Here is a 144,179-nt window from a genome sequence, read left to right as displayed (position 1 = left end):
AGTATAGCGACTAACCGTGAAAGAGCATACCAATATAAAGCCGTCGAACATAATTTTTAATCAAGGCTAAATACATCTCATGACATGGATAAATGTTATGTGTTGAGTACGACGAAACAAAAACTTAACAAATAAACAAAAGTTACGCATTTTGAAAACTCAAATCAGAAAAATAATATATATTGAACAGTGTAATGGCTCTAACAGATTAAATCGAAGTTATATTTTTATGCAAAGTAAATCTTACCTGTGCTCAAATAAATCCGAGTGCTATACATTTTTCCCCCAGGAAACATGAACTATGGGAGTGTTGGAATCCAGAGAACTAGAGCTTCTCTTCACTTTGGAAATGATCGGGACCATGACACACATCTTACCAATCATCAGTAAGGAACAAAGACACATTTACATCAGTAACAAACGCGAGCATGCCAAAATTACCACAGCATTGTGTCAATAGTTTTCAGTGAATTTACAAGGGTTGGTCAGAACGGCCTGGATCCCTGAAACACATTTTATTGCCTCTGCGCAAATCATTCCATGGAATGGAGTCGTCATGTAAATCTATGTATGTATATATGCTCAAACGTTGTTTCCGGACAGCACAGTTGGTAGAGCGTCCGCTTCGGGAGCAGTAGATCCAGGATCATTCCTGGGTCGAGTCACACATAAGACTTTAAAAGAGGAAGTTGTAACTTCCTCGCTTCGCGTTCAGCATGAAGGGGATAGTGCAATGACTGTTTGACCCGTATCAGTATAATGGCACGACAAGGAGGTACGTTACATATACGCTATGGATTCCTTCGTCGTCATGTGACTGAAAAATTGTTGGCACGACGTTAAACCCCAAGCACTCACTCACTCAAACGTTATTTCTTTTGGAATAGCATTCGACTTTTACTGTGAAGTATTCACAATGAAACGTCATCGGGATATTCCACTCGATGGGAAATACAAAGGTAGTGTTCTGTAGCGCCTGGCGGTTATAATCTATCCTACTCAATGCTTTATTAAAACGAATTCCAATTCTAGAACTGGTCTTTTTGACACGACAAAACCAGATACTGCAACATATTTTTATTGTACATTAGACATTTATTGTCAGATTTGCCATATTTCAGCTGGCTGAGCAATGGAACATACGCCGATGGATTCCACAAATATTCAATTGATTGGACGCCATCTTATTTGAAGTAAGTGCTGTCGGACAGAATACTGGAGACTTGCGACTTGAGTGCCAGTGCTTTTGTATGTTTTCTGATTTGGTTGGCGTCACGTGATATGTCTGATGATTCATATTTATAGTAGTTAGGTTAGTGGGTAAGGAACCAGCCCACCCAGCCTCTGGATTATATCCGCCACTGCTTTAGCACCGTGGTTGGAGACACTTATCTTTCTGGACCGTGGTCGAGTGGTAGGGGGCACTTATCTTTCCGGACCGCGGTCTAGTGGTTGGGGACACTTATCTCTCTTGACCGCGGTCTAGTGGTTGGGGACAAATCTATCTTTCTGGACCGTGGTTTAGTGTTTGGAAACAAACTTATCTTTCTGGACTGTGGTCGGCGTCACTTATCTCTCTGGACCGCGGTTGGGGACACTTATCTTTCTGGGCCGTGGTCTAGTGGTTGGGACACTTATCTCTCTGGACCGTGGTCGAGTGGTTGGGGACACTTATCTCTCTGGACCGCGGTCTAGTGGTTGGGGACAAATCTATCTTTCTGGACCCTGGTTTAGTGTTTGGAAACAAACTTATCTTTCTGGACCGTGGTTGGGGACACTTATCTTTCTGGGCCGTGGTCTAGTGGTTGGGGACACCTATCTCTCTGGACCGTGGTCGAGTGGTTGGGGACACTTATCTCTCTGGACCGCGGTCTAGTGGTTAGGGACAAATCTATCTTTCTGGACCGTGGTTTAGTGTTTGGGAACAAACTTATCTTTCTGGACCGTGGTTGGGGACACATATCTTTCTCAGCCGTGGTCTAGTGGTTGGGGACACTTATCTCTCTTGACCGCGGTCTAGTGGTTGGGGACAAATCTATCTTTCTGGACCGTGGTTTAGTGTTTGGAAACAAACTTATCTTTCTTGACCGTGGTTTATTGGTTGGGGACACTTATCTCTCTGGACCGTGGTTGGGGACACTTATCTTTCTCGGCCGTGGTCTAATGGTTGGGGACATTTATCTCTCTGGACCGTGGTCGAGTGGTTGGCGACACTTATCTCTCTGGACCGCGGTCTAGTGGTTGGGGACAAACTTATCTTTCTATTTTTATGGCATATGTGATTCGAGTTCAAATCCGGCCTTGGACGAGGAATTTGTAAATTACCCGCTGTAGATTACCCGCTGTAGATTACCCACTGTAGATTAACCGTTGTAGGTTACCCATCGTAGGTTACCGCTGTAGATCACCCACTGTAGATTATGTCTGCATGGCCATGGTGACGAAGCTACGACGCTCGCTTGGCAGTTAGCGCAGTTTTACGTTCATTAAGACTACTTGTCTTCCATCAATTTATAGTGTTCAAGCCTGTCCGTCACACGTGACAGTGTAATGAATTGCCAGTGGTCACGCGTATGATTCACCGGTGAATCCAGCCTTTTGTCAATTTACAAAAGAGATAAGTGAACAAATGCAGTAATGTTCTCTTTGCAGTGTATATATAGACGATTTCCTCATCCTGGGCACCCCGACGCCTCCCGAGGGTTTTCATGATCACTATAATATTACCGGCCCGAATATCTGGGGAAGCTCTCAGAATGCGCCATTTGATCAGCCGGTAGGCATGTTTTTATCTTATTACGTGAACTCACCGACAGCTATAGATAAACCAACATCAATAATGAACAAATAGTTCCAGGTAAAAAATTACTTCATTACTTACTAATAGGCTAATATACCTTTACCATTAAGCAGGTGAAATTTCAATTTTTAACCCTTAAAATGAACCAAAATGTAGCAATGAAGCTTTCTTTCTTTCTTTATATATTTATTTACTTGATTGGTGTTTTACGCTCTACTCAAAAATATTTCACTTATATATGACGACCAGTATTATGATGGAAGGAAACCCGACAGAACCGGAAAGAAACCCATGAGCATCCGCAGGCTGGTGTCATATCACCTACGAACAGGGAGGGAGCCAGAGTGCGCTGGACTTGAAATCACACGCCCCTGGGTCGTTGTGCTGCACTAGCATCCTAACCACAATAGGCCACGGAAGCCTCACTTTATGCCTTCGATTTATTGTAAAATAGATTAATAATAGATTAATTGATAATAATAGATAGATAAAAGTTTGTTACCGAGGTTTATGAATCATATGTATCCATAAACTGTACGTATCGCTATTATTTCCTTCATTGCTGGTTATTGCCACACCCATTTAACTTTATATCGCTGTTGTCGTAACCCTCACACATCAGCAGATGTTAACATTGTTAACATCAATCCATTGCCAACGTTTACCTGTAACATAGCCCCATTTTTCTATTTCAGTTTTACATCATAATGAACAATGCTGTGGGTGGTACCGGTGGTATCTTCCCCGACAATGTACCGAAACTTCCCTACCCCAAGCCCTGGTCAAACAACGATTCCCCACCCACAGCTATGGACAAATTCTGGAGACATAAGGATCAGTGGTATTCCACCTGGAACGGGGAAGACGCTGCCGTCAAAGTTCAGTCTGTCTCTGTTTGGAGCTATTGAATAAAAAGGCTTTTACATTGTACTTTGTTATTAGCTTAACTTAGTTTGGAATACCTGTCCCTCATTAACTGGTTCAACAAAAAATAACCGAGGATTGTGGCGATCAGATAGTTGACGGCTGCATCGACGTGTAAAATTTCCCGGCGGCACAAAGAAAAAATCCACTCAAAATACCGTCTCCACATGCTGCCTCCGTGACTTCTTACCTTTTTCTGATGAATTTGTATCTCTGTTGTTTACTCACATGGGTTTTATCCCACTCTGACGATTCTAACCGAATTGTTTTAGGAGGAAGAGAATTTCCTAGCGTTCCTAGCGGTGGAATTTCTGTGTGTTAGAAGTGGACCTAACGAGATTTTATTAGAATTACACGGGTCCACGCATACCCATAATCATAACGGTTCCATATCATATCCTGACCTAAGTCCCCGTGATACAGGCTCCGGGCAATCATGACGGTCCCAATGTGTATCATATCCAGACCAAAGTCCCTGTGGTACAGGCTCCGGTAAATCATGACGGTCCCAATGTGTATCATATCCAGACCAAAGTCCCTGTGGTACAGGCTCCGGTAAATCATGACGGTCCCAATGTGTATCATATCCAGACCAAAGTCCCCGTGATACAGGCTCCGGTGGAAGGGAGGTACATGTATACGTGTATGTGACTCTGATGAACACATGACAATAACAATAGAGATAATCCACTATTAATACATGTATAATCTTCAACATTTTTTATGCTACATATTTCCCAAAAATACCCATCATATAAGTTCTTCACATTTTCCAAGATGCATGTTCTTCAACATTCATCCCTATACATACAACATGGTAACAGTCTTCACACGTTCTGCTACATCGTTTACCATAACATGGTCTTTAACATTCATCTTACACATTCAACATTTTTCACCACACATAAACACCATTCTTCACCACACATATACACCATTCTTCACCATACATATACACCATTCTTCACCACACATATACACCATTCTTCATCATACATATACACCATTCTTCACCATACATATACACCATTCTTCACCATACGTATACAAAAATTTTCGTCACATTCTTCTTAACATTCACCATACATGTACACTATTCTATGCCACATTCTCTTCAACATTCTTTACTATACGTATATGCCACTCTTAACCACATTCTCTTCAACATTCTTCTGTTGAACATTTTTCTTCACCATTTTCTTCACCATACATATACACCACTCTAAACAGCATTCTCTTCACCATTTTTTGCCGCATTCTCTTCACCATTCTTCGTCATATTCTCTTCACCATTCCTCGCCATATATATATACATTCTTCACCACACATATACACCACTCTTTTCCACATTCTCTTCACCATTCTTCGCCACATTCTCTTCAACATTCTGCACCATACACACACAACATTCTTCACCACACATATACACCACTCTTTTCCACATTCTCTTCACCATTCTTCGCCACATTCTCTTCAACAATCTTCACCATACACATACAACATTCTTCACCACATATATACACCACCCTTTGCCACATTCTCTTCACCATTTTTCGCCACATCTTCTTCAACATTCTTCACCATACATATACAACATTCTTCACCACACATATACACCACTCTACGCCATATTCTCTTCAACATTCTTCACTGTACATACTTGAATTCTTCACCATAATACTTTTAACCTTACATCACTTAGTTTTTTAATTTTCCTATTTACACATATTTTTTCACGTTCCTGAAAGTAGGCTACATTTCTTCACCACTCCACATTCCTAAATATCTTGCAGACACTATATACATCTTAAGCATTCTTCAAAATACATCATCCAAGATTCATCACCACACTCATTTTTCAGTACTATTTGTCATACATCTTCATCACATATTAATGAACATTCATCTCCACCCAAAACAAACACCCACAGCATAAATAGCCAGTATAAATTAACTGTAAGGGAGCAAATGGTAAAATGTAAACATCTAGACTTTTCTGTTATGTGAGATGCATCTATCAAGAGGCTACTTGTTAACATCACAGCAGCTACAATTAAGAAAATGACATAATAAAGGAGTAAATTTCTAACAGAATTGGTGAAGATTTAATATTTCTGAGAGTAAAACAGCTAAGCTTTACAGAACATAGAATGTCAATTTAAGTGGAAAGGGCACCAATGCTTCCAGTCAGCACTTGTATATTTGTATAGCAGGCCAACCCTGGAATCACATATTTTGACACTAGACATGTACAAATAGGCTTGTAACATCAATCATGCAGTGCGATTGATCAACACATCTGCAAATTATATCAGTTTCTTCCAACAATATTAAGGTGGCTAGAAAATTCTGGACTAATAGAGGCTGTACATTGAGTGACAAATGTCGGCTTATTTGTGACATGATTTGCATATTTGTGGCATGATTTACATATTTGTGGCATGATTTACATATTTGTGGCACAACAGCAACAGTCATTGGCAGAAGTATATGTATATTGTCTGAGAGGTAAATCGTCGTTGTGATCACTTCAATCGGCAGGCTGGTACACATAAGTAACTGTACCAAAAAAATTTCAGTGTAAATCTTCGCTCATACAGCTCTATGACAATTGATGCCTAGAAATCGGCCGAAGTTTTATGACAACTAATACTGGACAACAGCTCTATGACAAGTAATGCCTGTACTGGGCGGCAGATGTGTGACAACTGATGCATGTACTGGGCCACAGCTCCATGACAACCGCTGCCTGTACTGGGCCACAACTTTGTGACAACTGATATCTGTACTGGGCCACAACTGTATGACAACTAATGCCTAATACTGGACAACAGCTCTATGACAAGTAATGCCTGTACTGGGCAGCAGATGTATGACAACAGATGCATGTACTGGGCCACAGCTCCATGACAACCGCAGCCTGTACTGGGCCACAACTTTATGACAACTAATGTTTCCATTGGGCCACAGCTCCATGACAACCGCTGCCTGTACTGGGCCACAACTTTATGACAACTGATATCTGTACTGGGCCACAACTGTATGACAACTGATGCCTGTACTGGGCCACACCTCTATGACAACTGATGCCTGTACTGGAACAAAGCTCTATGACAACTTATGTTTCTACTGGGCCACAGCTCTATGACAACTAATGCCTGTACTGGGCCACAGTTCTATGACAACTAATGCCTGTACTGGGCCACAGCTCTATTACAAATGATGTCTGTACTGGGCCACAACTGTATGACAACTGATGCATGTACTGGGCCACATCTGTATGACAAGTGATGCCTGTACTGGGCCACAACTGTATGACAACTGATGCCTGTACTGGGCCACAACTGTTTGACAGCAGATGTTTGTACTGGCCCACAGCTCCATGACAACCGCTCCCTGTACTGGGCCACAACTTTATGACAACTGATATCTGTACTGGGCCACAACTGTATGACAACTGATGCCTGTACTGGGACACAGTTCTATGACAACTGATGCCTGTACTGGGACACAACTGTATGACAACTGATGTCTGTACTGGGCCACAGCTCTTTGACAACTGATGCCTGTACTGGGCCACAGCTCTATGACAACTGATGCCTGTACTGGGCAACAACTGTATCACCACTGATGCCTGTACTGGACCACAACTGTATGACAACTGATGTCTAAACTCGGCCACAACTGTATGACAACTTATGTCTGTACTTGGCTACAGGTGTATGACAGCTGATGCCTGTACTGGGCCACAGTTATATGACAACTGATGCCTGTACTGGGCAACAACTGTATCACCACTGATGCCTCTACTGGACCACAACTGTATGACAACTGATGTCTAAACTCGGCCACAACTGTATGACAACTTATGTCTGTACTTGGCTACAGGTGTATGACAGCTGATGCCTGTACTGGGCCACAGTTATATGACAACTGATGCCTGTACCGGGCCACAGCTCTATGACAACTGATGCTTGAACTGGGCCAAAGCTCTATGCCAATTGATGCCTGTACTGGGCCACAACTGTAAGAAAACTGATGCCTGTACTGGGCCACAACTGTATGACAACTGATGTCTGTACTGGGCTACAGCTGTATGACAGCTGATGTCTGTACTGGGTCACAGCTGTATGACAGCTGATGTCTGTACTGGGCCACAACTGTATGACAACTGAGACCGACGTCTCTACTGGGATGGCAATAGGATACAATGAATAATATAATCAAATTTAATCATTATGAAACAATTTGTGACAAAACCTGACACCTTGAAGAAGGGATGGTATTGTTCATCTCAATTCTGAGCTCTGATTCATGCCTGTATTTTCGGACAAATTTGCTGCTATTTATGTTTGTATGAAGGTGAAATCACAAACTATGTCCCTCACAGTGTTGTTTTTGTTTTATTTATATTTTGACTCACAGCAGCTGACAACCAATGTAAAGGTAGTCATGCATGCAGTTCTATTTATCACTGGAAAGGCATATATATGAAAGTCTCAGTGGTCACCAAATGAAGCACACATTTCTTTATATAACAGATAAGTATATAAAAATTCATATCCCTGTTTGAAATCCACATGACATAAAAGTGTAACTCACCATTTTTGCTTCCAAGAATTATTTGTTTTTCATTTTCATTTCCCTATCACAAAATGCCTGTCAACATTTTCTATCTCTTTTGGAATTTTGAAATGTATTAACAAAAATAATTATCAGTTAAACAAGTTATATAAACTCAAAATTTGTGATTTTTTGAGCACCTGCACCTTACAGTGGCATGCCAGGTGTCTTAAACTAATGAGTACTTGAAAATACTCATAACATGAAATTAACATCAGTTGGCAGTATATTACCCTCTCACACCCCACCCCATTCCAGCCCATTCCACAAAAACACACCACACAGACACCCCTAATCTTGCTAATAACAGAACAAAACAAAAACCCAAAAAAGGACTTCCATGTACTAACTTTCACAGTTCAGATGTGTCATGGCAATGCTGATTGTGGAAAGTCACTGATGTAAAAACAGTTATTACAATGAAATATAATTAAAAATAAAGCTGAAACCTTCATGGTTAATCAAAGATTTCAAGTGCACATTTGACTGTTCCGATAAAATGACAATGATCCCCAAATGTGAACACATACAATCTCTACAGTCCGGCAATACAGATTCACAGACAAAGAAACCTACCTGAAACATACAGAAAACGGAAAACTGTTCTTCAGTATGGTATTTGACCTGAAGTTTTTGTCAAGTGACACATTTAGCTTGATTCTCACTGAATGACTCATTTTGCTTGATTCTCACTGAATGACTCATTTTGCTCGATTCTCACTGAGTCATTCACCTTATCATGCCACTAAAGACTTTTTTTGTGAAGTTGAAAAACTCAAGCACTGCAATCAAAAGTGTTCATTTTAAGTCCTTTATGTTTACTGAAAGTACTTTTTTTTAATTATCAAACTTACCAAGATGAAATACAGTATTCATCAGAAATTCCCAGAATACTGCTGATTATGCCCATACAAAGTAAAAACAGAACGATATCATATTTATTCCTCAACCAGTAGACATAACTGAATTTCCAAAATTCCAATCCCATGTATTACATGTCCAATGTGCCATAGTTGCAACACCTGTAGATATAGTTAGTATCAGTATAAGCTTTCGGTCTGTTTTGAAGAACATTCCGACATATCCAGACAAGAAGCAACAACAAAAGTAAAGAAAAATTGGAGTATGTTTCTGATTCTCTCACAAAACCTATTAATATTCAAAGAGGGGGTAACTCATGGTCTTCTGGACTACCCGCAGTGGCGTCCCCTTCCCTCAACCCTTCACTCAGTGGTCCTCTGTCAATTAAACTCAACATGGCCTTGGCCTCTGGGTCTTTATCCAAAATACTGGATTCACATTCTTCATCCTGTCAATGGGTAATTAAACAGACAAAGTAAGAACTGTAGCCACTGACATATAGCAATCTCAAATTTTATATGTGATATACTTAAAACCATGTGTGAATTTCATTTAACCTGAAAAGGAGGGCCTCTAACAGGAAATACCTCGCCCTGTGTCTAAATGGGAAGATAACAAATGCTACGCATGTCAATAACCTTTTCACTTACCAATTACCATAACATATAAACTGAACTGTAGAAAGACACTGCTCTTGTTTTTTCCAAATGACCAGTCAAATAGCCTTTTCAGTTTTAATCACATGATCTGACCCACTCAAAAGGAAGGAAACGGGAGAGTTTCTAGATACTGTAAACTTACAGTACACTTTATATGGTGACCCATCAACTGATGAAGACTGAATCAATAACAGTTCACAAGACTCAGAGACAAGAATATAAACTATGTTTGCAAATGTTAAGTTTGTTTATTTATTTATTTATTTGACTATGGTTTAAAGTGCAGCACTCTAGAATTTTCCCCTTCCTTGATTGTGGTCAGTTTCATGAGTTAAATATGAATTACATATTGATGATTACAGATGTAAGCGTTTACATGTAATAACCTTAAATTAGTTCAGGTGAAAAGCAGCCCTAGATATTTGAAAGCTACTCTTAAACTCACATAAAAAGATCAAAGGTAATTTTACCTCAGCCTGTTCTTTAGGCTCTGGCCCGACTCCCCACACCTCAATCACATCCACCTGGAAATCAGCAGTCTTGGATAGCTGAGGGCTACCGTAGGTGGTGCATCGAGGTCCAGCCTTACTGTGGCCCACACTGAAGGACTGATCAATCCACAGACCAAAATAGTCTAGCTGGCCTCCCATACCCTAAAGGCATACAGGCATCCAGCTTACACAAATGCCTGACAATACACACTTTTACCAAACCACATCATGACATTGTCTTTTCCCTTTACAAACATCACACCATTGCACTGTCTTTTCCCTTTACATACATCACACCATTGCAATGTCTTTTCCCTTTTCCTACATCACACCATTGCACTGTCTTTTCCCTTTACCTACATCACATCATTGCGCTGTCTTTTCCCTTTACCTACATCACATCATTGCACTTTCTTTTCCCTTTACCTACATCACATCATTGCACTTTCTTTTCCCTTTACCTATATCACATCATTGCACTGTCTTTTCCCTTTACCTACATCACACCATTGTACTGTCTTTTCCCTTTACATACATCACACCATTGTACTGTCTTTTCCCTTTACCTACATCACACCATTGCACTGTCTTTTCCCTTTACCTACATTACACCATTGTACTGTCTTTTCCCTTTACATACATGACACCATTGCACTGTCTTTTCCCTTTACATACATCACACCATTGCACTTACTTTTCCCTTTACCTACATCACATCATTGCACTTTCTTTTCCCTTTACCTACATCACACCATTCTACTGTCTTTTCCCTTTGCCTACATCACACCATTGCACTGTCTTTTCCCTTTTCCTACATCACACCCTTGCACTGTCTTTTCCCTTTACATACATCACATCATTGCACTTTCTTTTCCCTTTGCCTACATCACACCACTGCACTGTCTTTTGCCTTTACCTACATCACACTACTGCACTGTCTTTTCCCTTTACATGCATCACACCACTGCACTGTCTTTTCCCTTTACATACATCACACCATTGCACTGTCTTTTCCCCTTACCTACATCACATCATTGAACTGTCTTTTCCCCTTACCTACATCACACCATTCCACTGTCTTTTCCCTTTACCTACATCACACCACTGCACTGTCTTTTCCCTCTAGCTACATCATATCATTCCACTGTCTTTTCCCTTTTCCTACATCACACCATTGCACTGTCTTTTCCCTTTACCTACATCACACCATTGCACTGTCTTTTCCCTTTACCTACATCACACCATTGCACTTTCTTTTCCCTTTACATACATCACACCACTGCAATGTCTTTTCCCTTTACCTACATCACACCACTGCACTGTCTTTTCCCTCTAGCTACATCACACCATTGCACTGTCTTTTCCCTTTACATACATCACATCATTGCACTGTCTTTTCCCTTTAGCTATATCATATCATTCCACTGTCTTTTCCCTTTACCTACATTACACCATTGCACTGTCTTTTCCCTTTACATACATCACATCATTGCACTGTCTTTTCCCTTTACATACATCACATCATTCCACTGTCTTTTCCCTTTACATACATCACATCATTGCACTGTCTTTTCCCTTTAGCTACATCACATCATTCCACTGATACCCAGAGAAGTTTTCTTTTTGAATAACCTACTCTTCTAATAATGCTTATTTACTGTACACAAACATTCAATGTCATTCCTTCTTGACAATAATATTTTTGTTATTCCAGAAATCATCAAAGTTTAGGGTTTGCCTCTTAAAAGTACCAAATAAGATGCCCCCATTGCTTTTGTAGTCATTTACTTATTTCATCATTACTTAATGCAATACTTATGAATTTTTGACTTATACAATGTCAGTCAGTTTATGAGTTAAAGAAACCAAAGTGCTTGACGTAAACCACAGGCCTTTGGCAAGTCAGTGACAAACCTTCCCATGGACGTGATGTCCAGATATGCTCACCATACAGGGGGAATATCAGTAGCCTTCAATGAATGTAAGAATTTGCCAAGCTGTGAGAACTGGAAAATGTATCTACTCAATGTCCAATGCTGAGTCTGAACCTACACCCAGAGATTGAGAGGCCAACACCTCCAGTCACTAGACTGTATGAGAGGATATAAAAACTCTGCCTTGACTCACCAGTCCATTTGGCATGGTCTTAACGCCGTGGTTAAGGTACATGTAGTGTTCGTTGTAACCAGTCCCGTTGTACACACTGAACTGAGGTGAAAGACTGAACAGGAAACAGGATGCTGTTCCTGATAACAGAAAACCACCCAGAAAAAGTTGTTAAAGCACTCTTATAAGAACATATTAATGTTTGCTTTATCATTGTACGAAACTCTCTGACAGTATATTGGTGACTTGGTTATCAACTTGCCAGTAAAACCATCCTTACAAAAACAAAGAAAACAGTTGTTTTTTAGACTATTTCCAACCAAGTAAAATGCTTTCAAACCATTGGGTTTTATAGTGGTCTGTTGGGGCCCAGAGGGTATCAGTGACATCACATTCATAGTTTTAGCTCAAAATAGTTTGTTTTAAGGTCCATTAGGTGAATGCATTATTAGCTGTATATGTGTATACACATACACACCATTATTAGCTGTATATGTGTATACACATACACACCATTATTAGCTGTATATGTGTATACACATACACACCATTATTAGCTGTATATGTGTATACACATACACATTTCTCACCAGTTGGGGTACACCCAATGATCACACTTTTCATGAAGTCCTTAGTGATTATTGATTAACTGATGGCGGTCTAGTTTATACAGGTGGAGGAAACCAGGGCGTCCAAAAGTAAAACATCGACCTTCACCAGGCACATGACAAACCTAAACAAGGTAATAATAACTTGGTGCTTGCCTACAAACTGTGGTCTGATGTTCCAGCTGACAGATGCAAACCCTCCAAACACATGTCCAGCTTTGTCCCGTACAACTATCACCGTGGGGCCCTGTTTGAGGATGCGAGTCTGCAGTTGTGAAAAGCTATCCCCATACTGGTGGTTACTGTACAGAGGGCGCCAGTTGCCCCGCAGCTCGCCGGGCAGGCTGTAGCTTAACAATATCAATGCAGGAACATCCAGGATAGTTTGTGCTTTGGTCCAGTTCACATTGGACACTGTGGGAATCATGGGGGTGAGGAATCGCTCAGAATACTCTTCCGACTGAAATGTGACAATGTGTGGTACAGCTTTGCAGGTGACAATTGGGCCATTGGGGGGAGCCAACTATTTAAAGGCAGCTAATATATTTCATTATTTGTTTCTTTATTTTCTTAACTTATTTTTATAACTTATTTTCAGTTTACACGCAAGGAATGTTAGCACTCATGTGTGACGGACAGGGGTTTGCCCACAGTTTGACAAATAACCAACAAACTTTCCCACAAGTACATGTACAAATGCAAACAATTTTCACTTACAGCACTATCCCAACATTTCATACATGGAAGGCACGAGACCTTCAACAAAGCTCAAGTAATTATAGGACAACTTACATGTATACAGACCTACTAGCCTTTTTGACTGCTTATTGCCATAAAGACTACAAGAACAACTGAGGTACGGTAAGGAGGTTCTCAATAACTCCTTGTCCCAGCAAGAACATTTTAATGTAACTACAATTTAATTAATACTACAAAACAAATTCACCAGCAGCAACCTTGGTAGAGCTGGTGGAAAGATTTTGACATTACTTATACCAATAATTGTAAAATCAAACATTCTGAACTTTTAGGTTAAGTATGGATTGAAACACACCTGGCTTATCCTAAAACATGAATGAAACACCAGATCTAGTATGTGTGAGAACAAAGGGCAGCTGGACAACCAGGCTTCCAGCTCCCATTCTGTGAATGATCGTTCTGGTGGATTGCCACTGGCTTCTTGCGTGGAGGGACCTGAAACAGTCCATATATGTAAACTGTGTATTGGAAGGACCTGAAACATTCCATATATGTAAACTGTGTATTGGAGGGACCTGAAACAGTCAATATATGTACACTGTGTATTGGAGGAACCTGAAACATTCCATATATGTACAATGTGTGTTGGAGGGACCTGAAACATCCCTCACATGTACATTGTGTATCGGAGGAACCTGAAACATTCCATATATGTACAATGTGTGTTGGAGGGACCTGAAACATCCCTCACATGTACATTGTGTATCGGAGGGACCTGAAACATTCCATATATGTACAATGTGTGTTGGAGGGACCTGAAACATCCCTCACATGTACATTGTGTATTGGAGGGACCTGAAACATCCCTCACAGGTACATTGTGTATTGGAGGGACCTGAAACATCCCACACAGGTACATTGTGTATTGGAGGGACCTGAAACATCCCTCACATGTACACTGTGCATTGGAGGGACCTGAAACATCCCACACAGGTACATTGTGTATTTATTTATTTACTGTTTATCACCTATCTAATGTACTTCAGTTTTTCTTGATTTGGATGGATTTAGGGGCTGGCCTCAAAAGTATCGCTTTAAGGCCTTAAGGGGCTTCTGACAGTACATTTTTACGGACAAACATTAGGTGAAATACAGTATTTTTTTGACTGTAGTTTTTCTCCCCACCAAAGACTGTTTTTTTGATTTTTTCTTGATTTATAGCTGAAAGAGTCTAGGCTGAGCCACTGGAAACCACCACAATATGCCAGGTTCCTGACAGATCGTTCTGAATTCTTACATTCACTAACCTGGACCTCGGTCCTGTCCCCTCTGATATCTTCCATGTGTCAACGAAAACATATATGCCACAAAAACGGGTTTCCTATTAGGTGAAAGTACAGCTCATATCGTCTCATCATGCAGCTATAGTGAAGACGATAATACAAGCCGCCATCACCCCTTTTAATGATATAATCATCTTTGTTTCAACCCAAACGCTCCACAAGTTTATCTTTTTCGGGATAATGCCAAATGCAGCTGATTCCATTAGCAAATGGCAAAGTTGGCAAATTTCAGCTGGCTGACGATGTTCCGGTCACATTTGTTTTATTTGTGACATTACGTGATATGAAGCACAACTACTTCAGGGTTACAGGAAATGCATTTTCATAGCATACAGCTTTGCCATATGGAGAACAGAACACTTGACAAGGTCAAATTCTCGGTTATTGTGAATGATAGAGTAAAGATCTGTATTTCTGATTTCTTGGAAGCTTGCAAAAATATGAAACAAATCTCAGATCAAATCAGGACATTGTCATCTTGTAGCACGCATGCTGAACCGAAGGCCAATGTATTCAAAGTGCTGTTTCTTGTATGGAGAAATACAATCAAAGAATATGTCCATATTTTCATAGAAACCAACCTTTCTCAAAGAGATCTGTTAATAGGTAAAGAGAAAGACTCTTGGCCCATTTTTCAGGTGAAGAAAACTTCCAACTTTTGAACTGTTCACTTTTCTGGTTGATTTTGACATATGACTTGATGAGAAGAGCCACAAACTGTAGAACAAAGAACATATGAACATGTACACATGAGTGACACACTGGGATACATAATGACCTGTACATACATGTACACATGAGTGACACACTGGGATACATAATGACCTGTACATACATGTACACATGAGTGACACAATGGGATACATAATGACCTGTACATACATGTACACACGAGTGACACACTGGGATACACATTGACCTGTACATACATGTACACATGAGTGACACAATGGGATACATAATGACCTGTACATACATGTACACAAGAGTGACACACTGGGATACACAATGACCAGTACATACTGTACACACGAGTGACACACTGGGATACACAATAATCTGTACATACATGTACACATGAGTGACACAATGGGATACATAATGACCTGTACATACATGTACACAAGAGTGACACACTGGGATACACAATGACCAGTACATACATGTACACATGAGTGACACAATGGGATACATAATAACCTGTACATACATGTACACATGAGTGACACACTGAAATACATAATAACCTGTACATACATGTACACATGAGTGACACACTGGGATACATAATGACCTATACATACATGTACACATGAGTGACTCTGGGATACATAATGACCTGTACATACATGTACACACGAGTGACACACTGGGATACATAATGACCTGTACATACATGTACACACTAGTGACACACTGGGATACATAAAGACCTGTACATACATGTACACATGAGTGACACACTGGGATACACAATAACCTGTACATACATGTACAAAAGAGTGACACACTGGGATACATAATAACCTGTACATACATGTACACAAGAGTGACACACTGAAATACATAATAACCTGTACATACATCCACACAAGAGTGACACAATGGGATACATAATAACCTGTACATACATGTACACATGAGTGACACACTGAAATACATAATAACCTGTACATACATGTACACAAGAGTGACACACTGGGATACACAATGACCTGTACATACATGTACACATGAGTGACACACTGGGATACATAATGACCTGTACATACATGTACACACGAGTGACACACTGGGATACACAATAACCTGTACATACATCCACACAAGAGTGACACACTGGGATACATAATGACCTGTACATGCATGTACACACTAGTGACACACTGGGATACATAATGACCTATACATACATGTACACATGAGTGACACTGGGATACATAATGACCTGTACATACATGTACACACGAGTGACACACTGGGATACATAATGACCTGTACATACATGTACACACTAGTGACACACTGGGATAAACAATAATCTGTACATACATGTACACAAGAGTGACACACTGGGATACATAATAACCTGTACATACATGCACACAAGAGTAACACACTGGGATACACAATGACCAGTACATACATGCACACAAGAGTGACACACTGGGATACATAATAACCTGTACATACATCCACACAAGAGTGACACACTGAAATACATAATAACCTGTACATACATGCACACAAGAGTGACACACTGGGATACACAATGACCTGTACATACATGTACACATGAGTGACACACTGAAATACATAATAACCTGTACATACATGTACACAAGAGTGACACACTGGGATACATAATAACCTGCACATACATGCACACAAGAGTAACACACTGGGATACACAATGACCTGTACATACATGTACACAAGAGTGACACACTGAAATACATAATAACCTGTACATACATCCACACAAGAGTGACACACTGGGATACACAATGACCTGTACATACATGTACACATGAGTGACACACTGAAATACATAATAACCTGTACATACATGTACACAAGAGTGACACACTGGGATACATAATAACCTGTACATACATGTACACAAGAGTCACACACTGGAATACACAATGACCTGTACATACATGTACACATGAGTGACACACTGGGATACATAATGACCTGTACATACATGTACACAAGAGTGACACACTGGGATACACAATGACCTGTACATACATGTACACAAGAGTGACACACTGAAATACATAATAACCTGTACATACATGTACACAAGAGTGACACACTGGGATACATAATAACCTGTACATACATGTACACACGAGTGACACACTGGGATACATAATGACCTGTACATACATGCACACATGAGTGACACACTGAAATACATAATAACCTGTACATACATCCACACAAGAGTGACACACTGGGATACACAATGACCAGTACATACTGTACACATGAGTGACACACTGGGATACACAATGACCTGTACATACATGTACACATGAGTGACACACTGAAATACATAATAACCTGTACATACATGCACACAAGAGTGACGCACTGAAATACATAATAACCTGTACATACATCCACACAAGAGTGACACACTGGGATACACAATGACCTGTACATACATGTACACATGAGTGACACACTGAAATACATAATAACCTGTACATACATGCACACAAGAGTGACACACTGAAATACATAATAACCTGTACATACATCCACACAAGAGTGACACACTGGGATACACAATGACCTGTACATACATGTACACATGAGTGACACACTGACATACATAATAACCTGTACATACATGTACACACGAGTGACACACTGGGATACATAATAACCTGTACATACATGCACACAAGAGTGACACACTGGGATACACAATGACCTGTACATACATGTACACATGAGTGACACACTGGGATACACAATGACCTGTACATACATGTACACACCAGTGACACACTGGGATACACAATAACCTGTACATACATGTACACAAGAGTGACACACTGGGATACATAATAACCTGTACATACATGTACACATGAGTGACACATTGGGATACACAATGACCTGTACATACATGTACACATGAGTGACACACTGAAATACATAATAACCTGTACATACATGTACACATGAGTGACACAATGGGATACACAATGACCAGTACATACTGTACACATGAGTGACACACTGAAATACATAATAACCTGTACATACATACACACAAGAGTGACACACTGAAATACATAATAACCTGTACATACATCCACACAAGAGTGACACACTGGGAAACACAATGACCTGTACATACATGTACACATGAGTGACACACTGACATACATAATAACCTGTACATACATGTACACATGAGTGACACACTGGGATACATAATAACCTGTACATACATGCACACAAGAGTGACACACTGGGATATACAATGACCTGTACATACATGTACACATGAGTGACACACTGGGATACACATTGACCTGTACATACATGTACACACCAGTGACACACTGGGATACACAATGACCTGTACATACATGTACACACGAGTGACACAATGGGATACATAATAACCTGTACATACATGCACACAAGAGTGACACACTGGGATACATAATAACCTGTACATACATGTACACAAGAGTGACACACTGAAATACATAATAACCTGTACATACATCCACACAAGAGTGACACACTGGGATACACAATGACCTGTACATACATGTACACATGAGTGACACACTGAAATACATAATAACCTGTACATACTGTACACACGAGTGACACACTGGGATACACAATGACCTGTACATACATGTACACATGAGTGACACACTGGGATACATAATGACCTATACATACATGTACACACGAGTGACACAATGGGATACATAATAACCTGTACATACATGCACACAAGAGTGACACACTGGGATACATAATAACCTGTACATACATGTACACATGAGTGACACACTGAAATACATAATAACCTGTACATACATCCACACAAGAGTGACACACTGGGATACACAATGACCTGTACATACATGTACACATGAGTGACACACTGACATACATAATAACCTGTATATACATGTACACATGAGTGACACACTGGGATACATAATAACCTGTACATACATGCACACAAGAGTGACACACTGGGATACACAATGACCTGTACATACATGTACACATGAGTGACACACTGGGATACACAATGACCTGTACATACATGTACACACCAGTGACACACTGGGATACACAATGACCTGTACATACATGTACACACGAGTGACACAATGGGATACACAATGACCTGTACATACATGCACACATGAGTGACACACTGAAATACATAATAACCTGTACATACATGCACACAAGAGTGACACACTGGGATACACAATGACCAGTACATACTGTACACATGAGTGACACACTGAAATACATAATAACCTGTACATACATGTACACAAGAGTGACACACTGGAATACATAGCTACCTGTATATACATGTACACATGAGTGACACAATGGGATACATAATAACCTGTACATACATGTACACAAGAGTGACACACTGGAATACATAGCTACCTGTTCATACATGTACACAAGAGTGACACACTGGGATACACAATGACCTGTACATACATGTACACACAAGTGACACACTGGGATACATGATGACCTGTACATACATGTACACAAGAGTGACACACTGGGATACACAATAACCTGTACATACATGCACACAAGAGTCACACACTGGGATACACAATGACCTGTACATACATGTACACACCAGTGTGTAATGACCTGTACATACAAGTACACACGAGTGACAGACTGGGATATATAATGACCTGTATAGGTAAACAGAGATCCATGTACTTAAATTTAGTTATCATCAACTTTTACATTGCAACATGAAACAAGTTTTGCTTGAACCTTAGCATAAGAAGATCTACAAGTGCTGACCAAGTACTGGTCACACCAGTGTAAGTATACTGAGCATTGTTTGCATATTTTGTTACTGCATGGTGTCTTGCTCACACTGTTCCAGTGAGGCTGCACTATAAATGTTTTACAATGCAGCATATGGGCCAACCTGCTACAAGAAGAAACTGCTGAGATATGACCAAAATAATCTCAAAGCACTGTGAACTACAAGGTTAATTATTATTGTGTAATTCTGCAGGACCAAATGTACCAGTTCAGAAACTGTATAATAGTGGACTATAGGGTACTTGTACCTGGTAAATACACTAGCTGTCTGAACCATACCAACATGCTTCACAACTGTGCAGATTCTTAAGTCTCAAATATACTAACCTCAGACATCCTTGGACTGCTGACTTCCCTTGTAGTTGAAGCCAGTGACACTAAAATTGTGCTTTTGTCAGTTAATGATCCTTTGAACAAACTGGATAAAAATGCAGCAAGTCCATTTACAGTGAAACCCTCCTGCTTGGTTTTACTGAGCTTAACACAACACACGAATATCCTCTGTATGATGTCCTCTGGTAATAGTGATGATAAATACCTCTGAAATTTAACAAAGAATAATTACTGGACTGTAGTAATCCAAACTAGATTGTCGACTTTCAATCTTACACTTAATATGGCACTTTTGTCATGGGACTATTTCAAGTTCACACACAGGATAAGTTAATGACCACAATAAATTAATGCAATTACACTGTACAGTCCAAAAAAAAATAAATTAAGCACTTTAATAAGCACTTTGTTCTAAATCACCGCATACACGAGTAAAGTGATGTGACATCTCAGAAATCACCGCACACGCGTCTAAGCTGATGCAACATCTCAGAAATCACCGCACACACATGTAAGCTGATGTGACATTTCAGAAGTCAAAGCACACGCGTGTAAAGTGATGTGACATCTCAGAAATCACCGCACACGTGTCTAAGCTGATGTAACATCTCAGAAATCAAAGCACACATGTGTAAGCTGATGTGACATCTTAGAAATCACCGCACAACCGTGTAAAGTGATGTGACATCTCAGAAATCAAAGCACACGTGTGTAAGCTGATGTGACATCTTAGAAATCACCGCACACCCGTGTAAAGTGATGTGACATCTCAGAAATCAAAGCACACACATGTAGGCTGATGTGACATCCCAGAAATCACCGCACACATGTGTAAGCTAATGTGACATGTCAGAAATCACCACACACGCATGTAGGCTGATGTGACATCTCAGAAATCAAAGCATACACGTGTAAGCTGATGTGACATCCCAGAAATCAAAGCACACACATGTAAGCTGATGTGACATCCCAGAAATCAAAGCACACACATGTAAGCTGATGTGACATCTCAGAAATCAAAGCATACACGTGTAAGCTGATGTGACATCTCAGAAATCACCGCACACCTGTGTAAGCTGATGTGACATCCCAGAAATCAAAGCACACACGTGTAAGCTGATGTGACATCTCAGAAATCACCGCACACACATGTAAGCTGATGTGACATCTTAGAAATCAAAGCATACACGTGTAAGCTGATGTGACATCTCAGAAATCACCGCACACCCGTGTAAGCTGATGTGACATTCCAGAAATCACCGCACACCTGTGTAAGCTGATGTGACATCTCAGAAATCAAAGCACACACATGTAAGCTGATGTGACATCCCAGAAATCACCGCACACCCATGTAAGTTGATGTGACATCTCAGAAATTACCGCAAACCCATGTAAGCTGATGTGACATTCCAGAAATCACCGCACACCTGTGTAAGCTGATGTGACATCTGAGAAATCACCCAAAATCCTCAAAACCTAAATGTACATTAATGGAGGATCTACTACTATAACTTAAGAGAAAAAAATACATCTTAAATCTGTGAATTTGTGACAATTTTAGCTACATGTATTAGATATTTTAGTCTGGATTGGCATCTAGACTCAAATGACTACCAAGATGGCCATGTATCATTATTATTATAAAAACAGCAGCACACAGCTCCAAATAATTCATGGACATGAAGTCACTTCTTGCAGCTATATACATGTACTTCAGAGGGTGTACATTATAACCTGGCAGCTATATACATGTACTTCAGAGGGTGCACGTTATAACTTGACAGCTATATACATGTACTTCAGACGGTGTACATTATAACCTGGCAGCTATATACATGTACTTCAGAGGGTGCACATTATAACTTGACAGCTATATACATGTACTTCAGAGAGTGTATGTTATAACTTGACAGCTATATACATGTACTTCAGAGGGTGTACATTATAACCTGGCAGCTTTATACATGTACTTCAGAGGGTGCACGTTATAACTTGACAGCTATATACATGTACTTCAGAGGGTGTACATTATAACTTGGTAGCTATATACATGTACTTCAGAGGGTGTACGTTATAACTTGGCAGCTATATACATGTACTTCAAAGGGTGTACATTATAACTTGGACAGTTGTTCATTCAGTTAAAATTACATCTTAAGGTTTGCCATCATAATGATGGCCACAGTCATATAAGTGAGATGTTTTTGAGAGTGGCGTAAAATACCAATCAAATAAAAAAATAATTAAATAAATAATCACAATAAGATTTGCTTTAAATAATAAACCTGCTCACATCCCGATACCCATAAGGTTCCAATGAACAATGCATGTGGCGTTCAAACCTTCCCATGACATGAATACGCAAAAGGTTCCATGTGGCCTTCAAACCTTTTTTCAATAAAGGTGTGTTAAGGCGGAAATTGCACTGGAAATGAAGCGCTGTTTTTTGCAAAAGGAGTTTTGAAAGGGTAAGTGTCCACATTTAACTCTGGTTGTAAATACAAATGTTGTAACCTGTTTAAACAAGGTATGACTGGGAGGGCTTCTGAGAAATGTAATAATGACTTTAAATCAACACAAAACAACTAATTTACCAACCTATCCAATCTTCAGCCGACCACTCTGTATAGCTCAGCAGTGATGTGACAGCTGATTAATCCCATGTCTGGCTGGACTATAGAACATGGGGGATCTAATTTATAACACTGACATCTCTCAACAGACTTCACAATTTGAGTTTTCAAATGATGAATGGGATCTGTGTTCAGCCATTTCCAGCCGCAGTGGGAATACCGATTGGTACGCTATAATTTGTCCTGTGTTTTGTACTTATCTTAAAATTTAATATTTAATATTTTGGCCTCTGGCCTCTACACAATAAAACTGATTCCTTTCCCTCAGGGTTCCTACATTCATACCCATATACATGTACAATGCCAACCGTTTTTCGTTGAAATTTCGAACAGCCTATAACTATCTAGCACATACAACATAAATACGGTGTGGACCTTGGTGTCAGCGTACACAGATTTGCTATTTTGTACATGGTTCAGTTTTCAGTTCTGTAAGTCCACACCTTCCTCTGAGTCAAATTATCTGGAAACTTGAAAAAAACTAACTCAACGCTCCTTTGATAGCCTGTCTTTAGACCATAATAACCTGTCTTGTATGGTGATATTCAGCAGAGACTACCAAGTGTTGGCGAAAAAAAAGCATCATTATGTAGTGATTTTAAGTGCCATATTACTGAAATTAATATACCCTTTCATAGTATTTTTGAAGTCTCAAATTAACAATACATACAGGGGGTATCTAATTACAAATAAATAATAAATCTGGACACTAATCCTTTTAGGAAGGAAAGTGCTAACTTACACTATTTATCCCTGAATTAAAGGGTATACAACCTCTTTCTCTAATCCTGACAGTGTTTGCCCATTCCTAAAATCTAACTCTCGGGAGCAGTATTCATTTTTGGGTCGTCAGACTGACTTCAAGCTTGGAAGTGTTAGGTAACAGAAATACATTACAACTGAAACAGAACACTAAGACTAAGTATATCACTAGAGCTGCGATATATTATATTATTATATTAATATATTATGTTCCATTTATATTTATTTATTTGACCAATATTTCATGCCATAATATTTCACTTCTACAATTGTGGCCAGCACATTGGTGAAAGGAAACTGGATCCCGAACAGGTTAATAAGTGACAACAGTGACAAATCATTACTAGGAATAAAATGTGAAAAAAATGTGATATCAGCCCATGAGAGTCCACTGAAGGTGTACACAGAATAGAAATCTGTCTTAAAGCTAGTTCTTAAACTAGCGTTATCTCCGAAACATGCCATAAGCCACTTTCTGAGGTTTCACTTTGCAACAGCTTAATTACTCCCAAATATGCACTTTTTAAACTGGAGAGTGACCTCACGGGAAGTAATTTCTAGAGTAGCCCTGTTGCACTTTTAAATTTCATTACTAGTACTTTACAGTTTTTCTATAAATAACTTCCAAACCAACTCCTTTACGATCTCATCCTTTATATCTCTAACAAATCTTGGTTTCCATCATGTTAATAGATAGGGCCATTATTAAAGTAAGTCTGTTGGGAATGAGCAACTGATGAGCCTAGTTCAATTAATTTAAGTGTTGAGATCTATTTTCAACAATACCGAATATTTACCAGACTTAACATTTAATCACTGAAATGAAAAATCCAGGCGGTCCATTCTGGAAGCACTTTGTGGGATGAAGTGGGCATCCAATTAATCAAGCCGCTGCACACGTCAATCTCCTGTGTGGATCCATCACTCATACAGGTTTAAATCATTTTCTGACTCTTTACATGCTCACAATCTGAATCTGAAAAGTGTTGACTTTTCTCTCCTCAAAATCACAATGTGCAGCCACGAAGCATTAGGTACATCCTGAATCCGGATTGTATCTGAGTCCACAGGAGGGAAACGTGGATAGCGAGACAGCTGCACTGACGATAGCTGCAAGATTTACTGAAACATTTAGAATTGACTTTTCCTGCTCCACGGACTGGACACATCATTCCTTCCATTTTACATCCATGATAACTGATGAAACTGACTGCTTACCTCGTCATTTAAGACTAGTTGTGTGTTCATGCCTTTCCGATTTCAATATCTTTTTTTTGTGCGGGCTTCCAAGATATTAGCTCATCTACCTTGCCATGGCAGCACACAGTAATTTTGACGAGAGACAAGGAAATGTTTCTGTGGATTCAACGATTCGACACAGGAATGCATTTATACTTACAGTAGTGGTAATACAGGTCCTACTCTCATCATTCCACATCAGAAATTGATGTGTGCTGCTGTTCTAAAATACATTTAAAGGCCTGCTTCATTCTACAAAGCAGTTCAATGATTGAACGTTGAGGCAGGTAATATCAGAAAATAGACCACAATGAATTAAGTTTTTATTCAGCCTTTCATATACAGGTATTTCATTTTTCCCCTTAATGTTAGTTTCTTTACCCTTTTTTCTCTGAAAGGTTCGCGTTAGGCCCACCGAAAAATTTTGTACTGTTCAACGGGCTCTTTTAATCTAGCAGTATTGATACTGGTGTAGTAGCTCACTGGAGTCAGTTCTCACGACATCACATGACATCCTTTGTACATGTAAACTCGACTACTGTGACATCCTGATTATTAACACATTTGATTTCATCTAAATTATTTTCCTGAAAATATTCATTTCTAGTCTTTGTCTAATTAAAAAAAAAAAATACTCACATCATCTAAGTCTAATCGACTAACGAAAAATGGGACCAACATAATGTCTACTAGTGCCTTTGACACATACATCTACAAACCTGCAAATTATTCAGTTGACACAGCTGAGATTTACCACTGATTTTGTCAAATAGGGTTTGAATTTCTATATTTTCTTCTGGATTAAATAAATTTCCAGCTACGGTATCTCCTCTGATCTTGCTACCCTCCGAACCCATTTTGATTTTCTGTCAAATTTCTGTGTTTATGTTTTTTCCGGAACTTGGCATTGCGCTTGCGCTCTTCTTCCCGCCACCATTTTCGAACATCCGTCGACGCACGCGAACGTGTTGAGGCTGGCATGGAGAATTGACAGCTACGCCGAAACTTTTGATTGCCGATGGTGTCAGTAGTTGATATAGCGGTCTGAGGCCTTTTGCAACATGGCGTTAGCTCCCGAGAAGCTAACGGAACTAAAGCAAATCATTCATAATCATCTTTCCCAGGTAATTCAGCCTAGAGTGTGATTCGTGACACGCACAGCCAGCCAAACATTGGTGACTGTGGAGAAGGCGATGTCATAATCGACAACAGGTCAAAAGCAAACAAATTGCCGCCATGCACTCAGTTGCATCACGCGGTGCTGTAGCGTAAATGTGTTGTTAGTGTGTGCTTGGTGTTTTGTCTCACCTCGACGGTTACTCTCCACTAACCTACATGTTAGATGTACTGTAGCACATAGATCTCAGTGGCCCTCTACCCCTTTGCTTAAGCACAATTCCACGGTGAGATTGCACTCAAGTGCTCACAGCGGTTCGACTTTCTCCAAAATGGCCATGTTTAGCCTCGTTTCAACGTCCATAGGTCAGCTATGTTTGTAAATTATGCAGTAATATCGAGCTAAGTACTGATGTGAAAGATGTGCATTTATCTAGTGTAGACTGTGTATTTCTGTAGCTAAACTTGGTTGTTACTCTTACTGTGAGCATTAATAGCAGAGACTGCTGGCTGAATTCAGATCAAAGTCCATTGTGTTTTTGCCTCGCTGCAGACTGTAAACTCCCACGCACAAATCTTGATGTATACATCGTAGTGACTCAGTCCAAAGCTTACGATCCTGACTCATCTTGTTGTGGAGAATCATGTTTTAAAGGTGTTTTCATTCTCATTTTAAAGGCATAATTGTTTCCTGATTTTAATTCTCACCACGTGCATACATGTAACTGAAATACTGCCAAGATGGCATTAAACACTCCTCATTCATCCATTTAGTGATTTGTGTGTTGTAGAGAGATGTACAGAGTCGTATTAGGGAGACTGTGTCAGAGTTTGTAAGAGAGGAGCAGCCAGGCAGACTGGGGCCTGTGAGGGAGGACGATTTTATACAACGTTTGCGTCAGAGAGGGGTCATTGATGACATCATGAGACAGCTACAGTTTGACGATGGCCGAGGTGCTCCTAAAGCTGCAACACATGGCCTTTATGCTGATGAAAAACTCACTGTGCCTGCCGTCAACAAAGGTAAATCAACACAGCTGAGTATTGTAGCCACAACTTGTTTCCAACAATCACTGTGAGAGCAGGCTTCTTTGCCTTGTTTCTATGTGCATCACTATTGACCGTGTGGCAGGCAGTAACCATGACCTTGTAGGGTGGTGTGCATCACCATTGACCGTGTGGCAGGCAGTAACCTTGTCCTTGCACGGTGGGGTGCATCACTATTGACCGTGTGGCAGGCAGTAACCTTGTCCTTGTACGGTGGTGTGCATCACTATTGACCGTGTGGCAGGCAGTAACCTTGTCCTTGCACGGTGGTGTGCATCACTATTGACCGTGTGGCAGGCAGTAACCTTGTCCTTGCACGGTGGTGTGCATCACTATTGACCGTGTGGCAGGCAGTAACCTTGTCCTTGCACGGTGGTGTGCATCACTATTGACCGTGTGGCAGGCAGTAACCTTGTCCTTGCACGGTGGTGTGCATCACTATTGACCGTGTGGCAGGCAGTAACCTTGTCCTTGTACGGTGGTGTGCATCACTATTGACCGTGTGGCAGGCAGTAACCTTGTCCTTGCACGGTGGTGTGCATCACTATTGACCGTGTGGCAGGCAGTAACCTTGTCCTTGCACGGTGGTGTGCATCACTATTGACCGTGTGGCAGGCAGTAACCTTGTCCTTGCACGGTGGTGTGCATCACTATTGACCGTGTGGCAGGCAGTAACCTTGTCCTTGCACGGTGGTGTGCATCACTATTGACCGTGTGGCAGGCAGTAACCTTGTCCTTGCACGGTGGTGTGCATCACTATTGACCGTGTGGCAGGCAGTAACCTTGTCCTTGCACGGTGGTGTGCATCACTATTGACCGTGTGGCAGGCAGTAACCTTGTCCTTGCACGGTGGTGTGCATCACTATTGACCGTGTGGCAGGCAGTAACCTTGTCCTTGTACGGTGGTGTGCATCACTATTGACCGTGTGGCAGGCAGTAACCTTGTCCTTGTACGGTATCCAGAACTAGGACATGTTGAGTGTAATCAGAGTTGATTGACAAAGTCAATGACAAGTGCCATAAGCTCTGGTCTGTGTGTCTGTCTGCTTGTTTGTCTGTTCATTAGTATACATGTACTGACATGGTAGCAAGCAGTAATCTTGTATTAATATCCGCAGTATATCTCTGGAAATCCGTGGCCAAATTCATTCCTCTGCAAAGCTAAATTACCTTGGACTTATGAAATCATCCACGTTTCCTAACATTTGGAGCATGTCAGATTATTTATCTGATCAATAGCCTTCTTATATTTTGCTACCTTAAGAACAGGCTGACTTTTAGAAGGAGAGGAGGGTATGTATGATTTGATTCCAAAGCCATTCTTCTAATTTATACAAGTACCAGTAAGATGTATATTTAACTGAATCATATTCTACATTGAATGCAAAAATATTTCCCTTACACAAGGGAGGTCATGTTTACGGGTGAAATCTAGTAGAGCTCCTCTCCATCGTTACAAAACTATTTCTGTCATTAGAGTGAAATATTGTTGGGTTTTATGTAAAACACCACATGCATAGAAAATAAGATGGTATTTGGTCATAATTTCAGCCAATGTGGATCCCACCCGGCGTTACCTGTACATGCAGGTGTTGGGAGGAAAGGCCTTCTTAGATCACCTCCAGGAACCGGAACCTCTTCCAGGCCAATCTCCCACGACCTTCACACTTCATATACATTTTAGGGGTCAGAGGCTAAGGTCAAGGCCAGTCCCAGTGGCATGTGAACCTGCCATTAACGAGGGGTTTTTATTGGAGCTTCACAAAGAGGCAGCAGGTAAGCCAGCTTGGGCCAGTTAGGCAGATGTCAAGGGAGATAACTGTCATGCAGACTACCTGTAAACTTTCTGCCACTTGTAATTGTAATGGGTTATCATTGTGAAACCTTTCTCATCCATGTACAGTCCAGGCCGGAAAAATAGTGGAGGTTTGACTACAAGCTCTTTAAAGTCACTGTTGTAAAGAAATCATAATGTATTATTTAACCTGTCAAAAATGTACATTGACTATTTTTGATAACATTTGCCTAACATTTATCACAAGTCACATCATTAAATAGGACTCAGTGTTTTTACCTTTAGCGATAAAAGAGTTTCAGACTCAAAACACCTTAATTAATGGTTCTCTTGAGGCAGTCTAGTTGTCAGCAGTAGCTTACCAATGGTTTGTCAGTGGTGCATATATGAAATCAGTCACCATGTTATTTGTAGATGTGGGAAAATTTGTCAAGTTGGCGGCTTACCACTATCATGCAAGAAAATAATTTGGAAGTTACGCGTCAAAAAAAAAAAATGAAATAAAATAAATAGTTGTAGATTGTGGACAACATTGCTAATATTTGTACACTGTGTGTTGTTTAATGTCTAGGCAGGTTTAGTGGAGGTATCTTGATGTGGTGAACTTGTGCCATTGAGAATATCTCACCTATTGGACAATGGTAATTTGTTTCACTCTCAGCAAAACACCAGAAAACATCACCATACCATGGGCCTTCTTTTTTGTGTTAGTTTTTCAAGTTGTTGTTTTGCTCTGTGTACCACAGTACCTGAACGTCAGAATTAATCGGGGGAACCCCAGTGCTGATTCCTCACTGATTTTACTACACGTGGAAGTAAAGCTTTTATACCTCAGCTATAGGTGTTCAGAAAATCAAATGTGAACTCAATAAATTTTTTCTATAGGAGAAGCTGCACGGATGGCTGATACAACCACCATGTTGTCCATCTCTGACCCCATCCACCTGGTACTAGTGAGAACAAATGGATCAGGGGAGACTACTCTTGTCTCTTCTCATTTCTATGAGTGGAGACCAGTATTAGCATCCAATAATGTTCGTGCAACCACTACAGTTGAACTTTTAGGAACTTGTAAGTAACTAAGAGATTCTTATTTTTTTTTTTTTTTTGTCTTGGGAAATTATTATTGATGGAGGTTTAGTTTGAAAATTATTGAATAATTAATTATATTTCGCATACTTTCTGTTCTGTGTTTACATGAGATTATAGAAACCCTTACCATCATTCTGTTCCTGCTACACCAGTAGTGTATTCTCGGACATGGAGTGGGATGGGGAAAAATCATAAACATAAATGACTTATCACTTCTTATTTTTAATAACACATTATTTTCATTTGTGATTTGTAAGAAAACCCAGCTACAATGTTGTATATTGCCTTCCTATCATAGCAACTCATTGTATTCTGATTTGTGTCTTCTGATGTGTATGACACACAATAAGGAAAGGAAAATCTGATTCAAGAATTTTGATCTTGGAAAAGTGGTTTAATGTTCAAATCACTGGATGACATTTCGCTTTCTGCGATGTATACAACTTTTAGCCCAATTATCAATTCTCATAATATGCAGCAGGAAAAACAACCGATGGTGAGAATTTTTAGCAGATGATAGGGGAAATCGGAATTTTCAAAGTATCTATTCTTTGACCAGAATGCCCTATATTATCATTTTAGCAATGGGGCGGGGGGAGGGGGGGGGGAATGGGGTCAGCTAGTAGAAGTAGTATTTTCACCTGATTTTGATTTTGTGGGAAAAGACCTGGAGATAGGTGTACCAGATACAACATACATAGGATCATATTTTTTCAAATTTTGAAATCAAGACGTTCTGCATATACAGTGTAGTCATGTCAAACTAAAATGTCTTACAAAAACAACTCTGTAAATTGTTGTGACTCGTGTTCGTGTATGGTCCATTTTCATAACACCTTACTGTAATTCTTCTATCTTTTCGTATATTGTTGAGTGTTTATTCAAGCATATTCAGTTAAAATCATAGTTTTTGTGAAGCCCTGGTACTAGCCAAGCCAACCAATGTAGTTTTGTGTCCAAAATCAGATTACAAATGTGCATAAATTACACTGAAAGTTGCTCTTTCATATGCCAAAAGGTCGAGGAATTTTCTTCTTGAGGAATTTTGATTAACTGTGACTAACCTATGTGTGAAATTTCATGTAAGGTTAACTACATTTGAATAATTGCTATTTGCATTGAGAAAGTGACAAGTAAACAGCAGTATTTCCCATAGTACCATATGCTTCAGAAGTGAAATAAAAGACAGACACCTACCCTTAAGAGAGGTAATTCCTTGAAAAGAAAATAACCTACTAATTACGAAATACGAAATAAAAAGATTGACAGGACTCCCCACCTGTCAGACAAGGCTAGCAACTAGCAGTAATTTTAACTGATGCACTGAAATCACGCTTTCAGGCAGTGAGAACAAGGTGCCAGTAGGGATTCTGGAAATCCAGGTGGAATTGTTTCCGAAAACGCAACAGGTGCTAGGAGAAGATGTGGTACGAACGCAGGTGAATCTGGAAAAGGGGAGACAAGCGGAGAAAGAACGACTCTTCCTGGTTTATGCCAAACAGTGGTGGAAGGAATATTTACAGATACGTCCCTCCCATCAAGACAGGCTGGTGAAGATATTTGCCCAGGTTTGACCATTATCCAAATTTACTTGGTACTCCATCACAAAAGTGGTGAGGGGACATGGAAATGATATTCACTTAATTTGTTGATAATACTTTTAAACTGCATACAATGTATGTTTAAGCATTAAGAAAGTTTTATGATGTTTGTTACATAAAGTTCTGGTGTTTCTCTTTTTTTTTTTCAAAAATATAGTCAAACTATTTGAAGCATGTTTTAGTTATAATTTTCATAAATTTTATGTTTAGAATTTAGGATTATAGTTGGTTACTGTAAGTTTCAATGAAAGTGGTGATCCCTGTTTATCTGTTTCATTAACCTGATGTTTCAGGATGAGAATGCCACGAACAGACCAGTGTGTTCTTTCGTGAAGCCTCTGCGGGCCGGTCGGCTTCTGGATACCCCGCGTCAGGCCGCTCGCTTTGTTAACCTGATAGAGCATGAGAGGGTGCAGGCTGTAGGCGGAGGGGAGACCCGGGAGCAGTGGACCACCATGCACGCCTTCCTGTGTCGCAGCAAAGGGGTCAGTCTTGGTGTTAACCTGTGCCCCTCTCTTTCCATCGCCTTAACAAGATTCCATCACATGGTGACATGCAGTGAGAGACTTGGTCTCCATCTGTAGCCACACCACATCACAAATCCAATTGATAAACTCCGAGCTCAGTTTGGATGTAAGCCACTACTTTTGCCGCTAAACATGTAAATTCCTATTTCAATAAAAACTGAACATTTTAGATTTCTTGCCTAGCAGAACTTACAAGGTGTACAGGTACGTATGCATCCCCCACACACCCTCAGTCTATGCCACTGACACTCTTCCATCCCAGCACTAATGAAGCATTTTCTCCCATGTTGACAGGGCTGTGAAGATCACGCCTTGTTACTGTGCAGCCTGTTACTGGGGTTTGGCCTGGAGGCTTACGTGTGTGTGGGCACCAAGTCAAAGTCCTCCGTCCATACCTGGGTGATGACCATCAGCTCGGACGGACTAGTCACATTCTGGGAGAGCCTCACTGGACACAGGTCAGGTCCAGAAAGGATATTTATAATTTTACAATACTACACGCCTTGCTGTGATCTCAACCCTCCACCCCCCATCCCCCCACCCCCCATCGTTCCAGTGGTGAGGCTACATTGTATTTATATTTTGGGGGTTCATACCTTAACAGTTGCACTTGGTTAACAGTTATATATGTTTTTTTCTCCTTTTCTTAGATATATCCACAATCCTATTGATCCTGATGAGGCTCCCATGGGTAAACAACATCAACCGAAACATCCATACAGAACCATAGGCTGTGTATTCAATCACCAAAACTTCTATGCTAACTGTCAGGTAAGAGGAATTCTTCTTTCCAGGTGTTGATATAGCTCAGAGAAATTCTTCCTCCCTTGTCTTAAAACAGCTCAGGGGAATTCCTCCTCCCAGATGTTAATTTGGCTTAGGGGAATTCCTCCTCCCAAATGTTAATATAGCTCAGAGGAATTGCACCTCTAAGGTGTTGATATAGCTCAGAGGAATTCCTCCTCCCAGGTGTTAATACAGATCAGAGGAATTCCTCCTCTTAGGTGTAGATCTAGCTCAAAGGAATTCCTCCTTCCAAATGGTTATACAGCTCTTGGGAATTCCTCCTTCCAGGTGTTGATCTAGCTCAGAGGAATTCCTCCTTCCAGATGTTAATACAGGTCAGAGGAATTCCTCCTTTCAGGTGTTGATCTAGTTCAGAGGAATTCCTCCTCTTGGGTGTTGATCTAGCTCAGAGGAATTCCTCCTTCCAGATGTTAATACAGGTCACAGGAATTCCTCATCTCAGGTGTTGATCTAGTTCAGAGGAATTCCTCCTCTTGGGTGTTGATCTAGCTCAGGGGAATTCCTCCTTCCAGATGTTAATACAGGTCAGAGGAATTCCTCATCTCAGGTGTTGATCTAGTTCAAAGGAATTCCTCCTCTCGGGTGTTGATCTAGCTCAGAGGAATTCCTCCTCTCAGGTGTTGATCTAGCTCAGAGGAATTCCTCCTCTCAGGTGTTGATCTAGCTCAGAGGAATTCCTCCTCTCGGGTGTTGATCTTGCTCAGAGGAATTCCTCCTCTCAGGTGTTGATCTAGCTCAGGGGAATTCCTCATCTCAGGTGTTGATCTAACTCAGAAGAATTCCTCCTCTCGGGTGTTGATCTAACTCAGGGGGATTCCTCCTTCCAGGTGTTGATCTAGCTCAGGGGAATTCCTCTTTCCAGATGTTAATACAGGTCAGAGGAATTCTTCATCTCAGGTGTTGATCTAGCTCAGAGGAACTCCTCATCTCAGGTGTTGATTTAGCTCAGGGGAATTTCTCCTCCCAGGTGTTAATACAGCTCAGAGGAATTCCTCATCTCAGGTGTTAATCTAGTTCAGAGGAATTTCTTTTTCCAGGTGTTAATCTAGTTCAGAGGAATTTCTTTTTCCAGGTGTTAATCTAGCTCAGAGTAATTCCTCCTTCCAGATACAGGTCAGATACAGGTCAGAGGAATTCCTCCTCAGGTGTTGATCTAGCTCAGAGGAATTCCTCCTCCCAGGTGTTGATCTAGCTCAGAGGAATTCCTCCTTCCAGGTGTTGATCTAGCTCAGAGGAATTCCTCCTCAGGTGTTGATGTAGTTCAGAGGAATTCCTCCTCAGGTGTTGATCTAGCTCAGAGGAATTCCTCCTCTCGGGTGTTGATCTAGCTCAGAGGAATTCCTCCTCCCAGGTGTTGATCTAGCTCAGGGGAACTCCTCCTCTCAGGTGTTAATCTAGCTCATAGGAATACACTATGGTGGAGTGGGTTTTGTTCAAGTATTTAAGGTGCATCCACAAGATATGGCTTCAGTCGCGTTTTCGGAGCTTCTTTTCTTTCTGTGACAGTCTCGTTTCTTGTACATGGTATGCTCATGACAGGGTGTACGCTATGGGATAAGTTAAAACTTGAGTATGGCATTCAGACAGCACACAAATAATTAATTTAAATTTACACTGATGAAATTTGTTTGTGTTGCGAATATTCATTCTGTATTTCAGCCATCTAATGCTGTAGAGGTGTGTGAGTTTGAGCTGGAGGATCAGGCTCGCTGGAAGGCCATGTCCCAGGATGCAGTTCTATCCGTGTGTGGTCCCGGCGCCGTGCCTCATTGGCCGGCCTTCCCTTCCCTGTGCGTGTCTCGGCTGGATGCAGCATTGGTCAGCAATGACTTGGAACAGCAGCTCAGGGTTCTGGTGACCTCCCATAGACAGGTGAGCAGTCATTTCAGATCTCTGATGTGGGTCAGATAGCCGAGACGCTAGGCATACTTACATATGTACTCCTTACTGTGCATGCGCGACTCTGCACTCATTTAATATCATTACCACCACTAGAAAAGATCGATCTTTGGACACCAGTAACCTTGCCCTTGTTAAGGATTTTTGTCAAAAATTTTTTAGTGATCGCATTGATGTAAAGTGACCACAGAGAGCAGCAATCGTAGTGGCAGTGATGTAAAGCGAAAACACAGAGCAGCAGTCGTAATGGCAGTGATGTAAAGCGAAAACACAGAGCAGCAATCGTAGTGGCAGTGATGTAAAGCGAAAACACAGAGAGCAGCAATCGTAGTGGCAGTGATGTAAAGCGAAAACACAGAGCAGCAATCGTAGTGGCAGTGATGTAAAGCGAAAACACAGAGCAGCAATCGTAGTGGCAGTGATGCAAAGCGAAAACACAGAGCAGCAATCGTAGTGGCAGTGATGTAAAGCGAAAACACAGAGCAGCAATCGTAGTGGCAGTGATGTAAAGCGAAAACACAGAGCAGCAGTTGTAGTGGCAGTGATGTAAAGCGAAAACACAGAGCAGCAGTCGTAGTGGCAGTGATGTAAAGCGAAAACACAGAGCAGCAATCGTAGTGGCAGTGATGTAAAGCGATCAATAAATCTTAAAGATCAATGTTTTGGCATCCACATAGCCACTTGCTGCAATCATTATTTCATTATACTTGGGATAAAAAAGCTATAATTGTATGGCTTAGGTTTTGACGGTGGTTAGTAGTTTACAGTTTTGGGTTGTGACAGTGGTTAGTAGTGCACAGTTTTGTGTTGTGCACAGTGGTTAGTAGTGCACAGTTTCGGGTTGTGACAGTGGTTAGTAGTGCAGTTTTGTGTTGTGCACAGTTTTGTGTTGTGCACAGTTTTAGGTTGTAACAGTGGTTAACAGTTTTGTGTTGTGCACAGTTTTGGGTTGTGACAGTGGTTAGTAGCTCACAGTTTTGGGTTGTAACAGTGGTTAGTAGTGCGCACTTTGGAGTTGTTTATGGAATTGAATTTTTTATTAAAATATATTTGACCCTTGGTATTTATATTGAAGGACATAGACTTGTCTACAGCCTGGGATGATCAGTTAAGTTACCTGTTAACACCTGCGCTTTCAGCCTACGAGATGGAGAGAGTGACAGGTAGGTCAGATTTCTCTGTCTGGTATGTTGTACTACATCTATTTTATATAAAGGTAAATGAGGTTTTCCCCATCACTGCTGCCATTGAGTCATTCCAATATCAAACAGTTCATGGGAAATTTGTTGAAATGTAAATGAAAGTTAATCATTTTGTCTAAAATTTCAATTAAAAGTTGAACTTCATTCCAGGCTTGTGTAGCCTGATTCAAGCTTCTGTCAGTCCTCATTGGAAGCTGCATCTGCTGCATTGGTCAGGCTTGTGTAGCCTGATTCAAGCTCCTGTCAGTCGTCACTGGCAGCAGTATCTGCTGCATTGGTCAGGCTTGTGTAGCCTGATTCAAGCTCCTGTCAATCATCATTGGCAGCCGTATCTGCTGGATTGGTCAGGCTTGTGTAGCTTAATGCAACCTCCTGTCAGTCCTCATTGGCAGCAGTATCTGCTGCATTGGTCAGGCTTGTGTAGCTTAATGCAAGCTCCTGTCAGTCGTCATTGGCAACCGTATCTGCTGCATTGGTCAGGCTTGTGTAGCTTAATGCAACCTCCTGTCAGTCCTCATTGGCAGCAGTATCTGCTGCATTGGTCAGGCTTGTGTAGCTTAATGCAAGCTCCTGTCAGTCGTCACTGGCAGCCGTATCTGCTGCATTGGTCAGGCTTGTGTAGCTTAATGCAAGCTCCTGTCAGTCCTCATTGGCAGCCGTATCTGCTGCATTGGTCAGGCTTGTGTAGCTTAATACAAGCTCCTGTCAATCATCATTGGCAGCCGTATCTGCTGGATTGGTCAGGCTTGTGTAGCTTAATACAACCTCCTGTCAGTCCTCATTGGCAGCCGTATCTGCTGGATTGGTCAGGCTTGTGTAGCTTAATGCAAGCTCCTGTCAATCATCATTGGCAGCCGTATCTGCTGGATTGGTCAGGCTTGTGTAGCTTAATGCAAGCTCCTGTCAATCATCATTGGCAGCCGTATCTGCTGGATTGGTCAGGCTTGTGTAGCTTAATGCAAGCTCCTGTCAATCGTCACTGACAGCCGTATCTGCTGCATTGGTCAGGCTTGTGTAGCTTAATGCAAGCTCCTGTCAATCGTCATTGGCAACCGTATCTGCTGGATTGGTCAGGCTTGTGTAGCTTAATGCAAGCTCCTGTCAGTCGTCACTGGCAGCCGTATCTGCTGCATTGGTCAGGCTTGTGTAGCTTAATGCAACCTCCTGTCAGTCCTCATTGGCAGCCGTATCTGCTGGATTGGTCAGGCTTGTGTAGCTTAATGCAAGCTCCTGTCAGTCCTCATTGGCAGCCGTATCTGCTGGATTGGTCAGGCTTGTGTAGCTTAATGCAAGCTCCTGTCAGTCGTCACTGGCAGCCGTATCTGCTGCATTGGTCAGGTATTACTTTAATGGAGATTGTAGATTTCTATCCTTGGCTCTGTGTTAATACATGACTTCTGTATTAAAGCCTTTTATTATTTATAAATATGTCAAATGTCGGTATTTCCCTCACTGATAAGTGTGTTATTTTACATAATTAAAGTAGATTACATTTTGATATTTCACACCCAGGTGTCAGGATGTCCAAAAAAGAATTTTTTTTTTTTATGTCGTTTCACTCCGAGCTTAGTGAGATGAAGCAAGTTGAGTCACATCCTGCAGCATGACACAAGCTCATACAACACGTCAGATACAACGTCATTTATATTGAAAAGTAGAAATGATAACCCTCTTGATGCTTTCCTTATCATGGGTTGTTTTGCTTAAAGTAGTGAATGGTTATAGTGTCTCTATGAAGAGTTGTTCACTTTTATTTGTTCCTCACCTGTCAGGTGTGGCTGCAGGTAATGAGGAGTTCCAGGATTCCATCCGACGAGCCGTACCTGATGGTCACACCTTTAAGGGCTATCCTATACAGTTCAGCCACAGGAATGCCAGGAGAGCCTTTGCTGCGTGTCTCAGGTACTGTCAGAATTAACCCAGCTATAGCCCACGCTGAGACTACATCCATTAATAATGGTTTTAAATACACTTATGTTGTTTACATCCAGACATGTCTGGAGTTTGAATTATATTTATGCATGCATGTAATTATGCCAGATTTCCATTATATCAAGTTCTAGTCCCATATACCCGCCTTTATTCATAAAGAAGAACCAAGAAAAACCCTGTTGAAGGTCATGTTTGCAAATATCTTGTTGCTGCTTTTCATGTGAAGTTTGCATCATTTTTGATGTTTTCTTCTGTGTTAATTTCTTCCAGGAAAGTTAGTTGATTTTTATTCCATAAATCAAATCCACTTGCATTCATGGTGTTATAACTCAGACAGCATCATGGGGGACAACATTTGAATGAATGACCATGACTTCGCCCACAGCGTGAGTGTTTTAGCCATAGTTTGTGATGATGGCTGAGATTTATCAGGCTCTAACTGTAAAACCTGATTTTAATGTTGTAGGTCACCTGTGTGTGAAGAAATCTTGAACTGCCGAGGTGATCACGTCCGTTTGGCTGTCCGTGTGCGTGTTTTCACATACCCAGAATCTGTCTGTGCTACATGGGTGATGTTTGCGTGCAAGTTCAAATCTGTCTTATGACAGGATCATTATGCTAGGAGCGATTCAAGACAAATATCTGGACCAACCCCTACAAGGCTTGTGTCCAGCAGAGAGAGAAAACAGTCTTAAGGTGACTGTAGGTATATGACCTGAGTAGAAGTGCTAAGACAGGTTCTCTGATGGAATGTGATCATAAGGTGCGCTCTGCTAGTGAAACAGACAATGCTGACAGTGTTAAAATTACAGTACTTTGTATGGCCTTATATGCACAAGGGACATAACTCTAATGTCTCAGACTGATGCTGGGAAGATGCCAGTTCCGTTTGACCACCATTTCCAAGGGAATGATATGAAGCTTATGTGAGATGATTAGAATTTTGTTCACGCAAGTGAAGGCACAGGTGTGGTTTATTCTTGAAGATATTTGGAAATATTTTTCAAAGACAATTGATTACAACAGACCTTCTGTTCTGTAAAGATAGAAACATAGGTACGTGTACACGTGTGTAGTACGTGTGAACACACCTGACAAGATGGCAGGTATTCTGGCAGAACAAAGGATTAATCTGTTACAATCATTACTAAAGGCCAATAACATTACTAAAGGCTGATAACGTTACTAAACGCCGGTAACCTATGTCTTGTAATGAAGGTCAGGTGATGTAAGACTGGTAATTTAAGTTTACCCACTTGAGAAATGTCTGAAGATTGGACTCTACTCAGTATTTAACAAGCTTAAGTTCAGAATACTTCACAATGCAGAATTCTCTCCAGCATTTGAGGAAAATGTCTTCTTTTGAAATTGGAAGTTTTGATCTGGAGAAAAAGATGCTTTTAACTGAAGTATTTCATTTAGATTTCTTCAGGTGTGGAATTTCACATTATAATGCAAACAGTTGGGTGCAAACTGTAAAATGGTTCCTCATTTGAGTGGTTACTTTTCTGCTTTTGGGCAATTTTAAATGGAAGAACGTCCTGTTACAGGCCTAAAATAGGGGAAGGGAGATCCTCAAAATGGCAGATTGACGAAGACTAATGCGTAATTTGTTCTTAATTTCCAGCTTATTTAATTTTTTTTATGCACACAGCCCCAAAAATCATCATGTAAATTTTACATGCACTTTGTTCTGTTGGTATAAATTTTAGGTACTGTAGAATAGTGTACTGATGCTTGAAATCTATAGACACATATCAATATATATTTGTAGTAAATGTTTAACTTCTTTATTGAGTTGTTGATATTGAGATACTCAGTATGCTCTGCTCAAAAGGAGCAACCTTAAATCGTCAGCCTTTTCATATCTATGGAAGGTGTTCGTGTTGTGATACTTTGACAGTTTTGTTCTGAATACAGCACATTCCTTGAAGCTGCCAACCCACCCTATGTCATTTTGCTCCATAATCAATTATTAAGGGGTACAATTGCAGTTAGTAGACGAAATATTTGATGATGTGGGGTGATGGCTGCCCTACCCCATCCTGTTACTCGGGTCTCCAAAAAGTGGGGTGGGGAATCATCTGAAACCTACTAGTGCATTCATATCTTTAAATATTGAACGGAATTGTAACTGAAGAACTTCTGGAATATATTGGACAGAAACTTTTTTTTTTGTTGACGAGGTTATTCTATTAATAACAAAATCTAAATCCTCTATTGAAACAAGTCCATGCCTGTAGTAAACAGAACCATCTGAAGACAGCCATTTCTCGGTTCATGTGTTCTTTTTTATTACACCCATTTCCAGTATTTGCTGACTGCTTCCTGTTTGTGGGTCAAACCATATAATGGTTTCCCCAGAACGTAAAAAAAATCCAGCCATTACACTGGGCAGTATTTACACTCTAAGTGTCTGACAGTGGCTTACTGTATATTATCCCAGAACTTTAACTGGTGTTTCTAGTTTGTTAAATGATTGGTTGGAAATTTTAAATATCATCCTTAAGCTGCACACACTAGGCTGATTTTTTTCACTTGTAGGGACGAACTTCTGGGTCGGAAAAATATGCTGCCGACATTCGCAGCATAGTTACAGACACACTGGGCAGATATTTCCGTTGACTGTGGTCAGTATGTTGTCATGTGATTAGTAAATTGTGACACAAGCAAAATGTCACAGATCAACGCAGTTCTGTGTTGTTTGCTTGGTCAGCTTGGTTACATGGACAGAGTGAAATCGCCAGCAAATTTTTTTCGCTCGGTATCTGACAAGTTTGATGCAAGCAACTTTAGGAGCGGAAAAAATTGCAAGTGAAACACACTATCACGTCCCCAACACATGCGCATTATTAAAAATGGACATAATACACCTGTACAAGTGAAACACACTATCACGTCCCAACACATGCGCATTATCAAAAATGGGACATAATACACCTGTACAAGTGAAACACACTATCACGTCCCAACACATGTGCATTATTAAAAATTGACATAATACACCCATACAAGTGAAACGCACTATCACGTCCCAACACATGCGCATTATTCAAAAGTGACATAATACACCTGTACAAGTGAAACACACTATCACGTCCCAACACATGCGCATTATTAAAAATTGACATAATACACCTGTACAAGTGAAACACACTATCACGTCCCAACACATGCGCATTATTAAAAATTGACATAATACACCTGTACAAGTGAAACACACTATCACGTCCCAACACATGCGCATTATTAAAAATTGACATAATACACCTGTACAAGTGAAACACACTTATCACGTCCCAACACATGCGCATTATTAAAAATTGACATAATACACCTGTACAAGTGGAAATCTGTGTAGTGTGTCCCCCAGCCTTACCTTAGGCATGAATTCATGTGATACATTGCATAGTTATATTAATTAGATGTATTTTTTTGCATCCTTGAAACTGGGAACTTCAGGAAAATGTTTGTAATGAAATTATGCTGGCATGGACGTGAAAGTGTATATTCTGAGTATTGTTCATTGCTGATGGAATATAGGAGAGCAGCATTATTTGTGAAAGTACGTGTAACTGAACATCATGACATTTTATGAGAACGGGTTGAAACGTGTAGAAATCCAGAATGCAAGCCTGTAGTATTGTGCATTTTGTAGAAAACTCCTCTTGTGGTAACTTCAGTAAGAGGAACTATATAAATTCCTTTTCTAGACAGACTGATAGTTGGATTGTATTATGTCCATTGTGTAATGTTTAAGTAGGCCTACATGTGGCAAGAGGAGATAATTCATAATCATGTGGTACAACTGATACATAAGCATTGTATTAAGTGGAAATGATTTTGCCTGTATGAGTGATATATTTTTGTACAATCTAGAACAGTTTTATAAACATTGTTCTGTTACAAGTATCGTTTGTTTTCATCTGGCAATCTCAACAGTGGATAGATAAATGTATATTTCTTACCGTTCAGACACCTAGGTTTTCGGAGAAAATTCCAAGTTTCAAAGACCTGATCCATATTAACACGATAAATACTTACAAGTTGTCTGACCACTTCTTCATTTAAGGCTGTCTCTTATATTTAGCAGGTGTGATTCCAGCTGGCTCCATTACATACATGTACGTGCTCAAGATTGGTCAAGCCAGATGATTAATCCTATATAATACAGAATTTATTTTGTTGCTAATTAACACCTTAAGTATATTTTCCCTATATGAAGGCTGTCAGTTTAACATGTGGAGAAAACTGGAGTGCCCAAGAGTAAACCACTGCCTTTTGGCAAGTTACTAGAAAACTTTACAATGTGTGACCTACATACTTGCAGCTTATATTATTGGTCAACTTCACCAAAATGTGTGACTTTACCAAGGCTGGAGCCATAAAGGGTTCTTACCCAACAATTACATCGCTGGAGGCTAGAACCCAACTGCATGACCCGTTGTCCTAGTGGTGCAATATTCCTGGAGAAAACGCCAGTTTACCATTTTCAAGTTTCCTCTATACTAGTATGCTATTGGGGGACATAATTTAATGCAGTACCAATATTTAGGCTTGACTGTATCAAAACCATGTTTGGCAAAATAAATGACACTGAACCAGGACACATTATGTGTACACAAGTAAGAAGTACATGACGATCACAAGCAATAAAGAACTGTCCAAAAAAATTCTTTTTTTGTAAATGTTCTGTAGGCAGTTGAGGGAAATTCATCTGAAAAAAGCAATGTGAAAATTGCATCACTCTAATATGGTCTCAAAAGGCTGCCATATTTTACATTAATTTAAACATGTTAAATGAAAATAATTTTGAGGACAGTTTTGCCTGGTGATTAGAATGCCTCTGGCATCACCTCCTTGGTTATGTTCTCAATTAAGAAAGAAATTTAATTCAGGGATGATTACAGCTTGAAACCAGTGACATTAGCAATATCACAAGCATATGGAGGACAAGACTGAAGTTACTACCTGTATACAGGGACTGACAAAGCAACATAAGTCAGCATTTTCAAAAGTGAATGAACCACTTTATTCCATTGATGAGGAATGACATAAATTTGATACAATCACAAGCCATGTGTGTATTAAAGTGACACGAACAGCCAAAAAAAACCCATGGGAATGATTCACAGCGATCTCACGTAACAATAAGTCACAAAAAGTGGATTCCAATAGGACAGTATAAACACTTCACAAGGTTATATACATGAGAACAAAACACTTAGGATTTGGTCTTCTCTATCTTTACTGGATCAGGTGGAGATCAAAATCGTCTATATTAACACTATAAAAAATGGCAAATCATCACATTGGTGGATTAGAAAAAGATTTTTGTCAGTTAAATGATGATACCATAATTATGTCTAAACTTTAAGATTATGTCAGTTTCGTGAGAATAATGTTCAGTTGTGTCATAGTTCTTACAGTTTCTGCATACAAAATAATCCAGCACACTGCTGCCAAGCTGAATCTATTAGAGACTTGCAAGGTTTCATTCCTTCAATGTATTTACAGTTCTCTCCCTTGGACAAGTCAGTTGTTTTCCATGATGTAAACCTAACACGCATAAATCCAAGACCCCACCCACCCTTACACAAAATAATCTGTACAACTGTCAACCCATGCTGAAAAGTACATGAAAAGGAACTCTTATAATATAGTTGTGAGTTAAGAAAAATGAAGAAAGTGGTGGACAAAAAAAAAAAAAAGGTTCATTTTTGAGGCATATTTTTTTTTGCCTTCACGATCTCTCAGGTTTATGCATGTATTCTGTCAACAGTCTCACATTCCTAGAAACTTTGTGATAATGTAAGAGCAATTTAGCACAGTTTACTCTTCTACCTCATGATAAAGTCACTTTAATAAACTTTATGCAAATAAACATGATGTTCACTTTAATGAACAGTCTGCAAGCAGAGTAGAATTTCAGGTGTAGCTAGTAAACTCCTGGTCTTTCAATAATTTACACCTAAATGAGCTAAGTCTAGAATGAAGACCACGAGCTGAAATTCTGTTCACTCTGTAATATAGGTAAATCCCCCATGGACTTAATAGTTACCCAGTGCTTTCCTCGAGGAGACAATAACATCACATCATTCATTTTATACTGTTAGTTACAGTGCAGTCTATGTGTGAAGTGTGCTATGGCTGAAGCAGAAAAAATATCTGATATTGCCTTTGACCTCAATAAATCAACAACAAAGAAACCAAACAAAAAATAAAAGAAAAGAAAAAAAAAACAACACAAAAAGAAAAGTGTGCTAACCAGCATCACATAAAATCTGCTCCACCTCGAGCTGAACTTGGTACAGTTGCCAAAATCTTTACCGTAAATGTTATCTCCCAGGTTATCTTTACCGTAAATATTATCTCCCAGGTTATCTTTGCCGTAAATATTATCTCCCAGGTTATCTTTACTGTAAATATTATCTCCCAGGTTATCTTTACCATAAATATTATCTCCCAGGTTACATCTGTGCTCGACGGGAAGCCTATACTTCTACAATCAAACTATACAAATCAATAGTGAGTGACACAGCATCATACTTGTATCAGGCATACTTGTAAAGGATTCATGAAACCTACTCGTTCTTTTTTTGTTAGTTTCTTACCGTTCTGTAATTATTGCATGTTATAACAAGATGAGTATACATATATACATGTATCTGCATACTTTTCTATCTCCATCTTTACAGGGTGTGGAAAAGACAAGGCTGCACCCACTCTGAGTAGTGAGCCTGACAGTTACTGAACTTGGCCAGTAATGTTCTTTGTGGTAGGAGAGAAGTGGAAACGAACACTATTAAAGCATACGTATGGTCACTCACATTTTCTGCTAACGTCACTTCTGAAAAATCCTGAATGCTGACAGATAATATGCACAAATGGCCATTGTAAGAATAACATAACAAATATGACGTCCCAAGGATGAAAAAAATGGTCAAACTTAATTTCTCCTCCTATATTATTAGCTTACACACTGAACATTTTCACTCGCCATCTAACACTTAATCATGCTCCATGAATCCTTTTAAAGAATCAAAATACGTATCTTTCATCTAGACTGCAATGAAATTGCGTCTTAAATATGTGAACAATATCTCAAATGTATAAAATCTGTCAAACTATGTGAGCATCCGTCACAGATGAGCCTGTAGGTGAAAGACAACAGGAATCAAGATTGTCCAGTGTCCCAGTTGATTATGAACTGGCTTTTTTGTATCTAGTAAAGATACCAACTAAAACCTGAACTGAGACCTCGCCTGCTGGAAGCAGTCATATCTGAAAGCTACGAACTGCTGAAGTACAATTTTTATCAATAGCAAAGAATTCAAAATCAAAAACAACAAATAAAAAAGTTAACTAAAAATTACTAAAAAAAGGGGTTGGTGGTGGGGGGGAGGGGGGGTTATGTGATGACATAATTACCAAAACATATAGACATACTAGAGTAAAAAATTACAAGTGATAATATTATGACCAGAAGGATAAAAAGTTAACGGTGATGTACAATGTTGAGGCTCAGCGAAACTGGCATTATTGCAAAGAAAAAACCAGACAATGAATGTACATGATCTAGCCAACATGACATAATAATTTAGTTACTTGACATTGCTGATGTAGACACGTAGTTAAGAACAAAAAAACAAGGAAACAAAAGTATTTATATTTTGATTCAAATGTAAACTAGCAAATTAATCAATAAATAACGATAACTTTATTAAACAAAGCTGATACATCCGGTAAGTCTGGATTTGTTGTAGACTTGCCACATTCATGGCCTAATGTACACAAGATCAACAAATCAACCATTACCAGTGGGAAGGTTTTAATTCTCCAGACTTGGGTTTTATCATATTAACACTTAACTGTTTCATTCCATAATACAAATGAGGGATAAGGGTTAACAGGCCAGCACTATCTCAAGATCCATTCAAATGGTCGCAAAAAAAGTACATCTGACTACATGCACTGTCCACACACACACACGCCACAAGCACAGCTGCGAAGAACTAGGAAATGGGGACTTTGCTTCATGTGGAGCAATCTTTTGTTGCATGAATTTCTTTCTTTACTTCCAGTTTTAAAGGCTGGATTCAAAAATGTTTCACTGTAGCTAAAACAGATGTTTTCATGCGAGTCCTGAGAGTAAACTGACAAGTTTTAATAAGCTAGTGATGAACGGATTTAGTCCTTTGCAAGCACTCTAGGTACAGTGTGTACATGCCATAAGCCACATGCTGAAAGGAAAGTGATGTTCAATAAAATTCATGTAACAGGACTCAAAGGGCACCATGGTGGTGGTGGTGGTGGTTGTGTGTGTGGGGGTGGGGGGGGGGGGGGGGGGGGGAGGGGTGCTGACAACTGCTTTGTTATAGTGCCACCTGCCACCTAAGCCTTCCATCCATTTCAGTGGAGATAGAGAATCCTCACACATTTGCACTTCCAAAGGCAAATAACGGTCTCATGAAGTAATTTTCCAGCAGGATATCATCCCATCTTCCACCCAAACTTTGACACACCTTTCTCCATCTGATCAATACATAAAACTCTCAGAATCTGGAAAAACGAGCAAGTCCTGGAGGAACCTTAAGGTCATATACAGTAGGTGGCTGTTCTAGCCGAGATGTCACACGATCTGGGGCATAAACTCTGCTACAGCTGCTCCTTTCAACTTGGCCTACTAAATTTATGGGTGCAGGGATACATGCTGTGCAGGTATTAAGAGTAGTTCTGCAGATGTGACAACTCAACCGTCTACCTGCTACACACTGTTCTGATCATGACGCTTATATTTGTCTCGTTGAGCCCCAAGTCGGCTATTAAATACATATTGCTGTTCCGTAATTTGCATCTCTGTCTTTCATTATAAAAATTTCCTTCTTAAAATTTGTAAGTTCACGAACTTAATAGAAGATACAATATTTAAATGCAATACATACTACAATTAAGTTATAAAAAAGGTGAATATTTTTTTTAACACATGTACGTATACAGCTTTAAAAAATCTTAAATAATGAGATTATGCAGAAAAACAGAGGTACATAGCTTGTTTTATGCCTATACAGCGAACAATTAAAACATGCAAGAAAATTAAGACCTCTGAATTGATCAGCAAAGGTATAAAATGTACATTATTCTTCACATTAAACCCTTTAAAGTATCATATGCACTTCTTCAGTTTAAGGGAAGGGGGATTTTTTTTATACAAAGGAACATGTAATTGACCTCAAAACATCTTTGAATGGTGAAGGAAAACCCATTCGCACAAACCCATCCATAAAAAAATAATCAAAGGTCATGCATTTAGAAATAGAATTCACATGAATAATTCGTAAACCACTTCCGTCAATAAATGTCAAATGTATACCCATTCAAACAAATACTTCTAAATAACTGTATCAAGGTAAAAAAAGAAAATTGCAAGACAACAGGTAAATGTCAAAGTATGTACTAACTGGCAAGTGCAATGATGTGTAAATCCTCAATTTGCAGCTTTTCATTGAACTTTCAAACCATCATGTTTATATTTTGTAATCAACAATCTGAATAAAATAATAATGTATTCACTGATTTAAAAGGAAAAGAAGTGCAAGAAATTAGACTATGCCCCAGTCACATATATTGCTCCTGTCTGTTACATTAAGCTGCCTATTAGCTTTGTCAGCATACGGTTACAGGTGTATTAAACTCACATAGAAGTTCTAACACAGTAGCCAAGTGAGGTTCAAAATGCATGAAAATCTTAAAAGTTGAATTACTCGAAGCAGAATCCAACAGATGAATGAGTTTTTGTAAATTCAGAAGGAAATGGCGAAAGAAGGAAAGATTTGTGCATGATGCCATAAACAGCATACATAACAGATGTACCTCAAAGGTACAGACTAATGAATTTGGATTAAATGATCTTTATCTCATTTGCAAAATCTCTCCAAATTTTCGTTATGTGACTTACTGACTGACAAAATGAAAACAAAGGACTAAACTTTTTGACAGACCAATGTGTTTTAATGACGGAGATACCATTTTGTGAGGCTGTACAGCCATGCGAAATACAAATGCTGATTGACTAAAATTTCTGTACGGCTTCCTATTATGTTGTATCAGACTAGAAGGTTGCTATCGTTTTCTAGTCTACACACCTGACCACATCAATCAATTACACGATAATAAATTGCAGAGAGGGCCATTCTGTGATATACAAAAATGACTGTAGAGTTAAAGGCAGCTAGGTAATGATGATATCATGAGAAATTTGAACATGGGATGTATCACTGTTCTACTGATCACATAGCCGGTCAAATACAATAAATCACCAATACTTTTATGGACATTTTCACCAGTTAATTACAATGCTGTCCAGAACATTGAGCAGTTGGTGAAAAATAATGTCAAGTTATAACTGATTTACTGTAAATCACACAATTTCACTTACATTTTTTTCACCAAATTCAGTACATCAGGTTGATTTTAGTGGGGTGAATATATCCCAAGAAAATGCTATGTGATTTTTCATGGCAAATAGCTTGGCAACATACCTTGTCCACTACATATAGGTGTGACACTGGGGATTAAACAAAGTAATCAAACATCCATTTTAATCACTAGTCGATAACTATACAGTACCTAAGGAAAAGTAATGGCAGTTGAATTTGAAGTATGGATTCCAAAGGTGATACGTGTACATGTTGTTTTGGGCATGTAGACAGTTGTTGGGGATGTTGATGACATCTGACGACCCATCTGTGTACTAAATGTACCTGGTACTATGTTTACATAAAATTATCACCGATGACAATGAAAACACCTCTAATATGTATGGTAAATGAGAAACTGTTCAAAATGCACTTATAAATTCTCGTAACACTATTAGGCCAGGAAGGTAATGTCTGTAGGAAACATCTGCAATTTCTGATAGATGTGTGGAACTGTACAATGTGATGATAAGTAAATTTGACACTGGTACTAAAACTGATCTCCAGCACAAGACCCAGTTCACACTGTGATCTCATTAAAGTCTAGGCCCTCATGGAGTACTCCAATATGGCGTCGCCATTGGTCTGACAGAAGGCGGATGGTTTTGTACATGTGGTTTAGTTTATAGATATATGTACATATACCATAGTTACATATAGACACCCACATACACACACACACACACACACACACACACACACACACAAACATATATATATATGTATATATATATATACATATAAAGATATAAAGTTTGTTGACTTCCTCTCCACGATTCTCCCTCCTTGTTGTTCTTATGAGCACAGCGGACGTCAGGCACTTGTCCAAACATGGTCGATAAATGTCAAGGTCAGATCTCCTCCTGTGACCCGCATTGTCGTCTCAGAATCCCCACCCCCCCATGCAGTTTGTGGGTAGTTAGTGGTAGCAGCTTTAATTCCTCACCAGGCATCCGTATACCTCACATCACACTCCTGTAGTGCTGGTAGCTTCTCCTACAAACACATTTGATCTTGGTTATCTAATTATACATGCACAGTAGGTAATGATGTAGATAAAACCTGCTGCCCAAGCAGCAAAACCTCATCAACCCAGAGATATCAACACTCTTTCTTGGAAATAGCTCTCAGGTGAAAATGTTATCGGACAATTTCTCAGAGGAATGAACAAAATTAAAGAAACCAAGTTCAAAAAGTGTTTAAATGTGAAGATGGCTGCATAACAGCTTGCTCCTTTGGAATTTCTTCAAATATACTTTCACATGGAGAGGGAATTTTACTCATTTCATTGCTGTTGTACCTTACTGAATACTTTTCCATTTCCAAAAAAAGGCCATCAGTTTTATGCATGGATGACACCTGAGGGCTGAGAGTAAACCGCAGTGCCCAGAGTAAACCACAGTGCCCAGAGTAAACCACAGTGCCCAGATGTAAACCAGCCACCTTTGGTAAGTTACTGGTCACTACTCCCACATGTCAAATTGGTGAAAGGCAAGTCCTCTTACAAAAAAACTTCATGTTAGATTACACCAAACAGCACCATCAATTGCTGGATATCACCAAGGCCCAAGAACAATGAAGTAGGGGAATAAAAAGTAAATCTCCTATCTTAGAATACGATCCAACCAGTGGACAATAAGATTTATTTGGATGTTGCAGCTATTACAAATCTGAAGTGCTTGTTTACTTTTCCTCTTCTTACCTTGAGGCCTTCAAAAGTCAAGGCAGACAGATGTGTACTGTTCAAATTCAGCTTCCTTAGATTCTTCAGAGCTGCACAGAATAGAACTAGGAGTTACTTCTGGATTACTTTTACAATGTTTGATTAATTCGATTGGCATTATATGCTGTCATCCAGAACATTCCCAACATGCCCAGCATAAGCCGTCTACTTGTTTAAAGATGTCATGACCATGAACAGCCCCAAGAATGTGCAGTTTAAGACATATCCATAGTTTCCAGTCTGTCTTATCATAGACCTAAACAGGAAATAGGTATGTGGCCCAAAAAATTCTGCTTTTTCACATTTTCAAAACACTGACATGTAAATAATAGGTTTGTACTACAATGTGCTATTTACTGTAATAGAGAAAATTTTAATAATGGTAAATTATTTGTTTTTGTATTGTGTCCTATCTGAAGCCACCACAGAAGATAACCACCCAAGTCCCCTTCAAGTCTGTAATCTGAGTGAACGATAAGTGGGAAAGCTTCTATCTTTAGCTTGATGTCATAAGGTATAGAAACACATTACTAACAGTGCTACCAATCCCTATAGCTTGTGCATCCTGCACCTTTATACGGAGTTACATAATGTGCACATACCTGCCAGGCTGGTGAGGCCCTTGTCTGTGACCGGTGTCTCGCACAGATTTAACACCTGTAGTTTCTGAAGGTGTTCAGAGATTAGGTGCAAACCCTGGTCTCCAAACTAAAACATCAAAATACATTTCTCTGTACAACTATTTCACGATACTAACATTTCAGGGAATACATACATGTACTGCCATTTCACTACACTAACACAAATCACACAGACCCTAAATGTAGTCCATGACTAATTTGCTCATCTTTCCTGATTCTGACAGCTCTACTGAATTAAGAAAGGTGTTTAGCTATTTGCGTCTAAAAATGCACTTTTGTGGGTGAAATTCAAAGTCATTTAGGCTATTTCACTATGGCTTTCTTTTACTGGCATTAAGATTGAATGAATGGAGAAATGATTATGGTTTCATGTCAGTTCAGCAATACTACAGCCACATCATGGTGAAAACATGATTAAACCGGAAGACAATCAATGGTTAGTGGCATACAGACACTTTTTTCTGGTGAAGTACTAACATCACATTGGTGTGCATGTAGGCGCATGTATTCATTCATGCAGGTGTTTGTACCTACTGTGCACCAAAACATTGCTAAAGGAAAATCAGGGAAAAGTTAGCCATGTTACTTTTCACTACAAAATGAGTGAAAAGACAATGTTCCCATACTGAATGTTCTATCCTGTACCACTGTCCTATACATATACTCTGCGGTTTCTGCTTCAAGTCTTCCACATCATACACACCATACACTTCATATCACGACAACTGCACAGTGACAAATTCCCTGTCCAAGCTCACATATTTGTATATACACAAAATAGGATTGTGATTTTATTCTGAACTGATCACACAAAAATACCATTTCTGTCAAGCAGCTCTCACACGTTCGATTTTTTTAAAGCGCCCATGTACATTAAGTGAAACGCCTAGGTGGGACACATGTTTTCCTTTGACTAACTCACCTGTGTTGACCAGAGGTTAAGATAACGTAGAGAGGGCAGCTTGATCAGCTCCTGGGCACAGTTACTGGTCACTTGTGTGAAGGCTAGACTTAAACACTCAAGGTTACCAAAGGAACCTGAACTCAGCATCTTGGCCAGGTCAGCATCGGTTGACTTTGAGGGCAAAGTTAACTTCTTAGGTCCGCCTTTTTGCTGCTACATCGTCATCACGAAGACCAAATATGAAATCGAGAAAAAAATGATCAGAAAAATATCAGCAGAGGTTATAAGACCATTTCCATTTTGTTTGTAACACGTTTAAATTCAATGCTATGGATACAAATTTTACTTTAAGGCATTACATGCATAACCTGTAAAGTGAACATCAACACTCATGCTTTGTTTCTGAATGGGTGGTATTTCCAACACAATTAACCTGATTTTGCCAACTTACATAAAATTGGACACCTGTAAATAGCATCAATCATTAGGCCACCAAAACGGTGTTCGTTCAGGAAAAGGCAATCTACATGGCAGCACATAAAGTGAACGCTATCATTACTGATAGCGTAAAGCTCATTTTACATGTGAATTCACACATGTTATAGAAGTTTTAAACCCAGAATCACAAGCTAAATGTTTCCGGTGTTTTTTTGTAAATACAAATGAAAATAATGACATTACGAAAGCAGAAAACATTGTCCATTTCACCATACGTTAGTCAGTTCGTAAGTACAGATGCACTTCTGTGTCTACATGTACATACATAAATATATGAGTTAGATTATCTACAGGGTCATCCATTTGATGCTAATAAAAACGCATCGTCACTTGTCGCCCTAAGGATAGACACTCTTAGGTACTGATTTTTCTATTGTTTGCTACTTAACAGCTTTATACATGTACAACCTTGTTCCCAGCAACAATTTATCCATGTATTATACCCATGTAACTAAACCACTGCCTGTTTTGACATGTACATACAAATGTGACATGTTCCTTAGTTACTGGTAACACATATCCTATATAAAGACCTCTGTGGACATTCATATTCCTTGAAAATAACATGAAGTTTGAAACTGCAGTTGGAATATAACAGAATGCAGAAAGTTAAGAAAGTGTTTTATTATTTTTTTTTCATACACAAATATATATACAGTTAAACCTGTGAAAACCGACCATGCTCGGAACCAAAAAAAATGTCCGTTTTGAGAGGTGGTCGATTTATTGGGGGTCGCATGTAGAGGCCTACATGCATTGTGTTTACAAAAAATGAGAAAATAAATGTACAGCCAATATAACTTTATTTAAAATGTACAGGTATTTCAACCACAAATATGAAGACAGTCCATTTCATTTACTTTTCCAAAAGTTCAATTGTTCAGGTTTTGGGATTTAATAAAACGCCCTTATCAGCAAGTGACATTTCGATCCTGTGATGTTTTGCTGGTCTTTCAGTCATGTTTATTGTTTTGAAGTGATCGCAGTTATGCTGTATATTTGAAGTTGCTTTTATGTATAAGCATGATTTATTGCCTTTTTTATGGGTTTATTACTTTAAAAAAAGACAGCATAAACAAACCCTTAATCAGCAAAAGACTGGGTCAGTGGTTTTAAGCCATTGCTTGAGGGATTAGTTTTGGCTTTCTTGGCTGAACACGTGCTGCGCCGATGCACAGACAAAGTTCCACGACACAGAGTGGTGTCCATTTTCACAGGTCTGATTTGCACTGTTTGTACAAAACGGGGCTTCTAAACGCGGCCGGTGTTCGGAGTTGACAGGTTCCAGTATATCGAGGTTGGGTTGTGTGTACTTAAAATGGAAGAAAACATGGACCGAGTATAGTGGCCGGTGTTGGCAGGATTGTGGTATATCTATGGTCCACTTTTCACAAGTTTCACTGTACATACTGACTGAAGAGTTCTTTTCCAAACTACATTATTCAGACGACGTAACATAGAATTCAGGTTCTGTGAGAAACACTGCATTAAGCCCCTCTGAAGTACCAACAGGTGACTTATTTTACAGTGGCTACATGTATAATCTGGTCTAACGGGCATCTTAACACATCAAAAATAAGTAGGCTTCAGCGGAAATACCAGTGAGAAATGTCCAAAACACATGCTTGTTTACATGTTCTCTTTTTTTCTTTCGACACAAGAAAACTGATTTTTATTCAGTCAAAAAAAAAAAAAATACATAAAATAAAAATACAGAAAACATGTACAAGTAGTTTACAATGGTTTGTTCACTTATTCTGGGGCATTTTTTCTGTTTAACACAACAAAATGTGAGTGTTAGTTTCAGGCCAAGCACAAAAGCATGGCCATACGAATGCAATTTACATTGAAATTTTTGGTCCTGTTTTAGATACTGAACCTGCAACACACTAACAAACACTGTTATTTTACTTTCACTTCTGCGTTTAGTCAAATGTCATAAACAAATGCTACAAAAGAGTTTCATAATGAATCAATACATCAGTTTCCCACACAAAATACAGAATGGTTTCACTGTCATCTTGCTGACCAACAGAACTTTTTTCAGGTTTATGGCTTGTCAGCTTACTGTCTGGAGTTGTACTACGGGTTAAAGCAATACCCTTACATTTAGACAGCCACTAGGTGGGAATGCTAAAGTGCCAAAAAGCAAGAGAGCTAATATATAAAATACCGAACACCCAACCCGTAACTTCTGCACAAGAACAAGTCTGGTGGGTGGAGATGCCTGGACTCACCAATTCTCTCAAGGCTATCTGTCGCTCACATAGAGCTGCATACATCTTCTTCCCCTGAGATGTACTCTGTAGTGTAGTCACCATCTGCATCTTACAATCATTGCTGTCAATAACCTCCAGTTCCAACATAGCACAGAGAACCTGAACACAAACAATCAGTGATACCTGTACATGCTTAAGCTACAACAGTGAAGCATCAAGTCACAAGCCACTTTAAACTGACACATACAAAGGTAGCCTACAATTAAGAAGGCACTCACAAAAGTGCAAAACCTTCACCTAGCAAAATGTGCAAGTTTCTTTGATTGTTGCAGACAAGGGACATTACTCTGCATTTCAGATCTATCTCTTCGAACAATAGTTTAAAGAGCTAAACCAGTGTACAATCCTGCGTATGTTAAAAGTAGAAAAAGTAACAGGAAAAATATCTTACTTCCATAGCTGCTTCATTTTCCCTCAATGCCAGCAACATAACAGGCCCAAGCATCTTGTTCAATCCCTGGAGGAATTTTTTGCGTTTGCAGCAACATCGAATCAATGTTTTCAGCTGTGAACAGACAAGGCAAATCTTTACAACCAAAACAAACAAGAAGTAAGCGACACGCTCACACAATCCTGCTGGGTTTAACCAATGCAGGGTTTGAACTTGGCAAACCATCAGCTAAAACAGCAGCTATACTGGAACATCCCTTAAAGTGAACATAATGTCTGCCACTACACAGAATAAAGGATATACGACACAGTTAACACAGGAAAAGATGAAAAAATATTCTACAAAGTTTTGAAGGCCGATTCACTCCGAGTAGCCATGTTGTAGAAGCCCTTATAAACTTGGCCAATCACTAGCATTGAAAGTGCCACGTGATAATTGGCTGTCACATCAAGAAAACATCGCCCTGACCGAGTGTAAACTAAAAGAAACATCGGCCCCCTGAGCACGGAACAGAGCTGATACTCTCTGGTTGGGTACCAGGCGTTTTTGCTTGTATTTTCTCATTATCACACTGTTTGATACGGGTGGTACAGGAGAGCCTCTAGGTTTTGTGACACACTCTAGATAGCTATAAAATGGCAAAATGGCCTGACCAAATGAGTAGCTGTTTACTGACGATTGTTTGCTAATCATTTTGTTGATAAGTGGCATAGAATTTTTTAAATATTTTTAGAACATTTCCGGAATACTACTTTATTAATTTATCCAGATTGAGTGGCTGAGTGTATGTTCACTTTAAAAGCGAAATAGCTGCTTTGAATGCATAGGTTTTACTTTCCACATCTGGATAAGCATTCATTTATTACATTTATTAAATCAGATCTAAAACCATGAACATCATTTATTACATTTATTAAATCAGATCTAAAACCATGAACATCATTTATTACATTTATTAAATCAGATCTAAAACCATGAACAAGTTCCTCATTTTGCCTGATTTTGAGTTTTACTGATCTCAGAAAGGTGTTTGTGGTTTATTTGACGAGTAGGATGATATCCTCCTGAGAAAATGTAAGTTTCTGTACCAAAGTAACATGCATTTTTTGAGTTGAATTGTTGGAGCTATTATAGCAGTTGTCTTACCATGACTCCCCACAGCTCTCCCTCGTCATCACAAGCTATCCCCCCGGGGCAGTACAGGTGGAACCAGCCCTCCTTGCCCTCACGGATACCCAACACAGTTTGGTGGATGTCACATTTAGAGTCTGCTGCCAACTGCTTGATGACCACCTTCATTTTGCTGAAACCAACATTCAAACACTGGAGATAAAGTCTGGCTACAGGATATCAATGTGTGCCCTTTCTCAGTGATGAAAAATGAGATTATTACATCAACATAGTTGGATATGACAACTGGAGAACAAACCTGAAATCAGGACGAACAAAAGGGAGGGGTGACAGGGTGGCCGATATAGATTTATCGATATAAGTCCAACATTAAACATTAACAACATGCTGCCAGTCATCGAGGGTATAGCAAGGGTGAGGGTAGAGGGTAAGACAAGGTGACAGAGAAGTGGGTCAAAGTTATTTATGGAAAAGCTTGAACAGAGCAAATATGCCACAACTGTGATTCAGGGTGAGACATGGTGACAGAGAAGTGGGTCAAAGTTGTTCATGGAAGAGCTTGAACAGGGCAAATATGCCACAACTGTGATTCAGGGTGAGACATGGTGACAGAGAAGTGGGTCAAAGTTGTTCATGGAAGAGCTTGAACAGGGTAAATATGCCACAACTGTGATTCAGGGTGAGACATGGTGACAGAGAAGTGGGTCAAAGTTGTTTATAGAAGAGGTTGAACAGGGCAAATATGCCACAACTGAGATTCAGGAAAAGACAAGATGACAGAGAAGTGGGCAAAAGTTGTTTATGGAAGAGCTTGAACAGGGTAAATATGCCACAACTGTGATTCAGGGTAAGACATGGTGACAGAGAAGTGGGCCAAAGTTGTTTATGGAAAAGCTTGAACAGGGTAAATATGCCACAACTGTTATTCAGGGTAAGACATGGTGACAGAGAAGTGGGCCAAAGTTGTTTATGGAAAAGTTTGAACAGGGCAAATATGCCACAACTGTGATTCAGGGTAAGACATGGTGACAGAGAAGTGGGTCAAAGTTGTTTATGGAAAAGCTTGAACAGGGTAAATATGCCACAACTGTTATTCAGGGTAAGAGATGGTGACAGAGAAGTGGGCCAAAGTTGTTTATGGAAGAGCTTGAACAGGGTAAATATCCCACAACTGTGATTCAGGGTGAGACATGGTGACAGAGAAGTGGGCCAAAGTTGTTTATGGAAAAGCTTGAACAGGGTAAATATCCCACAACTGTGATTCAGGGTGAGACATGGTGACAGAGAAGTGGGCCAAAGTTATTTATGGAAGAGCTTGAACAGGGTAAATATGCCACAACTGTGATTCAGGGTGAGACATGGTGACAGAGAAGTGGGCCAAAGTTGTTTATGGAAAAGCTTCAACAGGGTAAATATGCCACAACTGTGATTCAGGGTAAAACATGGTGACAGAGAAGTGGGCCAAAGTTGTTTATGGAAAAGCTTGAACAGGGTAAATATGCCACAACTGTTATTCAGGGTAAGACATAGTGAGAGAGAAGTGGGTCAAAGTTATTTATGGAAGAGCTTGAACAGGGTAAATATCCCACAACTGTGATTCAGGGTAAGACATGGTGACAGAGAAGTGGGCCAAAGTTGTTTATGGAAAAGCTTGAACAGGGCAAATATGCCACAACTGTGATTCAGGGTGAGACATGGTGACAGAGAAGTGGGCCAAAGTTGTTTATGGAAAAGCTTGAACAGGGTAAATATGCCACAACTGTGATTCAGGGTAAGACATGGTGACAGAGAAGTGGGCCAAAGTTGTTTATGGAAAAGCTTGAACAGGGTAAATATGCCACAACTGTGATTCAAGGTAAGACATGGTGACAGAGAAGTGGGTAAAAGTTGTTTATGGAAGAGCCTGAACAGGGTAAATATGCCACAACTGTGATTCAGGGTAAGACATGGTGACAGAGAAGTGGGCCAAAGTAGTTTATGGAAGAGCCTGAACAGGGTAAATATGCCACAACTGTGATTCAAGGTAAGACATGGTGACAGAGAAGTGGGTAAAAGTTGTTTATGGAAAAGCTTGAACAGGGTAAATATGCCACAACTGTGATTCAGGGTGAGACATGGTGACAGAGAAGTGGGCCAAAGTTGTTTATGGAAAAGCTTGAACAGGGTAAATATCCCACAACTGTGATTCAGGGTAAGACATGGTGACAGAGAAGTGGGTCAAAGTAGTTTATGGAAAAGCTTGAACAGGGTAAATATCCCACAACTGTGATTCAGGGTAAGACATGGTGACAGAGAAGTGGGTCAAAGTTGTTTATGGAAAAGCTTGAACAGGGTAAATATGCCACAACTGTGATTCAAGGTAAGACATGGTGACAGAGAAGTGGGTAAAAGTTGTTTATGGAAGAGCCTGAACAGGGTAAATATGCCACAACTGTGATTCAGGGTAAGACATGGTGACAGAGAAGTGGGCCAAAGTAGTTTATGGAAGAGCCTGAACAGGGTAAATATGCCACAACTGTGATTCAAGGTAAGACATGGTGACAGAGAAGTGGGTAAAAGTTGTTTATGGAAAAGCTTGAACAGGGTAAATATGCCACAACTGTGATTCAGGGTAAGACATGGTGACAGAGAAGTGGGTCAAAGTTGTTTATGGAAGAGCTTGGACAGGGTAAATATGCCACAACTGTGATTCAAGGTAAGACATGGTGACAGAGAAGTGGGCCAAAGTAGTTTATGGAAGAGCCTGAACAGGGTAAATATGCCACAACTGTGATTCAAGGTAAGACATGGTGACAGAGAAGTGGGTAAAAGTTGTTTATGGAAGAGGTTGAACAGGGTAAATATGCCACAACTGTGATTCAGGGTGAGACATGGTGACAGAGAAGTGGGCCAAAGTTATTTATGGAAGAGCTTGAACAGGGCAAATATGCCACAACTGTTATTCAGGGTAAGACATGGTGACAGAGAAGTGGGTCAAAGTTGTTTATGGAAAAGCTTGAACAGGGTAAATATCCCACAGCTGTGATTCAGGGTAAAACATGGTGACAGAGAAGTGGGCCAAAGTTGTTTATGGAAAAGCTTGAACAGGGTAAATATCCCACAACTGTGATTCAGGGTGAGACATGGTGACAGAGAAGTGGGTCAAAGTTGTTTATGGAAAAGCTTCAACAGGGTAAATATGCCACAACTGTGATTCAGGGTAAGACATGGTGACAGAGAAGTGGGCCAAAGTTGTTTATGGAAAAGTTTGAACAGGGTAAATATGCCACAACTGTGATTCAGGGTGAGACATGGTGACAGAGAAGTGGGCCAAAGTTGTTTATGGAAAAGCTTGAACAGGGTAAATATGCCACAACTGTGATTCAGGGTAAGACATGGTGACAGAGAAGTGGGCCAAAGTTGTTTATGGAAAAGCTTGAACAGGGTAAATATCCCACAACTGTGATTCAGGGTGAGACATGGTGACAGAGAAGTGGGTCAAAGTTGTTTATGGAAAAGCTTGAACAGGGTAAATATGCCACAACTGTGATTCAGGGTAAGACATGGTGACAGAGAAGTGGGCCAAAGTTGTTTATGGAAGAGCTTCAACAGGGTAAATATGCCACAACTGTTATTCAGGGTAAGACATAGTGAGAGAGAAGTGGGTCAAAGTAGTTTATGGAAAAGCTTGAACAGGGTAAATATGCCACAACTGTGATTCAGGGTAAGACATGGTGACAGAGAAGTGGGCCAAAGTTGTTTATGGAAAAGCTTGAACAGGGTAAATATCCCACAACTGTGATTCAGGGTGAGACATGGTGACAGAGAAGTGGGCCAAAGTTGTTTATGGAAAAGCTTGAACAGGGTAAATATCCCACAACTGTGATTCAGGGTAAGACATGGTGACAGAGAAGTGGGCCAAAGTTGTTTATGGAAAAGTTTGAACAGGGTAAATATGCCACAACTGTGATTCAGGGTAAGACATGGTGACAGAGAAGTGGGCCAAAGTTGTTTATGGAAAAGCTTGAACAGGGTAAATATCCCACAACTGTGATTCAGGGTGAGACATGGTGACAGAGAAGTGGGCCAAAGTTGTTTATGGAAAAGCTTGAACAGGGTAAATATGCCACAACTGTGATTCAGGGTAAGACATGGTGACAGAGAAGTGGGCCAAAGTTGTTTATGGAAAAGCTTGAACAGGGTAAATATGCCACAACTGTGATTCAGGGTAAAACATGGTGACAGAGAAGTGGGCCAAAGTTGTTTATGGAAAAGCTTGAACAGGGTAAATATGCCACAACTGTGATTCAGGGTAAGACATGGTGACAGAGAAGTGGGCCAAAGTTGTTTATGGAAGAGCTTCAACAGGGTAAATATGCCACAACTGTTATTCAGGGTAAGACATAGTGAGAGAGAAGTGGGTCAAAGTAGTTTATGGAAAAGCTTGAACAGGGTAAATATGCCACAACTGTGATTCAGGGTAAAACATGGTGACAGAGAAGTGGGTCAAAGTTGTTTATGGAAAAGCTTGAACAGGGTAAATATGCCACAACTGTGATTCAGGGTAAGACATGGTGACAGAGAAGTGGGTCAAAGTTGTTTATGGAAAAGCTTGAACAGGGTAAATATGCCACAACTGTGATTCAGGGTGAGACATGGTGACAGAGAAGTGGGCCAAAGTTGTTTATGGAAAAGCTTGAACAGGGTAAATATGCCACAACTGTGATTCAAGGTAAGACATGGTGACAGAGAAGTGGGTAAAAGTTGTTTATGGAAAAGCTTGAACAGGGTAAATATGCCACAACTGTGATTCAAGGTAAGACATGGTGACAGAGAAGTGGGCCAAAGTTGTTTATGGAAAAGCTTGAACAGGGTAAATATGCCACAACTGTGATTCAGGGTGAGACATGGTGACAGAGAAGTGGGCCAAAGTTGTTTATGGAAGAGCTTGAACAGGGCAAATATGCCACAACTGTGATTCAGGGTGAGACATGGTGACAGAGAAGTGGGTCAAAGTTGTTTATGGAAAAGCTTGAACAGGGTAAATATGCCACAACTGTGATTCAGGGTGAGACATGGTGACAGAGAAGTGGGTCAAAGTTGTTTATGGAAAAGCTTGAACAGGGTAAATATGCCACAACTGTGATTCAAGGTAAGACATGGTGACAGAGAAGTGGGCCAAAGTTGTTTATGGAAAAGCTTGAACAGGGTAAATATGCCACAACTGTGATTCAGGGTGAGACATGGTGACAGAGAAGTGGGCCAAAGTTGTTTATGGAAAAGCTTGAACAGGGTAAATATCCCACAACTGTGATTCAGGGTGAGACATGGTGACAGAGAAGTGGGCCAAAGTTATTTATGGAAGAGCTTGAACAGAGCAAATATGCCACAACTGTGATTCAGGGTAAGACATGGTGACAGAGAAGTGGGCCGAAGTTGTTCATGGAAGAGGTTGAAGTACACAGTTTGTCAATGGGGACCCAGGGGCAAATATGCCACAACTGTGATTTGAGTAAGACATGGTGACAGAGAAGTGGGCGAAAGTTGTTTATGGAAGAGCTTGAACAGTGGCAAATATCCCACAACTGCATGGGCTTTGACTGCACTTTATTGATGTTAAACATTCCTTGTTTTCCAGCTCATTATGTTTAGAAGAAACTGACTGAAGTTCCTTACTTCACACTAGTACAAACCTTTCATTTCTTCAGAAATATTTTTTGTTTGTTCTCGCTCAAGCTTAGGTTGGAAAGCTATTTGTCATAATTTTCAGGGATTACATCACAGTTACATCAGGGGTTCATATTTTACAAACCGAAACTCAAAAATTGATTTATTTATTTAAATCAATTCGTGTTTGGTGATTGGTGTTTTTCGCCGTACTCAAGAATATTTCACTTATATGACAGCGGCCAGCCTTATGGTGGGAGGAAACCGGGCACAGCCCGGGGGAAACCCACGACCATCCGCAGGTTGCTGACAGACATTCCCACTTACGGCCGGAGAGGAAGCCAACATGAGTTGGATTTGAACTCACAGCACACGCATTGGTGAGAGTCTCCTGGGTCATTACATTGTGCTAGTGTGCTAACTAACTGAGTCATGGAGACCCCCTCAAAAATTGAGGTTTTGAACCAAATTGAGTTTAAAAATAAATTTACCAACAGATTTGGAGTCCGTATTGAGTTATATAAAACAATATATTTTCTAAACCGACCTAAATGTTATGTTGTATTGTATTATCTATGTATTTCTGATAACATCCATTTAATAACTTGAAATGTAGTACATGTAAATACCATTAATAAAGCAACTCGTTTTGAAAAAATAAGATCCTTATTTTCTCTGATTCATGACTACTGACACCTTACAAAGCTGTACTGACTACATCCTCATGTATTAGGCCACAGGGGGAAAAGAAAGCAACACAAAGCTACTATTTGGATGCAAAGCCAAAAGTACACACTCTAACTGTCATGCCTACAATGTCACCCCAGTCCAAAAAAAAGCATTTATGCTAAAATAATAAAAATAACAAAAGTGAGTTTTAAAATAATGTTATGAACGTAATATCAGTTTGTAAAATTGCAGTGTCTGAATACTTGGTAACATTTCCATGAACTGTAGACGTTACAAGAGTAAAAAGTAGCTACTTACGAAGTAAATGTTTCATGGGCAATTGCACTGAAATAAAAGAAAAATAATAAGAATGCAGTACAGAAAAGTTAATGCTAACATGACAAAGGTATTAGCGCATGTAGTTAGCTGAGTGATCAAGGCTGTCTCACATAGGACAACTACCTCTTGTCTAGCTGTGGTTACTATACATCAGCAGGTTATCGGGGCTTCTGTGGCATAGTTTGCGTGCTAGCACTGCACAATCACCCATCAGTCTCTCACCAATGAGGTCGCTGAGAGTACAGCTCATTTGGTGTGACTGGGAAGCCCTGTCGGCAACCTGAGGATGGTTGTACATTACTGTCACATGATACTTATTTAGGCATAGCTCTCCCACAAGCGGTTATTCATGATTCACGCAGACAACATCCCCCCCCCCCCTCCACCACCCACACGTGTGTCACCCAATAAGGAGTGCCATGTACTCAGTCCGCGGTTATTCATGATTTACGCAGACAATATCCCCCCCCCCAAACCACCCACACCTGTGTCACCCCAGATGGAGTGCCATGTACTCAGTCTGCGGTTATTCATGATTCACGCAGACAACATCCCCCATACACGTGTGTCAACCCATATTGAGTACCATGTACTCAGTCCGCGGTTATTATTGATTCACGCAGATAACATCCCCCGTACACGTGTGTCACCCCCATATTAAGTACCATGTACTCAGTCCGTGGTTATTCATGATTCACGCAGACAATGCCCCCCACCACCCCACACCCCACCCACATGTGTGTCACCCCCATATGGAGTGACATGTACTCAGTCCGCGGTTATTCATGATTCACGCAGACAATATACCCCCCACACGTGTGTCACCCTGTATGGAGTGCCACATACTCAGTCCACGGTTATTCTTGATTCACAGCAGATAATAACCCCCATATACGTGTGTCACCCCATATGGAGTGCCATGTATTCAGTCCGCGGTTATTCATGATTCACGCAGACAATAACTCCCATATACGTATGTCACCCCCCATTTGGAGTGCCATGTACTCAGTTCGTGGTTATTCATGATTCACGCAGACAATATCCCCCTCCCACCCCCACGTGTGTCACCCCATATGGAGTGCCATGTACTCAGTCCGCGGTTATTATTGATTCACGCGGACAAATCCCCCCTACACGTGTGTCACCCCATACTGAGTGCCATGTACTCAGTCCGCGGTTATTATTGATTCACGCAGACAATAACCCCCCATATACGTGTGTCACCCCATATGGAGTGCCATGTACTCAGTCCGCGGTTATTCATGATTCACGCTGACAATATACCCCCCAACACTCACGTGTGTCACCCCATTTGGAGTGCCATGTACTCAGTCCGCGGTTATTCATGATTCACGCAGACAATATACCCCCCACCACTCACGTGTGTCACCCCATATTGAGTGCCATGTACTCAGTCCGCGGTTATTCATGATTCACGCAGACAATATACCCTCCACCACTCACGTGTGTCACCCCATATTGAGTGCCATGTACTCAGTCCGTGGTTATTCATGATTCACGCAGACAATAACCCCCATATACGTGTGTCACCCCATATGGAGTACCATGTACTCAGTCCGCGGTTATTCATGATTCACGCAGACAATATCCCCCATACACGTGTGTCACCCCATATTGAGTACCATGTACTCAGTCTGCGGTTATTCATGATTCACGCAGACAATATACCCCCACCACTCAGGTGTGTCACCCCATATTGAGTACCATGTACTCAGTCCTCCAAGAGTCTGCCACTTAAGATGTTTTCTTCATGGCCTCTCATGACAATAATCATGATAATCAAAGCTAAAGTTGAGTGCGCATAGAGGACATCTACTGAACATTCGGCCATGAGTAACTTTGTGCTCAGCACCAACATGTAGCACCTACACGTGTTGGATAAGGTGCATGTATAAATTCATATTTATGCTAATGTATATCCTATGTGTGCAACTTTCTCGCAACACAACTTCACGCACTACATGTACATATACATGTGTGTTCTGTCACATGACAAGTGTCCTGTCATACTTACTCATCAGGGAATGGGATAGGTTGAAGAAGGCTGCCCAGAACATAGCGCCAGTCATCAAACACAGCCCTGGAAAATAAAATTACCCTTTGTCAGTGTTGTTGTAGCGATGTACATGCACTTACACATTGCAGTATGTATGTACAGGTCATCTCACTGCCTAATTAAGAGCCATGCCTGCTACATGCAGGATAATACTCACATCTTTCTCTATTCTCATACCAAACTGGATACAAATAAGAAACAGATTTGAACTCAGACGCTGACAAATTTATTGTTCTGGTTTACACGAACACTTCACTACAAATATAATGAGGTTCAGGTTTTCAGTTGGGCAAAGCTGTTAGTCTGAATGTTCTCCATGCTAGCAAACTAGAGGAGGTTTGTCAGCATGAGTTCTCGGACTGAACCAGATACTGACCTCACTGAAACCTAGTATCCCACAAGAATATGAAACCCATCAATGTGACGCTCATTATGGCTTGTACCACATATTTACTCAAAAGTATTCCCTAGGAGAACATTGACAAATCACTCAGCAGAGTGCCAGGGATAGAGAAAGGGCTCAGCAGTCAAGTATTTCTGTGTTCTCGTGGTCATAACAACTGATGTTAGTTACCCCTTAAGTCTGCAGCTTTGTAAATCATCATGATAGTGGGGGTTCGAGTGAAAATTCTTTGGCACATACATCAGTGAAGGGAGATCTTCGTGCAGACAGAAATAACAATGGAAATAAAGAAAAGAGTAACCTTACATTGATTCTAACATGGAGATATAACACAGCAACCGTTCTTCCCACATAGGCTCATCTGTTGACACCTCATTAATAATTCCCTGCAGTACGCTGCAAGAGTCAAACAGAAAATAACATGAATTAATGCATGCATTTGATCACTGTAGCACTGGCATATCTTACAGGAATATCTTACTTAACAGGATGATCTCACTTAAATTAAGTGACATGACTAAGACAGGGGTGCAATTCAAAATAGAACACTTTACCTTTAATAAACTCAATACTATACAGCAGCTACATGTATTACCAAGCAGTCTACAAAAAGTTGCAACAGGCTCACCACTAGCTTACATCTACCACACCTGTAGTAGGCCCGTACAATCCAGCATGCCTTCCTGTGTTAAGGGCATGGCACAGAGTTGCTGTGGTGGCCTGTGACAAGCATAACTCTGTACATCAAGTCTGCTACCATTCTACAGGCTCAACACTAGCTTACATCTACCACACCTGTAGCAGGCCTGTACAATCCAGCATGCCTTCCTGTGTTAAGGGCATGGTACAGAGTTGCTGTGGTGGCCGGTGACAAGCATAACTATGTACATCAAGTCTGCTACCATTCTACAGGCTCACCACTAGCTTACATCTATCACACCTGTAGCAGGCCTGTACAATTCAGCATGCCTTCCTGTGTTAAGGGCATGACACAGAGTTGCTGTGCTGGCCTGTGACAAGCATAACTCTGCACATCAAGTCTGCTACCATTCTACAGGCTCACCACTAGCTTACATCTATCGCACCTGTAGCAGGCCTGTACAATTCAGCATGCCTACCTGTGTTAAGGGCATGACACAGAGTTGCTGTGCTGGCCTGTGACAAGCATAACTCTGTACATCAAGTCTGCTACCATTCTACAGGCTTACCACTAGCCTACATCTACCACACCTGTAGCAGGCTTGTACCATTCAGCATGCCTTCCTGTGTTAAGGGCTTGGTACAGAGATGCTGTGCTTGCCTGTGACAAGCATAACTCTGTACATCAAATCCACTACCATTCTACAGGCTCACCACTAGCTTACATCTACCACACATGTAGCAGGCTTGTACCATTCAGCAAGCCTTCCAGTGTTAAGAGCATACAGAGTTGCTGTGGTGGCCTGTGACAAGCATAACTCTGTACATCAAGTCTGCTACCATTCTACAGGCTCAACACTAGCTTACATCTATCGCACCTGTAGCAGGCCTGTACAATTCAGCATGCCTACCTGTGTTAAGGGCATGACACAGAGTTGCTGTGCTGGCCTGTGACAAGCATAACTCTGTACATCAAGTCTGCTACCATTCTACAGGCTTACCACTAGCCTACATCTACCACACCTGTAGCAGGCTTGTACCATTCAGCATGCCTTCCTGTGTTAAGGGCTTGGTACAGAGATGCTGTGCTTGCCTGTGACAAGCATAACTCTGTACATCAAATCCACTACCATTCTACAGGCTCACCACTAGCTTACATCTACCACACATGTAGCAGGCTTGTACCATTCAGCAAGCCTTCCAGTGTTAAGAGCATACAGAGTTGCTGTGGTGGCCTGTGACAAGCATAACTCTGTACATCAAGTCTGCTACCATTCTACAGGCTCAACACTAGCTTACATCTATCACACCTGTAGCAGCCCTGCACAATCCAGCATGCCTTCCTGTGTTAAGGGCATGGTACAGAGTTGCTGTGCTGGCCTGTGACAAGCATTACTCTGTACATCAAGTCTGCTACCATTCTACAGGCTCACCACTAGCTTACATCTACCACACCTGTAGCAGGCTTGTACCATTCAGCAAGCCTTCCAGTGTTAAGCGCATACAGAGTTGCTGTGGTGGCCTGTGACAAGCATAATTCTATACACCAAGTCTGCTAGCACTCTACAGGCTCACCCCTGGCAGGCCACTGGAATGCCTCTACAGATTATTTAGCCTGGTTTGTAGTGCAACACAAAGATATTATCAGGCTGGCAGGAATGGGGATAAATAAGAAACATGCATAAATGTTTGGCAATGTAGGACCTGGCCATTTCTGACTGACATCTCTCTCTTACTGAGAAATGGTTCATAAGGACAAAAAAAAAATCAGATTACTTGTATGTTACTTTAGTTTTAAAAGTGCAGTGTGCTGTGTGGACAGCTGTGTTTACTCTTCACAGCCTCAAATCCGACCATAGACATCTGACCACGCTGACAACAGCAGCATCTCAAACTGCTGGTCACCATAGCAATGAGACTGGACAAATGGCCAGGTGAGCTGTCCAGGTGAAACATGGTAGATTAGACAGCTCTGTCTGAAGTCAGGAACAGGTCTCATGTACATGTACTTCAGTACAATGTTTATAGTGAACACTACATTACGCCTGTAATTTATATCAAAACCTATCCTTTAGCATGTCCACACAACAACAACATACTATCTTCCATATAACCTTCATCATTTCAGCATAATTTTTTTGGATACCCCTGGTTCCACAAACACTTTTCTCATGACCTTTTCACATAGCAGATTTACAAAATTCATGAAAAGATACACTAAATTGAAAATTATGATTTTAGAGGTAATGATAAAAATTATACCAACAAAGTTGAAAAAAAAAATTCATTTTCAAGTTTTTTTTTTACTTTTTATCCCTTAATACCCACCCCCCACCCCCCACCCCCCCACACACACATTTTATGCATTATTTCCATCAACGAATTTACCAGCTAATGCCATCCCTCCATTTTCATGCCTAGAGAAGAAAGCCGCAAAGCTTTCTTGTTAGGACACATCCTAAACGGAATATTAAGAAATCAATAATTAACCTGACAAAAATGTTCAAATCAATTATGTGTTGGAATTTATGAACTACAGTAAATGACCTAAAAATCTTGTCCAAAGAAGTGCATTTTTAAAGGCAAATAAATGTCATAAAATATTACTTTAGCTATTGAAACTTACATTTTCCCCAGTAGGGTATCACCTTCCAAGCAAAACCTCAAAATACCTTTATCAAAAAACTCCTGACAACTCTGACAACTCTAAGAATCAGGAAAAATGTGCAATTTGGTCATGGGCCAAATTTTAAGTCATTTACCATATAGTTCATAAATTCCATCATTGCATAAATTTAATCATTTGTCAATTCATTCAATGATTTTAAACAACACGAGAACTATTTTTAAACACAGCACCTCAGTTGGCTAAAAGTCAATTAAGTTTTAATAATTAAGGTATATTCTATACCAGGTTGGGTCATGCCGAATACTTTAAAAATGCTGCTTGTTGCAACAACTAAGTAAGAAAACAGGATTGGTTGTCCCATTGTCAGTGTAAATGGCTGATTGGGGTGTCATGTCTGGTGTCTTCAGCATGATACTGCAACGGTGGCAGCACCTTGGCAGCATGGACTCGACTTGCCACAAGAAGATACAGTAGGGGAGACCAGAGGTAAGCTGAGCCAAAGGGTAAGATGAGCCACCCATTTAAAGACTTTAAGCATAATTCTAAAACTAAACTGAAATTGATTCAAGTTTTCTGTGTGTTTTCAAAACTCTTGTGAAATATACGCACAAGTGTTTAATATTTGGTGTTTCAGTTTGAAATTTAGTGAATTTCTTGAAATTAGCATTTAGTCATCAATATCAGTAGGCCTTTCTGGGTCAGTTACATGGACCTTATTGTTTTCAGGCAGTACACAATTTATATGGCAGGAGGCAAGGCATTCAGCCTACTATAGGAGTCAACTAGACGATGGAATCAGAATAAAGATAAAAGTTGTGAAGTGTTGTGGTAGTCCAGACATCATTGTACTGAGTTTGTGTACAAAACTGAGGCGGTGGTCTTTGACATGCAAATTGTGAACTGCATGCAGAAATCAACGAACAATTCCAATGCTGTGAATGGCTGAGAAAATGTTGAGCTATGGTAGTAAAAAAATTTCACTGTGGGGTGTTCGAGTACCAACTCGCTGGAGTGGTCTTTGATATGCAAATCGCTTCCCATGACTGGCTTGTACTAAGGGTGGCCACTGCAGTCCTCTGATTGGCTGAGCAAATACTCAGCTGACAACAGTCCCTGTTTGCATAGGAAGGCACATGCATCGGCCAGTGTCATAGGCACCTAGTACTAATACAGATGTGGAAAACTTTCTATAGATATTGTGTACACCAGATAAACTGGTACACACCAAGGTAAATTCTTACACTCTACAAATCTGGTAAAGTAGATAGAGAGACAAAAAACTTATCTAGATAAGTGAATGCATAAGAAACTAAACCAAAGCCTAGTAGATATCCGTGTTTAATGAACTCAATCTGAATATGTGCATGTCCACAAAACACGAAAATGAAAAAATTACCAGAAGAACCCAATAGCCTTCTTGCTATCTTACATGTAGGCAGGCATGTGCATAAAAATTGTCACCCTGCATGAAACTTTTCTTGACTACAAAAATGGTAAATTTGGCCAAGTCCATCAATCTCAAAAGCAATAAAGTCACAGAAACCTTGAATACAAGAAATTGTTGCTCTGCATGGAGGCTTAATTTCTACAGAACGTGTTTACTACAGAAAACCAACTGAAGTTTATATAACTCATAAATTTTGAATTGAAAGTCTATCAATTAAAATCATTAAGAAACACTCACAAAGCATATAATACTAGAACCAATAAAACAGTCCAACCTTCCATCAGTAGGCCCTTTGAACATGTACATGTACACAGCTGAAAAGAAATATATAAAAAAAAAAACACGAACAAAACCTAAGTTTCTATCGCTGTACATTGGAGATCCATGTATACAGGAGCTGAAGAAAAAAGCCTAACCTTCAAGCCATGTGTGATAGCCCAATATTCAAGAGCCACATGTTAAAAAAAAAAAAGCTTAACTTGCCATCCCAGAAAGTGCATTTACACACCTTCAATACATCCACGATAGCCCAATATACAAGAAGCTTAATCTTCCATCCAAGTATGTGCATTTACACACCATACCTTAGACTAGACAGCTAAACAAAAAAGCTTAACGTTCAATCCATGAATGGGAGCCCATTATACACGTACAGTAGCTAAAAGAAAAAAGCTTAACCTTCGACTCATGTGTGTGAGCCCATTATACAGGAATTAAAAACAAAAAGCTTAACCGGATACCGGCACTGACGACAACAGACACTTCCCACACTTCTGTCACTCGACTAAAGGGAAATTACTTCCAACCCTGAGGTAGATAGCGCTTATATATCACTCTGATGCAATAAGCGTCAGATAAGCAAAAGGAAATGGTGCTTGTGAATGTGTATTCTTTCTGAGGTAACTGAGCAAATCAACATGATTTTCTTTGTCAACAGGAAATCTGTTTCATTAATGACAACATTGTTCAAAATCTCCGCGAGCCCTCTACTCTTGAGGGATCTGCCCAAAGATCTACTCTGCTCAAATTCCTGACTTACAAAACCACAATATAAACTAGGCATGTTTATCTGCATGTGCATTATCCAATCTTTGTTAAACTTGTGCTTAGAAATCTGACTTTCCGTTTTTAAGGTATTCAGTTTTTAATTATTGCTTATCTGTCACTTTGACCTTCACTGAAAACTTTGCATTACAATGCCAGTCTAGTCTGACATGGAAAGAACCAAACATTAATACTTGCACTATACAAGGCATTGCTTATGGAATTTACAACTTCTTGGTTTATTGTCACAAAGTTTCGATGTAGATACTAGCATCATTATCAAGTGAATGATCTCATAACATAAAAATCTGCATCGAAACATCGTGACAATAAACCAAGAAGTTGTAAATTCATAAGCAATGCCTTGTCTAGTGTACTTCCTTGCCAACTTCTAAATGTCACTAAAACAAAATAAATACTTGCAGTTTAGCTATGCTGAAATACAACAGCTGATTTAATATAGATACAGGATACTTACCTTTTTTATGTGGCGGCTCAATATATTCACGGGGTAATTTGATCCACAAAGCCAACATTTTTTTATTTTGCATCCACATGTAATACAAAAACTATTCAAGTTAACCTTAACAAATAATGCCCTATGCATGCACTGATAAATGTCACTTAAATCAGCACAGTTCATATTCGATCAAATGGAACACTGTGTATTTGATTACATTTTGTAAAGGGTGGCTCATCCTACCCCAGTCTCTCCTACACACACCTAATGACTTCTTGTCGTCACATGACTGAAAATGTTTTCAGTATGCCGTTAAACCCCAAGCATTCATTCATATTACTCTACAGGCACAATATGTATAAACTGATGTACTTACTTTTTTCTCTCCTCATAGCAGGAATAAATGGCTGCTAGGCAGACAGCCACAAGATTGGGTAAGACACGGGGATGAGGACAAACACTGGCGGGACCATGCATACTGAAATATCAACATGTCCTCCATATAAGCTGCATGAACTCACTTCTGTTTTCATGTCTGTCCTGTTCCATTACGACTCTGCTTTAAAAAAGTGCACGTGTTACATGCTTTCTTGAAGTTTAATTTTGCTTTCAGACGATAATTTTTTTCTTTTGGTTATTTTACACAACACTGTAAAAATAACAAAATTAAAAAAAAACAACAAAAATAAATGATCCAATTACTCACCTTTTAACAAAGTTCTGTACGACTCTGGCTCTATCATTCTGGGAATTTAAGGCTTGAATGTAATCTTGTACAAATGTTCTCATGTGAGGGTATTTACCAAAGTCCTGGTCAGGAGAAAACAAAACATAATCTCCTACATGTATTAATGTATATATCTGTGACAATTTAAAGGCTCAGGCTTTGTGCTGTCATCAATCAAAAGTTGTAAATATTTTAAACCATGGTTCCATACTTAATATATGGGACTGTATAATGTACACAAACTCAGATTTTCTGAGATTATTGATATCCATATCTTAGCTACATGTACATATTACCACATTACATCTCAGAACACAATTTATAAACTTAGTTATTAGGTTCCAAAAACAATTTAGCAGCACTATAAGAAAAAAATACTACCATCTACCACAGCTTTACAAAATTAACGCATGGTTATATAAGCTACATACATATACATGTAGTATTAATTTCATATACAATGAAGGCCCCATAAATGTAGGAAGCTGAAAGTACTAAGTACATGTGCCCACACACACACTGTACTGATAAAACTTACCATATTATGCTTCAAGATTCTTTGCACTACTGGTGTAAATAATTCTATGACTAATGTTGATCTTGGGCTGTTTTTGCAATGCTGGAAATAGAAAACACACGCACACTTGTACACAACATGTGGATATATTGTAATTTTGCAATTACACCATGCAAACTTGTTTTAGTCAACAAATGTGAGCCACCTGTTATTATAATTAAATGAATGAGTGAATGATTATGGTGTAACTCCACTTCGGGAATATCTCAGCCCTGTATATCGTGGCGAGCACATGCATGTTTATACCAGGAGACAGTGAATGGCTTTTGATGTGATGGAAACCTTCAAAATAAACAACAAAGACCAACATGGTTAAAAGCACAGAAAAACAACCAAACCTCGCTAGATCTCAAAAACCACAAGATTCAAAACAGATTTTTATAAACACATGTACATGATGTACATGTGCCTGTGTATGATAACTACTCACTGAAGTAGTGAGGTTCCACAGACAACATTACAACATATTAAACTACAGTAGACCATTCACCAGAAAATGATCCCAGAGTAGATTCAGTTTCAAGTGACCCTCGAGTTGGCTCACCAGCAACTGACTGCACAGTGGGATCACCAGTAATTGATCCCAGAGTGAGTTCACCAGCTAGTGATCCCGACTTGGCTCACCAGCAACTGACCACAGAGTGGATTCACTAGCAAGTCACAGCTGGGTGGGTTCACCAGCGACTGACCACAGAGTGGGTTCACCAGCGACTGACCCCAGAGTGGGTTCACTATCAACTGACCCCAGAGTAGATTCACCAGCAAATGACCACCAAGTAGGTTCAAAAGCAACTGACCTCGGAGTGGGTTCGCCAGCAACTGACCCCAGAGTGGGTTCGCCAGCAAATGACCCCAGTGTGGGTTCACCAGCAACTGACCTCAGAGTGGATTCACCAGCAACTGACCAGGAAGTGGATTCACTAGCAACTGACCCTAGAGTGTGTTCACAAGCAACTGACCCAGAGTGGGTTCACAAGCAACTGACCCCCAAGTGGATTCACCAGCAAATGACCACAGAGTGGATTCACTAGCAACTGAGCCTAGAGTGTGTTCACAAGCAACTGACCCCAGAGTAGGTTCACAAGCAACTGACCACTGGGTGGATTCACTAGCAACTGACCCTACAGTGGGTTCACCAGAGACTGACCATGGACTATGGAGTGGATACACCAGCAACTGACCCTACAGTGGGTTCAACAGGAACTGACCATAGAGTGAACAACAGCAACTGACTACGGAATGGATACACCAGCAACTGACCCTACAGTGGGTTCACCAGGAACTGACCACAGAGTGAACAACAGCAACTGACCCTACAGTGGGCTCACCAGGAACTGAACACAGAGTGGGTACACCACCAACATGTGACAAATTTCTTTCTAAAGACAATTAAATTGCACAACTTTGCAAACCGAGTCAAAACTGACAAAATCCCTTCATGCAGGAGGGTAGCAATTATAAGCAAAGGCTACAATCTTGATCTTCGTGTCTTAAAATTAATTAAATAAAACTAAGGCTTTCAATCCCTTTGTGCAAGTGGCCCTGAGCTCTAGTATAGGGAACCCTATACTCAAGTAAAAAGACATCTATGCACTGTGAGTTCCAGACAATTAACACAGAACAGAGATGAATACAACTTGTTTCATTTTCAATAAACCTTTATTTAAACAGCATTCAAACTTGTTCTCAGTTTTTGTTGTTTTGCAGGTGCCGTACATGACTATACAGCCTGGCTGTGACTGGTCATACCACCAATAAAATCAGAAAGCATTTTGCTCCTGTACATGACATGTGTTACAGGCAAAGTGGACCAATCACTGACAAGCAGGGCATTCTCAGATGTGCACATGATTACAGATCAGACACACATTACCAAGTGAACTCTGGAGAAACAGTCACCCATTTCCCAAGACTGGACTAGGTTCAAATTTATCAACTTCGGATACAAGATGCAACTAGGTCAGACAAACTACAGCCAGACTGATACAAATTAAATTGGACGTTGCATTTTTTGTTGCCAAATCTGCAATCTGTATAGCTGTTAACAGCATTATTCCCAGGGTAGAGGCAAAACCCAACAACCTTAGAAGTGCCTTGCTCAGCTTAGTGTAGAAAAAATCAATAGACCACATTAAGGAAGACAAGAGAGCAGGGCTGATACAACAGAGAGAATCCCCGATGACATACAATCCCATAATCCATTTCCCTGATAGTATCTACATGTACTGTGTCGCTTATTGCCGTTTACATTTTCCAGTAATTTGAACCACTTGTGAACTGCATCAATAGATCAGGGGCATTTGTTTGACTGCGATGCTGAGCTTTGTACTATGAGTCAGGTTTGTTTACAAGAACAAAAATCCATAACCGGCTTATGGGAACTATACTGTAGGAAAAGGGTCAAATTTCCAAACTGCAATGCACCTTTTTACTGCAATGCACCGTTTTACATCAAGCTACATTTACAAGTGCATGCTACTTACGAGATCACTGAATAATGAGTTTAAACCAGATTCCTCGTATCCTGCGATTATTATGTGAAAGCAATGACAGGCTAAAGCATCTGTCCTTGTCCTAACAAGGAGATCTAGGGACTCCTTACCAATGCCCCTAGATACCCATAAAACCCACTAAGGACACTGAACCAGGCCATAATTACATTTTAGAAATTCAATGATAATCTTTTAAGGTTACATTGCTCTTGGGTGTGGAAATTTTGCAATCTGGTCCAAGGATAATGGTGACCTTAGGCTTAAAAACGGCATTAGCTACTTCCTAAAAGGCTTCTCACACATTACATGTACACCAGTATTTCTAGGAATGTCCGATTAAGTATGACAGGAAGCAGAAAACAGGTTCGTCAATAGGCTGAGCCATAACAGCTATGCTTCTACAGGTATGTGTATGACCTGCAAGACTGTTTGGGGTGGTTACAATACTAGCTATGTATACATGTATGAGAGTTGTTCATTACTGGTTTCCAGTTTGTTTAATGTGAACATAATGCTTCATAACATTATTTTCCTGGTTCTGCTCATTCAGGAAGGAATGAATTCACACTGATTCCAGTAATCATCCACAACCAGTCGTGACCATTACCCTATCTGGCATGTATTTAAATGTATGATTATTCACTGTGCATTATTTGTACATGGTTTAACCTTCTGTTTACATCCTAATTTATTTTACCTTTTCAAACTGCAATTTGGAAGATACATGTAAATCAATCATAATTTACAACTTACTTTAATATACTGTGCATGAAAACATTAAATTTTAATTGTTCTAGAAAAGGTGCGCAAAAATCTTACATATACAACATATAAATGTGATAATGCATTTTTATTATAAAGGAAAGAAGGGTGAGATTCTAAGTTCAAAAATAAAAAACATATTCAAAGATCTCGGACTTAAACAAAATATTTGCATGCATGAATATAATGATAGTTTCTCATATGGCAACTAAATGGTTTCATCATGGTCTCTCACTGCCCAGCCGGAATTTTGACAGACCAGCAACGCTTTTAGGAAGGAAAAAACAAAAAAGCAGATAGCCAGCCTAATAACTCTGACATCTGACTCATCACAGTGGTTCTGATTCAGCCTTGAAATATGTGCTGGTTGTAAGATTGAGACCTTGCAGAAGCATATCAATGGAGGGTGGGCCGTGTCGCTATGCCTCAGGCACGATTTCCACAGGCAGCTAACGCAGTGGCTGTTGCGTCATTCCATTTGTGCCGAGTGCTTTTTTATGCAGAATCCACCCCATAAAGAAGCCAGAGCTCTAGATCTCTACACCCCCCACCCCCCACCCCCCACCCCGACGTGCCAGTGTTAAGGTCAGAATGGGCTGGAAGTTATCGATCTCTTACATTGTGAAAAATGTAAACATACAGATGTTTTCATGCCAGGAAGACTACTAAAACCAGGTTGCCCATGGTGCAAGCTAAAATCTCACATGTTCGTAAATGGTATCAGACATTTGAAATTACTTCTGCAATCTTCAGACGAAAAATACATGTGCACAGGTACATAAATCCTCAGGATTACAACAATGAAGATGAGATTGACATGTAATCTGGCCATTTATAACAGTTCAGTGGCTGCTAAGGGTTTTACATCATTCCAGGTACCTAAAACAATATATCAATTACACTTATTTAACCAGAGACTTCGTTTAACCACTAACACACGGGAAAAACCATGTAACGTAAAAGTATTCAGCAATTAATTAAACAAGCTCTACTAACCTGACGAAATTTTTTTTTTATCTTTCAAAAACCACGGTAACCAGTGATCCTGGAATTCTTAGTATGCATAACAATGTAACAGATTTTCACTTGATACATCTGTATATTTTGCAGGAGTCCTACGATTTACTTTATCACGCTACAATTCACTCACACAAAATATCATCTTGGAACAGATTCTCATTGTTCCGACTGAGCTAAGATCATGACGGCTGACTGAACAACAAACAAGTGGAATCTACAAACTATTAAAAATTTAAAAGACCAGCTAGGTTTCCTTTAGACTATATTACTACAGTCAAGGCTACCTTCATATCACTTAAGCATTTTAGACTTCAGCGACATCACAAACACCTGGCTGGCTCAGTATATAATTTAGATATAATAAATCATCAAGTTTGCATGCAAGCTGGTACCAGAGATAAATGTATATCTGGCAATTCATGGTGTATGAAATACACATGTTTATCAACAAAATGATCCGCTGAAAATGTTCTAAAGAGGCTATCTGAATTTTATTTCAATGATATTTAATGCAGTGCTCAATGACTTTTTTACTCAATTTAACAAAGATCAGGCCTATTGGTCAAGGAAAAGACAGAGGCCAAATTTAACAATTGCCCTCCCCTGTGTCTGTGTTCCCTTTCTGCAGCACAAGATTTTTAAATTCTTTGTGACAATCCAGAAGGATTGGTTATTATGGACAACCAGAGTAAGAATGGAAAGCTGTCAAAGTGCTGTCAGTGTACCCTGATTGCAAAATTCACCCTGTCAACAGCCACAATTGGTCACAATTGTTCTCTTCAGCCAATCACCATTTACATGAATGATACTATAATGGTTGGTGTGACAGTGTGAGTTGGAATTTGGAATACTGTTTGTTTTAGCTACTGTAATCATTACCAACCAACAAAATATAAAATATTTCCATATATGCATTGGTGCATATGCGAGAATCTTTGCGGGAGTCAATTCCATGACTCACTCACATCAAAATACAAGCCCTAGAAATGGAAGATGCAACTGAACCACATATGGTAAATGTAGGAATGACTAGATTTACCATACCTTGCTGAAAAATCACAGATTTCCAGGGTTGGGTGGTTGTTTTCCAGTAACGGGGCCAAGGCCACAATGATGCTTTCATGAGCACAATGGTTCATCACTCTACGTTCTGAAAACAGACAAGTAAACGTTTTCTGAAATACATGTAAATGTAATATCTAAATGTTTACACTGTAGAATTAACACAAAACATACCAGTAAATGAAGATCTGTGACACAACACAATCATTTGAGGGTTGAATGTTGAGGTGGGGGGGTTGATGTTGAAAAGCAGCTGGAGATGGAAAGCCATAGCATCTGAACACTACATGTATTATGACTATGTTAGACATATCGTGTGCACTGTAATGTACACTATCACCAACAAGTGCATGTTTTAGAAGCAGTGGTCCCATGATACTGAAATCCTGGTAAGTCAACCAGTCAATTAATAAAATATTCATTTATTTATTTTTTAGAGAGAAATATCCAAATTGCTAACGAACATTGTATACCAGGGCCCAGTTTCAACTGCACATACAATTATGCATTTCCCATATTCCAGTACATATACATGTATGTGCATGAGACTTAAGTGGAAAAATACATCCATGTATGTATCCATGTAGAACTGCTAGCCAAATGCTGGCAGTTACATGACCGTAGTGTTGTTGGAGCACTATGTGTCTTGTGTAAAACCATGCAGGATGAGAATGTCAAGTCTGGATCATTACCTCATGGAGAACCAGAGTTTACCAACATTCCTGCCGTTATTACCAACATTTGACATTCACTCATAAGGTTGATGCCACCCCCTCACTCTGAGATGCTCGAATAGGTGGAAATGTGTCAAAAAATTGAAGGCATTGAAGGTGGACAGAAAAAAAAAATAAAATCACAACAAAAAAAAAGTTGATATGAAGTTGACATGTATTGCTCTTAACAATGAGAACTACTGAAAGTAGAACTACCCCTAGGAGCGAATACTCTGGGGTGATGGTGTCTGAAATTGATGTGTGATACAAGCAAACAAGACCTGTCACCTTTCAGCTGCTCAACACCCACTAGGCTGCCATAAATGTCAGCGCCATACTGGAGTGCACATATAGCAACCCACACAGTCACATGTTTATGCTGATACTGAACAACATGGTTCAATAATGTGTGGTGATGTGTGTCGCACGAATTATTCACATCAGTGTCTCAACAAAATTTATTTGACAAATACTGACACATCTGTCTTTTTTTGATAACTGGTGTTATACAATGCACTTCTGAAGTTTTAACTTACACCTGATTAACAGCAGTGGGGAAAGCCATGCTCTGGACCAACCCAAACAACACCATCCATTCACTGACCAAAACCCCACCCAGGCACCTGACCAACTATGTCAATGTGCAACTATTATTCAGAATCATGTTACAATGTTCAGCGAACAAAGTTTGAAACAGAAACATCTTAAAATATTGATTGATTTAATTATTTACCTATTGAATAGGTGTTTATGCTTGCTCAAGAATATTTCTCTCATACGATGGCAGCCAGCATTATGGTGGGAGGATACAAAAATCAAAAAAGGAAATCAAAAATCTCTACCAGAATTCACACAGCCTGGAACAGTGTTACGAAACATGCACGTATTCAACAGAGTGGTTCAACACATGTTGTTTCCAAACCTTTTCTTCTGGTTTATCTCTAAACTATACTAAACATTCATGTATTCAACAGAGTTGTTCAACACATGTTGTTTCCAAACCTTTTCTTCTGGTTTATCTTTAAACTAAACATGCATGTATTCAACAGAGTTGTTCAACACATGTTGTTTCCAAAACTTTTCTTCTGGTTTATCTCTAAACTAAACATGCATGTATTCAACAGAGTTGTTCAACACATGTTGTTTCCAAAACCTTTCTTCTGGGTTATCTTTAAACTAAACATGCATGTATTCAACAGAGTTGTTCAACACATGTTGTTTCCAAAACTTTTCTTCTGGTTTATCTCTAAACTATACTAAACATGCATGTATTCAACAGAGTTGTTCAACACATGTTGTTTCCAAACCTTTTCTTCTGGTTTATCTTTAAACTAAACATGCATGTATTCAACAGAGTTGTTCAACACATGTTGTTTCCAAAACTTTTCTTCTGGTTTGTCTCTAAACTAAACATGCATGTATTCAACAGAGTTGTTCAACACATGTTGTTTCCAAAACTTTTCTTCTGGGTTATCTTTAAACTAATCATGCATGTATTGAATGCAGTCACTCATAAGTACATAACTAGTACATGTATTTAAAGAGCTTTATTTAAATGTTTATCATCTGAACTGAAAACAAAATCTTATCGTGACGTATGGCCCTATTAAATTGGATTTTATCCCCACTGGGGATTTTAAGCTTGGGAAGCCAGCCAGTTAATTGGTACATACAGATATTAACAGCATGACTGAACTTTCAGGTGGGTTAAGACACAGCTGTACAATGGCAATCAAGGCAATAACTCTGGGGGAAAGAGTGAGAGTGACAAAAAATTCACATAAACATCTTCATATTAAGAGGATATCTACATATCCGTGATCTTTGATAATCTTTCTAAATCTCTGCTCTGGGTTATGTTGAAGAAAATATTATCCTATGCTACATGTACATGTATGCATAACTATACCAAACAATCCAATGACCATGCATGCATGTGAAGCAACTGTGAACAATGCAGGAAGGCTCTACTGTAAGGTTGAAGACACATGAAATATATATATATATACATATATATATATATACATATATATATATATATATATATATATATATATATATATATATTCACAAATACTAACAAGAACATGAAAAACATGTGCAAAGTTGCACTGATGAAGCAGAATAATGAATGCATGGTTAATATGCTAGAAATAAAAGGAATAAGATGTGCACAGAATGCCTGCAGATAGCAATCATTCCATCCTAGATTGATTGTAGATGGAATGCATGCATTTAGAACTTAAGCAGTATACAACAGTTTGCGATAATCAGCAAAGTGTGCTCTTGGTGATTCTACTGCAGGATGGTGGCATAGCGATAGCACTCTTTCCTCTCCATTACAAGCATGTTACATGTGAACACGTAAAAGGCGTTGCATCATGATTTCAGAGATTCAAGAGGAAAATCCAAAACTCTAACATATATGTAACAGGTGTGTATAGGTAAACACACTTCCAAAGGTTGTATGACCAGTTCTTCAGCATCATCAAATGTCAATCTCCCCATTTCCAAAGGTTGTATGATCAGTTCTTCAGCATCATAAAATGTCTATCTCCCCACTTCCAAAGGTTGTATGACCAGTTCTTCAGCATCATCAAATGTCAATCTCCCCATTTCCAAAGGTTGTATGGCCAGTTCTTCAGCATCATCAAATGTCGATCTCCCTACTTCCAAAGGTTGTATGGCCAGTTCTTCAGCATCATAAAATGTCTATCTCCCCACTTCCAAAGGTTGTATGGCCAGTTCTTCAGCATCATCAAATGTCGATCTCCCCACTTCCAAAGGTTGTATGGCCAGTTCTTCAGCATCATAAAATGTCTATCTCCCCACTTCCAAAGGTTGTATGGCCAGTTCTACAGCATCATAAAATGTCTATCTCCCCACTTCCAAAGGTTGTATGGCCAGTTCTTCAGCATCATAAAATGTCTATCTCCCCACTTCAAAAGGTTGTATGACCAGTTCTTCAGCATAACAAATGTCAACCTCCTCCCTTTCAAAGGTTACAAGACCAGTTCTGCATCATCGCAAATGCAAATCTCTTCCTCCTTCCAAAAGTTGCCAGACATTTTGTTTAATTCTTATAAGCCTTTGCCATTAAATTTTAAATCAAATTTGATTAAATTCAACATATGTCCTGGATAAACTTATTAACACTTACAATGTGAAAAGATTGACAGACATAAAAAAGTTCATCAGTTCTTTATACATGTATTATGTCCTTGTTATTAAACTTCAAGCTAAATCTGACAATTAGATTTATATACATGTATCAACAAATGATGTATCAAAGTAACATAGGGAAGTCACAACAGCACCACCACAGTAACACATACATGCAGTGTGAGACAGCAAACCACACAACTAAACAGAACTTTCCCCCTCACAACAGCACCACCATAGTAACACATACATGCAGTGTGAGACAGCAAACCACACACCTAAACAGAACTTACCCCCGTCACAACAGCACCGCCACAGTAACACATACATGCAGTGTGAGACAGCAAACCACACATCTAAACAGAACTTTCCCCCTTCACAACAGCACCACCACAGTAACACATACATGCAGTGTGAGACAGCAAACCACACACCTAAACAGAACTTTCCCCCATCACAACAGCACCACCACAGTAACACATACATGCAGTGTGAGACAGCAAACCACACACCTAAACAGAACTTTCCCCCGTCACAACAGCACCGCCACAGTAACACATACATGCAATGTGAGACAGCAAACCACACACCTAAACAGAACTTCCCTCCGTCACAACAGCACCACCACAGTAACACATACATGCAGTGTGAGACAGCAAACCACACACCTAAACAGAACTTTCCCCCCGTCACAACAGCACTGCCACAGTAACACATACATGCAGTGTGAGACAGCAAACCACACACCTAAACAGAACTTACCCCCGTCACAACAGCACCACCACAGTAACACATACATGCAGTGTGAGACAGCAAACCACACACCTAAACAGAACTTTCCCCTGTCACAACAGCACCACCATAGTAACACATACATGCAGTGTGAGACAGCAAACCACACACCTAAACAGAACTTTCCCCTGTCACAACAGCACCACCACAGTAACACATACATGCAGTGTGAGACAGCAAACCACACACCTAAACAGAACTTCCCCCTGTCACAACAGCACCACCACAGTAACACATACATGCAGTGTGAGACAGCAAACCACACACCTAAACAGAACTTTCCCCCGTCACAACAGCACCACCACAGTAACACATACATGCAGTGTGAGACAGCAAACCACACACCTAAACAGAACTTTCCCCCGTCACAACAGCACCACCACAGTAACACATACATGCAGTGTGAGACAGCAAACCACACACCTAAACAGAACTTTCCCCCGTCACAACAGCACCACCACAGTAACACATACATGCAGTGTGAGACAGCAAACCACACACCTAAACAGAACTTTCCCCCGTCACAACAGCACCACCACAGTAACACATACATGCAGTGTGAGACAGCAAACCACACACCTAAACAGAACTTCCCCCTGTCACAACAGCACCACCACAGTAACACATACATGCAGTGTGAGACAGCAAACCACACTTTCCCCCATGGCTTAAAACTTCATTTGTACTTATTTGGCCATTAATTATAGCAGTTATGCATGTACTTGAAAATGGTTTCTTTTTCTTTTTTGTTGTTTCTGCCAAGGCTATAAAGCAAAGCTTAACTGATTGACTGGGTTATAATGATGTGTTAACATTGCTTAGTTCTTTCTTAAGAGAAGAAACGTTCACAAAGAAACTAGTCCTTCAGAGTTTTTTGTGAACATGTTGAATGCCCACTAATGAATAGGCATTTCTAATCCAAGGGCAAGATGCAGCTGTAAGCAGCTGATGTGAAGCATCCCAATCTCATGTGCTACATGTAATCCAGAACAACATTAGGTGAATACACAAAGTGGGTGAGATGAGATTTTTAACAGCTGAGCAAAGAGGTGGCATCCTATGAACATCAAGACCCTGTACAGCCCATGTTAACCTGACAGGAATAATCAATAGGCAGAAATATCTGACAGGTAGATTGCGACGACAACAACTAATTTTCAGCTAGATACGTGTGAACAAAAGTGGCTCAGTTAAAAGAGGAATGTGTTTGTGTGTACCTACACACAAGCTTACCGTTTCCGGCAATAAAGAGACAGAAAGGAAAAAAAAGAGAAAAAGTTATGAGGGTGACAGCATTCAATGAACCAAGCATTACATGGGAAATTACGCTGGGAGAAAACTGATGTGATTTCTTTACCTAGAACACAGGACCATTTTAATGATTTTACTGTGTAGACCGAATCAATACCACATGCCAGACAAGCCAATGCTTCACCGCCATGATACATTCACCTTAATAGTCATAATAGTCAGCTGTCTTCTAACTAACCAAGCCTCTTGTATTTACTTTGGCATTTGCCATCCTAAACACTGCACACAAGCCTCTGACATGACACTTCACATGTGACATGCAGCATGCAACATGCACTATCAAGGGAGTCTTGAAGCCCGGTTTATGATGAGAAAAAAGATCTCATTTCAGGTCAAGTCAACTAAGCCAAACTGTTGAAATAAATGATTATCAATGCAAGATTACAACTTCAAGGGAAAATCAATGATAGATTCTGACAGAAATAGTTACCTACTTAATGCACTACATGTACATGTTCTGCACATGTCTTTTGCTTGAAAAAATTCATCACAACAAAATATTTATGACTTGCAGAATGTGAAACCTGTACTGTAAGTGAATGAGTGCTCACGGCTTAACATCATACTTAACAATTTTTCAGTCATATGACGATGAAAGAGTCCTTAGAATGCATGTACGTGTAATGTGCCTCGTTGTTAAAGGACAGATTTCTACCTCCCTTTTATCTAGTGCTGCTTCACTGTGATGACTGCCCTGCCCACCAGCCATTATACTGTTATGGGTCAACCAGTCAAACTATCCCCTTAATACTGAAAGCCAAGCAAGGAAGCCACAACTTCCTCTTTTAAGGTCTTAGGCGTGACCTGATCCAGAATTAACCATGGATCTACCATTCCCAAAGCGGACAATATACCATCTCAGCCATTGGAGCAAAAAAAAAAAACTGTATTGTACAGCACCCAGACAAATGTACACATGACCTGCAGAATATGACAATTGCATTGTACAGAACCCAGATAAATGTACATGACCTACAGAATATGACAACTGTATTGTACAGCACCACGATAAATGTACACATGACCTGCAGAATATGACAACTGTATTGTACATCACCACGATAAATGTACATGACAGACAGAATATGACAACTGTATTGTACAGCACCACGATAAATGTACACATGACCTGCAGAATATGACAACTGTATTGTACAGCACACAGATAAATGTACACATGACCTGCAGAATATGACAATTGCATTGTACAGAACCCAGATAAATGTACACATGACCTACAGAATATGACAATTGCATTGTACAGAACCCAGATAAATGTACATGACCTGCAGAATATGACAACTGTATTGTACAGCACACAGATACATGCATAATAACAATATCACTTAGCTAGTCCATTACATTTTCTGTTAGCCTTGGAGACATGTCCATATGATGCACCTGCAGCCAGGGACAGTTCCAGCAGATACACGCAAATATACCCTATTTTAATAACAACTAACCCTCTGCCCTGTAGGTATTATTTCTATAAGAGCATGAATGTTTCATGACCAAGGGGCATCGGGACTCGAGGTTCCCAGACAGAATGCTGCCGACAACACACATGGGTCCATTAGATCAAATTAGTCCCAGGAAAAGCTTGCCCTCTCAACAACAATAACAACTGATGCAACAGTCACACTGGTACTTGTTCGGGATTCATAGGCCATACCCACAATGTTCAATGTTCACCTATTATTAGGGCTTCAATAGGATAATTATTGGTTCCCAGTTTATATATGTAACAAGAAAAAAAAGGAGAAATGCGTGCTCATAAGCTGTGATGCACACGTTTCAAAAGCATAAACTGCAATGAAGAACATATGAACACTGCCATAATATCTAGAACAATGACAAAAAAAAATATCCATGTTTTTAGATGTATCCATGTTTTTAGATGTTGAATACCATGCAAATTGAAGGTGTGGGAGGGTATAGATGTTGAATACCATGCAAATTGAAGGTGTGGGAGGGTATAGATGTTGAATACCATGCAACTTGGAGGCCTGTGAAGGTAAACAGAGATGTTGAATACCATGCCACTTGGAGGCCTGTGAAGGTAAACAGAGATGTTGAATACCATGCCACTTGGAGGCCTGTGAAGGTAAACAGAGATGTTGAACACCATGCCACTTGGAGGCCTGTGAAGGTAAACAGAGATGTTGAATACCATGCCACTTGGAGGCCTGTGAAGGTAAACAGAGATGTTGAATACCATGCCACTTGGAGGCCTGTGAAGGTAAATAGAGATGTTGAACACCATGCCACTTGGAGGCCTGTGAAGGTAAACAGAGAGGTTGAATACCATGCCACTTGGAAGCCTGTGAAGGTAAACAGAGATGTTGAATACTGTGCCACTTGGAGGCGTGTGAAGGTAAACAGAGATGTTGAATACCATGCCACTTGGAGGCGTGTGAAGGTAAACAGAGATGTTGAATACCGTGCCACTTGCAGGCCTGTGCTCGGAGGCCTGTGAAGGTAAACACAGAGGTTGAATACCATGCCACTTGGAGGCGTGTGAAGGTAAACAGAGATGTTGAATACCATGCCACTTGGAGGCGTGTGAAGGTAAACAGAGATGTTGAATACCATGCCACTTGCAGGCCTGTGAAGGTAAACAGAGATGTTGAATACCATGCCACTTGGAGGCTTGTGAAGGTAAACAGAGATGTTGAATACCATGCCACTTGGAGGTCTGTGAAGGTAAACAGAGATGTTGAACACCATGCCACTTGGAGGCCTGTGAAGGTAAACACAGAGGTTGAATACAATGCCACTTGGAGGCCTGTGAAGGTAAACACAGAGGTGAATACCATGCCACTTGGAGGTGTGTGAAGGTAAATAGAGATGTTCAATGCGATGCCACTTGGAGATGTATGAACACGTACATGCACCTTTAAGAGGAGGATGAATGTAAACAAAAGATATTAGACATATCTTTTAGAGGATGAAGGTAAACAAAAGATATTAGACATATCTTTTAGAGGATGAAGGTAAACAAAAGATGTTAGACATATCTTTTAGAGATGAAGGTAAACAAAAGATGTTAGACATATCTTTTAGAGGATGAAGGTAAACAAAAGATGTTAGACATATCTTTTAGAGGATGAAGGTAAACAAAAGATGTTAGACATATCTTTTAGAGGATGAAGGTAAACAAAAGATGTTAGACATATCTTTTAGAGGATGAAGGTAAACAAAAGATGTTAGACATATCTTTTAGAGGATGAAGGTAAACAAAAGACGTTAGACATATCTTTTAGAGGATGAAGGTAAACAAAAGATGTTAGACATATCTTTTAGAGGATGAAGGTAAACAAATGATGTTAGACATATCTTTTAGAGGATGGTGAAAGTAAAAAGAGATGCTCTATAGAACATACCTGTTGGACGACCTCTGAGATAAGATCCAGGGGGAACTGGTACACACTTACATCTTGGATGGGTGTCCATAATGATACATCAATCATCGTCTGAAATCATTCAAATGTCACATACTGCCTAGTATTAAAAAATACTGCATAAAATAGACAAATTTGTATCTGTCATACATATTTTATGCACCTTACAGCTGTCCGAAACACTCCAAGCCACGTGTCAGTTGCATTTCTGTATTGCTTAAATACTCTCAAGTGTTGAAAGTGAATGTGAACATTAAACTATTTAAATAGTGGACACTTTATGTCACTGTGAAGACTATTTTACCACTACATGTACGCACTGTATGACTATGTATTGTTAAATGGAACTACTACCACTTCATTCCCGATAACTGACAAACTTGTCAACATACAAGGTAAAGGTTCAGTACAGCCAGTACTTTATGTAACATGCAACTCAAGTCACCTCCTTTTATATACTTACCTGAAAGGTCAGACAGTTTAGCATTTTGTGCATAGCCGATGAACTGATTTGTACACGATTGAAATTATCCAAAGAAATATGTCATACTTAATTGCGTGCATTTTATTCATGTTTAACACTATAATCAAAAATCTTTCCAGTCAATGTACTAAAATGAAGGCTTTGCTGCACACAGCCAACATAAGCTAAGTTAAACTTTATTATCACACCATTAAATACTATCAACTTTAGAAAATGAATGCTTTGTATATGAACAGGTCCTTACATTTAGTGTTGTATAATGCCGTATTCAGGAATGTGTCCCTTATGCCACGATGGCCACTTGTATGATTGTAGTCAGTTTTATGGGCTAAAGATTGTGCTCCGTGAACAACATTTCTCACAAACTGTTCCATGTGTTTTCACGTAGTGTTAAACTGCACAGGCCCAAGAGTTGTTGATCAATTACTGTCGACAAAGCCTCATAAAGAGTGAGAGTGAGAGAATTTATGAATTTTGTGCCCAGTGCCAGGTTTGAACCAGCACTTTGCATGTCCTCTCATGAATACAGAACGAAGAATTGCAGCCCGCTGCATGTAGGGACGTGCACCCGAGCATGAATGTAACAAACCTCTAGCATGTTATTGTATATTAAACGCGATGACAACATAGCATTTTGAGTAATTCTAGACCAGTGACATGTAATAAATTGCAATTAACATCACTGCATTTTTTGATAGCTCATTCTGCTTAAGCCTTGGTGCTAGGGGACATGTAAATTGCTACCACTATGCATTTACCTGAGACTAAAACCCCAACTGATATAAACTGACAGGAGACCATATTATAATGGTTACATACAACTATCACACTGTCGTCGCTGCTGGGTTTTTTTTTTCTCTATGCTGAAGGTTTTCATCATATTAATCTAAACTGATACAGCCAAGCCAGTCATATAATCATTCAACATCAATCTCTTTAATCTCTGATCTATTTAAACCTACATGTATTTCCCCCCTTTACTCTAAACAGTAAAACATACACTTTAAACACAGGTCAGACTCTCCTTCTTGAAGACAAAAACTTCCTTCTTATAAACCATGGCACTAATTAGACTGCATGGCCTGCATCTACAGGACAGTGAAATACACTCTTCAAGTCAATCAATCAAGCAAACACCGCTCCTCCTCTCTGCCTCACACAACCTCAAAACTCACCTTTATCTCTTTTACTAAAACTTCTGGTCTCCTTGCATTTTTAAGAAGTTTGTCATATTTGAAACATGTGTTTCTGAAAATGAAATACATGGAAATTGAATCAACAGTTACATTACTTTCACTATCATCATCACTGCATAACGTGACCTAATTACCTTTTCCCCTCAGAACATAATCAATTGACATTGGAGGGAAAGTAACCCAGCTGTCAAGATACATGTATATCCCTGACCCTGATCACAATAAAACTACAAGGAAGTATAAGCCAACGGATCAACATGTATACAAGGACATGTATGTACAATGCACATCTATCAAAAACGTCTACATGTAACAAACAACTGACATCACCTTTTGCAAAGTTCTCCATATCGTCACAAAACAAATATCTCGGCGTGCTTTGTGATGGAAAGCTAAAGAAAATTTACATTCAAAATTTAATCACATTTTAGTCATGGTGATAGAAAGAACTTCCACTCTACCAAATATGAATTATACAAGTGAACGGAAAAGTTCTGAAAAATTCTGCTTCCAAGATGTCAAATGTACCTATCCATAGAGACACCTATCCATAGATACCTATCCATAGATACACCTATCCATAGATACACCTATCCATAGGGACACCCATCCATAGATACACCTATCCATAGACACCTATCCATAGATACCTATCCATAGATACACCTATCCATAGATACACCTATCCATAGACACCTATCCATAGATACCTATCCATAGATACACCTATCCAATAGATACCTATCCATAGATACCTATCCATAGATACACCTATCCATAGACACACCTATCAATAGACACCTATCCATAGATACACCTATCCATAGATACACCTATCCATAGCCACCTATCCATAGAGACACCTATCCATAGACACCTATCCATAGATACACCTATCCATAGATACACCTATCCATAGACACCTATCCATAGATACACCTATCCATAGAGACACCACCTATCCATAGATACACCTATCCATAGATACACCTATCCATAGATACACCTATTCATAGACACCTATCCATAGATACACCTATCCATAGAGACACCTATCCATAGACACCTATCCATAGACACCTATCCATAGAGACACCTATCCATAGATACACCTATCCATAGATACCTATCCATAGATACACCTATCCATAGATACACCTATCCATAGAGACACTTATCCATAGAGACACCTATCCATAGATACACCTATCCATAGATACCTATCCATAGATACACCTATCCATAGATACACCTATCCATAGATACACCTTTCCATAGATACACCTATCCCTAGATACACCTATGCATAGATACACCTATCCATAGATACCTATCCATAGATACACCTATCCATAGACACCTATCCATAGAGACACCACCTATCCATAGACACCTATCCACAGAGACACCTATCCATAGATACCTATCCATAGATACACCTATCCATAGAGACACCTATCCATAGATACACCTATCCATAGATACACCTATCCATAGAGACCTATCCATAGATACACCTATCCATAGATACACCTATCCATAGATACCTATCCATAGAGACACCTATCCATAGAGACACCACCTATCCATAGAGACACCTATCCACAGAGACACCTATCCATAGATACCTATCCACAGATACACCTATCCATAGAAACACCTATCCATAGATACACCTATCCATAGATACACCTATCCATATTCCCAACAGGATGGACAGATGCAAATTATACCCTAAGCAACATATTGAGCTGTAACATTACAGAGCATTTGAGTGATGGGATTTATATGAACTGTGAAAAACTGTTCTAAAAAGAAGCTCCCTGCATCTTATTCTGCCCTACAGATGTGACATCCAGCAAAAACAAAAGCTTTTACAGGAAAGACTTCAAGTTGACACAGCTTCAAAAGGTTACCAGGGTGAAAAAAAGTATAGTTCTGGTGCGCTATAGACTGGTCAATCCACTGAGGTGAAAATCAATACCAGAATAGCGAGGAACAACCTTATTTCTTCACTGGCAATCTATTATACAGGCGAAGCCATATCTGCTGAAAAATATAAAGTGTTATGGCTTTGAAACACAAGGACAGCCTCGGCAATAGGAATAGAAAAGGAAATCCAGCACAACTGCTTAATCATGATGTGGGGTTTAACTGATTACACGCAATACAGTAAGTAAACTGTTAAAGCATTTCACTGTGCAAATATAGCTTGAAATAGCAGAGATGACAGGGCAACTCTTCCTATCGCTTGTCTCTGATTTATGGATATCTCACAGTACGACCAAAATAGACATTTATTACATGCTAATTTGATTAATTCACCCAAGACTGATTACTTTCATACTCTGATCCAAACATCTGAGCCAGAAAGTACAGTGAATTTCGAGCAAAGCAATAGCTCCTGGTTTTATAATCATGTCAACAAGGTTAACACACAGTCCTCTATCTCGGACATGTCTCACTGAAAGATTAATTACCACATGGTCTAGTGGTAGAAGATAATATGAAATAATGTCTCCAATGGCAAAGGGAAAGCCAGTCTGTTTTTAAGCGCTATACCCACATTTGTGCACTTACCTTCCACTGTATTGAGTGTAACCACTGATCTCGCAAGTAGGCATTGTTGGCCTGTGAAAATAAACACACCACCATCTGATAATTCAGCAAGATTCACAAATATTACCACATGAAATACATACATACATATTCACCAATGCAGAGAGCACTTCCAAAAATTTTTCTCCAATGACTTTTTATTTCAAAATAATTAAAATCTATATTCTAGAGTACGCAGCGTCGTGTTCCATAAAATTCAATAAAATGTATTTCTCAACAATCCAAACAATGTCATGTCAGGTACAATGTGTACATAGTACAGTGCACTCCAAGTACGACCTTGAAGAAAAGCGAACAGTTGAAAATAGTAATAACCCTGTAGAATAATAATGCCATTGCCTTAATTCGCACTGTACTGAGGTCAAGCTCTAAAGTAAAGTACTAATATATGCAAACTGTTAGGAAATGTGTATCATGCAGGACAGGTGATTGATTGATTTATTTATTTATTTGATTGGTGTTTTACGCCGTACTCAAGAATATTTCACTTATACAACGGTAGCCAACATTATGGTGAGTGGAAACACACAAACCTCCACAGGTTACTGGATGACCAACAGGTGAATGTATTCAATGCGCTTATAGCATGCTAAGGCTATGACATCACAATGCAAAGGGATCAATTGTTCACAATGATACCACGTTTACACAACATAACCATTAAACATCCAGACTTGCCAGAGACGGGCAAACTAGCATGGTCAGATCTGTAACGCTTTACCATGATAAACAAGACAGCACAGACTTACCTGTATTAATAGGGAACCGTCTGGAATTGTGATTCGAATACAAAATTTATGCCCTGCATCCCAGCGGGAGATCATGTGGACATCCTCTATGTTAGAGTACGGAATAGCAGCTTCCATGAAACCCGCAGGCTGTGCAAAATAAAGGAAGACATATAAAACACATGAGGCAACCTAAACTGGTCAAGCACAGAAAATAGAATCAATATCACAAATAACAATGTATAACTCATGTTGTGGACTGCCTCAGTGACATGTCTGAGGGTAACACTCAATTCATCCACGTAAAAGATCCACTGTAATAGTGTCAGAACTAATACAAAAGCTGAACTTTTTGAAAATACAGTAGATATAATTTTGCGTGTGGCTGATTTCAATTCTGACTTTATGTTACATGTAGTTTTTAAAGCCATGGCATTTTTAAACACACCAAACAACTCTGGGGATAAGAGTATGAGCTTACAAATGATAACATTTTCAAACTTCTGTGCTGTTTGCATATATATATATATATATATATATATATATATATATATATATATATATATATATATATAAATATTAGAACAGGTGGCCATGCAAAACAGAATGGTTTCAACCACTCCAAGGGAACTTCTAATCTACATTACTGTATTTAATCACATTATACATATACATTAAAGAGTTAAAACAGCAGCAGATATGGGATTGCATCTGCTAGACTAGAACTGCTGTAATATCTCTGCCTGCGAGTTCATAGGCCTGCATACACATACATGTATAGGCCTGCATACACGTACATGTAAAGGCCTGCATACACATACATGTATAGGCCTGCATACGCATACATGTACAGGCCTGCATACACATACACGTATAGGCCTGCATACATGTAAATGTATAGGCCTGCATACACGTACATGTACAGGCCTGCATACACGTACATGTATAGGCCTGTATACACATACATGTATAGGCCTGCTTCACATACATGTATAGGCCTGCATACACATACATGTACAGGCCTGCATACATGTACATGCTGGGGCCTGTATACACGTACATGTATAGGCCTGCATACACATACATGTATAGGCCTGCATACACGTACATGCTAGGCCTGTATACACGTACATGTATAGGCCTGCATACACGTACATGTACAGGCCTGCATACACGTACATGTATAGGCCTGCATACACGTACATGTATAGGCCTGCTTCACATACATGTATAGGCCTGCATACACATACATGTACAGGCCTGCATACACATACATGTATAGGCCTGCATACACGTACATGCTAGGCCTGTATACACATACATGTATAGGCCTGCATACATGTACATATACATGTACAGGCCTGCATACACATACATGTATAGGCCTGCATACCCATACATGTACAAGCCTGCATACACGTGCATGTATAGGCCTGCATACACATATATGCATAGGCTTGCATACACGTACATGTATAGGCCTACAAAAAAAGTATATGTATAGGCCTGCATACACGTACAAGTATAGGCCTGCATACATGTACATGTCTGGGACTGCATAAACGTACATGTATAGGCCTACACATGCACGTGCTGTCTATGCAAAGATGCACCATAACGTCAGGTCTACATCATAACTGACATTCCGTAATAACATTATGTATCAAACCTTACAAATGAGGCATACTTTGTGTAAATGTACAGTACTCACTAAAACAGACAACTTCAACATTTTCTCAATTAATGTCCATTTCATAAATTATATGTAACATACATCACTGTGTTAACTAACCAGCCAGCGGCTATGGCATGTTTGGAGCTCTAAAGCATACAGTGTCCAATATGGTTTGTGAAATAAATCTCTCTGATTCATATTTCAACTACCAAAATACAAATTTGTATATTTCAATTTTCCAAAGAATACAATGCTGATAAATCTGAATTACTCGCATATATTTGTACATCTATTTTTAATACACAAATCATTGCAAGAACAGGCTGTACATGTTCCATGTGAAAACAAGAGATTAGCTAAAAAAACAAAAACATCAGTAATCTCAAAGAGAAATTAGTCTGTAACTGTATCTGTTATTTGTACACATCTTGGCTTAAATCACAGCTCAGCTTTGTCAACATACTGAACTGTTCCTGGAGTGCTAAAGTAATATTTATCTATTTTATTGGCACTGACTACCTTAACCAGCGCAGCCTTTAGCAATTACAGGTAACTAAGGAACATGAATGAGCTCAATAAGTGAATTTATGTACATGTATGTCAGATCAAGTAGCCCCGGAAGACATTCAGAAAACCTACATTGTCAAGGGCCTTAGGAGTGTCACCAACTGGTTACTGTCACCAAGGCTCCAAGAACATGTACCTTTGCAAGGTAAAAAGAAAAAAACATCCAGACATAGTGTATATATGATGAACCATGGTGATGTACCACATCGGGCGTTTACCTTGAAGCATGTGTTCATCATTTTGCTCCGGCTCAGCCATGGACACTTCACATGTATTTCTAACCTAGCAGGCCATGTACAGAGGTATCAATCTGGTGTTTACCTCACTACTAGCCACAGGCTTTGGCACACTTTCAGAAAGTGTTGGGCACAAGCCGGGAAGAAATCTGTCTAAAATCAATACATCTTTCCTCACAGACAAGGGAACAAGGCTGGCTAGTATTAGGCCAGAAATCCTGTTCGGTCAGCTGGAATCCTGATAAGGCCCTTATTAACAAGGGTCTCCAAACCAGCATGACTCTGGTCTCCTGTTTCCAGGTCAAACTATTCAAAGTTTGAACATTACTTTCAGTATCGCATAAAAACCACAAATCATCAGGGGGTGAAACATCTCTACACTACTACAGTACCTGCATGTAAACAAGTGGTTTTGGAAAGTAACATAAATACACAAAGTGTTGGTACCCTATTTAAAGACACATGTCATTGAAGGATTACACTGTAATGCAAACAAAAGCCTACAGAGACATGAAATTTCCCATTATAAGAGTGGGATAACCCCTACATTATGTATATACAACCTGTCAGATATAGTACACACTATATATTTATGAAGATGCCAAATGCCCACATGGAATACATCAGACCTGGGACTACCAGACAGGGGGATATGAAGCACTATTGTTCTCGCTCAGTCGGGCTTGAGAATCATACCCTCTCTTCGCTTGATCATGCGTCAGTCCGAGGCTTCACGAGATTAACTCATCAACCACAGAACTCTAAAGAAGACATCGCTTAATCTTTGCCGTAGAATGCTCAAAATACACCTACAGTCAAGAACCCGAATCCGGAAAAGGTTACTGAGGTCAGTATAGTATATGTTTGTATACATCTTAATTCAACTATCATGAATTCGACAGGAATTTACAGCCGAAATTAATTCAAGCATAGCGGTTGAATTTATCCAGCGTCCATCAGTTTCACACTTGTGAGGATTTACTAGTGATGATACATGGGGACACCTAGCAGGAATCGATAGCTGACACAACTAGAAGTACAGGCAGACGTGTTATTTGGCAGCCAACAGTACTGCATTGAAGCCAGCGCGGGAAGTACAGAGGTGTTCAAGGTAAGCTTATGCATCCAGACAAGGCTGGGATAGAACATGTAATCACTGCCCTACAGAGCTAGTAAATTTGCTGCATTTTCTCTGTTGTTGAAAACATCTAAAACAGACATTTCAAATTTTCATTCTTTTCACAATAAGCCTTTGAAGTATAAATGACGACTCTGTTTAGGCATTAAACTCTTGTAGGACTTTCATTACACTGTTGCATGTGTAAAGTTAAAGTTTGTTAACTCTCCTGTCAACACAAGTGAAAAAAACCTCTACGGGAATCACACTTAAAAACTGCAATGTTATCGGGTCTGTTCGTCCTATCAACTGACCAAGACGACTTGTCCAAAATTCAGTTACCATGCCAAGTGACTAAAATCTCGTAGATTACCGATTGTAATTGCCATGTAAATTATTTTACGTCTATGAGTTGTGTTCTTTCTCCTCAACTGCATACAAAAACTCTAAAAAAAAATAAAGAAAAAAAGCACATTTTATTTACACTGGATAGTCATTTTTGGATATGTTTTTTGGAATAATTTCTTTATTATAATTTTGTAAGGAGCTGCAAGAAATCGGCTGTTTTGGGCTGTTGAAAAGGTTGTATTTATGTGTAACTTTCTACGTCATTACTTATGTCAGTTCATTCATGCTTCGTTGAATGAGGGTGGCCAAATATAGAGGAGACTCTTTTCAGATGTAGTTCACGTGACAAAATAAGTGATACACCTACATATGCATTCTACCCTTGCCATGTTCATCTGTCTTAGAGGCATCTAAAAACCACTTTCTAGCACATCAGCTTGAGTGGTGAGTTCAGCTTGGACCTGACATGTTGTCTGATGGAAGTTCGAATCAGGAGCATTTCAAAAGTTAAGTAAATCCTTTCAAAAAAAGTATAAATCGCAAAAGAAGTATAAAGAGACATGTGACAGAAACTAAAATGATAAACGTCTTATTTGCACTGTTTTTTTTTTGTATGCAAATTGAACATCTCCCCGTTTAATTTTAACCAATGAAAAATCAGTAAAAGCATGTGACCGTGAGAAAAAAAATGACGTCAGAATGCAAGTGAAACTCAACACGTAAATATAACCCTGGTCCTTAGAACTCCCCTGTTTGTTATAATTTCTAATTCCTGTGCGCAGTCCAACACAGGAAGATGTTCAGTAATAGAATTACTTAAATTACAGATACAGTATATATTTCAACAACAAGACGCAATAAACATTGCTGGGAGTGAGTTCAATTATTTGAGCATTTATTGCATTTATTTACAGTGCTATGGCATATAAAATGAAATCTGAGCATTCAGGTTAAATTAAATTGCGCAATATTATGGAATTTCTAGCACAGAAGAATAATTACCTGTTGGAGGCTGGCTCCACCTGATGTTGATGTATGAAGATTTGGCAGGCTATACTTACGTACATATTTAAGGGAAGAGATTGAAAATGTACCATTCAAATTTGATTGATGTACTGTTAATTTTCATGCGAAAGGTGAAGCAAAGTTTGTACACATTAGATTTGGGACATCTCTGTTATTGTAAACTGTCTTTACAAAACAGTTGTTCTTTTGCTACTTATGCCTCAAAAACTAAAAAGAACTAAAAAGCCAATTGGCCGTCGTGAACCAAACAACTCCTACCCTGATCAAGTCGAACTTAACTCAGATGTGGTATCAAGGAAGTGGCTTCTTATTAAAGGAAATGTCAAAGCCATTCTCCATTTAGTGAAATGACCATAACACTTCAGACATCTAATTGGAAGGAGGAACCCATTCTAAGAGACATGGACTTTTTATGTGCTGTCTTCTTTCTATATATCAGAACCGCTTCATCTGACACTCACATTTAAAAATTATGAAAAGAATTGACGCAGGTAAAATATCCTTCTGTGCCACAAAACATATCAGTGAAAGAACATACTGTTGTCTGCAGGAAGGTTTTCACAATTACATATACGAACACGAATCAAGACAGAAAAATGCAATAAATGATAGCAAATAAGTAATGCATAGGATAAAGGCCTTCGACCAGTACAAAACAAGCAAACCATTTTGATGTTATGATGGCAGCAAGCGTTATGATGGGAGGAAACAGGGTTTAAAATTTACCTTGTATGATATAGTCTTTGTCCGATATGGAGTCCATGAGATATGAAATTAAAAATTAAGATGGCGTGTACACCGTAAATCTTCAACCTTTTCTACCAGAAAAGCACTTTTTTTCAGAGAAATCTATGCACAGAATTATTATGAAAATGATTCTAAAAATGATTTGTTTCCGTCACTTAAGATGTAAGTTTTATTAAACTGCAAAAATTATTCCTCTACACCCCATCGTTCTCTCAAAATGTTTCAAAATATTGATTGCAGTGGTGGTTGAAGAAATAGGGTAACTCAGCTGACATAATTTTTTAAGTTAAACTTTTACACCTGTTACCACTGACTTATTTGATTGATGCTTTACATTGGACTCAAGATCATTTCACTTACATGACCACGGCCAACATCAATGGTGGGAGGAAACCGGGCACAGGCCAAGGGATACCTATGTTTATAAGTCACAGGGGTGGGAGCTGGGAAGACGGATAAACAACACATGGAAGATCATGGAGAAATGGTCATAGACACCTTGTCTTCCTCTAGTTTTGCTTTCATGAACGAAAGCACCAGCGTCAAGGTCAAAAGAAGAAAAGAAAACAAGAAAGCTGTACATAAAGTTCTGTGAGTGTCTTTGCTTGACCTTCATAAGCAAGCACAGCATGCACTAGAAAACTATGATTTCCACCATTACACTCCAGGGTATCAGACATACATACAACTCGTTTATGACAGGACATAATATCCATTTTTTCTTTTCCATCAGAGATCAGTAAGTCCCAGGTTGTACAAAAAACATCACGTGAGTTCTGCAAAAACACCTAGACTACCTAGAAAGCTCAAAATTATACAAATCCAACATATACACTATCACTGACATCGATTTAAAAATAGGCAGTTTCCTGTATAACATTTTATGGGACGAATTTCTTCACCCACCCTGTTTATAACCAAAGGAAGTCACGTGGTCTCTAGCTTCGGGGTTGTCTTATACAATAGCATATAATTTCGCACAATTATTTGTTGGTAACGAGAGCGATACACAGGCAGGTGATTTGACCATAACCTAGCCGGCATTATGGCAACAGACGTGTTGATAATATTCATCAGCTCTGTCGAATATGACATCGACTCTGTCCCTTTAGACATCTTAGGCTCACTTCGACAGCCGATGACAGTTCCCAAAGCAGTCTAGACATGTCTGGGTTTGCCAGTTTGACTTTGTGGTGCCCGGGCTAAAACAATAGCAAGTCTAACACCAGGGGCTCTGACAGCGAAGTTTCACATCCTTCCATCTTTTAATCCCAGATCAGACATTGTGAACCGCAAAAAGGCATGTTTTCCATGTCTCTGACCAATAACCCTAACGAAATATCTCAGACGTGTTTTTTGACACCTGTATACCTTCCTGTCAGGATTTACAAAGACACTACTGCCTAAGTACTGCTGGTACTGCTAGTTGTCTTGATCAACATGATCAAGAACGCTTGCCAGAAAGCTGGGTGTTATTGGGTGCATTCACCCTTCACCTTTTCACCAATATTGATCTGGGAAGAGTAGGGATGTACCTGAGGGGTAGTTCTTCAGTGCAATGTTAAAGGATCCAATACAGCTCTCAAACACCTCAATACTTATCTGAACCAGTGCTGTCAGCAAAACTCTGGGGACAACACTCCTAGTTTTATTTATAAAATGACATACTGTACAGACATCATTGGCCCTGATTACAGAATACATCAAACATTGTTCAAGTTACAGTGCTACAGGTATCTAAAGATGTCATAATACTTTACATATGCTGTACCTTCAATGTGACTATAAACATCTATTTTTTTTTAATGACGTTGTCACTTTACGGCAGAGTAGGGCCAATGTGGTAATTTAAACATGTGGTGGAATGTAGAGTATAGAGAAATAATTAAAAAGTGTAGTGTTTATCTTTGATTACCACATATGAATGACTGCTAATATATATACCATTGTATGCCGCAAAGTTTTTCAAGGGTAGCATGACAGCGAATGCAGGTAGACATGTTGTAAGCAGTGTTCAGTGTCATTAAATCAAAGTTGTTTTTGACTGAAGCGAAGCCTCTATTGTTGGATATCACATCATGGCGACCAGGATGAACACTGCCGGTACTGGAACTGTGAGCGCTCGATTCTGTCACCCTCCCCTGTGCAGCGAGAGGTGCAGGTATCAACTGTCGTTGCCAGCCATGAAAACTAAGCACTCAATGAACTTTTTCGAACTGTGCTCAAGAACTATATAAGCTAAACCAGATCACCCTACACTGCTGACAAAGTGCTACACTTCATCACAATGGTCTACTCAAGAGAACTCCGTCCTAACTCTGTGTGCTTTGAAGAAGACGGCTGCAAGTTTTCCCGAGTTTAGATGTCCACTTAGAGGCAATGTTGGGCGAAGCTGGTCAAAATGGCTGTCGCATTTTGAACGTCTGTTAATCCCCCTATCAACAACTCACTACTTATACATACCTTACTGCTTCATGCTGGTACAGATGTTGATGAAATCTTTGACACACTTCCTGATACTGGAGAGAACTATTATCACACAGCTGTTGAAAAACTGACTGAGTATTTTTCCCCAAAAGTAAATACTGCTCACAAACTGTACAACTTCAGCCAAGCCAAAGCAAGGTGAAAGTGAAACACTAGACTCATATCACACCCGTTGCCGAAACTTCTGACATCACGGACGTGGATGAGGAAACAGCTACACAAATAGTCCTGAGATGCACATCTCAGAGACTAGCGCAAAGTGCTTTGCATGAAAACTTGGAGTTAAAGAGCTCTTAGATGCAGGACGCACCTCTGAAGTCAGCGAAATGCAAGCCAGTCGTGTGGGAGATGACAACCATCACCAGCCAGCACCTGTCAACGCAATCCAGCGGTTGCAGGATGATTCTATACCACCATGTTATTCCAGAGGTCGATGTAGTGGCAGAACAAAAAACAAACACAGATCGCAGCTGCCTAACCACATTCAAACGGCAGGTAAATCCAGTGCGCAGAGCAGACAGTCAAAAAGTGGTTACTGTGGATATAAGCTGCTGCACAAAAAATCTCGTCCCGTGAAAGAAAAAGCTACAACCTCTGTAGAAAATAAAAACCACTTTCGTCTGCGCGTCCGTCGCGGATCCGTAAACAGAATAAACAAGGTATACGTAACGTGCACGAAGAATCACAACCAAACCTGACAGTGATGACAAATACACTATGTTTACTTTGTCTCAGCCACTATCATTGGCCAAGTGGCTGAAGGTGACAGTTTGCCCTTAGGACAAATGGTGCTGAACGGACTGTCCATACCATTTATGATTGAGTTTGTCTCGTCTGTAAACATAATCAACATGGACACCTATGACAGCATTAAATGTGCCGATCCAAAAATCAGTCTAAAGCCGTCGAATATACGTCTTTTTCCATACGGAACTGATTTCCTCCTTCCTGTCACCGCAACCGTACGTGCTAACATTACCCGTGACAACATCACCATGGCAGATAAATTTTTTGTTGTCAGTCGTAAGACCGGTAATCTTTGGACCTATCAAACAGCACAGAAACTCAAAGTGTTGTACATCCGACCGAGAGTGAGCACCATCTTAGCAAACCTAGCTATCACATGACTCCAAGTCATGGAGGGAAGCGGTAATGGAAAATTTTTCTCATCTGTTTGAGGGTATCGGAAAAATCAAGGGAAAGCAAGTGCATCTTCTCAATGACCATTCAGCTCATCTGAAACAGCAGTCGCAGCACCGCGTCACTTTCCATGCCCACAAAGACGCCAAGGCTGAGCTACAGAGGTTAGAATCTTATTGAAAAAGCCAAACAGCCAACTCCATGGGTCAGCCCCATGGTCGTCGTTCCATAGAAATCAAGAGGCGTTCGTGCCTGCGTCGATATGTGGGAGGCGAACAATGTGATTAAAGTCGAAAAGCATCCAGTGCCAACAGTCGATGATATGATCGCCAATCTGAACTCCGCAACAGTGTTCAGTAAGCTTGACTTAACAACTGGATATTACCAGCTAGAACTTAATGTTGCCAGTTGCAATATAACAGCTTTCAGCTAAGACGGTACAAGCGCCTTATGTTTGGCGTCCATGCAGCATCAGAAATCTTCCAAAACAAAGTCGCGGAGCTGATACGTTACCTGTCGGGCTCCATGATCTTGTCAGATGACATTCTGGTGCACACCAGATACCAAGATGAACACAACAAAAATCTCCAAGCCGTGCTGCACAGACTGCACGAAAATGGTGTAAAACTCAACGCTGACAAATGTGTATTCTCTACAAACCAAATCAAGTTTTATGGATACATTTGGACACTTACGGCATTTCAACAGACCCCCGTAAGATTGAAGTGATCACAAACCTGTGAGCCCCAAAGAACGTGAGTGAACTAAAGTCCCTTCTCGGTATGCCTCAATACGTATTGTTGTTCGTGCCAAATTAGGCTTCTATGACTGAGCCGTTCCGACGTCTGATGTACAAGGACACCGACTGGACATGGGGCTCACATGAACAGAACGATCTCACCAGTGCAGAGGTAATGAGTTTCTTTGATCTGAACCTGCCCATAGAAATGTTAGTTGATGCCAGCCCTGTAGAGTTAGGGGCAATCCCTTGTCAAAAAGGCAAAGTGATAAATTAAGCTACAGTAGCCGCGCACTAACCGACACAGAGCAACGATACTACCTGACCGAACGCGAAAAGCTCGCTGCTGTTTGGGGAGCAGAGCACTTCCACTTGCACCTGTGACTGTACCATTATGACGGACCACAAACCTTAGATGGAGACCTTCCAAAGTCAAAAAGTGACCTCTGCTTGTCTCAAACACTGGTGTCTACACCTCAAGTCCTACAAATGCAAACTTGTTTACCGATTGGGAAGAGATGAGAACAATCCAGCTGATTTCATTAGCCGTCACCCGCAAACTTCACCAGCGACTGGGAGTGTTGCTGAAGCCTATGTCAACTACGTTGTTTCCAATGCTGTCCTGAAAGCCATGACACTCGACGAGGTCAGACAGAACACACAGAATGACCATCAGTTGCACAAATTGATGAAAGCTATTATCAGTGGTGACTGGACAGATTCAGAACTGGGAGACTTTGTGACTGTAGAAAACGAGCTGACTGTGTGTGACAAAATCGTCATTCGCGGTTATCGAATGGTAATTCCCCAGCCAATGAGAGCGACAGTCCTAGACCTTGCCCGCACTGGTGACCAACGGATTGTAAAAACCAAACAAGCGATTGGACAGGAAGTCTGGTTTCCAGGTATTGACAGGTTAACTGAGCAATGTATCCAATCGTGCCTTCCCTGTCAAGCTTCCATGAGTCATCCGATAACAGGTGTGCCACTATACATGACAAAACTTCCATGTGGACCATGGGAGGCAATATCAGTCAATCCCACAAGACCATTCCCTTCTGGCCAATACATGTACAAACTTGACACACACATGCTGGACATAGTAGAAATGAAGATCATTTTGAGTTACACATTTTCAGACTTATCCATGTAGTTCAGGATTTTATAGTTATGACATAGCAGAGTCTGAGAGTATCAATCACCTTATTGAAATTGTTTGGAAGATCTATTGCTCTGATAGCAATCTGGCCAAGCTATCAATCCACAAGCATGATCGAGTAATGTAAAAGATATTTGGTTGCCTACACACATCAAGCATCGGTAGTTAGTTGTGTCTTATCTGCATGACCAAAATGTGCTTCTGGTGGTAGATGTAAAGCAGAGATAAACGTGTATGTGTAAGACGTAGTTTGAAAAAGGTTTACTTTTGGCCTTACAGCCAGGAGCCCTTTGGGCACGTGTGGGTACAAGATGCTCATATGAAGCAATCGATTGCCTTTCAAGGGCATGACTACGTGAAATTATGGCTGGGACTAAACCCATCACTCATGTTCAACAATGGATCTTCTAGCCACTGTTTTGCAGAGGTAAATTGATATTTATTTTTTTCATTTGATTAGTGTTTTACACCTTACTCAAGAATATTTCAGTTATACAACGGCAGCCAGCATTATGGTGGGAGGAAACCGAACAGGTCCCGGGGGAAACCCACGACAGGTTGTTGTCAGACCTTACGGCCGAAGAGGAAGCCAGCATGAGCTGGAGCTGGTCACTACATCACAATAGCATGCTTACCCCTTCGGCCATGAAGACCTCAAGCAAAGCTCTAAAACACGGAGCATGCAACCAGGTACACATAAGTGACCTTCTTGCACTACGCCAACAAAATTTGACATATACTGTTATGCTGGTCATACACATGTGCATATGTCATAATATCCTGTGCTTTTCAGCATGTATACCTACCTGGTAAAAGCAATTAATTAAGTGGTGCAATCAATACCTGCCTGTGATGCATCAGCTCTCCACATCCTACAGGTGCTGTATCGGTTAATTAGCGAGCCCCAAAAGCTCCTTGTTTGTACATACAGATTCAGTGATTTATGTGTATCGCACAAGCAGCTAGGCTTAATACTCTTGTTTTCATGCTCAGTATTCACCAATAATAGCATGCATGATGCTATTCAGTGGCTGAAAATGCACAGTGCGTGTATGTGCATGACAATTTACAAACTTTATATGCACATGTATGCGTGAGAAATCTACAGATCTTATCACACATATGGCCCCAGGATTAGGAAAAGCTGTCTTTGAGTCAGATTTAGTCCGGACATTTGGCTGCCAAACCAATTTAAATTCTTGTTTTACGGACAGAATAAACGTTTATCCGGGCAGAATAAGTTCAGAGGAAGGGAAAAATATAAAAATTGAAAATCCTGTAATTTGTGGGAAATGTGGACTCCCCAAGCAATTTTATCCTGTGGAATGGATATACATTTCTAGGATTGAATATCCCTTAACAACAGAAAAAATCATAGAAATATCAAGATTAGACAAAACACAAAGATGGATTTTGAGCTCAATGTCACTCCATTTTCTTTTGGTGTGTGTCAGCTGGCCCATAAAACACTGAATAAAACTGGTGACACCTAAAATTGTGAGCATACATAGAAATTTTATTTGAATACATGAAGATACATTATCATAGGCTTTCATATCAAAACTGAAAATAAGAACCTACATTCAGGGATAATGCCTAAAAGTCTGACTTCTGTTTAAGATCCATCATCCTGAGGCACAGAACTGAAGTACTATAAATTTGACTTCACTTAATAACTGATCTCTGCTAATTTTGTACTGTCTGTACATATGTATATGACATAACATACACATGTGTCTGCAGTTAATACTGTGATATTTACCCACTAGCCTTCAGTTTATACGATGTCTGGATCAGTATTCATCAGGAAATCCTAGTGAGGGAGCCAGCTGTTACAGCATGCCAGTACATGTGTACATGTAGGCAGCATCCTTTACACCTCTTAGAGCCAGTAACACTGTCATCATCTAGGATAATACTGAACCAAAGTGCAATGGACTTTGTGATAATGGATGTTTACAAACATAAAATTTGCAGCCAGAAATAGATTTGACAGTACATTAGATGTTTTTCTTGTAACTGACACTGTATTCCACAACAACTGAGTGTCTCTTTTCAAGTTTATGAAGAGGCAGTTTGGAAAAACAGGTAATTTATAAGGCTTATGACCTGGGAGCAGAGATCGCTGCTGTTGATCATTGGGCTCAGGTTTACACAGGGCTGACAATGTCATGCGTGATTTACACCAAATTACTACTGGCATGTAATAAACCACTGGCAAGGAGAAGTGGAAATCATATCAGAGTCCATGGGGAATGGGACTAGATTCTCAACCCAGTTTCTCTTTCAACCACAAATGGTCTGGTGAATCAGCACATAAAATGTTTGACAAATCTACAATATACATGTACAGTCACTCCTCTGTCTCTCCCCTGCCCACATCCCATCTGATAATATGTCCACTGGAACTACACATGAACAGGTATGAATCAAAAATCATTGACTGACAGTGCACAGAAGTTTAAACAAAACAGTAACTCAAAGTTTAATTATGTTACATCAGTACCAATGAACATTCCTCTGGCCATTATCCATTAACATATTCTTGCTAAAGTGACATGTTTTAAACTACCCTCATTCCTCAACCTTTTTCACATATGAAAAAGCAACATTCACTACCATTTATGCACATTTTTAATTTGATTTTGAAGACAATACTACATAGGTTGGATTGACCAGTTTCGGGCTTCACGAAAAGTATAATTATCAGTCAACACAACACAATAATGCCTTCAGGATATGCTTGAATGAACACCTTGCAGTCACGCAAAAAAAATGTAAGCTTAGCATTCTTGAAGTGACACATTTTGCTTGATTCTGATTAACTCATCCACCTTATTAAGGTCTTTTGTGAAACTTGATAAATTTCTTATCAGAAAAACTTATTACTTCCGTCCTGAGATAAACCAGGTGGAAATATTAAAATGATATGAAGGATACCTGTGAAACACAGCTAACACCACCATGCAAAAAAAGATTCACGATGAATAACACTATATAAACAAAATCTTTCCATAAAATTTTCCTGATGTGATGCAACTTGACAATATTCCTTTTGTATCACTGAATCTGGCAGATATAATATCAAATACAATATTAATGCTGGAATGAGGTTTATTTATTGGTTTATTTTTTTGATTGGTGTTACATGTCGGACTCAAGAATATTTCACTTAAACGATGGCCGTCATCTTTATGGTGGGAGGAAACCAAGCTTTGTAAACCCACAACCGTCCCAAGAAGGCTGGTAAACCTTCTCATGTACCTCTAGGGAGGAAGCCAGCAGGAGCTGGACTTAAACTCAGAGTGACAACATTGGTAGGAGGCTCCTGAGTCATTGTGCCGTGCTGGCGTGTTAAACCCCTTGGCCTGCGAGGGCCCCTACTGATATGATGTTGTGCGCATTTGAAAGTATGCGCATTTGTGGATATACGTTAGCAATGGGTGATGACAACAATTCTGAAATGACGCCAAACTGCACAAAATTACAAAACTTTTGTTTTCATATTATCCTCCGAAACTAGTTAACAGCAGTTAGAATAATATGTAATTTTTTTTACAATTTAGAAAAGCAACTCAGACTATCTCAGTCTTTATCTGACATTTAACCCTGCTTTGAAGACATACAGGTCGTAACAGTGGAGTAGTTCTTTAAGTGGTGGCATCAAAAGCATCATTTTAAGGGCTTCATGTTCTGCTGAAGGTGAATTGTTCATGTTTTCACAGGCCATACATTAGGTGAAATACAATATAAAGCATATCTATTTCACTGTTTTCTATGCTATGATTTACTACGTATGATTAACTACAATGCATTAATAATTTGTTCACACAATTATATGTCTTAGTCTATTTTTTTCCTGTCACTTTATATGCAATGTGTGTACATGTTGATTTCATAGCCACATGTATAATCAATGATGATTTCTCACCGCAGTAAGTCCATATACTCTGGTTTCTGTCAGAAAAATGTTACATTTAGCCCTTAATTGCACGCCTTCTATCCTAAAGGTATCATGAATGCCATGCTCTATTAGCGTGGGTTCTTAGCGACAATGGTTCGTTGAGGGGAAGCTTGAGAAACTCTGGCCAAGTGTATCTTTAATTAGACTAAGCCCGGATGTGTTGAACTTCCTGGATCAGACCTGATCCATACATGCTAAACAACCGCCACATTTTCAAAGAAATGAAGATGACATTCTCATCCCTTCCTCCTCCCAGTTCCTTTCGTGATGTTTTGTCTTGAGCTGGCCTTTGTTATGTATCGAGGTTCACCGTGACTGTCAACATACATGTATCTCTAAGACCAAAGATCTCTACCAAATCTCTCCAAGCCAGGAGATGAAAATGCTTTTAATTAATACCATGGGCCATCAGATGACCACTGGTTAACTTGATTGTTTAGATATGGCTTTCAAAGGGCACTGTCCAGACAAGCCTTTGATAAGGTACACAAACATGGCAGGTCTCCTCACCTAACAAGTATACACGTAGATTAACATTTCAATTCGCCATGCATACAATTTTTCCAAACATGAGAAAATTAACCAAGTACCAGAATTAAACAGTCTGACTTATGTTTTACCATCTTTTTAGATTGTACAGTGTACATGTACAGTGTGATTGCAAAGAAATTATGAAACCTGACTGATGTGATATATTGTAAGCACAAATAAGTCATGTTGCCACGTCAGTTGAACACTCACATTTCTATATATATAGAGTGATTTTAACAGCTAACGCTAAAAAATCTGAACATATGCAATGATGTAGAAATTAAGACATTTCTTTTTCCTTTTATCTTCTTGTATCTTATCTCTACACCAGAAAAAAAGTACAATATAACTTGTATAATATAAAATAATATAAATTTCATATGTCGCACATAAGGAACCTACTTTAAAAGGTGCAACTCGTCAGCAGAATGTAGTGATGCACCTGTAGACTTAACCTTAGGGCCCAGATAAATTCAAGAAGAAAAAAATCACACATGCATGCAGAAAACAAAACTGAGACCAATGACATGCTTAATAACTGGGGGCACACCCTACATACGTGTACAAGTGACAAAATAGTGCAGCAGCTTATCTTACATGTGACAGCACTGAATCTGTTTCCTAATTTACACCTGAAAGGTATAAGGTCCTTGTAACATCACCTCCAGGCAATCGTGCATTTCTGATTAAACCATGACATGCATCAACACATCATTTCTCACTTTTATCCACTTATTTATGAAGACAACAACAACATCACTTTTCCTCAGATTTCATAAAAACATCATCTTTTCATTCATGTGTCACAGTGCATATGCACCTAAATACAACAAATGCAAATTGGTGCTACATATACCTCTAGATCTATAGTAAACCTGACCAGGGCGAAATTCATGTACAAGGACATTTTGATACTCTTCAGCTATGCTCAAATTACCGCTTACCCTGAAAAGCCCAAATTAAAATGAAATGCACTGGACTACTTCAGTTTAAATACTCTTAAAAATTCCTTATATTTTTGTAAACTGAATTTACAAATATTTATAAGTAATATTGACCATAATTTGCAAATATATAAGACATTATGTTGAATATTTCTTAATATCTGAAAATCTTTTAGCCCAAATAGCCTACTAAAAGGATGCCCAAATTAACTGTCCCTGCTGGTATTCAGTCATATGTAGGAAGGTTTGTCAGCAACATGCAGATGGTTGTGAGTTCTACCCAAGCTCTGCTAGCTTTCCCTCAACTATGATGCTGGCCTCATCATATCACCAAATCATTCCTGACTGGTTAAACACCAATGAAATAAATATGGAAACAAAACTAGTATTACCATGCACGGACAGGTCAAAACAAAAAATTGTGTACTTTCACAAGAACCAATGTTTGCTCATCCAAACCTTACAAAAGTACACATGAAAAGCTTTATAATGTCGACTACTGCATAGTTTGTTCATGTCGCTTGAACCACCACATACTTGTACTGATCACTTCGACCATGGCCTTGTCTGACCCTGCAGCAGAATGCATGCTCTAAATGCCAGATACATACACTGATCACTTTGACCTTGACCTTGCCACCCTGCAGCAGACTGCATGCTCTAAATGCCAGATACATACACTGATCACTTTGACCTTGACCCTGTCTGACCCTGCAGCAAAATGCATGCTCTCAATGCCAGATACATACACTGATCACTTTGACCTTGACCCTGTCTGACCCTGCAGCAGAATGCATGCTCTCAATGCCAGATACATGCACTGATCACTTTGACCCTGACCTTGTCTGACCCTGCAGCAGAATGCATGCTCTCAATGCCAGATACATGCACTGATCACTTTGACCATGACCTTGTCTGACCCTGCAGCAAAATGCATGCTCTAAATGCCAGATACATGCACTGATCACTTTGACCATAGCCTTGTCTGACTCTGTAGCAGAATGCATGCTTTCAATGCCAGATACATGCACTGATCACTTTGACCATGGCCTTGTCTGACCCTGCAGCAGAATTCATGCTCTCAATGCCAGATACATGCACTGATCACTTTGACCATAGCCTTGTCTGACCCTGCAGCAGACTGCATGCCCTCAATGCTAGATACATTCACTGATCACTTTGACCATGACCTTGCCACCCTGCAGCTGACTGCATGCTCTAAATGCCAGATTCATGTACAGGTATCTTGCTTCACCATGTCATGGTATACAGTCTGACATTGGCAAACTGATTAGGCATGGAGACACATCTAAGTCTTGGACCTACAGGGAGTCCCTTTATTTTGAGTGCTTATCCAGACAGTCAGTATACACATGGCACATGGTCAAGTTATAAGTCCTGGACCTACATGTACATACATGTAGGCATGACCTGAGCCTCTTGTTTACAAGGATGGTGATTCAATTACACAGCAATATGTGTACTGATGTAGTATTTGAAATTCACCATACAAATACAGCATTTGAAATTCACAATACAAACACAGTATTTGCAAATCAAGTTTATTTGAACTGAACTTTAAAATCCATCACACAAAGTTACTAAAAACACAAACTCTACAAACCATCTAACATTTATACCTAAACTTCTACTGGATGCCCATATGTAAATGTTAATATTATTCCTTTGTTTTGACTGTATATGTACATAGAGTGTTTCACTTGTATATACACCCTTTGTCAGGCCTATTACATACATGTGAATGTATGGAAACCAAGTCGCATGATACCCAGTGAGAAAGGTTGGCCTAACTAGCAACAAAGGCAAACATATATGTAACTGTAATGGCATTAACTGGGCCAGATCCATGTATATGTACCTTTATGACTACTTTGACACACACCAACACCCCTATCAAGATTATACTACAGGTAGCCAGATGTCTCTCTTGTCACAAACCAGTCTACAGGACTTCCATTAATCCACGTCAACAAACAACATTAGGCATATCTCCCGACCTAACAATGTAATTCCAATAGGATTCGTGAACTTCCTTATTGCTGGAACACAAGGTTTACGACCTACATGCCCATGTTAGTCCACACCCATGCTGGCTACATACATTTTTCACACACAAGCTACTGTGATAGATGTGCTTCCGCATTTTAGTATTAAAATGCGGATAAGACTTACTTAACTAAGCACTGGAATTGACCTAGTCAACAGCATTCACCATGTTCACATAAAATAACTTACTAGTAACTGTCATTTTCAAAGTTGAAATGTTAGACCCAAACAATTAATGCATTCCAGATGCTTAAACAAATGGCAAAAAAAGCATTAAAATAAATGCCAAAAATTAATATCAATAAATAACCCAAAATAAACAATATGTGAAGCATGCACATGTTCCAATGCCCAAATTGGATGATGAAGAACTAAATACTTGCATTTTCTGAAGTCCTGATACAATAGTGACTAAATTATTCAGAGATAAGCAAGATTTATATATAATGTTGCTAACTTCCTCAGCACTTTGACTGAGACTCAACTGTAACCACCATATCTACATGTACATCAGTTCAAGCAAACACATAGCTTCAAGTTGTTCTAAACTACATTGGCATTCTATCCACTGGTTCACTTTATTGTATAATGAATCTGGTGAATCCAACTTTAAAAGTCATAGTTTGCATATCTACATGTACTATTAATTGCCTAATCATCAATGTACATTGATGATATTTATCTTTATTTTCTATTATTTATATGGTAGAACACATTTGTCTTTACCAGTGCTGCAGAAGCCAATGTCGATGGGTGGAGTAGAAGGTCTGTCACATGGGATGTACTAACGGAACCATGCAAATCACATGACAATCATCTTGACCATCAGTTACAGGTATGTACAACATCTAAGTCCTGATACCCATGTATACAATAGATCCACATGCACTTGTAAGCATATTTGCAAAGGTAAACCATCATGAAAAACATCCCCCATGGAGAGCCCAGTGTACAATTGGCTTGTACGCACACTCTACCATGATCCACTGTTTACTTGATCACATTGTGGCAGGGATAAAGCCGAACAGTAAACCAATCAGCTGTGTGGTGGCACTGAGAGGGATTAGGTCAGATCTGCCCATATTGTTGTTTTTCCTATCCAGACCAGAAGGGAGTTCCTCAATCAATGATCTCTTGTGCAGCTCTGTTGTTATCCAGAACCAAATGCCAGTTCACATGAGTTTGCATTGGAGTACCAAAAACTGTCTGGATTGTAAAAGAACTTTCTCGTCTGTCTTACCTCCTCATCATTAACCCTGCTCACCCAACTTGCCTCCTCTGTTTGATAATGCTACACTAGACTTATGGGCATCCTGTTTTACCAGTCTGTTCAATAGCGGTAACAGTCATATGGTGTTTGCACTAGGTCTGACTATATGACTGCCGTACCCTGTACCTGTGAGGTGATCTAAGTATATTTCACATGTTTTAGTGTCAATGAAACTGAGGAGACTGGGTACAAGTACATACTTCCCCATAGAATTGACATGTACTTGTACATTTATCTGTTAAAATGCAGGTCTATACATTTATATAAAAATACCACATCACATGCTCAATTCCTGACTTTCTGAATTCATTTACAGGGACAGACTTTGTACCGGTACACCATTTTACAAACAGGTGATGGTCATGTATCGTCCAGTCAAGTCTTAACACACGAAAATTTTCAGTGAATGCATTTCAGAAAGGAAACTTCTCCTAGTACATATACACTTACCTCTGATATACCAGTGTGTAAAAAAAGTCACATCATGGACAAATACATGCAGATTATCATAAATTTATTAAAATATCAAATTCGAAATGTATAATATCAGGACCAAATCCAAGGACATTTAGATACCCAAAGCCTTCAAATTGAGGAGCACTAAACAAAAAAAAGAAAACCCTGGAAAATAATATCTGACAAATGTTAACTCAAATGCTTTAAAGAAAATCCCTGTATTCAAGGTTACTGACTCTACAAAGATGTACACAAAATGCTGCATGATCCGTCTGACGAAGCTGAAATATGAAGGAGGCCTCCTAAATGGAGAAGGGAACAGCATTGTCAAGTGCTTCAACAGCAGACTGTGCATGTCTGTGTGATATAGCAATGATTGTCAGAGGAAGAAGCTACATCACACGTCTCCTTAATGAACATTTATCGTTACTTACACACTGCTACAGGTTCAACGCAAGTTCTGTATGTACTGTTTGGGGGCCCAAACTAGTCAAGATGTATTAAAACTAACAAGCACATGTAAAATGAACTAAAATGTGATGGTTTAGCAATTAAAGTTAAGTTTTCATAAAAATGTCTTTCACTCACAGACTTAAAAGCTTTGAGAAAGTATGATTTTGAGATACATTTTATAAAAAAATATGTAGGGTTGCAATGTCTCCTATAAAGTTTGAGATCAGAGTTCAGCAATGGCCCTGGCGAGTCTTATATTCAAACCACACATGTAATAATTAACTGTTCTGCTTGCAACAGAAGGAACAGATTGATGAATAAGAACGCAAGCAAAAACAGCGATCCAATACCACCAATGCAACTCACAGGCTGTGACAACACTATATGATGTCTGCAAGCCTAGTATAATTTGGTGTTTATTTACCATAGCTTTCAGTACACGTATGTCTATGAGACTTATTGCACATGCACAGAAAAGTCAACAAACACACATGTAGTACTGTACTATATACAGACATCTAAAATAATCTATCAAGAAGATTACTACAGAGCTAGCCTAATTAGCAGCATTAAGTTAACAATAACAGACTGACTAGTCTTCATCGCATGTGACCATTGTCCTCTACCCCCAGGCTCTCTCCCGTCCAGGAGACACCACTTCAACCTTGTTCTCCAACTGCAATGCATATAGAGAACTGGCCAAGCAGATTTAAGTTTGTAACTATGGAAACCACTAGTACTTTGTGTGGATAAAAGCTTCATCAAGACTTCATGTTCATGCACGAAGATATTATACGTGCCTAAAGTCCATGGGATAATAATCCATAAACAGGTTGTATGGATTTCCCCTCATCTCCAGAACATCTTACAGTACAGCTACATGCACATGTACAGCAATATGTATGTATGTGTGTGTGGAACCCAAGATTCACTGATAAATGTCCATGAAGTAATTAATTTTCTAAGACAGGTGATATCATGATCAGGCTTTTGTATTTTTGTACTTACATAGATGCCTACATGTGCATGTCAAAACAGAAAATGTCCTTCACAGTCGATGGACTAATGGATATTTCTTGTCAAATTTTGCAGTCTGTTGCAGCCAGAAGATTAACAATGACATGGTGTGCATGGTTCTGCCACTCCCATAACCTGCGTCACAAGTCTGAGGGTGTGCTGTTAAAGGCTTCCATGTGCATGAATATTCGCTAAATATTGCCCTAAATCAGAAAATTCTTATTCTGGTAAACTTCATATTTTCCTACTGCATATAATGTAGCATGTCAGCTGTAGCACCTTGTTCTAAAGTTTCAACTCCCTGCAACATTTACTATACTATACTAAAATTAACAATAAAGACAACAAAGAGAACTTTGCAAACTTTTTAGTACACCAACATAACTGCCTTAATTGACAAGAGTTTAAATGGTTGATAGTTGAAACAATTCATTATCTGCATGTACACTGCTGAATACAGTTTGAAAGATGTAAACTTCACAAAAGAGCCTTGTACATTATACAGACAGTGCATGCTGTGGGGTAGGACATCAGGAATTGTCAGCTCTAGAGAAGTCATATTCAATGAATGCAAAGCATGTAAGTGAATTTCCCTTTCACATAAACCAAAAATCCCCAAAATGCTGCAAACACATGAGAGATGGTCACAGCCCCTCACTGGCCTTCCAGCCCCATTGATAATGTCAATGGAATCAGCTAGAGGAGGTCAAGCTCTAACTATCTTTGGCATTATGACATTGTTTGACACAAACATATTTGATTAACGCCATGGACAGAATTCTTGTGTACCAGTTAACATAATATCTGGTTAAAGCATGCTTTCAATGAAAGGAAACCAAACTTCTTCAAATGTTTTTGTTTTTTTCCCCTCCATTGGTGGTCTTCTACAACAGTACATATACTTCTCTTATTTTCAATTCACTTCTATTTGCATCAAAATACATACTGTATTTATTTGTTTGATTGGTGTTTTAGGAAGTACTCAAGAATATTTCACTTATACTTCGACAGCCAGAATTATGGTGGGCAGAAACTAGGCAGAGCAAGAGAGAGACTCACAGCCATCGGCTGGTTGTGATACATATTGTATACCGGGTACTACAGTGCTACACTCTGGGTTGTGTTTATGTATGCATGTCGAAGCATCTAAGTGCAGTTATGCTTAAACATATAGCCCAATGGAGCCCCTGCTTTACTATCCACCCACCTATAATTATAACAACAAACTCATGCTCATTTTTCTTTGAGCTACTTTGTTTTTGTTTTCCCTGCTAAACGATACATCAAACCACAGCAGTCACAAATCACTTCCTAAAACCAAAATAATATAGTTTATTTGTTGGACGCAAGCACTCTAATGCATGTAGGTGTAAATATAGATGTACAACATAGTTTCTTTGTAAGATATATTATATAAGCAAATTTAATACATCACAATTTGAACTGCGGTACTCACCGTTTCCGAGCATATTTCACTCTGAGCCAGGATCAAATGATGACATTCCCATCTCCGTAGATATTTAGAGTTCATGATTTTACTGACAATAGTTCTGGTGTGATTTAGCCTGCAGACTTGGATGTCGCCCTCATGGATGAGTTTATAACGAGGGCCTGTCACATTCGGCTTGGGGGAGACAGTCGTCGGGGTTTGAGGGGTACTCGGTCGACTCGAGCATTCCGACTCGCTTCCCCCGTCTGTACCTCCACTGCTGCTTGATGGACTCACGTCTGCTAGAGTCGCCATGTTTTATCACCGGGGGAATGGACCGTTGCTTAAAGCCTCCTCCAGTGCCAATGATCGCCAAAGCTTACCAGACCGATGGGAGTACAGCTCGCCACCGACTGGGGAAAATCTGACAGCCTTACAGCCTAGCTATCTACAAACTGTACTGTAACACACACACCATTCGCTTTATAACGTACTATTGTACCCTGTTGATTTCGACATTGTCGCTTGTACAATCGCCACCGATACTAACCAGTGGAATTACTCTAGTCTGTTGCCATAAATCGGGTTTTTCCAAATCGAGGAGTGGCACTGGTTTGAATCCATCTTGTGTTCTATATTTCCGCACACGGCTCTATCCATCTACTATCCATTTCACGTTGACGGGCTGTCAGGTCATGTGACCGCTCGTGACGTAAATAGGGACGAGCCCATTTGTAAAGTGTGTGTATGTCTGTGTTTCCTTCTACAAGATCTAGAAAATCCATTCCCTGTACTTGACTACCGCTTGATTTGTTTTTGGAGTATCTCCGGACTATAAAAGTACTTTGTTTCACTCATCGTTCTCAATTTATTGGCCCAAAAGTGCGGAACAGTCCATTTTATCACCCCTTTCTGTAGATGTTTCCTTTTTGACTGATACCGCACAGCCACATCTGACATAGAAGTACTGCAGTACATATTTATGTAGTGTGTGCTTTAAACTGTTTGACACAGCCATTAAATTGATTTCGGATGATAACAAAGGTGTTAGAACAGATAATAAAACCGACGTCATTTTTTTTTTCTCACGTCTACAGGTGGAAAATCTTTGCTTCATTTACGTTTTCAAGTAGGCCTACTCCTGTGTAGGTATGCCTTATTGAAGTATCTTTAAATCGTAATGTCTAGCATTGTTGCATTATAACCATGGTCACAGTTTTATGTTCTTTGCATTCAATAATGATTGAGTGCTATAGATAACTAACTGACCTGCATAAGGAAGCGGGAAATAACTCATTATCCTGGACGAGGAACCAGTAAATACCTCACTAAATAATTCATTACCCTGGATGAGGAAACGGTAAATCACTCATTACCATGGACAAGGAACCAGTAAATACCTGACTGAATAATTCATTACCCTGGATGAGGAAACAGCGAAGGACTCATTACCCTGGATGAGGAAACAGTAAATGACTCATTACCCTGGATGAGGAAACAGTAAATAACTCATTACCCTGGATGAGGAACCAGCAAAGAACTCATTACCCTGGATGAGGAACCAGTAAATACCTCATGACCCTGGATGAGGAACCAGTAAATAAATCATGGCCCTGGATGAGGAACCAGTAAATAACTCATGACCTGGATGAGGAACCAATAAATACCTCATGACCCTGGGGTGGGAAACCATTAAATATCTCATGACCTGGATGAGGAACCAGTAAATAACTCACGGCCCTGGATGAGGAACCAGCAAATAACTCATTACCCTGGATGAGGAGCCAGTAAATCACTCATTACCCTGGATGAGGAACCAGTAAATAACTCATGACCTGGATGAGGAACCAATAAATACCTCATGACCCTGGGGTGGGAAACCATTAAATATCTCATGACCTGGATGAGGAAGCAGTAAATAACTCATCACCCTGGATGAGGAACCAGCAAATAACTCATTACCCTGGATGATGAACCAGCAAAGAACTCATTACCCTGGATGAGGAACCAGCAAATAACTTATCACCCTGGATGAGGAACCAGCAAATAACTCATTACCCTGGATGAGGAACCAGCAAAGAACTCATTACCCTGGATGAGGAAACAGTAAATAACTCATCACCTTGGATGAGGAACCAGCAAATAACTCATTACCCTGGATGAGGAACCAGTAAATACCTCATGATCCTGGATGAGGAACCAATAAATACCTCATGGCACTAGATGAGGAACCACTAAATAACTCATCACCCTGGATGAGGAACCAGTAAATAAATCATCACCCTGGATAAGGAACCAGTAAATAAATCATCACCCTGGATAAGGAACCAGTAAATAAATCATCACCCTGGATAAGGAACCAGTAAATAACTCATCACCCTGGATAAGGAACCAATAAATACCTCATCACCCTGGGGTGGGAAACTATTAAATATCTCATGACCTGGATGAGGAACCAGCAAATAACTCATTACCCTGGATGAGGAACCAGCAAATAACTCATTACCCTGGATGAGGAACCAGTAAATAACTCATCACCCTGGATGAGGAACCAGCAAATAACTCATTACCCTGGATGAGGAACCAGTAAATAACTCATCACCTTGGATGAGGAACCAGAAGATAACTTATCACCCTGGATGAGGAACCAGCAAATAACTCATTACCCTGGATGAGGAACCAGCAAAGAACTCATTACCCTGGGTGAGGAACCAGCAGATAACTTATCACCCTGGATGAGGAACCAGCAAATAACTCATTACCCTGGATGAGGAACCAGTAAATACCTCATTACCCTGGATGAGGAACCAGTAAATAACTCATCACCCTGGCTGAGGAACCAGCAAATAACTCATCACCCTAGATGAGGAACCAGCAGATAACTTATCACCCTGGATGAGGAACCAGCAAATAACTCATTACCCTGGATGAGGAACCAGCAAAGAACTCATTACCCTGGATGAGGAACCAGTAAATACCTCATGATCCTGGAGGAGGAACCAGTAAATACCTCATGGCACTAGATGAGGAACCAGTAAATAACCCATCACCCTGGATGAGGAACCAGTAAAAAAATCATCACCCTGGATAAGGAACCAGTAAATAACTCATCACCCTGGATAAGGAACCAGCAAATAAATCATCACCCTGGATAAGGAACCAGTAAATAAATCATCACCCTGGATAAGGAACCAGTAAATAAATCATCACCGTGGATGAGGAACCAGTAAATAACTCATGACCTGGATGAGGAACCAATACAAACCTCATGACCCAGGGGTGGGAAACCATTAAATATCTCATAACCTGGATGAGGAACCAGTAAATAACTCATCACCCTGGATGAGGAACCAGCAAATAACTCATTACCCGGGATGAGGAACCAATAAATACCTCATCACCCTGGGGTGGGAAATCATTAAATATCTCATGACCTGGATAAGGAACCAGTAAATAACTCATCACCCTGGATGAGGAACCAGTAAATAACTCATCACCCTGGATGAGGAACCAACAAAAAACTCATTACCCTGGATGAGGAACCAGCAAAGAACTCATTACCCTGGATGAGGAACCAGTAAATACCTCATGGCCCTGGATGAGGAACCAGTAAATAACTCATGGCCCTGGATGAGGAACCAGTAAATAACTCATGACCTGGATGAGGAACCAATAAATACCTCATGACCCTGGGGTGGGAAACCATTAAATATCTCATGACCTGGATGAGGAACCAGTAAATACCTCACGGCCCTGGATAAGGAACCAGCAAATAACTCATTACCCTGGATAAGGAACCAGTAAATAACTCATTACCCTGGATGAGGAACCAGTAAATAACTCATGACCTGGATGAGGAACCAATAAATACCTCATGACCCTGGGGTGGGAAACCATTAAATATCTCATGACCTGGATGAAGAACCAGTAAATAACTCATGACCTGGATGAGGAACCAGTAAATAAATCATCACCCTGGATGAGGAACCAGTAAATAACTCATGGCACTAGATGAGGAACCAATAAATACCTCATCACCCTGGGGTGGGAAACCATTAAATATCACATGACCTGGATGAGGAACCAGCAAATAACTCATCACCCTGGATGAGGAACCAGCAAATAACTCATTACCTTGGATGAGGAACCAGTAAATAACTCATCACCCTGGATGAGGAACCAGCAAATAACTCATTACCCTGGATGAGGAACCAGTAAATACCTCATCACCCTGGATGAGAAACCAGTAAATAACTCATTACCCTGGATGAGGAACCATTAAAAAACTCATCACCCTGGATGAGGAACCAGCAGATAACTTATCAACCTGGATGAGGAACCAGCAAATAACTCATTACTCTGGATGAGGAACCAGCAAAGAACTCATTACCCTGGATAAGGAACCAGCAGATAACTTATCACCCTGGATGAGGAACCAGCAAATAACTCATCACCCTGGATGAGGAACCAGCAAAGAACTCATTACCCTGGATGAGGAACCAGTAAATACCCCATGGCCCTGGATGAGGAACCAGTAAATACCTCATGACCCTGGGGTGGGAAACCATTAAATATCTCATGACCTGGATGAGGAACCAGTAAATACCTCACGGCCCTGGATAAGGAACCACCAAATAACTCATTACCCTGGATAAGGAACCAGTAAAAAACTCATTACCCTGGATGAGGAACCAGTAAATAACTCATGACCTGGATGAGGAACCAATAAATACCTCATGACCCTGGGGTGGGAAAGCATTAAATATCTCATGACCTGGATGAGGAACCAGTAAATAACTCATGACCTGGATGAGGAACCAGTAAATAACTCATCACCCTGGATGAGGAACCAGCAAATAACTCATGACCCATATGAGGAACCAGTAAATAACTCATCACCCTGGATGAGGAACCAGTAAATAACTCATGGCACTAGATGAGGAACCAATAAATACCTCATCACCCTGGGGAGGGAAACCATTAAATATCACATGACCTGGATGAGGAACCAGCAAATAACTCATCACCCTGGATGAGGAACCAGCAAATAACTCATTACCTTGGATGAGGAACCAGTAAATAACTCATTACCCTGGATGAGGAACCAGCAAAGAACTCATTACCCTGGATGAGGAACCAGTAAATACCTCATCACCCTGGATGAGGAACCAGTAAATCACTCATTACCCTGGATGAGGAACCATTAAATAACTCATCACCCTGGATGAGGAACCAGCAGATAACTTATCAACCTGGATGAGGAACCAGCAAATCACTCATTACCCTGGATGAGGAACCAGCAAAGAACTCATTACCCTGGATAAGGAACCAGCAAATAACTTATCACCCTGGATGAGGAACCAGCAAATAACTCATCACCCTGGATGAGGAACCAGCAAAGAACTCATTACCCTGGATGAGGAACCAGTAAATAACTCATCACCCTGGATGAGGAACCAGCAAATAACTCATTACCCTGGATGAGGAACCAGTAAATAACTCATCACCCTGGATGAGGAACCAGCAAATAACTCATTACTTTGGATGAGGAACCAGTAAATAACTCATCACCCTGGATGAGGAACCAGCAGATAACTCATCACCCTGGATGAGGAACCAGCAAATAACTCATTACCCTGGATGAGGAACCAGCAAAGAACTCATTACTCTGGATGAGTAACCAGTAAATAACTCATCACCTTGGATGCGGAACCAGCAAATAACTCATTACCCTGGATGAGGAACCAGTAAATACCTCATGATCCTGGATGAGGAACCAGTAAATACCTCATGACCCTGGGGTGGGAAACCATTAAATATCTCATGACCAGGATGAGGAACCAGTATATAACTCATCACCCTGGATGAGGAACCAGCAAATAACTCATTACCCTGGATGAGGAACCAATAAATACCTCATCACCCTGGGGTGGGAAATCATTAAATATCTCATGACCTGGATGAGGAACCAGTAAATAACTCATCACCCTGGATGAGGAACCAGTAAATAACGCATCACCCTGAATGAGGAACCAGCAGATAACTTATCACCCTGGATGAGGAAGCAGCAAATAACTCATTACCCTGGATGAGAAACCAGCAAAGAACTCATTACCCTGGATGAGGAACCAGTAAATACCTCATGGCCCTGGATGAGGAACCAGTAAATAACTCATGGCCCTGGATGAGGAACCAGTAAATAAGTCATGACCTGGATGAGGAACCAATAAATACCTCATGACCCTGGGTTGGGAAACCATTAAATATTTCATGACCTGGATGAGGAACCAGTAAATACCTCACGGCCCTGGATGAGGAACCAGCAAATAACTCATTACCCTGGATGAGGAACCAGTAAATAACTCATCACCCTGGATAAGGAACCAGTAAATAACTCATGACCTGGATGAGAAACCAATAAATACCTCATGACCCTGGGGTGGGAAACCATTAAATATCTCATGACCTGGATGAGGAACCAGTAAATACCTCATGATCCTGGATGAGGAACCAGTAAATACCTCATGGCACTAGATGAGGAACCAGTAAATAACTCATCACCCTGGATAAGGAACCAGTAAATAAATCATCACCCTGGATGAGGAACCAGTAAATAAATCATCATCCTGGATAAGGAACCAGCAAATAAATCATCACCCTGGATAAGGAACCAGTCAATAAATTATCACCCTGGATAAAGAACCAGTAAATAAATCATCACCCTGGATGAGGAACCAGTAAATAACTCATGACCTGGATGAGAAACCAATAAATACCTCATGACCCTGGGGTGGGAAACCATTAAATATCTCATGACCTGGATGAGGAACCAGTAAATACCTCATGATCCTGGATGAGGAACCAGTAAATACCTCATGGCACTAGATGAGGAACCAGTAAATAACTCATCACCCTGGATGAGGAACCAGTAAATAACTCATCACCCTGGACGAGGAACCAGTAAAGAACTCATGACCTGGATGAGAAACCAATAAATACCTCATGACCCTGGGGTGGGAAACCATTAAACATCTCATGACCTGGATGAGGAACCAGTAAATACCTCATGATCCTGGATGAGGAACCAGTAAATACCTCATGGCACTAGATGAGGAACCAGTAAATAACTCATCACCCTGGATGAGGAACCAGTAAATAAATCATCACCCTGGATAAGGAACCAGTAAATAAATCATCACCCTGGATAAGGAACCAGCAAATAAATCATCACCCTGGATAAGGAACCAGTAAATAAATTATCACCCTGAATAAAGAACCAGTAAATAAATCATCACCCTGGATGAGGAACCAGTAAATAACTCATGACCTGGATGAGAAACCAATACATACCTCATGACCCTGGGGTGGGAAACCATTAAATATCTCATGACCAGGATGAGGAACCAGTAAATAACTCATCACCCTGGATGAGGAAACAGCAAATAACTCATTACCCTGGATGAGGAACCAATAAATACCACATCACCCTGGGGTGGGAAATCATTAAATATCTCATGACCTGGATGAGGAACCAGTAAATAACTCATCACCCTGGATGAGGAACCAGTAAATAACTCATCACCCTGGACGAGGAACCAGCAGATAACTTATCACCCTGGATGAGGAACCAGCAAATAACTCATTACCCTGGATGAGGAACCAGCAAAGAACTCATTACCCTGGATGAGGAACCAGTAAATACCTCATGGCCCGGGATGAGGAACCAGTAAATAACTCATGGCCCTGGATGAGGAACCAGCAAATAACTCATGACCTGGATGAGGAACCAATAAATACCTCATGACCCTGGGTTGGGAAACCATTAAATATCTCATGACCTGGATGAGGAACCAGTAAATACCTCATTACCCTGGATGAGGAACCAGTAAATAACTCATCACCCTGGATGAGGAACCAGTAAATAACTCATGACCTGGATGAGGAACCAATAAATACCTCATCACCCTGGGGTGGGAAACCATTAAATATCTCATGACCTGGATGAGGAACCAGTAAATAACTCATCACCCTGGATGAGGAACCAGCAAATAACTCATGACCTGGATGAGGAACCAGTAAATAATTCATCACCCTGGATGAGGAACCAGCAAATAACTCATTACCTTGGATGAGGAACCAGTAAATAACTCATCACCCTGGATGAGGAACCAGCAAATAACTCATTACCCTGGATGAGGAACCAGTAAATACCTCATCACCCTGGATGAGGAACCAGCAAATAACTCATTACCCTGGATGAGGAACCAGTAAATAACTCATCACCCTGGATGAGGAACCAGCAGATAACTTATCAACCTGGATGAGGAACCAGCAAATAACGCATTACCCTGGATGAGGAACCAGCAAAGAACTCATTACCCTGGACGAGGAACCAGCAGATAACTTATCACCCTGGATGAGGAACCAGCAAATAACTCATTACCCTGGATGAGGAACCAGCAAAGAACTCATTACCCTGGATGAGGAACCAGTAAATAACTCATCACCCTGGATGAGGAACCAGTAAATAATTCATCACCCTGGATGAGGAACCAGCAAATAACTCATTACCCTGGATGAGGAACCAGTAAATACCTCATCACCCTGGATGAGGAACCAGTAAATAACTCATTACCCTGGATGAAGAACCATTAAATAACTCATCACCCTGGATGAGGAACCAGCAGATAACTTATCAACCTGGATGAGGAACCAGCAAATAACTCATTACCCTGGATGAGGAACCAGCAAAGAACTCATTACCCTGGATAAGGAACCAGCAGTTATCTTATCACCCTGGATGAGGAACCAGCAAATAACTCATTACCCTGGATGAGGAACCAGCAAAGAACTCATTACCCTGGATGAGGAACCATTAAATAACTCATCACCCTGGATGAGGAACCAGCAGATAACTCATTACCCTGGATGAGGAACCAGTAAATAACTCATCACCCTGGATGAGGAACTAGCAAATAACTCATTACCTTGGATGAGGAACCAATAAATAACTCATCACCCTGGATGAGGAACCAGCAAATAACTCATTACCTTGGATGAGGAACCAGTAAATAACTCATCACCCTGGATGAGGAACCAGCAAAGAACTCATTACTCTGGATGAGTAACCAGTAAATATCTCATTACCTTGGATGAGGAACCAGCAAATAACTCATTACCCTGGATGAGGAACCAGTAAATACCTCATGATCCTGGATGAGGAACCAGTAAATACCTCATGGCACTAGATGAGGAACCAGTAAATAACTCATCACCCTGGATGAGGAACCAGTAAATAAATAATCACCCTGGATAAGGAACCAGTAAATAAATCATCACCCTGGATAAGGAACCAGCAAATAAATAATCACCCTGGATAAGGAACCAGTAAATAAATCATCACCCTGGAAAAGGAACCAGTAAATAACTCATCATCCTGGATGAGGAACCAGTAAATAACTCATGACCTGGATGAGGAACCAATACATACCTCATGACCCTGGGGTGGGAAACCATTAAATATCTCATGACCTGGATGAGGAACCAGTAAATAACTCATCACCCTGGATGAGGAACCAGCAAATAACTCATTACCCTGGATGAGGAACCAATTAATACCTCATCACCCTGGGGTGGGAAATCAATAAATATCTCATGACCTGGATGAAGAACCAGTAGATAACTCATCACCCTGGATGAGGAACCAGTAAATAACTCATCACCCTGGATGAGGAACCAGCAGATAACTTATCACCCTGGATGAGGAAGCAGCAAATAACTCATTACCCTGCATGAGGAACCAGCAAAGAACTCATCACCCTGGATGAGGAACCAGTAAATACCTCATGGCCCTGGATGAGGAACCGGTAAATAACTCATGGCCCTGGATGAGGAACCAGTAAATAACTCATGATTTGGATGAGGAACCAATAAATACCTCATGACCCTGGGTTGGGAAACCTTTAAATATTTCATGACCTGGATGAGGAACCAGTAAATACCTCACGGCCCTGGATGAGGAACCAGCAAATAACTCATTACCCTGGATGAGGAACCAGTAAATAACTCATCACCCTAGATGAGGAACCAGTGACTAACTCATGACCTGGGTGAGGAACCAATAAATACCTCAAAACCCTGGGGTGGGAAACCATTAAATATCTCATGACCTGGATGAGGAACCAGTAAATAACTCATCACCCTGGATGAGGAACCAGCAAATAACTCATGACCTGGATGAGGAACCAGTAAATACCTCATGATCCTGGATGAGGAACCAGTAAATACCTCATGGCACTAGATGAGGAACCAGTAAATAACTCATCACCCTGGATGAGGAACCAGTAAATAAATCATCACTTTGGATAAGGAACCAGTAAATAAATCATCACCCTGGATAAGGAACCAGTAAATAAATCATCACCCTGGATAAAGAACCAGTATATAAATCATCACCCTGGATAAGGAACCAGTAAATAACTCATGACCTGGATGAGGAACCAATACATACCTCATGACCCTGGGGTGGGAAACCATTAAATATCTCATGACCAGGATGAAGAACCAGTAAATAACTCATCACCCTGGATGAGGAACCAGCAAATAACTCATTACCCTGGATGAGGAACCAGTAAATAACTCATGACCTGGATGAGGAACCAATACATACCTCATCACGCTGGGGTGGGAAATCATTAAATATCTCATGACCTGGATGAGGAACCAGTAAATAACTCATCACCCTGGATGAGGAACCAGCAGATAACTTATCACCCTGGATGAGGAACCAGCAAATAACTCATTACCCTGGATGAGGAAACCAGCAAAGAACTCATTACCCTGGATGAGGAACCAGTAAATACCTCATGGCCCTGGATGAGGAACCAGTAAATAACTCATGGCCCTGGATGAGGAACCAGTAAATAACTCATGACCTGGATGAGGAACCAATAAATACCTCATGACCCTGGGTTGGGAAACCATTAAATATCTCATGACATGGATGAGGAACCAGTAAATACCTCATTACCCTGGATGAGGAACCAGTAAATAACTCATCACCCTGGATGAGGAACCAGTAAATAACTCATGACCTGGATGAGGAACCAATAAATACCTCATCACCCTGGGGTGGGAAACCATTAAATATCTCATGACCTGGATGAGGAACCAGTAAATAACTCATCACCCTGGATGAGGAACCAGCAAATAACTCATGACCTGGATGAGGAACCAGTAAATAACTCATCACCCTGGATGAGGAACCAGCAAATAACTCATTACCTTGGATGAGGAACCAGTAAATAACTCATCACCCTGGATGAGGAACCAGCAAATAACTCATTACCCTGGATGAGGAACAGTAAATACCTCATCACCCTGGATGAGGAACCAGCAAATAACTCATTACCCTGGATGAGGAACCAGTAAATAACTCATCACCCTGGATGAGGAACCAGCAGATAACTTATCAACCTGGATGAGGAACCAGCAAATAACTCATTACCCTGGATGAGGAACCAGCAAAGAACTCATTACTCTGGATGAGGAACCAGCAGATAACTTATCACCCTGGATGAGGAACCAGCAAATAACTTATTACCCTGGATGAGGAACCAGCAAAGAACTCATTACCCTGGATGAGGAACCAGTAAATAACTCATCACCCTGGATGAGGAACCAGCAAATAACTCATTACCCTGGATGAGGAACCAGTAAATTATTCATCACCCTGGATGAGGAACCAGCAAATAACTTATCACCCTGGATGAGGAACCAGCAAATAACTCATTACCCTGGATGAGGAACCAGCAAAGAACTCATTACCCTGGATGAGGAACCAGTAAATACCTCATGGCCCTGGATGAGGAACCAGTAAATAACTCATGGCCCTAGATGAGGAACCAGTAAATAACTCCTGACCTGGATGAGGAACCAATAAATACCTCATGACCCTGGGTTGGGAAACCATTAAATATCTCATGACATGGATGAGGAACCAGTAAATACCTCATTACCCTGGATGAGGAACCAGTAAATAACTCATCACCCTGGATGAGGAACCAGTAAATAACTCCATGACCTGGATGAGGAACCAATAAATACCTCATCACCCTGGGGTGGGAAACCATTAAATATCTCATGACCTGGATGAGGAACCAGTAAATAACTCATCACCCTGGATGAGGAACCAGTAAATAAACTCATGCCATGGATGAGGATTCAGTAAATAACTCATCACCCTGGATGAGGAACCAGCAAATAACTCATTACCTTGGATGAGGAACCAGTAAATAACTCATCACCCTGGATGAGGAACCAGCAAATAACTCATTACCCTGGATGAGGAACCAGTAAATACCTCATCACCCTGGATGAGGAACCAGCAAATAACTCATTACCCTGGATGAGGAACCAGTAAATAACTCATCACCCTGGATGAGGAACCAGCAGATAACTTATCACCTGGATGAGGAACCAGCAAATAACTCATTACCCTGGATGAGGAAACAGCAAAGAACTCATTACCCTGGATGAGGAACCAGCAGATAACTTATCACCCTGGATGAGGAACCAGCAAATAACTCATTACCCTGGATGAGGAACCAGCAAAGAACTCATTACCCTGGATGAGGAACCAGTAAATAACTCATCACCCTGGATGAGGAACCAGCAAATAACTCATTACCCTGGATGAGGAACCAGTAAATTATTCATCACCCTGGATGAGGAACCAGCAAATAACTGATTACCTCGGATGAGGAACCAGTAAATAACTCATCATCCTGGATGAGGAACCAATACATACCTCATGACCCTGGGGTGGGAAACCATTAAATATCTCGTGACCTGGATGATGAACCAGTAAATAACTCATCACCCTGGATGAGGAACCAGCAAATAACTCATTACCCTGGATGAGGAACCAATAAATACCTCATCACCCTGGGGTGGGAAATTATTAAATATCTCATGACTTGGATGAGGAACCAGTAAATAACTCATCACCCTGGATGAGGAACCAGTAAATAACTCATCACCCTGGATGAGGAACCAGCAGATAACTTATCACCCTGGATGAGGAACCAGCAAATAACTCATTACCCTGGATGAGGAACCAGCAAAGAACTCATTACCCTGGATGAGGAACCAGTAAATACCTCATGGCCCTGGATGAGGAACCAGTAAATAACTCATGGCCCTGGATGAGGAACCAGTAAATAACTCATGACCTGAATGAGGAACCAATAAATACCTCATAACCATGGGTTGGGAAACCATTAAATATCTCATGACCTGGATGAGGAACCAGTAAATACCTCACGGCCCTGGATGAGGAACCAGCAAATAACTCATTACCCTGGATGAGGAACCAGTAAATAACTCATCACCCTGGATGAGGAACCAGTAAATAACTCATGACCTGGATGAGGAACCAATAAATACCTCATCACCTCGGGGTGGGAAACCATTAAATATCTCATGACCTGGATGAGGAACCAGTAAATAACTCATCACCCTGGATGAGGAACCAGCAAATAACTCATGACCTGGATGAGGAACCAGTAAATAACTCATCACCCTGGATGAGGAACCAGCAAATAACTCATTACCTTGGATGAGGAACCAGTAAATATCTCATCACCCTGGATGAGGAACCAGCAAATAACTCATTACCCTGGATGAGGAACCAGTAAATACCTCATCACCCTGGATGAGGAACCAGCAAATAACTCATTACCCTGGATGAGGAACCAGTAAATAACTCATCACCCTGGATGAGGAACCAGCAGATAACTTATCAACCTGGATGAGGAACCAGCAAATAACTCATTACCCTGGATGAGGAACCAGCAAAGAACTCATTACTCTGGATGAGGAACCAGCAGATAACTTATCACCCTGGATGAGGAACCAGCAAATAACTTATTACCCTGGATGAGGAACCAGCAAAGAACTCATTACCCTGGATGAGGAACCAGTAAATAACTCATCACCCTGGATGAGGAACCAGCAAATAACTCATTACCCTGGATGAGGAACCAGTAAATTATTCATCACCCTGGATGAGGAACCAGCAAATAACTTATCACCCTGGATGAGGAACCAGCAAATAACTCATTACCCTGGATGAGGAACCAGCAAAGAACTCATTACCCTGGATGAGGAACCAGTAAATACCTCATGGCCCTGGATGAGGAACCAGTAAATAACTCATGGCCCTAGATGAGGAACCAGTAAATAACTCCTGACCTGGATGAGGAACCAATAAATACCTCATGACCCTGGGTTGGGAAACCATTAAATATCTCATGACATGGATGAGGAACCAGTAAATACCTCATTACCCTGGATGAGGAACCAGTAAATAACTCATCACCCTGGATGAGGAACCAGTAAATAACTCATGACCTGGATGAGGAACCAATAAATACCTCATCACCCTGGGGTGGGAAACCATTAAATATCTCATGACCTGGATGAGGAACCAGTAAATAACTCATCACCCTGGATGAGGAACCAGCAAATAACTCATGCCATGGATGAGGATTCAGTAAATAACTCATCACCCTGGATGAGGAACCAGCAAATAACTCATTACCTTGGATGAGGAACCAGTAAATAACTCATCACCCTGGATGAGGAACCAGCAAATAACTCATTACCCTGGATGAGGAACCAGTAAATACCTCATCACCCTGGATGAGGAACCAGCAAATAACTCATTACCCTGGATGAGGAACCAGTAAATAACTCATCACCCTGGATGAGGAACCAGCAGATAACTTATCAACCTGGATGAGGAACCAGCAAATAACTCATTACCCTGGATGAGGAAACAGCAAAGAACTCATTACCCTGGATGAGGAACCAGCAGATAACTTATCACCCTGGATGAGGAACCAGCAAATAACTCATTACCCTGGATGAGGAACCAGCAAAGAACTCATTACCCTGGATGAGGAACCAGTAAATAACTCATCACCCTGGATGAGGAACCAGCAAATAACTCATTACCCTGGATGAGGAACCAGTAAATTATTCATCACCCTGGATGAGGAACCAGCAAATAACTGATTACCTCGGATGAGGAACCAGTAAATAACTCATCATCCTGGATGAGGAACCGATACATACCTCATGACCCTGGGGTGGGAAACCATTAAATATCTCGTGACCTGGATGATGAACCAGTAAATAACTCATCACCCTGGATGAGGAACCAGCAAATAACTCATTACCCTGGATGAGGAACCAATAAATACCTCATCACCCTGGGGTGGGAAATTATTAAATATCTCATGACTTGGATGAGGAACCAGTAAATAACTCATCACCCTGGATGAGGAACCAGTAAATAACTCATCACCCTGGATGAGGAACCAGCAGATAACTTATCACCCTGGATGAGGAACCAGCAAATAACTCATTACCCTGGATGAGGAACCAGCAAAGAACTCATTACCCTGGATGAGGAACCAGTAAATACCTCATGGCCCTGGATGAGGAACCAGTAAATAACTCATGGCCCTGGATGAGGAACCAGTAAATAACTCATGACCTGAATGAGGAACCAATAAATACCTCATGACCCTGGGTTGGGAAACCATTAAATATCTCATGACCTGGATGAGGAACCAGTAAATACCTCACGGCCCTGGATGAGGAACCAGCAAATAACTCATTACCCTGGATGAGGAACCAGTAAATAACTCATCACCCTGGATGAGGAACCAGTAAATAACTCATGACCTGGATGAGGAACCAATAAATACCTCATCACCCTGGGGTGGGAAACCATTAAATATCTCATGACCTGGATGAGGAACCAGTAAATAACTCATCACCCTGGATGAGGAACCAGCAAATAACTCATGACCTGGATGAGGAACCAGTAAATAACTCATCACCCTGGATGAGGAACCAGCAAATAACTCATTACCTTGGATGAGGAACCAGTAAATATCTCATCACCCTGGATGAGGAACCAGCAAATAACTCATTACCCTGGATGAGGAACCAGTAAATACCTCATCACCCTGGATGAGGAACCAGCAAATAACTCATTACCCTGGATGAGGAACCAGTAAATAACTCATCACCCTGGATGAGGAACCAGCAGATAACTTATCACCCTGGATGAGGAACCAGCAAATAACTCATTACCCTGGATGAGGAACCAGCAAAGAACTCATTACCCTGGATGAGGAACCAGTAAATAACTCATCACCCTGGATGAGGAACCAGCAAATAACTCATTACCCTGGATGAGGAACCAGTAAATAACTCATCACCCTGGATGAGGAACCAGCAGATAACTTATCACCCTGGATGAGGAACCAGCAAATAACTCATTATCCTGGATGAGGAACCAGCAAAGAACTCATTACCCTGGATGAGGAACCAGTAAATAACTCATCACCTTGGATGAGGAACCAGCAAATAACTCATTACCCTGGATGAGGAACCAGTAAATACCTCATGATCCTGGATGAGGAACCAGTAAATACCTCATGGCACTAGATGAGGAACCAGTAAATAACTCATCACCCTGGATGAGGAACCAGTAAATAAATCATCACCCTGGATAAGGAACCAGCAAATAAATCATCACCCTGGATAAGGAACCAGTAAATAAATCGTCACCCTGGATAAGGAACCAGTAAATAAATCATCACCCTGGATGAGGAACCAGTAAATAACTCATGACCTGGATGAGGAACCAATAAATACCTCATGACCCTGGGGTGGGAAACCATTAAATATCTCATGACCTGGATGAGGAACCAGTAAATAACTCATCACCCTGGATGAGGAACCAGCAAATAACTCATTACCCTGGATGAGGAACCAGTAAATAACTCATCACCCTGGGGTGGGAAACCATTAAATATCTCATGACCTGGATGAGGAACCAGTAAATAACTCATCACCCTGGATGAGGAACCAGCAAATAACTCATTACCCTGGATGAGGAACCAGTAAATAACTCATGGCACTAGATGAGGAACCAGTAAATACCTCATGGCACTAGATGAGGAACTAGTAAATAACTTATCACCCTGGATGAGGAACCAGTAAATAACTCATCACCCTGGATGAGGAACCAGCAGATAACTTATCACCCTGGATGAGGAAGCAGCAAATAACTCATTACTCTGGATGAGGAACCAGCAAAGAACTCATTACCCTGGATGAGGAACCAGTAAATAATTCATCACCTTGGATGAGGAACCAGCAAATAACTCATTACCCTGGATGAGGAACCAGTAAATACCTCATGATCCTGGATGAGGAACCAGTAAATACCTCATGGCACTAGATGAGGAACCAGTAAATAACTCATCACCCTGGATGAGGAACCAGTAAATAAATCATCACCCTGGATAAGGAACCAGTAAATAAATCATCACCCTGGATAAGGAACCAGCAAATAAATCATCACCCTGGATAAGGAACCAGTAAATAAATCATCACCCTGGATAAGGAACCAGTAAATAAATCATCACCCTGGATAAGGAACCAGTAAATAAATCATCACCCTGGATGAGGAACCAGCAAATAACTCATTACCCTGGATGAGGAACCAGTAAATACCTCATGATCCTGGATGAGGAATCAGTAAATACCTCATGGCACTAGATGAGGAACCAGTAAATAACTCATCACCCTGGATGAGGAACCAGTAAATAAATCATCACCCTGGATAAGGAACCAGCAAATAAAAGATGTTGCATCATCCCACTACATTGCTTCAAACAGTATTAACTCTGATAAGTTAATGTCAATATTGGGACTAGTTAGCGAGCCAGCAAGATGCAATGACCCAGGAGCCTCTCACCAATGCGGTCGTGAGTTCAAGTTCATCTCATGCTGGATTCCTGTTGACTCGTACACGTCTCTGCCCCTAACCTGTGGATGGTCGCAGGTTTCCCCCGGGCTCTGCCCAGTTTCCTCCCACCGTAATGGACCGGCCCCAATAGCACAGTTGGTAGAGCATTTACTTCAGGGACGGTAGATCAAGGGTCAATCCTGGGTCGAGTCACACCTAAGACCTAAGACGCTTGGCGTTAAGCATGAAGGGGATAGTGCAACGACTGGTTCACATATCAGTATAATGGATGGGGCAGGGTGGCTTACTTGCCTTCGGTAAGTCGTCTCATTGAAGCAGCTCTAGATAAAAGAGCAGTGGAAATCCATCCTGTAACAAGGAGGCACATTACATGCACTCTAAGTATTCTTTCGTCATGTGACTGAAAAATTGTTAAGTACGACGTCAAACCCCAAGCACTCACTCACTCACTCCCACAATAATGCTGGCCACTACTGTATAAGTGTAATATTCTTGAGTACAACGTAAAACACAAAATTGTTGGCCACTGTCATGTAAGTGAAATATTGTTGAGTACAGCATATAACACCAATCAAATAAATGAATTTAATGTCCATATCTATAATAGAACAAAAGCCCATGATACGACAGAAAGATGTTTTTATATCATCTCGACAACAACATTTAATACACATCAATTAGGCTTGACTATGTACGCGACTACTTCTCATGAAGCTACATGTCCATTTCACAATGACCAGTCTCAGGAAGCCACGAGAATTACAAGACTGTGCATACTGCTCTTATAGCATCCTGTAACAAAGACCTGCATTAACGCTCTTCTGGTTTAAGATCCAAAAAGAATTGTCTACAGTCAACTTTCACAACTCTTCTGGATGTATCTACACAACATTAAGAAGGAAACAAATATCATTTTAGTGCTTTGACTTTGTCGTAGGTAATAAAAGGTTTGGTAATAACATACATGACAATGATGTTCACAAGTGTCACAAATGTATTCATTGATATATCGCTGTTCCATGTACAGATAGGTAACACTGTATTCACTGATACATCGCTGTCCCATGTACAGATAGGTAACACTGTATTCACTGATACATCGCTGTCCCATGTACAGATAGGTAACACTGTATTCACTGATACATCGCTGTCCCGTGTACAGATAGGTAACAATGTATTACTAATATTTAACATGATATAATTGTGATACAGTTCAGACACCACACACAGGAACATGATCAATGCACAGTGTTATTTGGTGGCTGTACGCCATTCAAATTTATCATCACAAAAGCTTAGGAATCCAACGTCATCAGGAAAATATCATTTTTATAATACATGTACAAGTAGCACAACAAATTCTAAACTTTAAAGAAAACAAATAAAAAAAATTAACTGAACTCTGCTGTTTGGTCAGTGAGTTGTCTTAACCATACACAGGAAGACTGAGCAATATGGAAATTTACACATGTACCTGAACAAATCTGTAAACATATTACAATACTGAATTGAAACAGGATACAAATGTCAAGTACTCCTGTCTTATCTATCAAACCATACCAGAAGCTAAATCAAACATAAGTTTGACCCGTGCAAAGAAGGCGAAGTCAATTTAGCCTCAACATTTCAGGTCCTTGAAATCCTATTATAGTAAATCCTTACTGTACAAGGATGACAAAACAATGTTCAATTACCCAATGCCACAATCATGGCACACTTCAAATATTCAACAAACAACAACAAATCCTTGCACAAGGAACCAAGAGAAGACAACAAAACTAACGAAAACTTTCAAAGAATACATTTACCAATGTACATAAAACATTTACAACTTTCCTGGAAAAAACTGAATGAGTTGATCTGTAAATGTTTACAACAGATGTGTGCAGAGGGTCCCATCACATGCATGTATAATTGTTTATTCAATAAATTTATAATTCTGTAGTTGACAGAAATAGAAATAGTTTCTCCTTTCTCCCTCCCTTTCTACACAAGCCAGACAGCTCCTGGAATCCCACTTAGAGCTTCTTTTATAACACTCCCTGCTCCTGTCTGCCTTAACAGCCTCAGAACCCCCCCCCCCCCCACCACCTGCCCAGACCCCCACCCCCCAACCCACACAAACCCTCCCCACCCCAACACCGAGATCTTTCCCATGCATAACAATCACACGTATGCATCAATGGCCAAATGTGTTCTCCCCACTGTAAGCAATGTATAAAAACCCATCATCATCTTTGTGTTCCTCGTACACTTGGCCCATGCTGGCACTGAAATGGTCAAAATATCAAAACAGTGAGTTCAAAGTCATCATACACACATACAGGAATGATAATGGGTAAGACATATGCCAGTCCCGAGGTAAGGAACATGTATACACACATACAGGAATGATAATGGGTAAGACACATACCACTCCCGAAGTAAGGAACATGTATACACACATACAGGAATGATAATGGGTAAGACACATACCACTCCTGAGGTAAGGAACATGTATACACACATACAGGAATGATAATGGGTAAGACATACACCAGTTCCGAGGTAAGGAACATGTATACACACATGCAGGAATGATAATGGGTAAGACACATACCAGTCCCGAGGTAAGGAACATGTATACACACATACAGTAATGATAATGGGTAAGACACATACCAGTCCTGAGGTAAGGAACATGTATACACACATACAGGAATGATAATGGGTAAGACATATGCCAGTCCCGAGGTAAGGAACATGTATACACACATACAGGAATGATAATGGGTAAGACATATGCCAGTCCCGAGGTAAGGAACATGTATACACACATACAGGAATGATAATGGGTAAGACATATACCAGTCCCGAGGTAAGGAACATGTATACACACATACAGGAATGATAATGGGTAAGACATACACCAGTTCCGAGGTAAGGAACATGTATACACACATACAGGAATGATAATGGGTAAGACATATGCCAGTCCCGAGGTAAGGAACATGTACACACATACAGGAATGATAATGGGTAAGACACATACCAGTCCCGAGGTAAGGAACATGTATACACACATACAGGAATGATAATGGGTAAGACACATACCAGTCCCGAGGTAAGGAACATGTACACACATATAGTAATGATAATGGGTAAGACACATACCAGTCCCGAGGTAAGGAACATGTATACACACATACAGGAATGATAATGGGTAAGACATATGCCAGTCCCGAGGTAAGGAACATGTACACACATACAGGAATGATAATGGGTAAGACACATACCAGTCCCGAGGTAAGGAACATGTATACACACATACAGGAATGATAATGGGTAAGACACATACCAGTCCCGAGGTGAGGAACATGTACACACACATACAGTAATAAACCTAAACTTTTGCCCATGCCCAATTTGGCACATTTTGTCGGATTCTTAAAATTCTATTCATGTTAGAAAGGCCTTAGCCAGGTCAAGTCCCAGAGTAAATCATCACTTATTGTGACCAAGAACCCACATACAATGACAGCAGAGGGGTTTACCAGATTCCTGGTGTTTTCCTAGACATAGAAACCTGTCTGCTGCCATAAGGGGTGATGTTTTGAGAAGACCGATGAAGTGCATGAAGACCAGCCTATAGACAATGTAGCATGTAAGTGTCCTAGTAACAGTCACACCACGGCATAAGACATGTTAACTGATTACTGTATGGCCTCAAATTTGCCCCAGTCCCCAGTCTGCCCGCTTTCCTCCCACCATAATGCTGGTCGCCGTCGTATAAGTGAAATACTCTTGAGTACAGCGTAAATCACCAATCAAATAAATAAAATTTGCCCTGTGAGTTCTGGTAGATTCTGAGACATCTAATGATCTGCCAAAGAGGTTACCAGGTTTATTTCCTCCGGTAGTATGATATCCTACTGAAAACATCTAAGTTTCTGCAACAAAAATAATATTTTCGGACCTTTATTTTCAGCTATAAATAGCACTTTTGGGGGCCAAATTTTAGGTCAAATACAGATATTTACCATGAAAACTGACACAGTTTGAGATGGATCTTTACCTGGATTGTGGTAGGACTTTGCCAACAAACAAAAAAATGGCCTTCTCTGAGGGTAACTGAATTCTCTTCCTAATGATCCACATAAACTGGGCCACGGAGATATCGTGTGGGACAAGAAACTTTCGCTTGTCAATGTCCTGGATCTGGGACTTTGGCACCTTCTCCACGATCACCTAGAAACAATCACAACTGAGTGTACTGATAAAACAAACAAGATCCATTGGGGAAACCACAGAACCTTACCCATCAACATACAATTCCGTGTTTGGTCATGGTAGGGCGCTTCAAAACTGTGTAAGTTGATACAATCCACCAGTCAGTATGCCTTCTCAGTGCAAAAACCAACTTCATTCCTGACCTCACACAAGTGAAGTCAATCAATTTTCCTCCATTTTGAATATATATCTGTTGTAAATGTATTTGATAATAAATTGTAATGCTAATATCTTTTCTTATAAATAAGGATGTGTAAATAAATCCAAACACAGAACAACCCAAGGTGGGGGGAATTAAGGGGAGATAACTGATATTTAAGACTGTTCGGTCCAGCTAACTGCATAGCTTTTAAAGATATATTTAAGAAGCAGTGCTCAAATAACTTACGGGAATTCTTTCGGGATATTTTGTTCGTATTTTTGAAGCCTCCGCTTTTCTTTGCTCTGAGGATGAGAAAGGAACAAACTATACCACTGGTAACATTTGTTAAGTTCATGTACAATGAAAAAAGCACTCAGAATAAAGCTGCATGTAGGTATACTAAACATACTGTATGAGATGTTCAAAGGAAAGCACAAAATGCAAAGATGCACATGTAAGACATGATGCCCAACAGACCTCCACATGTAGTTCTCACAACTACTTCCCTGTCTGTATTGAGAAAATACAAATTATAGTAAATGATTTAACACTATCTATGGCTAAGTTGCAGATGATGAAAGTTTATTGCTCGTAGAAAGGTATTTTGAGGTTTGTTTGGACGGCAGGATGATATGATTATGCTACTAAAAAAAAAAGTTTCAGCACCAAAAGTAATATCTTGTGACATTTATTTGCATCTAAAAGTGGAACTTTGGGGGCAAAATTTTAGGTCTTTTAGTTTTACCATATGTTAGTTTTGGTGCGAAAAACTGATCTGGTTACACAAACTTGGCCAGTTCCACAAGAAGGTTAATAAGTCTATATAAATATATAGGCGTAGTATATATTCTGTAAGACGACCCGGAAGATGGAGATCATCTGACTGCCCTAGAGCAGATGAAAACAAAATGAACACTCCATGTTTAAAGCTTTGGCAAAAAGGCCTATGTTTGCCACTATTTCACCAAACAGTAAACCCTGGTTGTACAGGAAAACATCATGTAAACTCATAAATACTCAGGCTGTCTAGAAAGTTTAAAATTATACAAATCCAATGATTACACTATCACTTACAGCCATACAGAGACAGCCATTTTCCCATTCTGTCACATTATCACGCCTTTTTTTTTTTTTTTATCCACTCCATCTGTTACTAAGGAGATCACATGGCCTCTGGCTTCCAAGCTGTCTTACTACACAAGAAACCAAGCATTTTGTACTTAAGAGAAGTTGTGAATTTCCATAAAAGTGACATGAGCTATCAACTGTGCACACAGACCGTGAAAACCATGCACACCTGTATCAAGTTGGTAACAGTTTCCATAAAACATTTGACAGTATTTGCTCTGATCTTTCTATACAGTACACATATTCATGATACATCATCGTTGGTATCAACTTACTCAGAGTTTTGTCTTCAACCAAGAATTCACCAAGAGTGCATGGCATGTTTTTTACAGCATGGACACTGATCATTCTAAGCTGGTCACACATATTACACTGTAGGTACACATGCAGATTAGTTTTACTTGTAGTATACACAGCACTACCTGACTACTTCAGTGTGTATTAATTCACATTAAGACTGCTCCAGGAACCTTGAAAACTTGTTCAATCCCACCTGCAAGTTATCTATGGCTTAACTAGCTTGACATGACATTTGTATACATGCAAAAACCACTGGGAATCACCTGCTGTGATCAGCTGAGCCACAAAGTATTATGTCAATGACAAAAGTACCACAAGACCATGTTTCAACAGGAACTATTGCTAGCTGGATAACCTTTGAGTGAGAAAGGCAGCTCAGCACAATGGGGGTGGGCTGTCATAAACAATGTCACTTACGATCAATGTTTTTACCATATATGATCAAAAGCTGATTTATCAATGTCACTGTACCAACATACATAACTTATGCTTAACCTTTGACACCAGAGTACCTGTTAGCTTCTCAGAAAACCCCACCAAGTCATTGATCACACCTTGCACAGGGGCAATGTGTCTGACCCGACCTGCTAAATTTGTTGAAGACACTGGCACTATAAATATCTTCTAGCTACAAAAATATGTCATTCATTTACTCCTAAACTTTATGAACACTGTAATGATAGTCTGGATATGGGGCTGCACACAATACAAAGTTTTTACTTATAATTACCAAACAAAAACCGTATTCTTTCACAGAAGTTAATGCATTATTGTGTGAAATGTCATTATTGGGTTTTCCACAATGGGAGAGGTCAGGTCGACGGCATTGGTGGGGGTGACGGCATTGGTGGGGGTGACGGCAGTGGTGGGGTGGGGGTGCTGTTGAGTGTAAACCAGGGTAAATTATCATTGGACAATTATCTGCATGACAAACAAATATATGAGCTGACTTGATCATGTTGAAAAAATAAGATAATGTTCCATCACCATATCAATGTTTAGCCCCAAATTTCATAATTAATGAACAAAGAGTGTAACCAATGGAAGAGCCACTACACTGGATCCAACTCTGACATTGGATTTACTACTGATAGAGGTAAATTTGTCATTATCAAACATGAAGAACATCACAGCATTTATGATTACCCAGTGGTAATGGTACAAGTGTGAAAACATTATTTCTGACATAGGTTTGGATGTCATTTATTTGTGAATTTACATGTAGGTCACAATTTCTTATTATAGTAGCTAATTATAATAATAACAACCAGCATTCGGGTCATTTTTGTCTGAACTCCATTTGTACATGCAAAAATCAGTTATCAACAAATTTGAACAAAATCAACTTGATAACAGATATGTTCATTAAAATTCAGAGATGAACCCACTAGATCTAATCCTGGCAGTTGTTAAATAGAGGTAAGTAATTATTTAACAAAGCGGAAGAAAAAGTGCGCAGGACACTACAATAAATTGCGTTTGTTTACATCCTCTCAACAATAACATTGTAAAATGTTCAATTCGAAAGAAATGTCATACAACGATTTCTGGTTACGACATTTCTCTGCAATCCACGAAACTGAACAATACATACCATCCGTATTCTCCTCTTTAAACTTGAACTTCATTTTGACGCACGTTCACTAACAAATTTGCAGAAGATAAGGCTAGATCAGCAACTCCAAATCTGTCAAATGATCTTAAATAGCGGATGACCACAACCCCTTGTGACCGCCACAGGTTTCGCTGACAGACGGATGACGTCACTGGTCGAGAAATCACGAGATTTGCCTAGTAGACTGAAATTGATCTACCATACTGCGGTCAAATTTACCCGTTCACGTAAAATGAAAATTATGCGCATTCAGTCAGTTTGGTTTGTCAGCCAGTATCAATCGCGCGAATGTCCAAAATATTGATGGAATATAAATTTCTTCCAAAGGCTAAAAGGCCACTGATTTCAAAAATACTTTCAAAATTTATGTTACATGCTAGCGTTTTATATGTGAATGTAAGGAGAAAGTTGTGAAAAATCAGTGCTGTTTTTGAAAATGTTACTTTCTCCTTTCTCACCAGTGTTAAAAATGTCATTGTCTTAGTGGATAGTTGAATGAACTTGTTGTTTCTGACTTAACACATAACATGACTTATCATATATGGGGCATACAACAATGGCTTGACGTTTTGGAAGTAGGCCTGTGTATTTATTTATTTGATTGATTTATTTATTTCATTGGTGTTTTACGCCGTACTCAAGAATATTTCACTTATACGACGCAGGCCAGCATTATGGTGGGTGGAAACCGGACAGAGCCCGGGGGAAACCCACGACCATCCGCAGGTTGCTGGCAGACCTTCCCACATACGGCCGGAAAGTAATCCTGGGTCATTACGCTGCGCTAGCGCGCTAACCGACTGAGCCACGGAGCCTTTGTATTTAAAGAAAAAAAATTAAATTTGCAGTAAGGCCTTATATGGGATTAAGATAGACTTTTAATCCCAGGGCCTATATATAGCCCGTTACACTACATCTATTCTAAATGCGAGTTATACAAAACGCAAAGTTATTTGGGTGAACACAATTTGTTTGTTCAATGCTAATTAAATTGTATTTAAAATACTTTAAATTACTAAGGGTTTGGAATCAGTGACATTTTTCAGGATATGTGAAAGTCTGTAGGCCCTATTTAATTTACTAAGGGTCGATCTCCTGGTATCAGTGACATTTGTCAGAAAATGTGAAAGCCTGTATTTGACTCGGTGCCCTTGCATTAGGCTAGTCCGTCTAAACAAGCAGTCAAAACATTTTTGTTGTTGTTGTTGTAAATTTCCAACTTATTGACCCAAACTGTGGCTCAAAAGCATCGTATAGGCCTATATATAGACCCTACAGGCATATCGCTCTACAGGGCAAGCTTAAATATGAAATTTAAACTTGTCTAGATATTTCTCAGGTGGGGTGCACATGTAGATTAACCTGTATTACTGATTGTTTGTATCCAATTTGATAGGGATACTCGTGAACTTTCCATTATTGTGTTGTCTAGTATAAACCAAGAGATAGCTGAAAACTGGTTTGAAGGTGTTGGGCATTTGGAGACTATTCAACCAGTTACCGACTATGATAAAACACGTTGTGTGCAGGAGTACTTTTGTGTGTAACCATACTAATAGAGCAATTTTTGTATACACAACACAACTTCCGCGGTAAACAAAATGGCGGATATCGAAATGGATACGACTGGGCATGAAATCCGTCCAGATGAGGTTGTAATAAGGTATATTATTAGCCATTTGTTTATCCGCTGTATTCCTGTGAAACCCTCAGTACTGGTGTAATACGGGGCCACGTCATTTTGTAATTTTTGAACTTGGAGGGAAGAGTCAGTTGGTTATTTATTGGGGAACGGTAGAGCAACGACAGCACTATCCCTGCCATGTGGCTAGCCGCATTTGGCTATATCAGCTCCTCCCCTTATACTGGGTTGGTGGGGTTTTGATGACAATAGCTTAGTCAAATCTCCTCTTTTTTCGGAGCACTGATCTCCTGTCATAGTTGGGAAGTTGAGGATAGAAAAGTGAGGCTTGTACCTAGCCGTGTTGAAACTTGCCGCCGTGTTTGGCCCCATTGACCAAAAAAAAAAAAAACATGTCTTGCTTCTCACAGAGCGCCATTACCTCTAGGTTGGATCTAATTACACAAAAACAGCCTGTCTTGAAGGAAGTAACTTTCTGAGAAAGTGGCTAAGGCTATAGAAACTTTTTGTTTGTTTTTTTTTTACCATGATTGGGGTTGTATGTCATAGCCTTAGAGTGGTTTCAGATTAAATCATAAAAAAGATCAGATCAGATTGACGTTGTTGCTGCAGCACAATACACAAGATAACTCTATTCTGAATGATAGTAGCCATGTTTTTTGAGAGCAATAAACTATAATTTGGAATGGGTTTGTGAGTGTTTACCTGGCTGAAGC

The 144,179-nt window shown here is 40.1% G+C and overlaps 6 protein-coding genes across 8 annotated transcripts in view; 3 read left to right on the top strand and 3 right to left on the bottom strand.

The window, feature by feature from the left end:
* LOC135474972 (beta-1,3-glucan-binding protein-like) overlaps nt 1–3,708 on the top strand; it is a 7,327-nt gene extending 3,619 nt beyond the window's left edge. The window contains exons 7-9 of the mRNA XM_064754680.1: nt 290–386; nt 2,653–2,776; nt 3,496–3,708. Coding sequence (XP_064610750.1) covers nt 290–386; nt 2,653–2,776; nt 3,496–3,708 — 434 coding nt within the window. The remainder of the gene's footprint in view (nt 1–289; nt 387–2,652; nt 2,777–3,495) is intronic.
* A 3,677-nt stretch (nt 3,709–7,385) lies between these two features.
* Nucleotides 7,386–26,567, bottom strand: LOC135474792 (MTOR-associated protein MEAK7-like). The gene is made up of 8 exons (XM_064754388.1): nt 26,399–26,567; nt 21,040–21,252; nt 15,696–15,831; nt 14,127–14,266; nt 13,229–13,532; nt 12,486–12,604; nt 10,338–10,520; nt 7,386–9,656 (listed from the first exon to the last, which is right to left on the bottom strand). The coding sequence occupies exons 1-8, from the start codon at nt 26,534–26,536 to the stop codon at nt 9,507–9,509; spliced, it is 1,383 nt and encodes a 460-aa protein (XP_064610458.1). The 5' UTR covers nt 26,537–26,567; the 3' UTR covers nt 7,386–9,506.
* A 74-nt stretch (nt 26,568–26,641) lies between these two features.
* On the top strand, nt 26,642–42,549 carry LOC135474899 (centrosomal protein of 76 kDa-like). Of its 2 annotated transcripts, XM_064754567.1 has the most exons (12): nt 26,642–26,803; nt 27,587–27,818; nt 29,394–29,618; nt 30,523–30,708; nt 32,071–32,297; nt 32,624–32,815; nt 33,152–33,315; nt 33,508–33,628; nt 35,324–35,536; nt 36,639–36,726; nt 38,538–38,667; nt 39,164–42,549. In XM_064754567.1, the coding sequence occupies exons 1-12, from the start codon at nt 26,741–26,743 to the stop codon at nt 39,300–39,302; spliced, it is 1,980 nt and encodes a 659-aa protein (XP_064610637.1). In that variant the 5' UTR covers nt 26,642–26,740; the 3' UTR covers nt 39,303–42,549. The 2 variants fall into 2 exon arrangements, with proteins under 2 accessions (XP_064610637.1, XP_064610638.1); XM_064754568.1 differs by lacking the exon at nt 36,639–36,726.
* Nucleotides 42,550–49,951: 7,402 nt separating this feature from the next.
* Nucleotides 49,952–117,174, bottom strand: LOC135474971 (C-Maf-inducing protein-like). Its single transcript, XM_064754679.1, is given in 20 exon segments — nt 49,952–50,171; nt 50,878–50,948; nt 51,501–51,606; nt 52,462–52,656; nt 55,179–55,319; nt 55,612–55,725; nt 56,758–56,914; nt 63,376–63,402; nt 65,432–65,497; nt 66,183–66,272; nt 72,472–72,573; nt 72,802–72,905; nt 73,361–73,465; nt 86,749–87,498; nt 88,097–88,186; nt 89,774–89,836; nt 89,838–89,846; nt 92,375–92,425; nt 93,163–93,291; nt 116,541–117,174. Coding segments are annotated over 20 exon segments (2,712 nt in total). The 5' UTR covers nt 116,829–117,174; the 3' UTR covers nt 49,952–50,117.
* Nucleotides 117,175–136,498: 19,324 nt separating this feature from the next.
* On the bottom strand, nt 136,499–141,945 carry LOC135474901 (gamma-aminobutyric acid receptor-associated protein-like 2). 2 transcript variants are annotated; one of them, XM_064754571.1, is made up of 4 exons: nt 141,801–141,945; nt 139,025–139,080; nt 138,422–138,594; nt 136,499–136,637 (listed from the first exon to the last, which is right to left on the bottom strand). In XM_064754571.1, the coding sequence occupies exons 1-4, from the start codon at nt 141,832–141,834 to the stop codon at nt 136,547–136,549; spliced, it is 354 nt and encodes a 117-aa protein (XP_064610641.1). In that variant the 5' UTR covers nt 141,835–141,945; the 3' UTR covers nt 136,499–136,546. The 2 variants fall into 2 exon arrangements, with proteins under 2 accessions (XP_064610641.1, XP_064610642.1); XM_064754572.1 differs by having other exon boundaries at nt 139,025–139,102; nt 141,801–141,878.
* A 1,474-nt stretch (nt 141,946–143,419) lies between these two features.
* LOC135474970 (serine/threonine-protein kinase PRP4 homolog) overlaps nt 143,420–144,179 on the top strand; it is a 39,066-nt gene continuing 38,306 nt past the window's right edge. The window contains exon 1 of the mRNA XM_064754678.1: nt 143,420–143,484. Within this exon, the coding sequence (XP_064610748.1) occupies nt 143,423–143,484 (62 nt within the window). The 5' untranslated portion in view covers nt 143,420–143,422. The remainder of the gene's footprint in view (nt 143,485–144,179) is intronic.

The sequence above is a fragment of the Liolophura sinensis genome, chromosome 9 (genome assembly GCF_032854445.1).
Source record: "Liolophura sinensis isolate JHLJ2023 chromosome 9, CUHK_Ljap_v2, whole genome shotgun sequence".
NCBI classification, from domain to species: domain Eukaryota; kingdom Metazoa; phylum Mollusca; class Polyplacophora; order Chitonida; family Chitonidae; genus Liolophura; species Liolophura sinensis.
Note: the sequence above shows the minus strand (reverse complement) of the source record. Positions and strands in the feature narration are given on the sequence as shown.

Bases quoted from the DNA above. Each gene is read 5' to 3' on its own strand.
- LOC135474899 (XM_064754567.1), top strand. From the start codon at position 26,741: ATGGCGTTAGCTCCCGAGAAGCTAACGGAACTAAAGCAAATCATTCAT. The intron at 30,709-32,070 runs GTAAGTAACTAA...TCACGCTTTCAG, and splicing joins AGTTGAACTTTTAGGAACTT to GCAGTGAGAACAAGGTGCCA. The intron at 35,537-36,638 runs GTGAGCAGTCAT...TTTATATTGAAG, and splicing joins TGGTGACCTCCCATAGACAG to GACATAGACTTGTCTACAGC.
- LOC135474792 (XM_064754388.1), bottom strand. From the start codon at position 26,536: ATGGGTTCGGAGGGTAGCAAGATCAGAGGAGATACCGTAGCTGGAAAT. The intron at 14,267-15,695 runs GTTGGTTTCTAT...GGACTGTTTCAG, and splicing joins AACAGATCTCTTTGAGAAAG to GTCCCTCCACGCAAGAAGCC. The intron at 10,521-12,485 runs GTGAGTCAAGGC...GTATGCCTTTAG, and splicing joins AGACCATGCCAAATGGACTG to GGTATGGGAGGCCAGCTAGA.
- LOC135474901 (XM_064754571.1), bottom strand. From the start codon at position 141,834: ATGAAGTTCAAGTTTAAAGAGGAGAATACGGATG. The intron at 139,081-141,800 runs GTATGTATTGTT...TCTCATCCTCAG, and splicing joins TAAAGAGGAGAATACGGATG to AGCAAAGAAAAGCGGAGGCT. The intron at 138,595-139,024 runs GTAAGTTATTTG...GATTGTTTCTAG, and splicing joins AATATCCCGAAAGAATTCCC to GTGATCGTGGAGAAGGTGCC.